This window comes from Lolium perenne, chromosome 6 (genome assembly GCF_019359855.2).
Source record: "Lolium perenne isolate Kyuss_39 chromosome 6, Kyuss_2.0, whole genome shotgun sequence".
NCBI classification, from domain to species: Eukaryota; Viridiplantae; Streptophyta; class Magnoliopsida; order Poales; family Poaceae; genus Lolium; species Lolium perenne.
The window spans coordinates 123,033,503-123,177,681 of NC_067249.2; the positions used below are offsets into that span (position 1 = coordinate 123,033,503).

At 45.8% G+C, this 144,179-nt stretch overlaps 2 protein-coding genes, 1 long non-coding RNA gene and 1 pseudogene across 3 annotated transcripts; 3 read left to right on the plus strand and 1 right to left on the minus strand.

The window, feature by feature from the left end:
• The first annotated feature begins 19,289 nt into the window (after positions 1-19,289).
• LOC139832488 (uncharacterized) lies at positions 19,290-23,044 on the plus strand (annotated as a pseudogene).
• A 4,659-nt stretch (positions 23,045-27,703) lies between these two features.
• Positions 27,704-28,496, minus strand: LOC127334652 (uncharacterized). Its single transcript, XM_051361170.2, has one exon. The coding sequence runs from the start codon at positions 28,469-28,471 to the stop codon at positions 27,947-27,949; it is 525 nt and encodes a 174-aa protein (XP_051217130.1). The 5' UTR covers positions 28,472-28,496; the 3' UTR covers positions 27,704-27,946.
• Positions 28,497-30,366: 1,870 nt separating this feature from the next.
• Positions 30,367-32,473, plus strand: LOC139832784 (uncharacterized). The gene is made up of 2 exons (XR_011747217.1): positions 30,367-31,779; positions 31,903-32,473. It is a non-coding gene; the product is annotated as an uncharacterized lncRNA (long non-coding RNA).
• Positions 32,474-35,642: 3,169 nt separating this feature from the next.
• LOC139832489 (uncharacterized) lies at positions 35,643-97,428 on the plus strand. The gene is made up of 3 exons (XM_071822263.1): positions 35,643-35,747; positions 96,332-96,524; positions 96,753-97,428. The coding sequence occupies exons 1-3, from the start codon at positions 35,643-35,645 to the stop codon at positions 97,334-97,336; spliced, it is 882 nt and encodes a 293-aa protein (XP_071678364.1). The 3' UTR covers positions 97,337-97,428.
• The last annotated feature ends 46,751 nt before the right edge of the window (positions 97,429-144,179 follow it).

Sequence of the window (144,179 nt, forward strand, 5' to 3'; positions counted from 1 at the left end):
GCGATGAGGCGCCGATACATCTCTTCGGGGGTCTCTCCTTCAATCATGACGAAATTGTCGGCCATGTTGTTCACTTCATCAAACCGAGAGCTTTGGATGCTTGCATTGCCAAGGAAGAGCTTCTCAAGTTTGTCCCATGCTTCCTTGGCGGTCTTGAGTGAGCGGATATGAGCGCGGTCCTTGGGGGAGATGGCCATATGAATCATGTTGATGGCGGTGGCGTTGAGTTGGTCATCCACCACATCTCTTCTTATAATATTCTTGGGATCTCGTGGTGAATAGCCCTCCTCAATGATACGCCAAAGCTCGGTAGAAGCGCTGCGCACATGTGAACGCATTAAGAATTGCCAATTCTCAAAGTTGTTTGACTCGAGTAACGGTGGTGAACCATGCGACAAGATATGCGGCATCGGTATCGGAACATTGATGGTGTAATCATTTGGTGGTGGCACCGCATGATAACTCCCTTGACGTTCCTCAACCGGTGTGTCATCATCCTTCCCTTTTGTTGAAGTGCCGGTATCCCCAAGCCCTTCCTTTTGTGGATCTTTTGTCGCTTCCGCGACAAAATCAACAAGAGGAAGGGTGTTGGCTTTTGGTGGTGGATCCTCGGCACTTGCTTTTGGTGGAGGGTTTGGTTTTTGTACCACCAACTTCATCATCATCGCCTTCATTTGGGCAACGATGGATGACTCCAATTTCTTGAGGTCATCCAACGTAGCCATCGTGGAATCGATGGGCGATGATGGAGCGGCTGGCACAAGGGAAGGTGACCCATTCTTATCCGCCTCTTGTTCGGCCATTTCTTAGGCGGTAAAGCCCGAGCAAGAAAACCTTGCTCTGATACCACTTGAATGGATCGTAGCGAACAAGAGGGGGGGGGGGGGGGTGAATGGCGCTGCGGCAAGTTTTAGTCTTTTTCAATTTTTATGCAACGAAAGGTAAAGGTGTGACTTTTAGCAATAGGGGTGATCCTACAATGAATATTGGACGAGTGCAACAAGTAAAGGAATCAACAAGATAAAGAGAGTAAGGAGCGAGACAACCGGGGGGACGCGAGGCGAGTCGAGGTTTGTTTCCCGCAGTTCCTTCCACTAAAGGAAGTACGTCTGTGTTGAGGAGGTGCTAGTCTCACACAAGAGACTAGGCGGCCACACCATGAAGGAAGGCCTCACCCTCTTCCTCGAGAGAGCTCCACGGAGGTGCTCTCCCTCTTCCACTAAGACACCGGTCGAGGCGGTGATTCCTTCACAAGGTTGGGGCGAGCTCCACACACAAGGATGCTCCCAACACCCTATGGATCTAGTACATCACCAAGCTAGACTCCATAGCTGCACACATCCAATGCTCCACCATAGGAACCCATCACCAATGCTCCACCATAGGAACTCTTCCAATGCTCCACCAAAGGAACTCTTCTCCAAGATCCACCAAAGGAACCCTACCAATGCTCCACCAAAGGAACTCTTCTCCAAGATCCACCAAAGGAACCCTACCACCAAGATCCACTAAGGAATAGCTAGTATTTGTGAAATCTCTCTTGGTAGAACTATAGATCGGGGTCTCCTCCACCTATCCTCAAAGTTTGGGCAAGATTGGTTGGAGGGGGAAGGAGATCCACAAGGATTAAGCTCAGCAACAATGGAGGAGAGAGAGGGGGAAGAGATCAAATCGTGTTGGAGAAGAAGGGGCCCTTAAATAGGCTCCTCCAAATCCAACCGTTATGTCCAGATTTGGCCTAAGCGGTACTACCGCTTTGGGGTAAGCGGTACTACCGCTCTGAGTTCAAACTCGATCCAGATCTGGTCAAAGGACGCAGAGCGGTACTACCGCTCGAGGTACCGCAATAGGGTCCAGACCTTACTGGATCCAGAGCGGTACCAGGGCGGTACCGGAGCGGTATGACCGTAACTCGGTTACGGTACCTAAGCGGTACCTTGAGCGGTACTACTGCTCGTGAGCGGTACTACCGCTCCAGGTACTGCAGGGGTACCGCAGCGTGTTTCTGTACGGCGAATCAGCGCAGACTCAGAGCGGTACCGACAGCGGTACCTATAGGGGTAGCGGTACTACCTCTACAGGTACCGGTAGTACCGGCCTGGCTAAATCTGGTTTTCTTCCCTTTTTCTCTCCAACTTTGTTACCTCGCTAAACACACACAAAACCAGAAAACCTATCAACTACGCTTCAGTCTTCCGATCTTGACGCGTCCGGCGAGGTCACCGTGTACTTGCAAATCTAACAATGATACTCAAGGCACACGGTGAGATTACTCAAGTGTTGTCATCAAACACACAAAACTTGGGGTGTGAATTTTGCTCTTACAAATGGCACATGGGATGTTGTGCCCTTTCCTAAACAAAAGAAGGCTATCCGCTGTAAGTGGATATTTAAAAGAAAGGAAGTTTTGTCTCCTAATGAGCCTCCGAGGTTTAAGGCAAGGTTAGTAGCAAAAGGTTTCAGCCAAATTCCAGGTATTGATTATAATGATGTATTCTCTCCGGTTGTGAAGCATAGTTCCATTCGTGCATTCTTTGGTATTGTGGCTATGCATGATCTTGAGCTCGAGCAACTAGATGTAAAGACTGCTTTTCTGCATGGTGAGCTTGAGGAGGAGATATACATGGACAAACCTGAAGGTTTTGTTGTGCCTGGTAAGGAGGATCTTGTTTGCAAATTGAAGAGGTCCCTTTATGGTCTAAAACAGTCTCCAAGATAGTGGTACAAAAGGTTTGATTCATTTATGCTTGCACATGAGTTTAAGAGATCTAAGTATGATAGTTGTGTCTATATCAAGTTTGTTAATGGATCACCAATATACTTGCTGTGATATGTTGATGATATGTTGATTGCTACCAAGAGCACGAAAGAGATCACTACTGTAAAGTCACAGTTGAGTAGTGAGTTTGAGATGAAGGATCTTGGTGCTGCTAAGAAAATACTAGGTATGGAAATTACAAGAGATAGAAAATCTAGTGTGTTATTTCTTAGTCAGCAAAATTACATTCAGAAAGTTCTTCATCATTTTAATATGCATGATGCAAAGTCTGTTAGTACACCAATTGCTTCTCACATCAAATTGTCAGCATTGCAATGTCCTAGTACTGATGAAGATATTGAGTACATGTCACGAGTTCCATATTCTAGTGCTGTTGGTTCCTTGATGTATGCCATGGTTTGTTCTCGTCCTGATTTATCATATGCTATGAGTTTGGTCAGTCGATACTGTTATCACCAGAATTTGACCGGATCAGAGGTGGGCCGCGATCAAGATTGGGCTTGAAGAATATACATGGAAGAAATACGTGAACCGGCCTTGTACACGAAGTTTGGGCTAGTTTGCCCTTGTATCTGTAAACCTAGTAGGATACGTGTCGGTTAGTTAGAGTTTGGCTCGTGCACGGTTGGGATTATTCCCACGTTAGAAAGTCTACGGACTATAAATATGTATCTAGGGTTATCGAGAAAAATAACAATCACGTTCATCACAAACCAATCTAGGCGCATCGCCACCCCCTTTTTTTCGAGGGTTTCTTCCGGGTAAGCATCATGCTGCCTAGATCGCATCTTGCGATCTAGGCAGTACGCGTTTATTCGTTGTTCATGCGTTGCTCGTGTTGAAGCCTTGTTGATGGCGAGCAACATAGTTATCATAGACGTGTTAGGGTTAGCATTGTTTCATCGTGTCACATGCTTTCGTCCATGCAACCCTTAGACGTCTAGCCGCCCTTACACCTATCTTAGGTGTAAGGGCAGCACCTTGCTTGATCATTATTTAGTAGATCTGATCCGTTATGATTGCTCCTTGTTCTTCAAGGATTAGTTTAATATCTGCATAGTTAGGCCTTGCAAACGGGTTGAAGGATCCAGTAGCACGTAGGGTGTAGTTTGCTAGCCCTAGATAAGATGTTCCGGGGATCAACTTCATGTTGGTTTTTAGGCCTTGTCTAGGGTTGGTTTATTATCACCGTGCGTAGCTGCCAGGCTCAATCACGCGTAGGATGTTCCGATTATGCGGTGAAAACCCTAAATCGTCGTAGGTCGTTTTAGCTATATATCGATCAAGCAGGACCACCATGTGATCGTAGACCTCATAAGAACCATGGGTGGATCGGCTCCTTGAGCCGATTCATAGGACAACCTGAGAGCCGATCGAGGCTCGTATTTAATGTTTACGTGTATGCCATGCAGGAAACTAAGCGAAGCAAATCCATCACCTTCCTGATCAGGTATAGATCAGGTGGCACGCCCTTGCACCAGCATCGGGACGTGCGTACCAGAGGCTTTGCGGGCCGTCGCTCGAGGGACCAGGGCCAGCCGCAGCTCTGAGTTGTTCCCGGCTCTACGTGTTGCCAGCCGTTGCTCGCCGGTGGGTTTCGGACGCCAACACATTCTGGCACGCCCGGTGGGACAGTCTTCGACATTATCTGCATCGCCATCTACATCTGAGATGGCGGAAGGCACTCCAGTCACGTACGAGGATCTGACCGAGGAGCTCAAGAAGAAGTATGACGAGGTCAAAGCTATCCTCGAAGCCGACCTCATCGGTACTTTCCAGAGGACCCGCTCACACGGCATCAGGTGGAAAGGGTTCTCGCCTGAAGGCGCGCTCGATGGAGTAGACCTGTCTACCCCTTCAGAAGAACGCACCAGGTCTCTGCGTCAGGAGATTAATTTCATGGTAGCTCATTCGCTACACCGCCATTCTGAGAACCTGGTGAACACTTTGGAGCGTGTCGCCCTTCGGGTGATCCAGGAAATCATGAGGCATCAGTACTCTCCGTCAGGACCTGCTCTAGGGACTCACCAAGGAGAAATACCACTCCAGTCCCGACCACCGCTGCCATTCACGTTGGCAGCACCAGAAGTGCCGAGTTCACCGGCATTCGTCATCCACAAGATCGGTGGTGACCCTAGTGATTACCAGTTCTTGTATGAGGCGCCTAAGGAGATCCCTCACGGATACACGTGCACATACGTGCCAGACTGCAGTAGCTGGGCACTCACGAACCAGACTACAACAACAGGGACTTCCGGAACAGCAGGAGGAGCTTCTGGATCAGAACTTGACAAGCAGATGTGGCTAGCTAAGTACGCCACTCCGACGAACCTCCAGAGCTCAACTCCTGCAACTGGCTCAGATCGTGAGAAGCAGACGTGGCTAGCTAAGTATGCCACGCCAACAAACCTCCAAAGCTCAACTCCTGCAGCTAGCTCAGAGCTTGAGAAGCAAGCGTGGCTGGCTAAGTACGCCACTCCAGCGAATCTTCAGAGCTCCACTCCTGCAGCCAGCACCGCGGATCAGATCAGTACAATCTTGAGAGACCAGTTCGGCATGGTGCCGAAAAGGAGGACAATCGGCTATTCCAAGCCGTACCCCAACGAGTACGATTTGATCCCACTACCACCCAAATATCGGCTCCCTTAATTCTCCAAGTTTAGTGGGTCAGATGGCTCCAGTTCAATCGAACATGTGAGCCGATATTTGACGCAGCTGGGCACGATCTCAGCATCAGATGAACTACGTGTGAGGTTCTTTGCACAGTCCCGCACAGGATCGGCTTTCGGGTGGTACACCTCGCTGCCACCAGATTCAATCCGGACTTGGAAGCAGATGGAAGAGCAGTTCCACATGCAATATCATTCAGAAGCTTCTGAGGCTGGCATTGCCGATCTAGCACAAGTACGTCAGAAGCGCGGAGAAACAGTGTCAGAGTACGTCCAGCGCTTCAGGACCGTTAGGAACCGATGCTATTCGGCTCGTTTGACTGAAAAAGAAGCAGTCGAGTTGGTGGTAGTGGGTCTCGCATCGCCGATCAAGGACATGGCTTCCCAAGCAGATTACCCTTCACTGGCGCATATGGTTCAGAAACTGTCATTATATGAACAGCGCCACCCAGACTTGTACCAGGACAAATTCAAGCGTGCGGTAGTCCTGGTTGAGGCAGATGAAGATGAAGGCTCTGCGGGAGATCAAGAGATAGCAGTGGCTGAATGGACTCGGGGGGCAAGCCCCATGTCCTGCAAGTGGGTTAAGCCACAAGGTCCTCCAAAAGGGTTCGACTTCGACGTGACCAAAGCTGAGCAAATTTTCGACCTCTTACTCAAGGAAAAGCAGCTAAAGTTACCCGAAGGCCTCAAAACCCCCACGGCACAGGAGTTGAACGGAAAGCCATACTGCAAATGGCATAACACGTTCACCCATACCACCAACGACTGCAGGGTGTGGCGTCAGCAGATCGAAATGGCGATAGAACAAGGGCGTCTAATCTTTAGCCAGTACGCCATGAAAGTCGACACGCACCCCTTCCCCACCGTTAACATGGTGGAGTGCACTTACCCTGGGAGGTGCCAGCCAGGTTTCTCGTTCAGCATTAACATGGTAGGGCCTGGGCACCACTCTGGTAAGGACAGAGACGAGGGCGGCCGCTCTCGTAGCAAGGACAAGGAAGAAGCCGTTCCGCGCGATCGGCTCCGACACGATGGCAAGCGCTACATCACAGAGGGAGAAGTGAAGAATGTGCGATATCAACGACCTCTCTCTGATCATCTCCTCAACAAATATGTGGGTTAGTACGACCAACGCCGACGATACGACGACGGTGATGAAAGAGATCGTCTGGCTAGCAGGGACGCCAGGAGACATCGTCGGCATGATCGAGACGAGGAGAGATATGAGCGCCATGCCAAGAACAAGTCAGGAGAGCAAGACGACGTGGACAAGCACTGGGACTGTCCCTTCTTCAAACACTGCTGGGATTCAGGAATGAGCTGATTGCCTACAATCGGCAACTGCCTAGAATGTAGACAGAAAAAGAAGAGTACAGGAGACGTGTCAGTGTTCAAGCGTCTAGGACCTCTCCCATCTCGGAATAAGCAAGCTGAGTCCTCTCGGGTGGAAGATCTCGAGGAGTTAGAAGATGATGATGAAGAAGAAGATAAATACCACCATCCAAGGTGGTGCCCTGATGGACTCAGCCGTTCCCAAAAGCGTAGGGTTCAGCGACTACGTGGCTTGGAGGAAGCTGAAAGGTTATACCTGCACACGTTGAGGAAGGCGCGGCCCGATCTGGCCGCGAAAATTCAACGAACCCTGGACGAAGAGGGTCGACCACAAAAGATGGAGTGGCGCCCCAAGCAAAGGAGAGCCGATGATGAGACATCGGCTGGTACAAACATGGTGTTCATCCTTCCAGCGGAGTTTTGTGCTCCAGGATTAGACGAAGCACCTGTGGCACAATTTGACTGCGGCCCATGGCCAGTTATCTTCGAGAAGCCACGAGAAAGAAGCTACAGACACCTGAAGGCCCTGTACTTACGAGGTTACATCAATGGGCAGCCTGTCAACAAGATGCTGGTGGACACCGGAGCGGCAGTCAACATCATTCCATACTCCATGCTACGTCGGTTGGGACGCTCTAGCTCGGATCTGATCAAGACCAACGTTACACTGAGCGATTTCAACGGCCAAGCATCTGAAGCACAAGGTGTTCTGAACGTGGATCTGACCGTAGGAAGGAAAACCATCCCTACGACATTCTTCATCGTCGACAGCAAGAGTACCTATGCTGTCCTGCTAGGGAGAGATTGGATCCACGCCAACTGTTGCATTCCATCCATGATGCACCAATGTCTAATTCAGTGGGATGGAGATGAAGTAGAGGTCGTCCACGCAGATGACTCAGCCGAGATTTCAACGGCTGGCATGAACGTTTGGGAGACGGCAGGCCAAGAGCCACTCTCAGGCATCACTTTGGACGACTGCGAGCGCATCGACGTGACAAAAAACGGGGTGAGGCTGGTCTTATCCACCGGCCTGACCGTGTAACAAGAGCAAAAGCTATGGACGTACGTGGCAAGGCTGATCCTTGTGATCGGCCCCAAAAAATAAAAAGTGATAATCTTGTCTCAAGCATGTCACGTAGTCATGGTAAAGCAAGACCACGATGTAAACCTTCATTGAGCGATGCAATCAAAATGGGGGCCGATTCCAGCAATCGGCCCATATTATCCTTACCACACGTTTTCCCTGTGTGCAGTGTCGATCTAACAGGTGACGGAAAGCTAGGGTATGGGTTTACATCGGCTGATGAGCTAGAAGAAGTCGACATTGGTCCTGGGGATAAGCCACGACCAACTTTCATCAGCAAAAAGTTAGATCCACAGCTCAGGAGCCAGATGATAGCTCTGTTAAAAGAGTACCCAGATTGCTTTGCATGGGATTACACAGAGATGCCTGGGTTAGACAGGAGCATCATTGAGGATCGGCTCCCTCTCAAGAAAGGATTTCGGCCATTCCAACAACGAGCACGTCAGATGAAGGACGAAATTCTCGAAGAAGTCAAGAAAGAGATCGAGAAAATGTTGACCGCTGGGTTCATCAGGCCATGCAGGTATCTTTGAATGGATCTCCGATCGCACTGTAGAGAAAAAGGACGGCCAATGGCGTGTGGCAATAGATTTCCGAGATCTCAACAGAGCCACTCCAAAGGATGAATATCCAATGCCTGTGGCAGAAACAGTAATCAATGCAGCTGCTGGACACAAGGTGTTAAGCTTCATGGATGGCAATGCCGGCTACAACCAAATCTTCATGGCTCCAGAAGATATACACAAGACCGCATTCAGAGTACCAGGATCAGTGGGCTTGTTTGAATATGTGGTCATGACTTTTGGGCTGAAGAATGCCGCTGCAACGTACCAACGAGCCATGAATTATATTTTTCATGATCTGATCGGCAAGTTGGTGGAAATCTACATCGATGACGTGGTGGTCAAGTCTGTCTCCATGGAGGGACACTTGGATGATTTGCGACGCATCCTAGACCGAACTCGGAAGTTCGGACTGAGAATGAATCCAAAGAAGTGTGCCTTTGGTGTGACGGCCGGTCAGTTCCTAGGGTTTCTGGTCCATGAACGAGGAATTGAGATCGGCCTGAAAAGTCAAGAGGCAGTACGTACCATGCAGCCGCCTACCACGAAGAAGGAGCTCCAACGTCTTATCGGCAAGATCAACTTCATCCGGCGATTCATCTCTAACCTATCAGGACGAATTGAGCCGTTTATGGCGTTGGTGAAGATTAAATCTGATGACGAGTTTCACTGGGGGGCAGAACAGCAGCAGGCGTTTGACGAGATTAAGCGGTATCTAACAACGCCGCCTGTGCTAGTTCCACCCCAGCAAGACAGGCCGTTCTATATCTACTTGTCAGTAGCTGACACGTCCATCGCTTCGGTGGTGGTGCAACTTTACGAGGGTGTTGAAAAGGTCGTATTCTACCTCAGCAGGAGGATGTTGGACGCAGAGACAAGGTATCCTGAGGTCGAGAAGTTATGCCTCTGCCTGTTCTTCACCTGCACCAAGCTTCATCACATCCTTTTGACGGCAGAAATCATCGTCATATGCAAGTCAGACGTGGTCAAGCACATGCTGTCGGCTCCTGTTTTGAAAGGCCGACTTGGTAAGTGGATGTTTGCGTTATCGGAATTCGATCTCCGGTATCAGCCTGCAAAAGCAGTCAAGGGACAAGCGTTGGCCGACCTCATAGCTGAGCGCATTAATACTAATATAGCAGCACTATCTGTACGTGCATGGGCTATGTTCTTCGATGGATCGGCTTGTGACGACGGTTGTGGCATCGGCATTTTGCTCGTGTCGCCTCGGGGGGCAAATTATTCCTTCTCCATCAGGTTATCCACCCCTTGCACTAACAATGTCGCTGAGTATGAGGTAGTACGCAGGGGAATGGAGTTGCTTTTGGAAGCCGGGGCAGAAGCGGTGGAACTTTTTGGAGACTCGAAGTTGGTGATCTCCCAGCTTACGGATGAGTACAAGTGCGAGAGCGAGTCACTCTTCCCATATTGGATGGAATGCCGCGAGCTAATGACAAAATTTCGGTACATCAACTTCAATTGGGTCCCAAGATCTCAAAATACCGAGACCAACGATCTCGCACAGATGGCGTCAGGCTACAAGGACATACCAGACGGGTCAGAAGTTCAGGTGCAGTTCTTAGAACAGGATGACTGGAGAGCAGATATCTTCAATTACTTGAAGGATTCGGCTCGGGGGGGACCTAAACGGATAAGATACAAGGTCATGAAATATGTCCTTATAGGCGATGACATGTTCTACAGGACGTTGGAAGGGTTGCTGCTCAAGTGCCTGGGACCAACTGAGTCTAATCGGCTCTTACATGAGGTGCATGAAGGCGCCTGTGGAACTCACCAATCGGCTCATAAGATGAAGTGGCTGATTAGGCGATCAGGGTTTTATTGGCCCACCATGCTTGAAGATTGCTTCAAGTACTACAAGGGATGCCAAGCGTGTCAGATGTTCGGGAAGATTCAGATGGTACCCGCATCAGCAATGAATCCCATCATCAAACCTTGGCCATTCCGAGGTTGGGGCATGTATATGATCGGCAAAATCCATCCTGCGTCGAGCAAAGGCCACGAGTGGATCCTGGCCATTACAGATTACTTCACCAAATGGGTGGAGGCCGTCCCTATGAAGAAGGTAAAATCAGAAGATGTTATCAAATTTGTGAAAGAACACGTCATTCATAGGTTCGGCATTCCTCAAACCATCACGACCGATGGAGGTTCGGTCTTCATCTCTAAAGAATTCAGAAAATTCTGTGATGAGATGGGAATTAAGCTGATCCGATCATCTCCATACTATGCTCAAGCCAACGGGCAAGCTGAAGCGTCCAATCAGAGCCTGATCAAGCTGATTAAGAGGAAAATTGACGAGAACCCTAGGGTTTGGCATGAAACATTGTCAGAAGCTTTGTGGGCCTATCGCATGTCATGCCATGGAGCTATAAAAACTTCGCCATACCAGCTCGTCTATGGGCAGGAAGCCGTATTGCCTTGGGAAATTACGGCTGGATCGAGACGTGTCACGTTTCAGAATGACCTAACAGCTGAAGAATATGCAGCTCTGATGAGTGATACTATTGAGGATGCAACGGAACTTAGACTTTGGTCGTTGGAGAAGATTAAAGAGAACAAAGCCAGGGTAGTTCGTGCATACAATAAGAAGGTGAGACCAAAGGAGTTCCAAGTTGGTGATCTAGTATGGGAAGCAGTGTTGCCATTAGGAACCAAGGATAAAGCATATGGCAAATGGTCTCCTAATTGGCACGGTCCATACAAAGTCGTCCAGGTTTTGAAGGGTAATGCATACATGCTGGAGCAGCTGGACGGCGCCAAGTTCCCAGCAGCTGTCAATGGTCAGCACCTCAAGAAATATTTCCCAAGCATGTGGGATGATGGACAGTAAAACATGGGGGCCGATTCATAAAATCGGCCAGTAAAAAAAAATTTTATATACAAATCACAGCCGATGCGCAGACATCGACTTGAGAAATATGGATACCAGTACAGCCGATGCACGGACATCGACTTCAGATTAATAAGAAAGCCGATGCATTGCCATCGACTCTAGACAGAACAAGCTCATTTGAGCAGGTTAACGGATCAGTTTCAAGCCAGAGCCCATGGCATTTGAGATGATTCTCTCGTTGGATTTGCTGAATCTGTGCGTTTGAAATTTGAGGATGGCATGGACACGGATGAGATCTGTTTGACTGTGCGAATAGGCAACTATTGGCCTCAAATCGTGTTTCGGGTGCAAGCCGATGCCCTGCCATCGGCTCTTTGTGCAGCAACTTCGTTTGACAATCGGCAAAATTGGCAAGAGAGCAGAAATTAATAGAGGAATATTTTCTTCATTAATAAAGGAGATTTCTTACAAGGAACGAGCCGATTGCTCAAGGGAGGAAGAACAAAAGAAGGGCCTATTGGCCAATCTGCTACTACTACTAGACCTATACTAGTAGACCCTACTCTACGGGCCGTCGCTGCCCTCGTCGTCGGAGCTCTCGTCGGCGCTGCTGTCGGCGAGCTCCTCGTCACTGCTCCCATAGCCCTCTATGGGAGCCTCCTCCTCCTCGTCGTCGTCGTCATCGTCGTCATCATCCGATCCAGCGCGGAAGCGCTTCGCCGGCGGATAGTCCTCGAGGGAGTCATCGTCGTCTTCTTCCTCCTCCTCTTCGGAGGAAGTGTAGCCGTCCCAGGAGAACGAGTCGTCCTCGCTCGTCGCTTCTAGCTCCCCATCGCCGAGGAACTAACGGTCATCGTCGCCACTGGTCAAGGACTTGTCGTCCTCGGACCAGACGTAGGGCTCGTGGTCCTCCTTGTCCCACTCCGATGCGGCGAGGATGTCGTGCGCCACCAGCGAGCCCCACTCCGGCGTCGGCTCACGAGATGAGGAAGAATCGGAGAAGACTGACGAGGTGGAGGAGGACGAAGAGGAGAAGGACTGGGAGGAGAGGTCCGACGAGGCGGAGGAGGAAGAGGAGGAAGACATCGCTCTGAGATTGGGGTTTCTTGGTGCCGATGGCCAGAACAGAGCAAGGGGATGAAGTGGCAAAATTGTTTGGAGCGGTTAAATAAAAGGGGATATAGTGGAGATTTAATGCCACAACAGTTTCCGAGGAAGTGGTGCCCAAAAGAAAAAAACAACAACGGTCAAATCACGCGGAGAAGTTGAGAAGGCGAGGCATCATGATGAAGGATACTGCGACGGTTTTTCCCTGCCACGACATGACCCGACGAAGAAAAAGCAGAGTGATTTTGGAATTATCAATTCCAAAACCAGGGGGGCATGTGTTATCACCAGAATTTGACCGGATCAGAGGTGGGCCGCGATCAAGATTGGGCTTGAAGAATATACATGGAAGAAATACGTGAACCGGCCTTGTACACGAAGTTTGGGCTAGTTTGCCCTTGTATCTGTAAACCTAGTAGGATACGTGTCGGTTAGTTAGAGTTTGGCTCGTGCACGGTTGGGATTATTCCCACGTTAGAAAGTCTACGGACTATAAATATGTATCTAGGGTTATCGAGAAAAATAACAATCACGTTCATCACAAACCAATCTAGGCGCATCGCCACCCCCTTTGTTTCGAGGGTTTCTTCCGGGTAAGCATCATGCTGCCTAGATCGCATCTTGCGATCTAGGCAGTACGCGTTTATTCGTTGTTCATGCGTTGCTCGTGCTGAAGCCTTGTTGATGGCGAGCAACGTAGTTATCATAGACGTGTTAGGGTTAGCATTGTTTCATCGTGTCACATGCTTTCGTCCATGCAACCCTTAGACGTCTAGCCGCCCTTACACCTATCTTAGGTGTAAGGGCGGCACCTTGCTTGATCATTATTTAGTAGATCCGATCCGTTATGATTGCTCCTTGTTCTTCAAGGATTAGTTTAATATCTGCATAGTTAGGCCTTGCAAACGGGTTGAAGGATCCAGTAGCACGTAGGGTGTAGTTTGCTAGCCCTAGATAAGATGTTCCGGGGATCAACTTCATGTTGGTTTTTAGGCCTTGTCTAGGGTTGGTTTATTATCACCGTGCGTAGCTGCCAGGCTCAATCACGCGTAGGATGTTCCGATTATGCGGTGAAAACCCTAAATCGTCGTAGGTCGTTTTAGCTATATATCGATCAAGCAGGACCACCATGTGATCGTAGACCTCATACGAACCATGGGTGGATCGGCTCCTTGAGCCGATTCACAGGACAACCTGAGAGCCGATCGAGGCTCGTATTTAATGTTTACGTGTATGCCATGCAGGAAACTAAGCGAAGCAAATCCATCACCTTCCTGATCAGGTATAGATCAGGTGGCACGCCCTTGCACCAGCATCGGGACGTGCGTACCAGAGGCTTTGCGGGCCGTCGCTCGAGGGACCAGGGCCAGCTGCAGCTCTGAGTTGTTCTCGGCTCTACGTGTTGCCAGCCGTTGCTCGCCGGTGGGTTTCGGACGCCAACAGATACCTGGCTGATCCTGGTAAAGAACATTGGAAAGCTATTCAGTGGATTTTCAGATACCTTCGTGGCACATCCAAAGCTTGCTTGAAGTTTGGCAAGACCGGTGAGGGACTCGTAGGCTATGTGGATTCAGATTTTGTTGCCGATTTGGATAAGAGAAGATCCCTCATATGTTATGTGTTCACTGTTGGTGGATGTGTTGTGAGTTGGAAGGCAACGTTACAATCCGTTGTTACCCAATCTACGACCGAAGCAGAATATATAGCAATTAATGAAGCTTGCAAAGAGTCTGTTTGGTTGAAAGGTTTGTATGCTGAGCTTTGTGGAGATGATTCTTGCATTAACTTGTTTTCTGATAGTCAAAGTGAAATATACCTTACTAAAGATCAAATGTTTCATGAGAGGACAAAGCACATTGATATCAAGTACCATTATGTTCGTGACATCGTTGCTCAAGGTAAACTGAAGGTATGCAAGATAAGTACTCATGATAATACTGCTGATATGATGACAAAGCCAATTCCTGTTTCCAAGTTTGAGCTTTGCTCGATCTTGGTTGGTATAATTGTTTAGCTCAAGTGGCTGTTGGCGCCAGCAAGTGTTTTTCTTTGTTGTCCAGGAGATTGTTGAAGTTCATGCTACAAGATGGAATTTGTCTCAAGGTGGAGTTTGTTGTATCGTGATCCAAATTCATATACTAAAGGGAGGCTAACTTCTGACTCCGCTACGCTTCGGCGGCAGCCCCACGCGGTATATATACATCTTGTAAGCCGCCGGCTAGGGTTTATCAGATTATAAGATAACCCACGGCGTTTGTAAACACTCCCCGATATAGTGAAGTTTTGCTGGCTGGCGCACGTGGTTTTTTTCCCCTTCTGTGTTGGAAGGGGTTTTCCACGTTAAATCTCGTGTCTCCGCTGCGTTTACTTTTATCGTTCTTCGTTATTTGCTTGTCGCATTTATAATAATCTCGTCCTTTCAACAAGCCGTAGAAAGTAACCGGCAAAAAAACCACAAGAAAAAATGGCAGGGTTTCGACAATGCTTCGCTTCCATGACACAAATAAAGAGACCTCTCTATCTACTACTATGGCAACGATGCAACCTTTTTCTAGAGATCACATAGACCGCGCCATGTTAGAATTCCGACTCCGCCAAAGATTTTGCCAAAATTTTTGACTCCGTCCAAGAATTTCTCGGTAACATGTGTCAGTCGAACCACATGACCTGACGATAAGCATCAACAAACCAACTTATTTCAATAATGAAATTTTCCATAGATCTTTTATTCAACCCCTAGCAAGTGCACGGGCGTATTTCCTTGTATGTTCGGAAGAGATATAGGAGCAAACTTTGACCGGGCATAACTTTTGCATACGAACTCCGTTTTCGACGTTCGACCATGATACGTCTCAAACGTATCTATAATTTCTTATGTTCCATGCTAGTTTTATGACAATACTCACATGTTTTATGTACACTTTATATCATTATTATGCATTTTCCGGTACTAACCTATTAACAAGATGCCGAAGCGCCAGTTCATGTTTTCTGCTGTTTTTGGTTTCAGAAATCTTACACAGGAAATATTCTCGGAATTGGATGAAACAAAAGCCCAGTGTCTTATTTTCCACGGAGCCTTCCAGAAGTCCGAAGAGGAAACGAAGAGGAGCCAAGGTGGCCCCACACCACCTGGCGGCGCGGCCAAGGAGGGGGGCGCGCCGCCCTAGGGTGTGGGCCCCTCGAGCCTCTCCTGACTCTGTCCCTTCGCCTATTTATTCTCTCCATCACGAAAACCCTATTACCGAGAGCCACGATACGAGAAAAGTTCCAGAGACGCTGCCGCCGCCAATCCCATCTCGGGGGATTCAGGAGATCGCCTCCGGCACCCTGCCGGAGAGGGGAATCATCACCCGGAGGACTCTACATCACCATGATCGCCTCCGGACTGATGTGTGAGTAGTTCATCCTTGGACTATGGGTCCATAGCAGTAGCTAGATGGTTATCTTCTCCTCTTGTGCTATCATGTTTAGATCTTGTGATCTGCCTATCATGATCAAGATCATCTATTTGTAATGCTACATGTTGTGTTTGTTGGGATCCGATGAATATGGAATACTATGTCAAGTTGATTATTGATCTATCATATATGTGTTGTTTATGATCTTGCATGCTCTCCGTTGCTAGTAGAGGCTCTGGCCAAGTTGATACTTGTAACTCCAAGAGGGAGTATTTATGCTCGATAGTGGGTTCATGCCTCCATTGAATGCTGAACAAAGGAGAAAATTCTAAGGTTATGGATGTGTTGTTGCCACTAGGGATAAAACAACAATGCTTTGTCTAAGGATATTTGTATTGTTTACATTACGCACAGTACTTAATGCAATTGTCTGTTGTTTGCAACTTAATACTGGAAGGGTGCGGATGCTAACCCGAAGGTGGACTTTTTAGGCATAGATGCATGATGGATAGCGGTCTATGTTCTTTGTCGTAATGCCCTAAGTAAATCTCATATTAGTCATCATGATATGTATGTGCATTGTTATGCCCTCTCTATTTGTCAATTGCCCAACTGTAATTTGTTCACCCAACATGCTATTTATCTTATTGGAGAGACACCACTAGTGAACTGTGGACCCCGGTCCATTCTTTTACATCTGAATACAATCTACTGCAATCATTGTTCTCTACTGTTCTTTGCAAACAAACATCATTCTCTACACCATACGTTTAATCCTTTGTTTACAGCAAGCCGGTGAGATTGACAACCTCACTGTTACGTTGGGGCAAAGTATTTTGATTGTGTTGTGCAGGTTCCACGTTGGCACCGGAATCCCTGGTGTTGCGCCGCACTACACTCCTTCACCAACAACCTTTACGTGGCCTTCATCTCCTACTGGTTCGATAAACCTTGGTTTCTTACTGAGGGAAACTTGCTGCTGTACGCATCACACCTTCCACTTGGGGTTCCCAACGAACGTGTGCTTCACGCGTCATCAAGCTAAATTTTTGGCGCCGTTGCCGGGGAGATCAAGACACGCTGCAAGGGGAGTCTCCCACATCCAATCTCTTTACTTTGTTATTGTCTTGCTTTACTTTACTTTATTTTCTGTTTTATTTGCTTTCTTTATATCAAAAACACAAAAAAATTAGTTACTTGTTTTACTTTATTTAATTTAGTTTGCTTTACTTATTTTTATTATTACTAAAATGGGTACTCCTGAGAACACTAAGTTGTGTGACTTCACAAGCACAAATAATAATGATTCCCTATGCACACCTATTGCTCCACCTGCTGCTACAGCAGAATTTTATGAAATTAAACCTGCTTTACTAAATCTTGTTATGAGAGAGCAATTTTCTGGTGTTAGTACTGATGATGCTGCTGCCCATCTTAATAATTTTGTTGAACTTTATGAAATGCAAAAGTATAAGGTAGATGGGGACATTATAAAACTGAAATTGTTTCCTTTCTCCTTAAGAGGAAGAGCTAAAGATTGGTTGCTTTCTTTGCCTAAAAATAGTATTGATTCATGGACTAAATGTAAAGATGCTTTCATTGGTAGATATTATCCTCCTGTTAAAATTATATCTTTGAGAAGTAGCATAATGAATTTTAAGCAATTGGATAATGAACATGTTGCCCAAGCATGAGAAAGAATGAAATCTTTGGTAAAGAATTGCCCTACCCATGGACTAACTACTTGGATGATCATCCAAACCTTTTATGCAGGATTAAATTTTTCTTCGAGGAACCTATTGGATTCAGCTGCTGGAGGTACTTTTATGTCCATCACTTTGGGTGTCGCAACCAAGCTTCTTGATAATATGATGATCAACTACTCTGAATAGCACACTGAAAGGACTCCACAAGGTAAGAAGGTAAATTCTGTTGAAGAAACCTTCTCCTTGAGTGATAAGATTGCTGTTATTATGTCTATGCTTGTTAATGGTAGATCTAATGTTGGTCCTAATAATGTTCCTTTAGCTTCATTGGTTGCTCAAGAAGAGCATGTTGATGTGAACTTCATTAAAAGTAATAATTTCAACAACAATGCTTATAGGAATAATTTTAGTAACAACTATAGGCCATATCCTTCTAATAATGGTAATGGTTATTGTAATTCTTATGGTAATTCTTACAACAATAGTAGGAGTGTACCCTCTGGTCTTGAAGCCATGCTTAAAGAATTTATTAGTACACACACTACTTTTAACAAATCTGTTGAAGAAAAGCTTTGTAAAATTGATGTTGTTGCTTCTAAGTTTGATAGTCTTGCTGCTGATGTTGATCTTTTAAAATTGAAAGTTATGCCTAATGAAACTAAAGATATTAAGTCATTTGCTACGGCAAACGCTATCCAAGTTCGAATTAATGAAAATATTAGATTGATGGCTGAATTGCATGCTAGGTGGGAAAGAGAAGAAAAACTTGCTAAAGAGAATAATGTAGCTAAAGTTTAGACTATTACCACCACTAGTAATGTGTTGTTTATGATCTTGCATGCTCTCCGTTACTAGTAGATGCTTTGGCCAAGTTGATGCTCGTAACTCCAAGAGGGAGTACTTATGCTCGATAGTGGGTTCATGTCTCTGTGAATCTGGGGGAGTGACAGAAGCCCCTAAGGTTATGGATGTGCTGTTGCCACTAGGGATAAAACATTGATGCTATGTCCGAGGATGTAGTTATTGATTACATTACGCACCATACTTAATGCAATTGTCTGTTGTTTGCAACTTAATACTGGAAGGGGTTCGGATGATAACCTGAAGGTGGACTTTTTAGGCATAGATGCATGCTGGATAGCGGTCTATGTACTTTGTCGTAATGCCCAAATAAATCTCACAATACTCATCATATCATTTATGTGCATTGTCATGCCCTCACTATTTGTCAATTGCCCAACTGTAATTTGTTCACCCAACATGCTATTTATCTTATGGGAGAGACACCTCTAGTGAACTGTGGACCCCGGTCCTATTCTTTTACATTGATACAATCTACTGCAATACTTGTTCTACTGTTCTCTGCAAACAATCATCATCCACACTATACATCTAATCCTTTGTTACAGCAAGCCGGTGAGATTGACAACCTCACTGTTTCGTTGGGGCAAAGTACTTTGGTTGTGTTGTGCAGGTTCCACGTTGGCGCCGGAATCCCTGGTGTTGCGCCGCACTACATCTCGCCGCCATCAACCTTCAACGTGCTTCTTGGCTCCTACTGGTTCGATAAACCTTGGTTTCTTACTGAGGGAAAACTTGCCGCTGTACGCATCACACCATCCTCTTGGGGTTCCCAACGGACGCGTGCTGTACGCGTATCAAACGCCAACTTCCAGGAGCTCTTGACTCGGTTGTCGCCACCCTGCGACAACGTGCGACGACGCGCGTGCCGCGTTCCTCATGCGGAGGTGCCTGCGAGTACCGCTCCTACTGCAGCAGCCGCACATGACGCGCCTTCTGATGAAGTAAACGAAGACTATGAAGGGGACGAGGACGAGCGAGTAGATGAGAACATGTTGGACGGCGAGGAAGTCAAACAACCTGCACCGGGTCGTCCACGACAACTGAATCGCAACGCTCGCCCACCTCTACGACCGGTACGTGATGATGATCATGTTGCTAAACTGAACCTGAATATTCCGCCATTTGAGGGTAGATATAATCCTGATGCATACCTTACTTGGTAATTGGAAGTAGAGCAACGCTTTGCATGTTTAAAATACACTGATTACTTACGTGTTAGTGCTGCTACTTGTGAGTTCAAAGATTTTGCTTCTGTTTGGTGGTCTGAACATTGTAGAGCACATCATGCAAATATTCCTACTACTTGGGTTGGTTTAAAACTTGATATGCGTACTCGTTTTGTTCCTCCACATTATCAGCGTGATTTGCTTAAGAAATTTTCTCGATGAAAACAAGGGAAAAAATCTGTAGAAGACTATTATCAAGAATTGCAAATTGGCATGATTCGCTGTGGTATTGCAGAGGATAATGAGGCTATGCTTGCACATTTCTTTGGTGGTTTGAATAAAGAGATTCAACATATTTTAGATTATAAGGAGTACAACACTATTACTCGCTTGTTTCACCTTGCTTGCAAAGCTGAACGTGAAGTGCAGGATCGTCAACCACCATGGAGAAGAGCTAATCTTTCTGCAGGTCGTACATCGTCGTGGTCTCCGCGACAATCAGCGCCACCATCTCGTGGTGCTGCATCAGCGCCTACTACCTCCAAGTACACCGCGCTTGCATCACGAGCGCCACCTGCTGCTACTCCACCACCATCTACTGGTCCTCTTCGAAGTTCATCTTCCATGGCCTCCACGGGGAAGACGCGCGACATTCAATGTCGCAAATGCTTGGGATTTGGTCACATAGAGAGAGAATGCAGAAACAAAAGTGTGATTTTGGTGCATGAAGATGGAGAATATGATTCTGCAAGTGACTTTGATGAAGATACATTGGCCCTTATTGCTGCACGTGATGGCGGCAATTCTGATTCTAAGAGAGAGATGGAGGTAATGGAAGCTGACACTGCTGATCAGTACAGGAGCTTAGTTGCACATCGTGTGTTGAGCATGCAATTGAGCAAATCTGAGCATGATCAACACCACAATCTGTTTCAAACAAGAGGCATTGTAAAAGAGCGAGCTATAAGGATCATCATTGATGGATGGAGCTGTAATAATCTGGCTAGCATTGACATGGTGGAGAAGCTTTCTCTCCCTACAAGACAGCGCACACATCCATATTACATTCAATGGTTTGAGAGCTCTCGGAAGCTCAAGGTAACAAGAACTGCACGTGTGCATTTTACTATTGGTACATATTCTGATTTTGTTGATTGTGATGTTGTACCTATGCAAGCTTATTCTTTGTTACTTGGTAGACCTTGGCAATTTGATAGAAAATCTGTTCATAATGGTAAAACTAATCACTATTCTTTTATGCATAATGGAAAGAAAATTGGTCTTAAACCTATGACTCCTGAACAAATAGTAAAAGATGATCTTGCTAGAGCTAGTAGAGTAAAAAACGAGGAGAAACATAAGAGCGAAAATTAGATTGTTGCTGCAGATTTTATGCCACATAAGACTAATACTAAATCTGAGTCGAACCATGCTAATGAAATTCGTTTAAAAAACCCTTGTTTGCTTGCTAGCAAATCTGATATTGCTGAACTTGATGTAAACACTACTCAATGATATGCTATTATTTGCAAATAAGTTCTGTTTTCATTTGAGGATATGCCTCCTTCTTTGCCACCTACGGTTGCTAACCTTTTGCAGGAATTCATTTATGTGTTTCCCCAAGATGTTCCACCTGGATTACCACCTATTCGTGGGATAGAACACCAAATTGACTTGATTCCAGGATCTTCACTGCCCAACAGTGCGCCATATCGTATCAATCCCGAAGAGACCAAAGAGATTCAGCGACAAATTCAGGTTCTCCAAGATAAAGGTTACATTCGTGAGTCTCTTAGCCCATGTGATGTTCCTATTATCTTGGTACCTAAGAAAGATGGTTCTTCACGCATGTGTACTGATTGTAGAGCTATTAATAATATTACCATTCGATACCATCGTCCAATACCTTGTTTAGATAATATTCTTGATGAATTGAGTGGTTCTATTATGTTCTCTAAAGTTGATTTGCGTAGTGGTTACCACCAGATTCGTATGCAATTAGGAGATGAATGGAAAACATCGTTTAAAACTAAGTTCGGTTTATATGAGTGGTTAGTAATGCCTTTTGGTTTAACTAATGCACCTAGTACTTTCATGAGACTGATGAACGGAGTTTTACATGCTTTTATTGGACGTTTTGTGGTGGTATAATTTGATGATATTCTGATTTATAGCAAATCTTTGGAGGATCATTTGGATCATTTACGTGCTATTTTCAATGCTTTACGGATGCACGTTTGTATGGTAATCTTGAGAAGTGCACCTTTTTCACCAATCGAGTTGCGTTTCTTGGCTATGTTGGTACTGTGCAGGGAATTGAAGTTGATCCAGCCAAGATTGAGGCAATTGAGAGTTGGTCGCAGCCAAAGACGGTCACACAAGTGAGGAGTTTTCTTGGCCTCGCTGGTTTTTATAGGCGCTTTGTGAAATATTTTGGATCCATTGCTGCGCCACTGAATGAGCTTACCAAGAAGTATGTGCCCTTTGTGTGGGGCGATGCACAACAAGAAGCCTTCATGATTCTGAAAGATAAGTTAACACATGCTCCATTACTCTAACTTCCTGATTTCAATAAGACTTTTGAGCTAGAATGTGATGCTAGTGGAATTGGTTTGGGAGGTGTGTTATTACAAGAGGGCAAACCTGTTGCATATTTTAGTGAAAAATTAAGTGGGCCTAGTCTGAACTATTCTACTTATGATAAAGAATTATATGCGCTAGTTCGGACATTAGAAATTTGGCAACATTATTTATATCCTAAAGAATTTGTTATACATCTGATCATTAATCTTTCAAGCATATTCGTAGTCAAGCTAAGTTGAATCGCCGCCATGCAAAGTGGGTTGAGTTTATTGAGTCTTTTTCTTATGTTATCAAACTAAAAAAGGGTAAAGATAATGTTATTGCTGATGCTTTATCGCGCCGTTATACTATGCTATCTCAACTTGACTTCAAGATTTTTGGATTAGAAATCATAAAGGAACAATATTTGCATGATGCTGATTTTAAATATGTGTTGCTGAATTATAGAGATGGTAGAACATGGAACAAATTCGTCCCCAATGATGGATTTGTGTTTCGTGCTAACATACTATGCATCCCAGATAGTTCCGTTCGTCTTTTGTTGTTGCAGGAGGCGCATGGAGGAGGATTGATGGGTCACTTTGGTGTGAAGAAGATGGAGGTTGTACTTGTTGCACACTTCTTTTGGCCACGTATGTGTCGAGATGTTGAGAGATTTATGACACGCTGCACTATATGTCAAAAAGCTAAATCTCGACTTAATCCACATGGTTTATATATGCCTCTTCCTATTCCTAGTGTACCTTGGGAGAACATGCCCTTTAATTGATGTTAAATCCTGAACTTTCTAATTCCGGTAATGATAGAGGAAGTAGCCCACTTAAAGAAAAATGTTTACCTTCTAGTACTCTATTGCCACACAGCTAAAAAACTTTGTTGCTACATATGAGCATGTACACATATATTCAATTTTCTCACTACAGGTAGAATTCATTTCGCTGTCAAAATAGTTGCATATGCACAATACCATTTAATTTACAGTACATACATATTCTCTTTATATGCTGCATACATGTCAATAAAACATGTAAACATCTGAAAATGCACTTTCAACTATGGTGTTGAGTGGCGTGCATGAAAATATAAACAGCTCACTCCACATCTCCCCAAGCCTAGTAGCACGCGTTATCCGTGTCGCACCTGCCTAGTGCGCCGGCGGTAAGTTATACCAAAAAAATCGAATCTAGATCTAGCTCTTGAGTTGTGGTTGTGGTGTCCTCTCTGCGCTGGTGTAGGAGGTGCACGAGGAGGCCGGAAGGCATCGTGGCCGGAGATGCAGGAGGAGGCCATGCGGGTAGGAGGAGGAGGAGCAAGAGGAGGAGGAGGAGGATGAGTGGGAGGAGGTGTAGTAGGAGGTCGGAGGAGGACGTTGTGGCCATCGTTGCAGGAGGACTCCATGCGGATAGGTCGACGGTGCAACAGTTTTAGGAGTCCGTCGGTGTAGAAGAGGAGGTTGACGGAGCAGCAGCCGGAGGATACCGTCGATGTAGAGGAGGAGGAGGAAGAAGAAGAGGGCAAAGTGAGGATAGCGGGCTGGTTTGCATTATATATAGCATATGTTACCGCCGGTGCACCAAATATGGTGGTTCGACGGCAATAATTTTTTCTATTTTTTCATCGAAATCTAAAACCTAAATTTGAATTTGCTAAATCCAACTTTTTTCCAAATGATCGTAGGTGTTTAATTCGGATAGGAAATTTCGAGTAGATAGATTTTGATATAAAAAGGTTTCCATCGGAGGTCGTATGCAACCAGAAATCCCGTTTTACCGAAACATGACTCCATTTCGCATAATATATCAAAATTAAATTTATTAAAGTTTCATTAAAACTAGATGGCCTAACACATGGTCATCTCAAAGGATTTAATTTTTTGAAATTTCTATCTTGCTCCCCTTACCCCCGGCGCGCCTCTATGCTGGTGCGCTAGTGGTACATTGTTTACCACCGGCGCACCAGCATAGAAGCGCGCCGGGGGTAAGGGGGCTGGAATCTTTTATTTGGCCCGGACCTCTTCGAACTTTATCCCTGGCGAAACTAAATTTTTGGTGCGCCAACACTATTGGGCCATCACCGGCGCAGTCAAAACATAGTGCGCCGGTAGTATTTACCACCGGCGAGCACCTTTTGTGGTGCGTCGATAGTAGCGCTGGCAGCTATAAGAATTTTCCTAGTAGTGTTCTTCCACATCTAGACCTCTAGCCGCCTTTTCCCCCATAAGGTGAAGGGCGCCTATCCCTCGCACAACCGCTTGAGGTCCTCCGCTCTCGCCCAATGAGATTGCATGCGCCCCTACCGAGCTAGTGGTGTGCCCATAGGCAGTGGGTAGAAGAGGTCCTCATTTCGATGGAGCATCGGTGGTCGGGAACATGAGTGGTGGTGTATTTTCCAAGCCGTACATGTTCTATTTTCCAATGTTATCATGTTTTATTCGTTATTTTAAATGAAAATTATAGAAGGGTAACTACATTCTGAAAACTAAAAGAGTCGTGGAAACACACGAACATTCAACTAGAGGCATCGTTTAACTTACATGCTACACATAGTCATGCGTGGCAAAGCATCTGCTCAAGAGTGATGTGCATAATGACGGTATTATTTTGGTGTTGTGCAAGCACACCCCAAATAGGATGGGAATAGTCAGATCAATGGTTGATTGTGGAGGCTCGTCGCGTCACATCCGATGACCACTAGTACTGCTCCCCTTACTATCGTAGGAGTTAGTAGTGCTTTCCTCAACTGGAGGTTGTAGGAGTGACGACTCAGTCCTTCCCCATGTGCTCGATGTTTGTGTCTCAATGTAGCTACATGGCGCACTGCTACTGTTGGCATGCTGACGGTGTGTTGATTCATTCATTTTGCATCCTAAATTTAGTAGGATAACCTGTTATTCTTATTCATTATCTCATTCATGCCAGATATATTTTTATCAAGATTTAACATTTAACTGCGGTTTGATCACTGTTAGATGGAAAAAGAAATATTATCAAGAGTTTTATGTACTAAATAAATTTGAAAAATCATGAATTCAGATTCAAGTGAACACGGAGGAACAACTAGATGGGCGGAGTCTTCGAAAGCTCACTGAGCCTCACAAGCCTAGGTGGCACACTAGGGCCCATGCATGCCAGCCAGCCGCATTGGCGTAGGAAGAATCCCATGTCTATCTCTTTTACCCTATGTACCTATATGTTTAAGAAAATATATGACAAATACATTGAATATTCTAGAGGACCCATTGTAACAAGGAGGCCTCTTCCTTCGTTGGGCGTGCATCGATTCTGTAGTTTATGCCTTTCCCTCCCGGGAAATTTGCCACCATTATCGTCACCGACTCCTCAATGGTCTGGGGCATACCATCTTCATCACGATCATCAGCCATAACTGCATACGCATCTCCATCTTTAACAATAATATATGCAATTCGTGCAGAATGAAGCCTAGTAACATCCTAGTACGTGTGATCTTCCTATGTCTGAATTTTACAATTTGTTTATCTGATTAAGTATATATAGTTTAAGAATGTAGAACATATAATTATGCACATGCACATGTTCAAGTGCAAGTCAAAGATCCTTTAGAAGCCTCCTACTGGACCCCCTCTCAAAGGTATGATACAAATAATGTATTAGAGTAGAAGAAAGAGACCACAACATATGTTCCTGTATGGGCACATGACTCTCTATAATTAAGAACTTGAGCATAGATGGAATGTGCCGCCAAATATGACCTTTAATGAGTGGAACCCTATGCTCCTCGAAGGGATATGCAGTCCAAGAACTATAGGAGTGCAAAGGACATCACCATCAACATCGACAAGCGAAACCGATCTACCTTAAAACCTACTTCGTCCAACATAGCTTCATTGTGATAAAAGGATAAATGTTGTTTGGTATCTATTAAGTCTTATTACTTCTAATAGTTTGGACATCGACCAATGTATGGAATACCATATAACTAGTAATAGGATTGCATTAAGAGATTTGCCAATTCTACTAAACTTAATGACATTAGAGAAAAATATGGCATCAAATAATAGATTCTTGTCAATGTTATCAAATCATTTTATTTTGACACTGATTTTCCTAAATACAATGGGGGAAAATGTTGTGAGCCAATTAAACAACTTGTTATAGAGAAGAAAAACTTAAAGGTAGTGAGATTTTTTTTAATGCTATCAAAACTATTCAACCTCCTAAATATGTTGTGAAACTCTCCACTCCTACTAGAATTAAAGAACATGATTTAGTGACATGAGAAAATTCGGAGAAAGCTAATATTCCCTATGAACAAAAAGAAACACCACCAATTAGTTTCTATAAAAAAAATGAAACCATGTCTAGGAGGAACTAGAACTTTTTGATATAGTAGAAGCGGGACTTGGCATGACAATTCCGAAATTCGTCCCTGATAGGAATCAAACTCCGGTCGTTAGGGTGCGCCACTGCGACCCCAACCACTGGGCTAAGACAACGTCGTCACCAAGTAGTTTCTATTAAAAAGCTAAATTTTGAAAACCTAGATGTGAGGCTAATTGATTTTAGTAAGGAGGCCACTATAATTATGCATGGAAAGAAACCTGGTAGCATTGTCTTTCCTAATATTTTTGTTTCTATTTGAACATATTGTTATCATATTGCATGATTTGTGTATTATTGGTGCTAGTGTCTTACATTTCCTATGAAGATATTAAAGAATATATTGACTATGGGCAAATTAAAAAAACAAGTATCCACCTAGATTTCCTAATCATCCGTTTAAACTTCACCAACAACTATATGATCGCAAACAAGTTACTTGACTATGGTATGAGTGCCTTAAGAAGTTTGTACCCATGAGAAATTTTCAGACCAGGACTTTACCCTTTATCTTGGTTTGCCTTAGTTTCTTGAAAAATTATCTGAGTTATGTTAATTTTTTTTTGCTAGATCTGAGTTATGTTATTTTTCTGCTAGATCTGAGTTATGTTAAAAAAAAAATCAACCGTTCGTGCTATCCATGCTGCGATTCATGCAACTATCGAAGAGATCAATATTAAATGAGATCGTTTGACAATTCGCAAAAAAAAAAGATGAAATAGTTTGACCATCAACTCATGCATAGGAAAGTTTAAGACAACTTCTGGTAGTTAAGTTGCTAAGGGTAGCATACCTCTGGTTTAGCATATAGATATCTGTCATTAAAGTTAAAACTTGAAGTCGATAGATACGACCTATGGTTGTATGGTTAGGAGGACAAGTGGCACCCCAGTCCACCAGAGTTTAAATCTGAGATTTAACATTTTTGTGTCTCACTATAAGAAGGAATATTTTTCGGTGGGAGGCGACGTTTCCGTCGATAGCGATGCGTCCGTGGTGACTTCATCAATCCCAATACCCGTCGAATCAGTTTCTTGTACTCAGTCTCTCAGAGGTGTTCATAGAAGTAGGTTGTGTGTGTGCGCGCGCGCGTTCATAGGGGTGAGTGTACGTACGAATGTGTGAGCATCTGCGTCTGGGCTTTGCAAAAAAAAAGTCGATAGATACAAAGCTGGATAAATACATAAACAAACAAAAATTGGGCATTTTATTTGTACACAACCAAGATAATAGAACATATGTATACGTAGGCAGACTCAATTACAAGGTAAACCAACATTGATTCAGGCTCATCGGTGAAAACAAAAAAAAAAAGTACTATAATATGTCCCGTTCCTCTCCCTCCTCATCAAAACTCACAAGCGAAGACACATCTGTCACGTACCTAACGTACCCTTTGGATCATCTCGCGCCGTCGGGAGCGGCGCTGAAACCGCAAGCTCTGAACTCTCTCAGCTCCCAGTGTCTTCCGTCACGGCGACCGCTGAAAAGCCGTGGCAAAGTTCTGCGCCCTCAGCTGCTCGTAGAACATGTTGATGAACTCCTCCGCCCTGTAGTCAACGTCAAGCTCGAGCCCATAGCACGCCCACCCATCAGCCTCATCTTCCTCCTCCTCAACCATCACATCCTCCTCCTCTGTCACTGGCGGCGACCCGTACGAGGCCCCAAGGGAGGCTCCGAAGCAGGAAGAGCCGGCCGCCGCATTGCGCTTCAGCCGCGATCGGAACCTCTTGGCCGCGAGGAATGTGGGGCTAGGGCTGTCGCTGCACGAGAACTCGTGCTCCGCAAGCGCACGAGGTGGCCAGTATGGCGCCAGGTGCTTGTTGCTCTTGCCGTGGTACGAGGATAGAACAGCGATGGTTCGCCTCGCCGCCCTGCAAACGAGCCGGCGGCGGTTCATGAAGAGGTACTTGATGTAGTCTGCGGCGAGAGCGAGGAGGCTGCGCAGACGCCTCGCCGCCTTGGAGCTGGAGCGCTGGCCTGGATGCTCTTCCATGCCGTCGCGCCGGGAAGTTGATGGATGATTTTGATAGGGTTTATGTCCTGAACTACTGAGGTCGAAATGCTTTTATAGCTTACCTAGTAGAGCACTAGAGAGAGATGAGAGTCGTATGTAGTGGAGGGCTGCAGAATTTCAGGGCAAGAAAGGTTAATATAGTTGAGCCAGAGAAGCTTCTTCATATTTTCTATGTATTTTGTGATCAATTTGTATAGGTCAATGGTCAGGAGCCTAGGACACATAGCTAGACCGTACGCAAAGTAGGAACTTTCATGACCAAAATATACGTGTTCTTACCCGAACTTGGAGAAAACATAGAGAAATAAACCTATTTCTAGCGGGTAAATGATGGATGATTGAGATTAAAACACAAACAATATCACACAGCAGGTTACTCTTTTTACAAAGGCCTTTAGAAAAAGGTGAAATGATTGGCTTGGCCATCACGATTGCGAGTACGCGCAACTACGTCCATTTTTCATGCCCAAGCAAAACCCACTTGTCAGTACATGTCAAACCTTCACAATGATGCACGCCATGCAGGGCCCACATACTCAGACAGCCGGCTAGCATGCCATGAGGAGTTGCTTCAGGAGAACATGCTGGAGAAGGGCCAGAAGACCAGGGTTCTAGCCAGCTCGATATCGCATAGAAGATAAATTGCATGCAGCTACGCAGCAAGCTTAATCCCTACCCTTTGCTTGCGCTGGCCGCAAACCGAAGCTAAGTTACGCGCTGTATTCACTACTAGCCGGGCTGTACAACATGCTAGACGGAGATGAACAAACGCGCTTCACCACACTTTGCTTTGTGACACTGCCAGGCACAAGAGATTAGATGCTGAATTTATAGACACACTAGGCTTGTGTAATCTTATTGTACATGTCTAAGGACAAGTAGAAATACTCATGCTGATCAATATTAGATACAAGAAGTAATGCTGTTAGAATCGGTGCATTCTCAGCCCCTATACGTGTCATCTCTACGTTTTGTGTCTCTGAATATGGGCTGCAGCGATCCTGCATGTGGGCCAATGTGTACAGTAAAAAACGGGATTAAATCAACAAGCCACCTCGCGAACCCGGTTCACCGCTCGCAAGACCCGTCCTCCCTACTCCTCTGCTCCTCTTCCTCCCGAGACGCCCCCCTGCAGCTTAGGGTTCCTGCTGCCCAGCTTGCCTCTTGCATCCGATTCACCTCAATCGTGGATTCTCCATCTCATACCCCGGCTTGCTTCTCTCTTCTGCCGCCGGCCGTGCTAGGAACCAGCGCTTTGGGAGGACTCGCTGCACGCGAAGGCGCGCCTGAGCCGGCGGCGGCGACGGGGCGGTCGATGGAGATCTCGACGACCTCGCCCTCGATGATCTCCGCCACCTCCTTGATGCGGACGCCGATGGCGCGGCGGAAGGCCTGCGTGAGCGCCTCGGTCTTGGAGAGGTCGAGCGAGAAGAGCTCGGAGGCGGTGACGGATGCGAAGGGCGTCTCGGCGCCGAGCGACTTGGTGATGCCCATGGCCAGGGCGGTCTTGCCGGTACTGGGCTGACCGGCGAGGAGGACGGCGCGGCCGGCGATCTTCCCCTGGCGGATGAGCTGGAGGTTAAAGGGGCATGGCGGCGACAAGTGGGGGAACCGGGCGGCGGCCGGCGGGACGTGGGACGAGGGGTGGAGGACGGGCAGGAAGTGGAACAAGGGGGTGGAGGGCGGCGACGAGCCAGACGCAGGCTGGCGGTGAGGAGCGGGGCGCCGGCTCAGCTGTGGCGGCGCGCCGGCATGCCCTATCGAGGGAGACGGAGAAGCCAAGGACTGGTGCTCTGTTTCCTTTCGTTCTTTTTTTCTTGCAGGAGGTACGGCCGTACGGGCCTGGCAGCCTCCGTGGAAGCTTTCCCTGAGTCCATCTGAAAAACACGGCCCGTCCGCGACGACGTTTGGCAATTTTGACGGACACGGACAAAGAGAGTCCGCGGACATCCGTGTCCATCTACATTCTGAGGTAGGTGGTGGTATGTGCGTGCATTCTCTCCTTTCTTTTCTCTCTCCCTGCTACAGTTCCTGAGAGCGCCTCTCTCTGCTCCAGGCCGGACCGAAGCCCTCCTCGGCGGCTTTGCCGTCGGAGAGTGGTGGAGGCGAGGCGCTGCAGCTAGTAGTGTTTATAGTAGGGCTAGGTCTAGTAGAGGTTTGTCCTTTATGGCGTGTGGGAGTAGAGCTCCGGATCTTCCCGGCCAGATCTGGTGCGTCTTGTGGCTGCTTCTCGTCGCCGGCGTGCACTGCGGTGCGCCGTCGTCTGACGAGGAGCTGGGCGCAAGCATCTCCGTTAATAAAGCTGTGCCGTCGAGCTATTCCACCCTGCTGCCATGGCGCGGCACGGGGTGGTCGATGTGGAGCTTCCTTGATCTGCTCCTGAGGTGGGAGGATGATGAGGAGCTCTGCAGATCGAGCTCTTGCAACAAGCGCTGCTATCTCCTCCACTGTGATCTGCAGGTGAGCTGCTTTCTCTTGGCCGGCCTTGGCGGCGAGGGAGAGAAAGTAGAGAGCCTCGTGGCGGCAGGGGGCGGGCGATGGCGTGGGGAGTTTCTGGAGTCTGTGCTCCCCGTGGCGGTTCCCCAGCGGTGGCATCTTTTGGCCGCTGCTATTCTCGGTCAGGAGGCTGGCCTCGCCATTCTCGGCAGCAACTGCTGCTTGAGATTCATCTTCCTCCATCGGAGGATCTTTCTGCACCTTGGCGCGTCATCTCACACTCATGCTCTCCCAAGTGGCCGAGTCCCCGGCGGGAGCAGGAGTGGCCGTGGCTGGAGGTGGTTCATCGTCGGCGAGCTTGGATCCGATCGCGTTTTCTGCGATCTTTTTATGGTGTTTTGTGCAAAAGTACTGGACTTTGGTGTAATTTTTCCTTTTCTTAAGGTCCTTTCTGTAATTGTTCACCCACCGACGAAGTAATACAGATTCCAGGTCCTTCGGGACCTTTCCTGTTCAAAAAAAAAAAAAGGTAGGTGGTGGTCTGTCCCATGAAGAGCACCACAACAACGAGGTGTGCCTGTGTGCTTCACCGTGCCGCCTAAGTGGACCACATTTTCGGTGCTGCCTTATGTGAGATCCGGCCGTGATGATCGCCGTCGGTCCCGGGATGGGGAGGAGCCCTGTTCGCGCGCTGCCGGTGCCCGGATGGGGAGGAGTGTCGTCCGCCACCTCCTGATGCGACCGCTGCCCGTCCCTCGTGGTGTTGCGTGTACCACGCCCGAGAGGTGGGTTGGCGGCCCACTGCGCCCCTACCCTGATGGCTGATGCACGCCGTGCGACCGGCCGACAAGGTTAGCGCTGTCCCGCTGCCGACTGCAGTCGTCGTGCTCTCCGGGCACCCCCGCCGTATCTGCCCAGCATAGCTGAGTGATGAGCCTTCATGCCGCCTTCCTCCGATGTGCTACTGTCTGCAGATTGGTCTGTTGTTGCGCGCCTAGACCGGCAGGTGGGTTACTGGGGCAGGCTGTCGTGGACTACGGCCTGGAGAATGATGTGCTGCCCCTTGAGAATACCATTTCAGAAGGTCAGCAGAAATCTTTGTGCACTCGTGCCAACCTTCTTACCGAATACTTTTCCATACTAAGCTATATTGTTCTCTCGAATTATTATAATCATATATTGTAATTTGTTCTTGCTATTAGTGTGTTCTTACTGTTAGCAAATTGATTTTATTTTGGCTTGATTTGTACTATACGATGGTAGAGACCTTATGTGAAAATTTGACGACAAATTCAACATTATTTTTATATTCCCTCCGTGTGGTAGGATTTTTTTTGCTCCTCATTTGATTGTTTAGCTTTTTTCTATCCTCTTCCTTATGTTTAGGTTGGATATGTTTCTCTTTGTTCCAGATTATTAGGACTGGCTTTGCAAAAAGCATGCACTTATGTGTGACTATTTTGTGATGCTGCCTGTTTGTACATGTACAATCAATTGGAAAACAGCATTTTTCTATATAGGATGGTATAGATACTTAAGGTGTTCGTTTCTTCTCTGATTTTGTACTGTGTGCTTAATTAATTTTCCATTCTCAGTCATCAAATTTTGTGCATGATCATGATTCAGAAGTGGAAAGACTTCAGAATGCTTGCTGCATTAGACAATCAGCCTGATCAAAGTTGCAAACGCCACTTGGTACATCTCTGTTGGTGGACCTGTTAATAACGAGATTACAGTACTACACTATTCTGAAGTCTTAGTTTCAGAAAACTAATCTCTCTCTCTCTCTCTCTCTCTCTCTCTCTCTCTCTCTCAAAAGAAGCATCTATATAGTCTATAATAACTAAATAGACTAATCGAATTCTCTCAACATGAAGGTGTTCAGGTTATTACTTCTCTTCTACCATGTCACTTTTAGGAGTATCAAATTGTAAGCATCGACAGGTGCAATACTAACATCTTAGTTTCAGTCTTAGAATGGGTGGCGGTTGTGAAGCAATGAAAACACAGCAGCCGCCGCGCCCTTCCTGCTCTCCTTCACCTCCCGCAGAACCGCGCTCTAGGGAAATTGTTCTTTCATTCTTCATAGAATGATTTTTTTATCTGCCCTATCACCAGCCCTGTGCTACTCCTGAAAGCTGATGGTTCAGGAAGTCCGTGAAACTTGGAGATGATGGAAATTGTGCCTCACCTAAATATTGTTGTTGTATGTGTTACATAGCTCAGTAAGTAAAATAGGTTAGGATTCCTTTACGGAAATAGGTCAGGATGGTGGTATTTTATTCATTTTACCTTTATCCAGATTTTCATCTTTAGATGATGATGAATTCTTTCCAGCCACGTATGCCTTTAGGGTATACACGTAGAATGTCCATTCCTGGAATTGTGTGAATACACATCATTTGGTATACATGTAGAATGTGCAGTGTCTTCATAGGATGCACTTACATCCATTACTGAAATGGCAGACAACGAGATTTGTCTTCATAGGATGCACTTACATCCCTGTTTGTCAGCAAGTAATATTGTTTTATGGACAAGGGTCTGTATCTAGAAGTTATAAATATAGGGCAGCACCTCACACATCTACAAGCCGTGTGGCTCCTCTTGTTGAATAGTACTATTTTCACCAAACCTGCTCGCCCTGGGGCTAATCAGAAGTACTTGCAGATTTCAAGCACATCTATGTGTTTGCTGAAAAATGTGCATGTTCGTGTTCGAGTAAAGCTACTAAGTTAAACTGCATTTCCGCTGTATTTTCCCCAAGATTATCCATTTATGTTCTTTGTATAAGATAGTTTCCGTGTCGTTTGAACAGTGGATTAACATATGGGGTTATAATTAATAGTGCACATCCGAGTACAATTCAGTATGCTGTGTGGTTACTCAAGTTCACCTTGAGGTAAGTGTCTTAACTTACAATTCAAACTCTGCTGGTGATCCACTATGTGATCAATCCTTTTGCCTTGGTGAAGACATACAACATATGTAATAACAAATGAGAGCAACACAACCAGTAGATGAGTGTATTTCGTGGTGTTTTGGCATTGAAATCATACTGGCTACCCTATGCATCTAAGCAATGACGTCGCATCCTAATGACTTATCCCAGGTCTCCACGAACAGGAGCAGATGCCCAATACTCAATCTGTCCAGTTTAAGTGAAACTGTGTTCGGTACTTATGTACTCTGTGCAAGTTGTTAGAACCAGCTTATGACGTGCCTTCTCACTTCCATCTTTTGTAGTTTGTCTTTCCCCTTAAATATGTTACCAGTTTCTGTTTTCCCTTGTGCTCTTTTTGTTTACAGTTCATTCCGTGCTTACCATCAATTTAATCAGCATAGTTGTTCTGTTCTGAATGTGAGGCAAGCAAACAGTTCCGAATCTAAGAAAATACAGTTTGACGGCCACGTTTGTTGTTTTTCGTTCATTTTTTATTTAAAATTTTATCCAATAGAGTAATTCTCTACTGTAGGGAAGCTATAAGCTCCAAGTTTTGGTGGCTATTTCGATCAATTCGCAAACTAAAATAGGTAAGGTAACATCATAACAATATGCTATTTGTGCTAAGGTTTCAAACTGCTGCACAGTATTTTCCTAAACAAGCTACAGCTACGTTCTTCCATAACTCTATCATCAATTCTCTTCACAACTCTATTGTTATGGTTGGTAAGTGAATCACCTTTTAGTTAGCGATGAAGTGCAGATTGATCATCGCTCCAATCAGTTGTGGCTGCTATCAGTCCCACTTCAGTTCGCTTGCCTACTCTGCTTTTCATCTGTCTACAAGCTTCTGCATTTGCATCCCTCTATTCACTCCGTGCTTCAACCATCTCGGGTGGACATGCAGCACGCAGGAGGCAGCCCCCACCCCGAAAACAATGTCGCTCTTCTCCTTTTGATCATCTTGATTCACTAGGTAGCTTTGGTGTCTAGACCAGATAAACAAGAGGAAACTTGACTGGTCCGAAGCTAGCTTTGGTATCTATACTAGATCAACAAGAGGAAAGTCGATAGATCTCTCCAGCGGCGTGACGCAAACGGATACTGAGCGACCGTTTTCGTCCGCCGTGACCGGAAATGCGTCTGGCACCACCTCCAGCGGGGTGACGCAAAGTGACCGGGCCGTCCGCGGAGACGCAAACCTGGCCCAAATATGCGCCAGGTTTGCGTCTCCGCGGAGGCTCAGCGGTCGCGCGGAGCGTCCTCCATTTCTTACCTGGTCCCGCATGTCATGGACCGAAATTGACCGGTTCGATTTGCTTCTTTTTTCCCGTCTTTGCTGCCCTAGTATGATACAAAGCCATAGATAATGCCTACAAGGCTAGAAAACTAACATAATCGCAACACAATATGGAAAGTATACCGCGACAACGCACTGGCTCGCAGCCTGCATTTACTTCCTTGGAGCAACTCTAGCAAATACTGTAAATAGCGGCATGCAAAAAATGCAAAAACAGGTCACTATGTTTGAAGGCTCAAGAACTCGTCGCGTAGATCAGTACCTGTACTCGAAACTGAGTAACTCGAAAAACTATGTCTACGGAAGAATTGAGAAGTGATCAAGCAGTTCATCGAAACATTTAGCATGATTGAGTTCATGGATACACCACACAGACACAAAGTAAACCACAAATGCATAATGAAAACCTAATCTAGCCTACCGCAAATCTAGATTTACCAAAATCCGGTCCCGGGATACCTCACTGGGGCATGTGGGCGCGGCGGCGGACGACGACCGGCGGTGAGATCCTCCTACTTGAGCTCGAGGTGCTCCGTCTTCAAGAGGCGGATGGCGGCCTCCCACTGGAACTCCTCGTAGGTCCACGTCCTCCTCCTGCAGTCCTGCTGGACCCCTATGTCTTTGGCCTAGCAACCAAGATGTCAATCAGCTGGGAAAAACACTGGTAACCTTCCCGTGGCAGGGCCCGAACTCCAATTACCCCCCTAGGCTCAGGAATGATCAAACAAACCGGAAATCAAACCGTTTAAAAGAAGTCGGGACAAGTTGGAGTAAGGCATTGATGAATAGAGAGTTCAAAGAGGAACTTGAAAAAAGACGCAAGTCATATGGGCAACAAAGGTGCCAAAGAGAAGGAAATCGATGACCAGATGGGCATCATGGCCACACCTCCAAGGAGATAAACGTCATCTATGGATGTCGTCATCGCCAGCATTGGCCAAAGGCTTGTGGTGCTTTCGCAAATGCGCCATCTAACCCACATGTTAGAGTTGTAATACATGTACCAATACGATACGGAGAAGTACAACGGTCATATATTGTACAACCTCTGTATATACCTAAAAGTTCAGAGATGGTAAACCTAGAGGGGGGCGGGGTGAATAGGTTTCTAGAGATTTTAATTCTTTCTTTGCAATATTAGGCTTTGCGGAATATAAAGGTGAGCCTAATGCAAACTAGGTGAGACAACCTATATGAGGATACAAGTAACTCGAGCACGAAGGCTCTCACAGGTAGTTATATCACAAGTAAGGAGTTTGGTTAGAGATAACCGATAGCACGCGGAGACGAGGGTTTATTCCCGTGTTCCCTTCCTTGGCAAGAATGTACGTCACGTTTGGAGGGGTGGAGGTCCCACGAAGGATTCCCCACGCCACGAAGGCTCACCCTATTCTCCGGAGCCTATCCCACGAAGGAATAACTCTCTCACTTGTGGTAGACTTTGAGCTCGCCTCCAAACCTTCACAATCTTGTCAGGAGCAAATCCACAGCCCGAATGCTTCCGGACCACTCTTGCCCACCTAGGGTTTCCAAGGAACCCTAGAGAGCAAGCTTCTTGATGAATATAAGGGGGAATGAGATTTGGCTTGGTAGAACAGTAGATCGGGTCCTCCTCTATCGTTTCCCTGGAGGGATTTGAGTTTGGGTGGAGGAGGAGGGAGATCTGAGGCTTTTGGTGTTTCTAACAATGGAGTATGAGAGAGAGAGCTCAAGAACAACTTGTAGTGTAGTGCCTACCCCTTCAGAGGTAGAAGAAGGGGTATATATAGTGTCACTTGAAATATGGCCGTTGTCAACTTGCCACCTCAGCTTTCTCCTCGAGATTCCCGGTCAACCGGACCACAGACCGGAGCGTCCGGCGCAGGGCCCGGTCCGACCGGGCCAGGGACCGGACCCGCCGGTCCAAACCGGGCAGCGGACCGGACCGAGACCGGAGCGTCGAAGTGTCGCGTAGTACTCCTCCCGGTTGGCATCAGCGCAGAGCCCGGTGGGCACCGGGGCGCCCGGTCCTGCACCCGGTCCGACCGGGCCAGGGACTGGACCCGTCGGTCCAAACCGGGCGGCACACCGGACCGAGACCGGAGCAGCTCTGTGTCTTCCAGTATGCTTCCCGGATGGCATCAGCGCAGGGGGCAGTTGGCGCCGGAGCGCCAGGCCCTACGCCCGGTCGACCGGGCGGCAGACCGGAACCGGCCGGCGCAGGGGCCGGTCCGACCGGGCCTCTGACCGGCAGGATGCTGTAGACCCCTTTTTGACCGTTGTCGAAGTGGGGTTGATGTCTACGCACACTCCTTTTCCTGTAGACAGTGTTGGGCCTCCAAGAGCAGAGGTTCGTAGAACAGCAGCAAGTTTTCCCTTAAGTGGATCACCCAAGGTTTATCGAACTCAGGGAGGAAGAGGCCAAAGATATCCCTTTCAAGCAACCCTGCAACCACAAAGCAAGAAGTCTCTTGTGTCCCCAACACACCTAATACACTTGTCAGATGTATAGGTGCACTAGTTCGGCGAAGAGATAGTGAAATACAGGTGGTATAAATGAGTATGAGCAGTAGTAACGGCACCAGGAATAGCTTGCTGCTACAACTGGCGTGTGGTTGATGGTGGTAATATTGCAGGAAGTACAGATGCAGTAGAACAGTAAACAAATGATGATTGCAGTATTTGGGAACAAGGCCTAGGGATAATACTTTCGCTAGTGGACACTCTCAACATTGATCACATAACAGAATAAATAGATAAATGCTATACTCTACACTCTCTTGTTGGATGATGAACACCACTAATTGTGTAGGGCTACAAGAACCCTCAATGCCGGAGTTAACAAGCTCCACAATATTTGATATTCATATTTAAATAAAGTTAGAGTGCATGATAGATCAACACAACTATACCAAGTACTAACATAGCATGCACACTGTCACCTTCATACTATGAAAGGAGGAATAGATCAGATCAATACCATCATAGTAATAGTTAACTTCATAATCTACAAGAGATCATAATCATAAACTACGCCAAGTACTACATGATGCACACACTGTCACCATTACATCATGAAGGAGGAATAGAGTACTTTAATAACATCACTAGAGTAGCACATAGATTAATAGTGATACAAAGCATATTGCAATCATAAAGGGATATAAATAAGCACTTCAGTATGCTATTCATAACAGTGAATAAGTATTCTGTGAAATATAGCCTAAGAGACCCACACGGTGCACACACTGTCACCTTTACACACGTGGGACAAGGAGTCTCCGGAGATCACATAAGTAAAATCCACTTGAATAGCATAACGACATCTAGATTACAAGCTCATCATATGAATCTCAATCATGTAAGGCAGCTCATGAGATTATTGTATTGAAGTACATAGGGAGAGAGATTAACCACATAGCTACCGGTACAGCCCCTTAGCCTCGATGGAGAACTACTCCCTCCTCATGGGAGACAGCAGCGGTGATGAAGATGGCGGTGGTGTCGATGGAGATGCCTTCCGGGGGCACTTCCCCGTCCCGGCGGCGTGCCGGAACAGAGACTCCTGTCCCCCAGATCTTGGCTTCGCGATGGCGGCGGCTCTGGAAGGTTTCTCGTACCGTGGCTTTTCCGTATCGAAGATTTAGGTCAGGGACCTTTAAATAGGCGAAGAGACGGAGTCGGAAGGCTGACGAGGCGGTGACACCATAGGGAGGCGCGCCCCCCTTGGGCCACGCCGCCCTATCATCTGGTGGCCCTTTGGCCCCCCTCTGGTCCCTCTCGGGTGTTCTGGAAGCTTCGTGGAATTCTAAGATGCTGGGCGTTGATTTCGTCCAATTCCGAGAATATTTCCTTACTAGGATTTCTGAAACCAAAAATAGCAGAAAACAGGAACTGGCACTTCGGCATCTCGTCAATAGGTTAGTTCCGGAAAACGCATAAAATCATCATAAAGTATGAACAAAACATGTAGGTATTGTCATAAAACAAGCATGGAACATAAGAAATTATCGATACGTTGGAGACGTATCAGGGGTCTCCTTTAGCCTTCTTGTTCCTTTGATACACCATTTATGCCTCTTTGGCTAATACCTGTGATTATCCTTACAAACATGTATTAGGCCAAATACTCTAGCACGGTGTCATTGTTACCAAAATAATGGATAAGGGTAAAATACCCTTACAATCTCCCCCTTTTGGTATACGATGAAAAACCGAGCTAGAGTCACATATAGATATTATGAAAAGCTCTAAACCTTGATTCCATATAAGATATTACGACAGCTCCCCCATAATGTGTGCACTTGGAGAATTTACGTTTGAATGCAAAGTGCACCATTTGTGGAATATGAGAAGCTCCCCCAATATCTTTAGGAAACAAGCATGGTATGGACATGTATATCAAGATATATAAGCATAAAGCATGATCATCCTAATAGAGTGATTAAGCATACAAATACTCGTCCATACACGAATTATTCAAAGTAGCAAATGGTTCTTGAGAAAGCAAAGCAAATAAACACAAGCCAAATAAGAAGAAAATAAAGCAACAACCATGGCTTGTGCCAGAAAGCAAAGCAAATAAGCACAAGCCAAATAAGAAGCAAATAAAGCAACAACCATGGCTTGTGCCAACCAAAGAACCCCGTGATCCTAGACTCTACTCTCTTCTCCCCCTTTGGCATCGGAACACCAAAAAGGCGAAGAAAAGAGGAGGGATGCTAGCGCTCCCATCAGTAGAACTCGTGCCCAGTGGATGTAAAGGTCTCTCCATCACGCTCGTCATCATCATCCTCATCACCTTCATTCTCTTCATCATCATCAGCAGCATCAGCAGGGGCATGAGCAGGCCTAGGAGGAAGACCACCATGAGCATACATGGAGAGGTCAAAGTTCTGGAACATCTCATCAGTAATGGGAGGCATCTCCCAAGAAGGTGCAACCACAGGCTCCATCTCAGGTCCAGAAGGAGGAACAGGGGCATTCCTTGCAGCCATGAACTCATTTTGTCGCCTCCTTGTCTCCTGGTTCAAAGAAAGACTTTGATGTGCAACGTCATTGGTATTCTTGCACATTTGCCACAAGCTGGAGAAGAAGCAAGAGGCACCGCGCTTGGGGCGCCTAGAGTAGCTGGAGCTAGCTGCAGGATCATGTCGTTCCTTGGAACGACGCTCAGAGGGCACCATGGCTGGACTTCCGGACGAGTGTCCTGAATGGGGAAATTAAATGGTTCCATCTTGATCATTTGATCTAGCTTGTTGTCGGGAGAAGGTACCACCTTGTTGATGATACGCTGAATGTACTAAGCATAGTTGGGAGTCATGCGGCCCAGAACAGAATGCCTTAGTACACAGTAAATGAGATCACAACCATCAATTGCCCTTATGTTGTCAGGACGGCAATAGTACATCAGATTCAGGTGGTAGTTCCTGACTTCACTGGAGTCGCCTGACTTGCTGATGAGATTCTCACGGTACATCTTGGCAAGCACAAGATAGAAGTAATACATCCTAGAGATAGTGGGAGGACCAGCTGTAGGGTTCGAGGGATAGCAGAAGGAAATGTCACCTTTAGTGAACTTATCCTGAGAATGAAGCTTGAACCCACGAGCACGGCCACCACCAAAACCCAAAGCCTCACAGAACTGAGAATAGGTGCATGAGTACTTCTATTTGCCAGTCATCCAAGTCATAGTGTGATTATCATCATCATGGAAGAATACTGTGCAATGGAATTGACGGACAAGAAGGGGATAATAGTTGGCTTCTCGCTGTTCATCATTGGGCTTCAAGCATGTAACACTCCAACTTTTGCAACCTTGATTAATTGTCCTTATTACAAAAATTAGGGGGAACAAAAACTTTTTCTAAAGACTAATTAGATGAATTGCCTTGATCTATTTGTTAAGATGAATTGCTTTGATCTGTTCGTAGATGTATTGTCTTCTTTTGCTTGTTGAGTTTTATCTTGAGCTACCTCAAAGCACAACGCTTCTAGTAGTCAGACAAACAACTCACCTAATAAAACCCATGTGTGACTTAGGAAAAATTGTTTTCCTTTTTACTACATCAAACTCTTCTCCTGATGGCAACATGAGTGTGCCATCTTGATTTTCCTCTTTGTGCAATCTAGCTCAAATCGTCCTTAATTCAAAACTTGGGATCATCTACCCCTTGCTACATCCTTCTCTTATAACCACTCTTCCTTGTTGGATTTGAGGTCAAGCCAACAATCTGTTTTGGCATGCTTATAAGATTCCAACTTTGGCAGTTGATCTCTAAGCACCCCCAGTTATTATTGTTGACCTCAATGTATGGATCTCATCTATGCAACACCCTCTTCAACCTCCATGCCTTGCATGTCTCAGTGTATCCTTGCAACTCATATATTCAACTTGATCTCATACCATATCCAATGTTTCAAACTCTAGATCACTTCCTTCACTTTTACCTCTTGTTTTTATTCAAGTTTAATATTCACAAAACCAAGAGTGGGAATTATGGGTACATATTGTAGCCACCATCTACCCTTGAGAACACTTCTCTCTAAATTAGTTTCTTTCTCAAAAACCCTATTGTTTTTCCTTCTCTAGTTTTGATCACAAAACTACTTCTAGTTTTATTAAATCTTTTCAAGATATTTCCTCAGAGAAAACAAAGAACTGAAATGGGTTTTGTTTTTCATCCAATTTCTAACAAGTATTGATTTCTGAAACATTACTTTCTTTTTTGTTTTCTTTTTAACAAAAGGCTTGTTTATGGTACTTATACCATTTCTTGTTTCCCTCTTGCTTATTTTACATTTGGGAAAAACTCTACTTACTTGAGAAAGTAAGTTGAATATTTGAACTCCTATGTTCCAACTAGTTTCCTCTCAATATTTTCAAATTGCATTCCACTTGAGTTCATTCCCAATTGTCCCTAGACAATTGAGGTGTTTCATATAACTTTCAAATAAATCCTTTTTCAAATGGCAACACTTGCACATCGTATGCACACCTCTGATCTACCACATTGTATTCCCCCATCCTCCAATTCTTGATCAAATGGATGCTCATTTGATACTTTCAAATCACTCTCAATTGACCTTTTTTTGAAGAAAAACTTATATTTCATCATACATATCTCACTCCTCTATTCTTTTCCATCACCACCTTGACCTCATGAATTGATGATTTATGTCAATATATTCATCCTTGTGAGTGTACGGATACTTCACTCCCCATCTCTCTTAACCTTGCTCTACCATTGCCTAAACCACTATCACCACCCAATCTACCTTGGCATGCTCATGCATTATTGCTTGTGGTCAATCTCAATCCTTTCAATTTTAAACTCTAATGAAAACTTTTATTCATCAACTATACCTTGGGAACTATCTTCATCATAAGTTGTTCACAACCAAAGTGGTGGAGATTATTCTCATGGCACATGTTACCCTCATACTCCTTTCTATCTATATGTATCTACTCCTATTTTTATTATCATCAAAGTCACTCATTGACATTATTTCCTCAACATCATGCTTTGATCTATTCACATGGATGTTGTGCACTCTCTCTCATTGTTCACTTGAGTTGGGCAAAAATGGAGCCGGCCATGGCAAGAAATTCGGCCAGCTCTCCCTCCTCACTTTCTTCCTCCACAAGCCTTGCCCTCCCACCTAACCAAATCATTAAATGGGCAGCCACCCACCATAGCCAATCAAAAAGGAGGCAGCCAACCATCCTCCCTCTATAAAAGAGGCTTGGCCGGCCACCTCCTCATCTTTTGCTTCTCATTTTTGACACTCCACTCCTTTCTTCACTTCCTCACACTCCTCTCCTACCTCTTCCCCACGAGATGCTCCTCCTCCTAAGCTCCATGGCCGGCCATGGCCATGGAAAGCACTCCAAGCTGAAGCTCCCTCCTCCCTCAAGCTCCTCCTCACCACGAGAGCATCCCTCTCACTCTCTTCTCCCCTAACCCTAGCTGAATTCATATCTATTTCTCTTTTCTACTCTCACAAGATTGGATCTTGATGCAGGTGCATGTTGGTCCAAGCATGGAGAAGGTTGAGCAATCCTCAGATCTGAAGCTCTTGACCAAAGTTCGTCCAAAACCTTGCAGTAATTTCTGTAATCTTGCTGTTTCTGATTCTGTTACGAAATTGTAAAATCCACCAAATATTGTGTATAGCTCCGAATCGAGTGATTCAAAGTTCCACGGTTAGCTAGTGAAAAGATCTACAACTTGGCAGTGGTTTCATACTCAAATTCGTAACAGATCTTTCTGAATAATCAAAGTTCTGAAAACATGCAGATTCACTGTTTGTTAGATTTGATTTGTTTTACAAAACCTTTTTGAGCAAACTCAACTGACGATGAAAGCCCTCTCCAGTAGCTTCATTTTATTGTTGGTTTTGCTCCTAATGACCTCCTGAAACTGAAATTGTTCACAGATCAAAATCTGGTCAGATCTGACTTTGTCGAATTAAACCAGGAGCTTGGGAACGAATTTTTGAATGAAACAAATTGGGTAAGAACCAACTTTTCAATACCTTTCAGATGCAACTGACATCATATTTTTAGAATTTTTGTACGATTTTTGGTGAATTAAACTTGTTCTGTATGGTCTGCAGACATGGCTGTTAGCTTTTAAATCACCAAAAATCCATCCTTGCTCTTAATTGAATGATTCCAATTTCGTAGGATTACTGGAGCTATTCTTAATCATCTCAAAAAGTTTCAAACCTTTATCTGTTCTGTAAATTCATAGATAAAGCAAATGGTAAAGACATGCAGTAACCTTGTTAATTAATTTCTAAGAGTTTTAAAAATAATTTAAACTCAAATCCATTTTTTTATGCATCTCTTTTTAAATATCTTTCAAATGCCAGTGGTCTCATATTTTTAGGAATTTTCTATCAATTGTGGCATACAGATCTTGTTTTCTGTACAGTCAGATTCAAGCAAATTTCTAAAATTGTAGGTTTAACCTTTTTGAGTGATTCCAATTGGGTTAGTCTTGTATTAGTACTGGCTATCTAGGAAAAATACTGTTAGTCTCTGTTCGTGCATATTGGTTACTGATAATAACATGTGTGTGCTACATGAGTTGTTGGACCAAAACTTTTCGGTTTATTTAAAACCCTTGACCAACTCTTTTTAGTAGAGATGGGCAACCTTTGTTTAATGCTTGCAAAACAAAACTTCTGCAACTTAACATTAGTTCTATTGTTTCACTTGAGTTTTCAAATGGTGTGGTATCTTGCTTGCTTCCTATTTTGTATAGTGTTAAGTAAGCAAACTAAATTAGGAAAAACTGATTTCTACTTTTCCAAAAATGTTTAAAAATATAATGTGAATGTTTTTGATGCCAAAATAATGTACTTGTCCTCTTCATGATGTTATCTACCAGGGGATGTTTGGTGTATACCATGGTGATAACCGAGAAAGGCAATTGCTAAGTTGTGATGCACTCATACCTTTACTAGGTAAATAAATGGGGTTTTTCAAATTAAAACTCTTGAAGTTGTTTTGTAGTATCTATAAGTCCTTAGTATGTTATCCCTTGGTTGAGTAGTTAGTTGTTGATTGTTGAATGTTGTTTTGTTTATGCATTGTGATTTATTGTGTTACTTTTTTTTATTTTCCGGTGAAGATGCGAACAATTCCGGAGAAGAAGAAGAAGAAGTGGAATCGGACGAGGATTTTATTTATGTTGTTGGGATTCTTATATTGATGGAGTTGAAGAAGTCCAAGGACAAATAAGCCAAGGCAAGCCATCTTTTGATCTCTGATTTGGTATCTAGTTGGATGTCATTTGTTGATGTCCAAAGCACCTTGGTTCTATGTGTGTTGTTCTCCTTATTATTGTCATCTATGTATGGTTGCTAGTGAAGTACTCCCTAGTGGTGATACTCCACTATTGTCTTTGTGATTATGGGATGCATGGTATCATGGCCGTGCTATTCCACTTGGTTATCGTGTATGCTCAACTTGAGCATGTTCCATCTTAAGATAGTAACTTACACCACATACACCCCCTTTTGCAGTATAGAGGTATCAATATCATGATCTTGGTGTATTCTCAACTTGACAGGAGTATGCTGTGTACCCATGGGAAAGTAGGTTGGATAGTGATACTCCACTATCTAAGTTGTATATTTAGCACCACCAATCTGATAGTATAATCCTCCTTGTGTTGTCATAATACATGCTTACCTTAAGCAAGTATGATCCACTCCATTACCCTTTTTACACCATCTATGGCGTGATGACTCTCATCTCGGCCGTAGTGCAATAGTAGTTCAACTCATGAAACTTTAGGTTGGGAACCCCTCAAGGCTTACCTTGTTGTAAATGTTTGTGAAAACCTTGGGTAAGTTAACTCTACCCAAGTGTATGTTTTGGAAAGACAAAGTTTTTGGACAAGGATGTTGGAGGAATATGGTTGGTTGTTGGCAAGTAAAGAAAGTGTTGGTGAAATGTTTTTCAAAAGAGCACTGCGTATAAGTGTTCGCTGTCCCAACTTTTTATCGCGCAACCACACTACCCTGGTGTGGGACGGGGCTTAGCCCGTAGTTTGTTGAAGATGGCATGGGACACCTCACAACTTTCTATAGGGGTGGATATGGCCCCTGAAGCCGGGTTGCGCTCTGGAGGAGGCAATACACTGTAGTTGCCTATAGCCGGACGATTACTGAGGGTCTTCTGCCGTGGCGCCGGAGATACGCTCAAAAAGGAGGTATGCTGCCGGGGTGCCGGGAAGGGTTAAGCCCGCAGGGAAGGACTCATGCCAGTGGAGATGGGCGAAAGGTTATGTCCGGGTATCCGTCGTGGCATATGTTGTTATGCGGGGATGATGCCCACACGATAGGTATCCGGATAGTTGTGGGGAAAGTGTGCAAACTATGCAGAGTTAAATCTATTCGAATAGCCGCGTCCGCGGTCATGGACAAGTTGAAATGGCCATACTTAACCTGGGCTTGAGTTTTGTTTTGTTAAATGCTTTACGAAGGAAATGTGTGTTGGATGTACCGGAAGGGTATGGGAAAGGCGTGTGTCGACCATATGGAGATGGTCGTGTGAAAATAAAACAAAGTGGGGGACTTCTCCTAGTGTTTCATGTAGAGGAACTCTTCTTCAATAAAGATATAGAGATGTCATAGGACTTCCCTAGTATCCCCATCAATTGAGATGGCGGTATGCTACCTCTTCTTCAATAAAGGTATAGAGATGTCATAGTTATCTTTTGAAGTATCTTCTTCAATAAAGATATAGAGATGTCATAGGACTTCCCTAGTATCCCCATCAATTGAGATGGCGGTATGCTACCTCTCTTCTTCAATAAAGGTATAGAGATGTCATAGTTATCTTTTGAAGTATCTTCTTCAATAAAGATATAGAGATGTCATAGTACCATCTTAGTGTCCCCTTCAATTGAGATGTCGGGACGCTATATCCACAAGAGAAACTGACGCTCTTGTGCATGCTATATCCACAAGAGAAACTATTTCTCTTTCACATGCTATTTTCCACAAGAGAAATTAGCTCTTCCCTCTTGTCATCTTAGATTAGCATTTGTTATCTTGCACTCTTGCAATGTACCTTCTTGATGGTTTGCGAGTACAATTTCAATGTACTCATGGCTTTGTCCCTGGCTATTTACTTGGCCAGACATGAAGGAATTCGACCGATGAAGAAGGAGTTGACGACCTCTATGCGAGCTAGGAACGTCTTCCCAGTCAGTTGCCTGTAGGATTATGGCAGATGACTTGGGTACTGCGCTGCTGAAGTAATGATGCTACTCTGATGTTTAGATATGCCCCTCGAGGCTATTATGTAAGAATGGTCATGTGACCTTGTTGTAATTTTCTTATTCCGCTTTGTAATGGATGGTGTAATTTGATATCAGTTCGGTTATGTGTTCACGGCGCACTGATCATGGGATCGTGAACTGTATACATTACAGGGTATTTCGGATAGTTAGTCCGGGGTCCCCTGATACGTCTCCAACGTATCGATAATTTCTTATGTTCCATGCCACTTTATTGATGATACCTACATGTTTTTTGCATACTTTATGTCATATTTATGCATTTTCCGGCACTAACCTATTAATGAGATGCCGAAGAGCCAGTTGCTATTTTCTGCTGTTTTTGGTTTTAGAAATCCTAGTAAGGAAATATTCTCGGAATTGGACGAAATCAACGCCTAGGATCTTATTTTTCCACGAAGCTTCCAGAAGTCCGGGGAGGAAACGAAGTGGGGCGACGAGGCGCCCACACGCTAGGGCAGCGCGGCCCAAGCCCTGGCCGCGCCGGCCTGCTGTGTGGGGCCCTCGTGGCGCCCCTGACCTATCTCCTCCGCCTACTTAAGCCTTCGTCGATAATAACTCCAGTACCAAGAGCCACGATACGGAAAACCTTCCAGAGACGCCGCCGCCGCCAATCCCATCTCGGGGGATTCGGGAGATCGCCTCCGGCACCCTGCCGGAGAGGGGAATCATCTCCCGGAGGACTCTTCACCGCCATGGTCGCCTCCGGAGTGATGAGTGAGTAGTTCACCCCTGGACTATGGGTCCATAGCAGTAGCTAGATGGTCGTCTTCTCCTAATTGTGCTTCATTGTTGGATCTTGTGAGCTGCCTAACATGATCAAGATCATCTATCTGTAATGCTACATGTTGTGTTTGTTGGGATCCGATGAATAGAGAATACTATGCTATGTTGATTATCAATCTATTATCTATGTGTTGTTTATGATCTTGCATGCTCTCCGTTACTAGTAGAGGCTCTGGCCAAGTTTTTGCTTGTAACTCCAAGAGGGAGTATTTATGCTCGATAGTGGGTTCATGCCTCCATTAAATCTGGGACAAAGGATGAAAGTTCTAAGGTTGTGGATGTGTTGTTGCCACTAGGGATAAAACATCGATGCTATGTCTAAGGATGTAGTTGTTGATTACATTACGCACCATACTTAATGCAATTGTCTGTTGCTTGCAACTTAATACTGGAAGGGGTTCGGATGATAACCTGAAGGTGGACTTTTTAGGCACAGATGCATGCTGGATAGCGGTCTATGCACTTTGTCGTAATGCCCAATTAAATCTCACAATACTCATCATATCATGTATGTGCATGGTCATGCCCTCTTTATTTGTCAATTGCCCAACTGTAATTTGTTCACCCAACATGCTTATTCTTATCGGAGAGACACCACTAGTGAACTGTGGACCCCGGTCCATTCTTTTAATCGAATACAATCAACTGCAATACTCGTTCTACTGTTTTCTGCAAACAATCATCATCCACACTATACATCTAACCCTTTGTTACAGCAAGCCGGTGAGATTGACAACCTCACTGTTACGTTGGGACAAAGTACTTTGGTTGTGTTGTGCAGGTTCCACGTTGGCGTCGGAATCCCTGGTGTTGCGCCGCACTACACTCCGCCGCCATCAACCTTCAACGTGCTTCTTGACTCCTACTGGTTCGATAAACCTTGGTTTCTTACTGAGGGAAACTTACTGCTGTACGCATCACACCTTCCACTTGGGGTTCCCAACGGTCGCGTGCTGTACGCGTGTGAAGCTAAATTTCTGGCGCCATTGCCGGGGAGATCAAGACATGCTGCAAGGGGAGTCTCCACCTCCAATCTCTTTACTTTGTTTTGTCTTGCTTTATTTTATTTAGTACTTTGTTTGCTGCATTATATCAAAACACAAAAAATTAGTTGCTAGTTTTACTTTACTTACTATCTTGTTTGCTATATTAAAAACACAAAAAAATTAGTTACTTGCATTTGCTTTACTTACTTCATCATGTTTCCTCCTAATTTTACTTTAAAAGATATACATGTGGTACAAGGGTCTATAATTGGAAGAGATAATATAGAAGAATTTTCACCCATGTTAGTATGCACGAAGATCTTGAAGATATACCCCTGGCAAAAGTTGTCCCTACTTATGAAGATGCCTCTGTTTGTTTGGTACGCATGATGGAAGCTAGATTTATTAGTCTCAACCCCATGATACAACACATGTTTCTTACACTTTCTGATATGGAGAGGGGAGAAAAGAGAGATTTTGTTTTAAAAGTCCTAGTGCGAGAATTTGAGGATATAGCCAAAGAAGCTAGAAAAGTTTTTATTAAGCATAAGAGGCTTGGTATGTTCACCGATTTTAAAAGAACACTTGAAAAGATGGATATGGATAGAATTAAGTACACTAATAATGTTAATGATGGTGGGGAGATTAAGGCACCAATACCTTGTAAGCTCCTAGGAATGCATGAAGCTCTATATGATAATTATGCTTGGCTTGTTCCTGAAAATTTGTTTGATGAGAGTAGCAAGTCCAAGACTAATGAAAAGGGAGCCTCTGAAACTTATGTATCCAAAATACAATGCATGGTTGAGAAAACTCCAAACCCCGATGTTGATGCTTCGTCTCTTGATAATACTTGATACACACTTTCTGCGCCTAGCTGAAAGGCGTTAAAGAAAAGCGCTTGTGGGAGACAACCCATGATTTTACTACAGCACTTTTATTTTATATTTGAGTCTTGGAAGTTGTTACTACTCTAGCAACCTCTCCTTATCTTAGCTTTGTTGCATTGTTGTGCCAAGTAAAATCTTTGATAGTAAGGTTCATACTAGATTTGGATTACTGCGCAGAAACAGATTTCTTTGCTGTCACGAATCTGGGCCTAATTCTCTGTAGGTAAATCAGAAAATTATGCCAATTTACGTGAGTGATCCTCAGATATGTACGCAACTTTCATTCAATTAGAGCATTTTCATTTGAGCAAGTCTGGTGCCTCTTAGAAATTCATATTTACGGACTGTTCTGTTTTGACAGATTCTGCCTTTTATTTCGCATTGTCTGTTTTGCTATGCTTGATGGATTTTTCTATTCCATTAACTTTCAGTAGCTTTGTGCAATGTCCAGAAGTGTTAAGAATGATTATGTCACCTCTGAACATGTGAATTTTGATTATGCACTAACCCTCTAATGAGTTGTTTTGAGTTTGGTGTGGAGGAAGTTTTCAAGGATCAAGAGAGGGAGATGATACAATATGATCAAGGAGAGTGAAAGCTCTAAGCTTGGGGATGCCCCGGTGCGTCTAAGCTTGCAGGTTCCTCTAGTGAAACTATATTTTTATTCCATCACATCTTATGTACTTTGCTTGGAGCGTCGGTTTGTTTTTGTTTTTTGTTTTGTTTGAATAAAATGGATCCTAGCATTCATTGTGTGGGCGAGAGGCACGCTCCGCTGTTGCATATGGACAAATATGTCCTTAGGCTTTACTCATAATATTCATGGCGAAGGTTGAATCTTCTTCGTTAAATTGTTATATGGTTGGAAACGGGAAATGCTACATGTAGTAATTGGTAGAATGTCTTGAATAATGTGATACTTGGCAATTGTTGTGCTCATGTTTAAGCTCTTGCATCATATACTTTGCACCTATTAATGAAGAAATACATAGAGCTTGCTAAAATTTGGTTTGCATAATTGGTCCCTCTAAGGTCTAGATAATTTCTAGTAAGGGTCGAACAACAAGGAAGACGGTGTAGAGTCTTATAATGCTTACAATATGTCTTTTATGTGAGTTTTGCTGTACCGCTTCATACTTGTGTTTGTTTCAAATAACCTTGCTAGCCTAAACCTTGTATCGAGAGGGAATACTTCTCATGCATCCAAAATCCTTGAGCCAACCACTATGCCATTTGTGTCCACCATACCTACCTACTACATGGTATTTCTCCGCCATTCCAAAGTAAATTGCTTGAGTGCTACCTTTAAATTTCCATTCTTCATCTTTACAATATATAGCTCATGGGACAAATAGCCTAAAAAACTATTGTGGTATTGAATATGTACTTATGCACTTTATCTCTTATTAAGTTGCTTGTTGTGCGATAACCATGTTCCTGGGGAAGCCATCAACTACTCTTTGTTGAATATCATGTGAGTTGCTATGCATGTCCGTCTTGTCTGAAGTAAGGGCGATTTACCATGAGTTGAATGGTTTGAGCATGCATACTGTTAGAGAAGAACATTGGGTCGCTAACTAAAGCCATGATCCATGGTGGAAGTTTTAGTTTTGGACAAATATCCTCAATCTCATATGAGAAAATTAATTGTTGTTGAATTCTTAAGCATTAAAGAGGAGTCCATTATCTGTTGTCTATGTTGTCCCGGTATGGATGTCTAAGTTGAGAATAATCAAAAGAGAGAAATCCAATGCGAGCTTTCTCCTTAGACCTTTGTACAGGCGGCATAGAGGTACCCCTTTGTGACACTTGGTTAAAACATATGTATTGCGGTGATAATCCAGGTAATCCGAGCTAATTAGGACAAGGTGCGGGCACTATTAGTATACTATGCATGAGGCTTGCAACTTGTAGGATATAATTTACATGATGCATATGCTTTATTACTACCGTTGACAAAATTGTTTCTTGTTTTCAAAACCAAAGCTCTAGCACAAATATAGCAATCGACGCTTCCCTCTGCGAAGGGCCTTTATTTTACTTTTATGTTGAGTCAGTTCACCTATTTCTCTCCATCTCAAGAAGCAAACACTTGTGTGAACTGTGCATTGATTCCTACATACTTGCATATTGCACTTATTATATTACTTTATGTTGACAATATCCATGAGATATACATGTTATAAGTTGAAAGCAACCGCTGAAACTTAATCTTCCTTTGTGTTGCTTCAATGCCTTTACTTTGAATTTATTGCTTTATGAGTTAACTCTTATGCAAGACTTATTGATGCTTGTCTTGAAAGTACTATTCATGAAAAGTCTTTGCTATATGATTCAATTGTTTACTCATGTCATTAACATTGCTTTGATCGCTGCATTCATTACATGTGCTTACAATAGTATTGATCAAGATTATGATGGCATGTCACTTCAGAAATTATCTTTGTTATCGTTTACCTACTCGGGACGAGCAGGAACTAAGCTTGGGGATGCTGATACGTCTCCAACGTATCGATAATTTCTTATGTTCCATGCCACTTTATTGATGATACCTACATGTTTTATGCATACTTTATGTCATATTTATGCATTTTCCAGCACTAACCTATTAACGAGATGCCGAAGAGCCAGTTGCTGTTTTCTGCTGTTTTTGGTTTCAGAAATCCTAGTAAGGAAATATTCTCGAAATTGGACGAAATCAACGCCCAGGATCTTATTTTTCCACGAAGCTTCTAGAAGTCCGGGGAGGAAACGAAGTGGGGCGACGAGGCGCCCACACGCTAGGGCGGCGCGGCCCAAGCCCTGGCCGCGCCGGCCTGCTGTGTGGGGCCCTCGTGGTGCCCCCTGACCTATCTCCTCCGCCTACCGAGAGCCACGATACGGAAAACCTTCCAGAGACGCCGCCGCCGCCAATCCCATCTCGGGGGATTCAGGAGATCGCCTCCGGCACCCTGCCGGGGAGGGGAATCATCTCCCGGAGGACTCTTCACCGCCATGGTCGCCTCCGGAGTGATGAGTGAGTAGTTCACCCCTGGACTATGGGTCCATAGCAGTAGCTAGATGGTCGTCTTCTCCTAATTGTGCTTCATTGTTGGATCTTGTGAGCTGCCTAACATGATCAAGATCATCTATCTGTAATGCTACATGTTGTGTTTGTTGGGATCCGATGAATAGAGAATACTATGCTATGTTGATTATCAATCTATTATCTATGTGTTGTTTATGATCTTGCATGCTCTCCGTTACTAGTAGAGGCTCTGGCCAAGTTTTTGCTTGTAACTCCAAGAGGGAGTATTTATGCTCGATAGTGGGTTCATGCCTCCATTAAACTGCAGGACGTGAGAAAGTTCTAAGGTTGTGGATGTGCTGTTGCCACTAGGGATAAAACATCGATGCTATGTCTAAGGATGTAGTTGTTGATTACATTACGCACCATACTTAATGCAATTGTCTATTGCTTGCAACTTAATACTGGAAGGGGTTCGGATGATAACCTGAAGGTGGACTTTTTAGGCATAGATGCATGCTGGATAGCGGTCTATGTACTTTGTCGTAATGCCCAATTAAATCTCACAATACTCATCATATCATGTATGTGCATGGTCATGCCCTCTTTATTTATCAATTGCCCAACTGTAATTTGTTCACCCAACATGCTTATTCTTATCGGAGAGACACCACTAGTGAACTGTGGACCCCGGTCCATTCTTTTAATCGAATACAATCAACTGCAATACTCGTTCTACTGTTTTCTGCAAACAATCATCATCCACACTATACATCTAACCCTTTGTTACAGCAAGCCGGTGAGATTGACAACCTCACTGTTACGTTGGGACAAAGTACTTTGGTTGTGTTGTGCAGGTTCCACGTTGGCGTCGGAATCCCTGGTGTTGTGCCGCACTACACTCCGCCGCCATCAACCTTCAACGTGCTTCTTGACTCCTACTGGTTCGATAAACCTTGGTTTCTTACTGAGGGAAACTTACTGTTGTACGCATCACACCTTCCACTTGGGGTTCCCAACGGTCGCGTGCTGTACGCGTGTCATCCCCATAGAGCTGGTATCAGAGCTATCCTGACTGTAGGAGACCTTAGTTAGCATGGGCGTTAGTTAGGAAAAAGTACTTGGGAAAAAATATTTACGAAATCAATCCTTTCTTTAGTTGGAAGCTTAGATTCTACTCCCCTTATTTATTCAAAGCTTCTAAACTCTTATCTCTCCGCTTTATAAAAATGCTTGAATATTCTTACCCTATTCTCTCATCCACTTCAAACCTACATGTTGGACGATCTCCCCAACTCAGACCCAGAGACTCTAAGTCGAAGATGGATCAACCCTCCAGGAAGTCTCAAGTGTCTCCAACAACAACTATTGAAGATTGGATGCCCATTTAGCCGTGCACATATAGGGATGATAACATCATGACTTTGGTTGAAACCAAAGTCTGTCGAGGAGCTGACCTTGTTTCTCCGTGGACTTGCACTTTTTGCAGTCATCAGGGATCAAGTCCTCAGTTTCTTGACTAGTAATTTTTAAGCCAGCCACGAGAAGATCTCAAGTTTGTGAGTACCTCAACAACTACCTCTCCTAAGACCTCACGCCCTAGAGATGTTGAGACCAGAAGTTCTACGCAGTGTTTTCTTCCACTTCAACATCGACGACTCAACACCAGGCTGCTTCATCACCAATTGCTTCGAGAATCCTTGTTGAAGTCGATGTCAACCAGATGAAGACGTCAGCATATGTGAACAACCCCAAACCTATAGGATGGATAGGACAAACTCAATCGCTTTGATTGAGCTACCCCCATGTATTAGGTATCCCTAGATGCTTGGAGTGCCTTGTCTGGTTTGATGATTGCTTGTAGCTCCCTAGTGTGCTGCCTTGAGTGTCTTTTATTTGTTTGTTGTGTGTATGTTTTTCCTAGTCTTTCGGCCTGAAAAATATTCTTAGTGTGATAACCTAGCGTAGGAAGCCTCCCTAGGATGTTTTCACCCTCATCTACCTCACCGATGATTTGCTAACTGCTAGTTAGTTGGATAAGTTAACGAAATGCTCTAACTCTAGCCCATTAGCAGTTGTTTTTCAACCGTCGGAAAAACTAACCCAGACCCCTATCTGCGCTAGCTACTTTCAAGATCAGCCGAAGCATCTCTACTACGCCAACGAAGCAGAAGCCAATACCTTCAAGATCAACTGAAGCATCTCTACTACGCCAACAAAGCAGAAGCCCCTACCTTCAAGAGCGACTGCACCTCGGCGAGAAGACATACTAATTTGGTCTAACCTTAGAGCATAACCGCACTAACCTCGAGGATACCTTCTTGAAACCACCCTCTAACACGCCGTCTAACAAAACTGAGAGGACAATAGCGTCAAAGCCAAGCTACATGACATGGTTCATCTGGTCCTCATCAAGTGAAGCTCATGAAGATACCGGAAGACTCGAGATTAAGTGTAAATTGCCCGCTCCCTTCTTAGCTGATATAAGTCAACACCGACCCGCAAGCTGAAGATTATCTTCGACGACTTTTGTTGCTACTTCATGTGGATACCAACCAGGACTTTCATCAACTTACTAACTCACCGCGCGTCCCCTATGGTTTAGTTAACACCGTGAGTGTCTTTTGAAGTTGTGGTCTACACGTCTCCCCTGAAGGTTCTACAACTGAATACGGAAGATCGACGACTTCTTCAGAAGCCCAGATAGAACCACAAGGCGGAAGCTCTGAGTTTTTCCAAAAGCCCGATGAAAAATCTTAAGGGTGGAAGACGAGGTCTTCCACTAAAAATTGGAACTAACCCTAATATTTTCAACCTTTCTAAAAACACCGTTGGGAACTTGTTTCGATGCATTTACTCTCCTTGGAGCTGTGGACTGTACACCCCCCTGAAGGTGCTTCAACTCAAGACGGGAGATCAATGACTTCTTCAAAAAGCGCCCGACAAGACCCGTGGCCGAAGCTTAGAGTTTTCAAAGCCCGTTGAACAATTTTAAGTGTCTTCCACTAAAACTTAAAGCTAACTCTAAAAAGTTTTCAACCCTGCTAAAGCACCGCTGGAGTACACTAACTCTCCTAGAAATCATGAACCCCCGCTAGAATCGTTAAGAAACTATAGATCCAACACCTGCATGGAGTAGTCAACCTCTTCATGAAGCTCGCCATCGGCAGAAATCCATCATGTCTCCCAGAAGATGAAGAAACGACCTCCTCGACAACTTTGTGTCTACAAGAAAATGGAGTCTAACTTTAATTAAAATTTATAACCCCTCTAGTTGTACGCTCAGTAATCTCGGGACGAGATTATTTTAAGGGTGGAAGATCTGTAACACTCCAACTTTTGCAACCTTGATTAATTGTCCTTATTGCAAAAATTAGGGGGAACAAAAACTTTTTCTAAAGACTAATTAGATGAATTGCCTTGATCTGTTTGTTAAGATGAATTGCTTTGATCTGTTGGTAGATGTATTGTCTTCTTTTGCTTGTTGAGTTTTATCTTGAGCTACCTCAAAGCAGAACACCTCTAGTAGTCAGACAAACAACTCACCTAATAAAACCTATGTGTGACTTAGGAAAAATTGTTTTCCTTTTTACTACATCAAACTCTTCTCCTGATGGCAACATGAGTGTGCCATCTTGATTTTTCTCTTTGTGCAATCTAGCTCAAATCGTCCTTAATTCAAAACTTGGGATCATCTACCCCTTGCTACATCCTTCTCTTATAACCACTCTTCCTTGTTGGATTTGAGGTCAAGCCAACAATCTGTTTTGGCATGCTTATAAGATTCCAACTTTGGCAGTTGATCTCTAAGCACCCCCAGTTATTATTGTTGACCTCAATGTATGGATCTCATCTATGCAACACCCTCTTCAACCTCCACGCCTTTCATGTCTCAGTGTATCCTTGCAACTCCTATATTCAACTTGATCTCATACCATATCCAATGTTTCAAACTCTAGATCACTTCCTTCACTTTTACCTCTTGTTTTTATTCAAGTTTAATATTCACAAAACCAAGAGTGGGAATTATGGGTACATATTGTAGCCACCATTTAACCTTGAGAACAATTCTCCCTAAATTAGTTTCTTTCTCAAAAACCCTATTGTTTTTCCTTCTCTAGTTTTGATCACAAAACTACTTCTAGTTTTATTAAATCTTTTCAAGATATTTCCTCAGAGAAAACAAAGAACTGAAATGGGTTTTGTTTTTCATCGCATTTCTAACAAGTATTGATTTCTGAAACATTACTTTCTTTTTTGTTTTCTTTTTAACAAAAGGCTTGTTTATGGTACTTATACCATTTCTTGTTTTCCTCTTGCTTATTTTACATTTGGGAAAAACTCTACTTACTTGAGAAAGTAAGTTGAATATTTGAACTCCTATGTTCCAACTAGTTTCCTCTCAATATTTTCAAATTTCATTCCACTTGAGTTCATTCCCAATTGTCCCTAGACAATTGAGGTGTTTCATATAACTTTCAAATAAATCCTTTTTCAAATGGCAACACTTGCACATCGTATGCGCACCTCTGATCTACCACATTGTATTTCCCCCATGCTCCAATTCTTGATCAAATGGATGCTCATTTGATACTTTCAAATCACTCCCAATTGACCTTTTTTTTGAAGAAAAACTTATATTTCATCATAACTATCTCACTCCTCTATTCTTTTCCATCACCACCTTGACCTCATGAATTGATGATTTATGTCAATATATTCATCCTTGTGAGTGTATGGATACTTCACTCCCCATCTCTCTTAACCTTGCTCTACCACTGCCTAAACCACTATCACCACCCAATCTACCTTGGCATTCTCATGCATTATTGCTTGTGGTCAATCTCAATCCTTTCAATTTTAAACTCTAATGAAAACTTTTATTCATCAACTATACCTTGGGAACTATCTTCATCATAAGTTGTTCACAACCAAAGTGGTGGAGATTATTCTCATGGCACATGTTACCCTCATACTCCTTTCTATCTATATGTATCTACTCCTATTTTTATTATCATCAAAGTCACTCATTGACATTATTTCCTCAACATCATGCTTTGATCTATTCACATGGATGTTGTGCACTCTCTCTCATTGTTCACTTGAGTTGGGCAAAAATGGAGCCGGCCATGGCAAGAAATTCGGCCAGCTCTCCCTCCTCACTTTCTTCATCCACAAGCCTTGCCCTCCCACCTAACCAAATCATTAAATGGGCAGCCACCCACCATAGCCAATCAAAAAGGAGGCAGCCAACCATCCTCCCTCTATAAAAGAGGCTTGGCCGGCCACCTCCTCATCTTTTGCTTCTCATTTTTGACACTCCACTCCTTTCTTCACTCCCTCACACTCCTCTCCTACCTCTTCCCCACGAGCTGCTGCTCCTCCTAAGCTCCATGGCCAGCCATGGCCATGGAAAGCACTCCAAGATGAAGCTTCCCGCCTCCCTCAAGCACCTCCTCACCATGAGAGCATCCCTCTCACTCTCTTCTCCCCTAACCCTAGTTGAATCCATATCTATTTCTCTTTTCTCCTCTCACGAGATTGGATCTTGATGCAGGTGCATGTTGGTCCAAGCATGGACAAGGTTGAGCAATCCTCAGATCTGAAGCTCTTGACCAAAGTTCGTCCAAAACCTTGCAGTAATTTCTGTAATCTTGCGGTTTCTGATTCTGGTACGAAATTGTAAAATCCACCAAATCTCGTGTACATCTCCAAATCGAGTGATTCAAAGTTCTACGGTTAGCTAGTGAAAAGATCTACAACTTGGCGGTGGTTTCATACTCAAATTCGTAACAGATCTTTCTGAATAATTAAAGTTCTGAAAACATGCAAATTTACTGTTTGTTAGATTTGATTTGTTTTACAAAACCTTTTTGAGCAAACTCAACTGGGGATGAAAGCCCTCTCCAGTAGCTTCATTTTACCGTTGGTTTCACTCCTAATGACCTCCTGAAACTGAAATGGTTCACAGATCAAAATCTGGTCAGATCTGACTTTGTCGAATTAAACCAGGAGCTTGGGAACGAATTTTTGAATGAAACAAATTGGGTAAGAACCAACTTTTCAACTTTCAGATGCAACCGACATCATATTTTTAGAATTTTTGTACGATTTGTGGTGAATTAAACTTGTTCTGTATGGTCTGCAGACATGGCTGTTAGCTTTTAAATCACCAAAAATCCATCCTTGCTCTTAATTTAGTGATTCCAATTTTGTAGGACTACTGGAGATTTTCTTAATCATCTCAAACAAGTTTCTAACCTTTATATGTTCTATAAATCCATAGATAAAGCAAATGGTAAAGACATGCAGTAACCTTGTTAATTCATTTCTGAGAGTTTTAAAAATAATTTAAACTCAAATCCAATTTTGTATGAATCTCTTTTTAAATATCTTTCAAATGCCAGTGGTCTCATATTTTTAGGATTTTTCTATGAATTGTGGCATACAGATCTTGTTTTCTGTACAGTCAGATTCAAGCAAATTTCTAAAATTGTAGGTTTAACCTTTTTTGAGTGATTCCAATTGGGTTAGTCTTGTATTAGTACTGGCTATCTAGGAAAAATACTGTTAGTCTCTATTCGTGCATATTGGTTACTGATAATAACATGTGTGTGCTACATGAGTTGTTGGACCAAAACTTTTCGGTTTATTTAAAACCCTTGACCAACTCTTTTTAGTAGAGATGGGCAACCTTTGTTTTATGCTTGCAAAACAAAACCTCTGCAACTTAACATTAGTTCTATTGTTTCACTTGAATTTTCAAATGGTGTGGTATCTTGCTTGCTTCCTATTTGTTAAAGTGTTAAGTAAGCAAACTAAATTAGGAAAAACTGATTTCTACTTTTCCAAAAATGTTTAAAAATATAATGTGAATGCCAAACTAATGTACTTGTCCTCTTCATGATGTTATCTACCAGGGGATGTTTGGTGTTTACCATGGTGATAACCGAGAAAGGCAATTGCTAAGTTGTGATGCACTCATACCTTTACTAAGTAAATAAATGGGGTTTTCTAAATTAAAACTCTTGAAGTTGTTTTGTAGTATCTATAAGTCCTTAGTATGTTATCCCTTAGTTGAGTAGTTAGTTGTTGATTGTTGAATGTTGTTTTGTTGATGCAATGTGATTGATTGTGTTCCTTTTTTTATTTTCCGGCGATAGATGCGAACAATTCCGGAGAAGAAGAAGAAGTGGAATAGGACGAGGATTTTATTTATGTTGTTGGGATTCTTATATTGATGGAGTTGAAGAAGTCCAGGGACAAATAAGCCAAGGCAAGCCATCTTTTGATCTCTGATATGGTATCTAGTTGGATGTCATTTGTTGATGTCCAAAGCACCTTGGTCCTATGTGTGTTGTTCTCCTTATTATTGTCATCTATGTATGGTTGCTAGTGAAGTACTCCCTAGTGGTGATACTCCACTATTGTCTTTGTGATTATGGGATGCATGGTATCATGGCCGTGCTATTCCACTTGGTTATCGTGTATGCTCAACTTGAGCATGTTCCATCTTAAGATAGTAACTTACACCACATCCACCCCCTTTTGTAGTATAGAGGTATCAATGTCATGATCTTGGTGTATTCTCAACTTGAGAGGAGTATGTCGTGTACCCATGGGAAAGTAGGTTGGATAGTGATACTCCACTATCTAAGTTGTATATTTAGCACCACCAATCTGAAAGTATAATCCTCCTTGTGTTGTCATAATACATGCTTACCTTAAGCAAGTATGATCCACTCCATTACCCCTTTTTACACCATCTATGGCGTGATGACTCTCATCTCGGCCGTAGTGCAATAGTAGTTCAACTCATGAAACTTTAGGTTGGGAACCCCTCAAGGCTTACCTTGTTGTAAATGTTTGTGAAAACCTTGGGTAAGTTAACTCTACCCAAGTGTATGTTTTGGAAAGACAAAGTTTTTGGACAAGGATGTTGGAGTAATATGGTTGGTTGTTGGCAAGTAAAGGAAGTGTGGGTGAAATGTTTTTCAAAAGAGCACTGCGTATAAGTGTTCGCCGTCCCAACTTTTTATCGCGCAACCACACTACCCTGGTGTGGGACGGGGCTTAGCCCGTAGTTTGTTGAAGCTGGCATGGGACACCTCACAACTTTCTATAGGGGTGGATATGGCCCCTGAAGCCGGGTTGCGCTCTGGAGGAGGCAATACACTGTAGTTGCCTATAGCCGGACGATTACTGAGGGTCTTCTGCCATGGCGCCGGAGATACGCTCAAAAAGGAGGTATGCTGCCGGGGTGTCGGGAAGGGTTAAGCCCGCAGGGAAGGACTCATGCCAGTGCAGATGGGCGAAAGGTTATGTCCGGGTATCCGTCGTGGCATATGTTGTTATGCGGGGATGATGCCCACATGATAGGTAGCCGGATAGTTGTTGGCAAAGTGTGCTAACTCTGCAGAGAAAAATCTATTCGAATAGCCGCGTCCGCGGTCATGGACAAGTTGAAATGGCCATACTTAACCTGGGCTTGAGTTTTGTTTTGTTAAATGCTTTACAAAGGAAATGTGTGTTGGATGTACCGGAAGGGTACGGGAAAGGCGTGTGTCGACCATATGGAGATGGTCGTGTGAAAATAAAACAAAGTGGGGGACTTCTCCTAGTGTTTCATGTAGAGGAACTCTTCTTCAATAAAGATATAGAGACGTCATAGGACTTCCCTAGTATCCCCATCAATTGAGATGGCGGTATGCTACCTCTTCTTCAATAAAGGTATAGAGATGTCATAGTTATCTTTTGAAGTATCTTCTTCAATAAAGATATAGAGATGTCATAGGACTTCCCTAGTATCCCCATCAATTGAGATGGCGGTATGCTACCTCTTCTTCAATAAAGGTATAGAGATGTCATAGTTATCTTTTGAAGTATCTTCTTCAATAAAGATATAGAGATGTCATAGTACCATCTTATTGTCGCCTTCAATTGAGATGTCGGGACGCTATATCCACAAGAGAAACTGACGCTCTTGTGCATGGTATATACACAAGAGAAATTATTTCTCTTTCACATGCTATTTTCCACAAGAGAAATTAGCTCTTCCCTCTTGTCATCTTAGATTAGCATTTGTTATCTTGCACTCTTGCAAAGTACCTTCTTGATGGTTTGCGAGTACAATTCCAATGTACTCACGACTTTGTCCCTGGCTATTTACTTGGCCAGAATTGAAGGAGTTCGACCGATGAAGAAGGAGTTGACGACGTCTATGCGAGCTAGTAACGTCTTCCCAGTCAGTTGCCTGTAGGGTTATGGCAGATGACTTGGGTACTGCGCTGCTGAAGTAATGATGCTACTCTGATGTTTAGATATGCCCCTCGAGTCTATTATGTAAGAATGGTCATGTGACCTTGTTGTAATTTTCTTATTCCGCTTTGTAATGGATGGTGTAATTTGATATCAGTTCGGTTATGTGTTCACGGCGCACTGATCATGGGATCGCGAACTGTATACATTACAGGGTATTTCAGACAGTTAGTCTGGGGTCCCCACAAAGCACACAAGATCATACGGCCCCATATTCTTCAAGGTATCAACCACAAAGCGGTACTTGGTGGCTTCATGCAAGGCAAACTCTTCCTCGTTGATGGCCTTGGGCATCACAATGGCACCATTCCTCATACACTCTCTAGTGTTGTAGAAATCATCCCATAGGCTTGCTTGAGTTTTGGTCCAGAAAAACCTGTCCCCACCAGTGTAAGTCCGTTGCACAAAGCGATACGGATTTCCTCCCTAACACTTTTCCAATCACCAAGATGTGATGTGCCCACATTTAATTGTGGCACCCTCTCACCAAGATCATCATCTTGGGCTGCCTGTTTATCTTTCCTCTTAGTGGTAACTGTCTTGCTTCTTCCCCCAGCGGAGCTGCCAGGGCCAGTAGTCTGAGGTGCTTTAGAAGGCACGCGACCGCTAGAACGGCATCCTGGAGGCCTCGTATGCCTTGCTCGCTTGGGAGAGGTGCCATGGCCAAGATAACTTGAATCACCTGTGAATAAGCAAATGGAGCGAGGATAGCAGTGGGGTAAGTGTACATGTCATCAGGAAATAGGGAGGTCAAAAAGCATAGCATATATTCAAGTGTTTTGACGAAGTTGTGCGAAAACTGGGCAACCCGGCGTACGGTCCCGTCCAACTGGACGAGAGACCGGGCTGTCCGGTTACCCATCCGGTTGACCGGGCCACGCGCCGGACCGGCCGGTTGAGCGACCGGTTGACCGGGCCTGGGGCCGGGTTCTGTAGAATTGTGAGATGTTGCCCAGAAATTCCACCACAAAATCATGCAAAAACTCATAAACTTGAACATAGACTATAGAAATAGAGTGGAATACGTGCATAGTGGTGTGAGACACTCTAATGGTATGAGGACTTACAAACCCTAACCCTAAGTTTCTCAACTTTTCCTCAAGAAAAATGCAATGTGTGAGGAGGACTTAGAGAAAGAGGGAAAGGAAGAATAAGTTACCCGAAGACATGGTCCTCCTTGCTCAAGGGAACAAGAAGAACACCTAGGTAGGACTTGAGAGCCAAATCCCCAAGATCTCCCAAAGTAGCTTGAGAGGGACCAAATCCCTTGGTGGAGATGATGCAAGGGTCCCGATCTATGATTTGGTGAAGTTTGGGAGGATTCTAGTGGTGGGAAGGCCCTAAGAAGAGGTGGGGATGATGGAGGCGGCGGCAATGGTGTGTATGGTGGAGGGGGGAAGTGAGGAAGAAGACCCCCAAGGGGTAACCTCCTCCCCACATAACCAGCTGCACGGCCGGTTTGCCGCCCGGTTGACCGGGCTAGGCGCCGGATGGCCCGGCGCAGAGGTCGGTCCAACCGGGCCAGAGACTGGCCAGAGTATTTTGCCCAGTTTTGTCTCGTTTTGCCTCATTTTGCCCCTATTCTTTGTGTAAATATGTATGAATGCTCAGATGATGACATGTACATATAGATAGATAGACGATGATGAGATGAGCATAGACATGGGGTTGGAAACACAAAGTTCTCTAGGCATACCCATTGGAGTGAAAACCCAAACAAGATGTAAATAGCAACAATGGGCATGATTCGAAATATATATAAGGAATCATAAGTCATTTTAAGTGATTTTTGCAATAAGATCATTTAGCCTTATATAGTCAAATCAAGTTGCAATTGAGGCTTAATGAGGGGCGGGGGATTACTCCCCCTATGTGAAAGCGCAAATGTCATGAGACCTCGAAGAGACATGCTTGGGTCCATATAATGACATTGGGTCTATTTATGTTGCACACATAGGTATGCATCATACCAAGACATGGTAAGATGACTATCCCCATATGTGATGTGCCTCTAAGCTAGATAGCAAGATAAATGCAAGAATATAGTGCAAGAAGTTATTCAATCTAAGTTTTTAGGATCAATAATACCAAGTTCTCCTCTCAAGTTAACAAACCGGGCTTCATCCAAAGGCTTAGTGAAAATATCCGCCAATTGGTATGTTGTCCCCACATGAGTGAGATCAATGTCCCTATTGGCAACATGGTCACGTAGGAAGTGATGGCGAATGTCAATATGTTTGGTGCGACAATGTTGAACCGGGTTATTGGCGATCTTTATTGCACTTTCATTGTCACATAGAAGAGGCACCGTACCAAGAGACACACCATAGTCTTTCAAGGTTTGCTTCATCCATAACAATTGAGTGCAACAAGATGCCGCGGATATATATTCGGCTTCGGCGGTGGATAAAGTGGTGGAGTTTTGTTTCTTGGATGACCAACTCACCAATGACCGGCCAATAAATTGGCAAGCCCCGGAGGTAGACTTCCAGTCAACCTTATCACCGGCCCAATCGGAATCCGATTAGCCAATGAGTTCAAAGGTTGACCCCTTTGGATACCATAGCCCGAGAGTAGGGGTGAGAATAAGGTATCTTAGAATCTGTTTGACCGCCATCAAATGGCTCTCCTTAGGAGCAGATTGGAAACGAGCACACATCCCTACACTTAGCATGATATCCGGCCTAGAGGAAAGGTAGAGCAAGGATCCTATCATGGAGCGGTATACCTTTATATCCACATCCTTCTCACCATCACATGAGGCAAGTTGCCCCTTTACGGGCATGGGTGTCTTCATTGGACTTGCATTGGTCATGTTGAACTTCTTGAGCATGTCCTTCACATAATTTTCTTGAGAGATGAAGGTGCCTTTTGCAAGTTGCCTCACTTGGAAGCCTAGGAAGAACTTCAACTCTCCCATCATGGACATCTCAAATTTCCTAGTCATTAATAGCTCAAAAGCTTTGTTATGATTGGGGTTAGTTCCACCAAAGATAATATCTTCAACATATATTTGACATATAAATAAGCCACCCTGATACGTCCAAAACGTATCTACTTTCCCGAACACTTTTGCTATTGTTTTGCCTCTAATTTGTGCACTTTGGATGCAACTAACACGGACTAACGCTGTTTTCAGCAGAACTGCTCTGGTATCTCGTTTTTGTGCAGAAATCCAACTTTCGGGAAAATCCTCGGAATTTATGCAGAAGGCCCTATTTTCCCAGAATAATGACGGAGCCAGAAGGACAATTAAGGTGGAGGCCCGAGGGCCCCACACCATAGGGCGGCGCGGCCCAGGGGGGGCTCGCACGGCCCTGTGGTGTGGCCCCCTCGGCCGGCCTCCGACGCCCTCCTTCGGACTATTTATCGGCCTCGACCTAAAAACGCACGGGGAGAAGTCGAAGTCGCCAGAAACCCTCCAGAACGCCGCCACATCGCGAAACTCCGTCGCGGGAGCCAGAAGTCTCCGTTCTGGCACTCCGCCGGGGCGGGGAATTGGAGGAGATCATCGCCATCATCACCGCCAACGCCTCTACATCAACCAGCCATGTTTCCCCCATCCATGTGTGAGTAATTCCCCCGCTGTAGGCCGAAGGGGATGGTAGGGATTGGATGAGATTGGTCATGTAATAGCATAAGATTGTTAGGGCATAGTGCCTAGTGTCCGTAATTGGTACTTTGATGATATTGTTGCAACTTGTTATGCTTAATGCTTGTCACTAGGGCCCGAGTGCCATGATCTCAGATCTGAACATGTTATTGCTTCATCAAGATATTCATTGTTTATGGTCTTACCTATAAGTTGTATACACATGTCGCTGTCCGGAACCGATGGCCCCGAAGTGACAGAAATCGGGACAACCGGAGGGAATGGTAGCGATGTGAGGATCACATGTGTTCACGGAGTGTTAATGCTTTGCTCCGGTACTTTATTAAAAGGAGTACCTTAATATCCAGTAGTTTCCCTTGAGGCCCGGCTGCCACCGGCTGGTAGGACAAAAGATGTTGTGCAAGTTTCTCATTGCGAGCACGCACGACTATATATGGAACACATGCCTATTGATTGCTTTGTACTTGGACACCGTTTTATTATTATCTGCAAATGCCCTGCTATGATTGTTACATGAGTTTCTCTCATCCATGCAACGCCCGTCATCCGTCCCCGTGCCTACAGTATTTTAATCCTGCTGTTTACTAAAATCACTACTGCTGTCTTTGTTACTCTGCTGCTGTTATTTCACTACTGCTACTGCTATAAAACTGTTACTACTGATAAACTCTTGCGAGCAAGTCTGTTTTGCAGGTGCAGCTGAATTGACAACTCCGCTGTTAAGGCTTCCAAGTGTTCTTTGTCTCCCCTTGTGTCGAATCAATAAATTGGGTTTTACTTCCCTCGAAGACTGTTGCGATCCCCTATACTTGTGGGTCATCAAGACTATTTTCTGGCGCCATTGCCGGGGAGCATAGCTTTATTTGGAAGTTCACTTGGATTAATATTGTTCGCTGCAAATTCTCCATCATGGGTAAACCTCGCGATACTAAGATCGCCATATTACCATCCACTACAAGAAAAGGTACAATTCTGAATACCTCTGCTGCTCTTGATTCACCATCTGTGATTGATAAACTTGTTTCACCGCCGCATGCTTCACATGCGGGTACTTCTGCTGAATCTGAAAACTCTCATAATATTGATAATATTTCTGCTGTGCTTGATGATAGTGGTTCATTGGGATCTTTTCTAGATGCTACAATTGCTAGATCTAGACAAATTGAAAATACTGAAACTCCTAATGCTACTACACCTGTTAATTCACCTGAACTTGATTATTTTAGTGATGATCCTGATGAAGATTATGTGGAGCTTAATGATGATTTTATTGAAAAATGCAATGCTACTAGTGATGCAAGAAAAATTAAAAAGTTGCTTCGAGAACATCTTTGTTAGATATAAACTGTCTCCTGATCCTAAGTTTGCCACATCTCCCATAAACATTAAGGATAAAGATTATGATTTTTCTCTTGATCTATCTCATATAGCTATTGTTGAGAAAACACCCTTTTGTGGTACTGAAAAAGAAAGTGCTGTTGAACACATGACTGAGTTATCTACTCTAAGTAGCTTGTTTTCTGATGATGTCAAGATGCGTACTTACTTTGTTGCTAAAATCTTTCCATTCTCATTAAAGGATGACGCTAAAACTTGGTATAATAATTTGCCACCTAATTCTATTAAAAGTCTGAAAGAATTGCTTGATGTTTTCTTCCGTAAATACTTTCCTGCTAGTGCTCAACATATTGCTTTGCAGAGAATTTATAATTTTGACCAGGGAGATGAAGAGAAATTGCCTGAGGCTTGGGCGAGATTTTGCTCTCTTATTAGAGCTCGGCCTGATCATGATCTGGAAAAGCATGATTTACTTGATATATTTTATAGCGGACTAACCATTGAGTCTAGGGCATACCTGGATAGTTGTGCTGGTTGTGTTTTCAGGAAAAGAACTCCAGACGACGCTGAAGAATTATTGGCTAAAATAAGCCGGAATCATGATGATTGGACTACGCCTGAACCAACTCCAACGCCAATATTGAAGAAGAGGGGTATGATTAAATTGAATGATGAAGATATGCGGGAAGCCAAGAAGTCTCTCAAGGAGAAAGGTATTAAATCTGAAGATGTGAAGAATCTTCCTCCTATAGAAGATATATGTGAGATAATTCCCCCTTCATCCATGATTGAGGTAAACTCCCTTCAACGCTTTACTAGGGAAGATATTCCGTATTCGAAACCTCCTGCACAATGCTTAGATGAATTTGATAATTATATTGTTAAGCAAGAAAATTTTAATTTGAGAGTAGAGAATCATTTAATGGAAAATTCTCGAGCTATTAGTGAATTGCATGATATTGTGGAGAGAACCTCCAATGATGTTAAGATGCTTGTTAAACATTTTCATATGATTCAAACTCAAATTGATCAACTCACTAAAGTGCAAAATGACTTGTTAGGAAATAATTCTAAAGAGAAACATGCTTATGAAGTAACAACTAGAGGTGGTGTCTCTACCCAGGATCCTCTATATCCTGAAGGGCATCCCAAAAGAATTGAACAAGATTCTCAACGCATTGAACCTAGTGCTCATTCTAGGAAGAAAAAGAAGAAGAAACATAAAAATGTTGTAGAATCCTCTGAACCTGTTAATGATCCTAATAGTATTTCTATTTCTGATGCTGAAACTGAAAGTGGTAATGAACATGATAATGATAATGATAATGATAAGAATAATACTCCTGATAAAGAAGAGGTTGAAGAAGAACCTGAAAAGCATGCTAAAAATAAAAAGTATACTAAAGAAGACTTTATTGCTGAGAAACATGGTAATGAAAGAGAACCTTGGGTGCAAAAGAAAATGCCTTTTCCTGCTAAGAAACTAAAATCAAAGGAAGAAGAACACTATAATAAATTTTGCGATTGGATGAAACCTTTATTCTTGCAAATCCCTTTGACTGATGCTATTAAATTGCCTCCTTATTCAAAGTATATGAAAGATATTGTTACTAACAAAAGGAAAATCCCCAATGAGGAAATTTCCACCATGCTTGCTAATTACTCTTTCAATGGCAAAGTTCCAAAGAAGTTGGGCGACTCAGGTATACCTACTATTCCTTGTTCTATTAAGAATAATTATGTTAAAACTGCTCTATGTGACTTGGGAGCCGGTGTTAGTGTTATGCCTTTTTCTCTTTATAAGAGACTTTACTTAGATAAGTTGATACCTACTGATATATCTTTGCAAATGGCTGATAAATCTACTGCTATTCCTGTTGGTATATGTGAGAATGTTCCTGTTCAAGTTACTACTAACTGCTTGATATTAACTGATTTTGTTGTGTTGGAAATGCCGGAAGATGATAATATGTCTATTATTCTTGGGAGACCTTTTCTTAACACCGCAGGGGCTGTTATTGATTGCAATAAAGGAAAGGTTACTTTCAATGTTGATGATAGGGAGCATACCGTTTATTTTCCCAAGAGGATTGAGAAAGCATGTGGAGTTAATACTATTTCTAATGTGAGAACTATCAAAGTGGGAACTATTGATTGTCCTATATATGAGCCTAAGGAAGAATATCAAACTCTCGTGATTGGATCCATATCAATACAATTCAAGGTAACATGATTGATTTGAGGTTTATTTCTTCTTATGCTATGTAAAATTTATTTGGTGGCAAGACTTGATCAACCTTGTTAACAAATACCTTTTATATGCATAGAGGAGGTAAACAACATATCTTTCTTCCTCCACTTGCTCTAGTTGCTGTAGCACTTTTAATTTGCAAAGTTCCTTAGCTAATTGAAGATTTCAAAAAATTTCCTGGCCAGTAATAATAAACTAAATACCCAGAAATGTGCATTTTTCAAAGTTTTCAAAAATTCACAAAAACTATACCGTTGGTCCTATTTTTCGACGAGGCACCTGGGAGCACCAGAGGATGACCTGTGGGGCACCAGAGGGCGCCAAACCACAGGCCGGCGCGGCCAAGGAGGTGGCCGCGCCACCATGTGGTGTGGGCCCCTCTTTGCCCCACTTTGTCATCTCTTTCTCCCAGCACCTTCTCTCTCCCGAAAAAACTCGTACCAAGTTCCTCTCTCTCGCGTTTTTGCTCCAGAGCTTCAGATTTCTCGATCTCTTTGCTCAGCCCAGATTTCCTGCTGAAATTTGGCACATTTGCTCCTTGGTATGTGACTCCTCCACCCATCCAAGTAGAATTTTGTTTGGTTGAGTATATCTTGAATATTTTGCTGCTGTAGGTAACATGTTTAGTGAGCTTGCATGCTTGTTCTAAGTGGTAGAAACTAGTTTTGATGCATGATTAGTACTCTAGCAAGTTCCTATGGTAGTTTCCCTCAATTATATGTCACCAAATCAAATATTATATCATTTGTTAAAAATTTCAGAGAAGCTATGAAGAAGTTCAACTTTGGAGAGTTGTTCAAGAAAGGGACAACCAGCACCGGGAGGCCTTCTAGGGCCGCCACCCGGATTAGGCGATCATACAATGAAGACATCATCGCGCCTAGCTTCGCGCCCGAAGAGGACAACGGGGCTCCTAATGCTTCGTCTTTTCCATGCTATGATTTTCTTAGGAATGCAGGGATATTGGAGGATTTCTTCACCCTTGTCAACAGGGCAGGGTTAACCACCTATGTGGGAGATGAAAGGGAGCAATACTACATGCTCACCAAAATCTTCGTCGAGAGTTTCCAGTTCAACAACAAACAATATGAGCCGACGGTTGCATTCAAGATCTATGGTAATCCTGTTACTATGAAATTGGAGGATTTTTGTCGTGCATTGGATATTGTCCCTGTAGGTACAGCAAGTAGGATTGATGACAACCCCCGGGACTTGTTGGAGCTCTATCGAGGGATTACCGATGATGATTGTCGCACTATTCAGCGTGGCAAGATAAGAAACATTCAACTCCCTGCCATTAAGTATTTTGCATATTACATTGCCACTAGCATTCTTGGTAGGGAGAACACTAGCAATATTTCTAGTTACCATCTTGCTTTCTTGAATATTGCACTTACTGGTCAGACATCTTATCACCTTGGTGCTCTTATTGCTCGCTGCCTGACTAACAGGGGGCCTATTTTTGGAGGAACTATCGCACTGCGCGTTTTAACATATCTAAGTCTTCCTATTGATCCTAATGATGTGCCATTGGCCCCTAGGAGACTCGATATTACTGCTATGAAGAGTCATCATTTTGTTACCACTGATTCTATTTAGATAATATGGTCTATAGAATGTTGTTTTCTGACGGGGATGAGAAGGAAATTCCTCTTCCCCAACCAGGTTTGTTCAGTATTGACAGGCAATCATGGTCGTGCACTAAGGAGGAAGTGGATGAACATTTGAAGATAAAAGACTTCCACCAGCAACATGACTCCGAGGACGCCGGGGCCTCCTACGACCACACTGTCACGTATCCGGGTGCTTCTTCCAGCACATACCCGGAGTACAATCCATCTTCGTCATACTACGGAGACACTACCTCATGGGATCGATGGGATTGAACTCCACTTAGGCCAAAAGCCTAAGCTTGGGGGGAGGTATACCGGCATCACTCATTCTTTGCATATTATGGTTGCTGGATACTTGTACATATTTGTTTTGTTCGTTTGAGTGGTTTTCTAATGAGAGGAAGATGATATTTGGGGAAATGCTGCCTGAAAACAGATTCTGGAATGTTACCGTAAACATTCTCAAAAATAGCCAGAGCATCATTTTGAGCTGCCAATTTTTGTGCAGGTTCCCCAGGTTGTTATCTAACTTTCATTAGTTGAACACTTTTCGAGCTGAGCAACGTAAGATTTTTGTAAAAATCGATTTCTGTACTGCTGTCAGGTTTTGGCAGATTTCTGCCATCTCGCTTTTCTGTGTTTCTTTTAGTTTGCTATTTCTTGTTTTTGTTTTGTTTCCTTCCCAAAACACAAAAAGACCAAAAATATTTCTGTTGTTTCACTTCACCATTTGTTTGCTTTGGTTTCTTGCATTTGTTTCACTTTATTTGCTATTGCTAGTTTGCTATAAGAAAACCCAAAAAGATTTTGCTTTGTTTGCTTGTTTCCTTTTGTTCTTGTTTCTAATTCGAAAACACCAAAAATATTTGCTGTTCTTCTTTGGTTTGTAAAGTTCTTTATGAGTTCAATGGTCTTTGGTGGCTGGAGCATGGTTTTCATTTCATATTATCCAAGCTGCACAAGTGAAAAGGCAATAATGACGATCTACGACAATCTGATTGTGGTGAGAGGCTGGTATGAACTCTATTTGTTTTCAATTTTGTACATATACTCATCCATGAGAGCATGCTTAGTTGGTTCATGTGAGGTATATGTTATTTGAGAAAGTCTAGTAGTTTATGGTCTCTCATGTTTAGCTCCAATTTATTAATATGAGTAGCATGTCATGGATGTTTGCTTGCATTGTTTTATTCATAAGTAAGTATGGCATTGTGGTATCCTCCTCTGAATAATTCATTTATATGGACTTGGCACATGCTCACGCATGCATATGACTGAACAAAAAGTCAATTAAGCCTCGATGATCTATATTGCTTCAGAGTTCTTGTATCACTTTTATGCCTCCGTTAATTTATTTTACCGCAAGCATGATTATGACAGTTACTGCTCTCTTGATTTGTCGCTCCCTAGTCTATTGCTAGCCTTCACTTGTACTGAGCGGGAACGCTGCTCGTGCTTCCAAACACATGAAAACCAAGTTATTCCAGAGTGTCCACCATAAATACCTATGCATGGCATTTCAAACCATTCCAAGTAAATTCTCATGCGCTACCTTTAAAACCTTCAAAATGCTTCTCAATTTGTGTTTATGTTTCATAGCTCATGAGGAAGTATGTGGTGTTTAGCTTTCAACCTTGTCATTTACTTTTGACGGACTCTCATATGGACTAGTGGCACATCCGCTTATCCAATAATTTTGCAAAAAGAGCTGGCAATGGGATTCCCAGTCCCGAATTAATTAACTTAAATAGACACTCCTCCATGGTTTGTGATTGATGGACGGCACCCGAAGGATTCGGTTAGCCATGGCTTGTGTAAGCAAAGGTTGGGGGGAGTGTCATCATCATAATGAAAATAAAATAAAAAGGCACTCCTTCATGGTATGAGATTGTTGGCAGGCACCCGAGATTCGGTTAGCCATGGTTTGTGAAAGAAAGGTTGGAAGGAGTGCCAAATAAATATGCAATAATTCATGGGAGCCGCTCTTGAAAGTCCGGTTGGCGAGGTAGTTGGTGTACCCATTACCATTCGTTGACAACAACAAACACCTCTCAAAATAATTTTACTCCTGATTTCAAAAATGAAAAGCTCTAGCGCATGTTAATCCCTGCTTCCCTCTGCGAAGGGTCAATCTTTTACTTTTATGTTGTGTCTCCATTATTTCTTTGAGCACTATCTTGAGAGCACAACTGTCATTCTTAGTATAATATGCTTGTCTCAAAATATGATTGATTGTGGTATAACTTTGATGCATTTATCTTTTGACAATCACTACTTCTAGTCTTTCTATGAACTCCAGAGGTGCCCGGGCATTTATGTTTTGCCAATCAAATACAGGCAAGCGAGATACCACTTTATCATACTCTCTTATGAACATTGCAATCCTGCTTATATACATGATTCATGATGCTTATTATTAATTGTTGGTACCTCTCCATGATTGACATAGCTGTTAGATGATCTTATTTGCATGTATCTCATTATGAATTGCTTAAGTATTAGCCATAGCATGAGAATATATACATCATATGAGCAAATGTGTTCGTGAAAGTTCTTTTATCGCTCAGTTGTTAACTGAATTGCTTGAGGACAAGCAATAAGCTAAGCTTGGGGGGAGTTGATACGTCCAAAACGTATCTACTTTCCCGAACACTTTTGCTATTGTTTTGCCTCTAATTTGTGCACTTTGGATGCAACTAACACGGACTAACGCTGTTTTCAGCAGAACTGCTCACAGTATCTCGTTTTTGTGCAGAAATCCAACTTTCGGGAAAATCCTCGGAATTTATGCAGAAGGCCCTATTTTCCCAGAATACTGACGGAGCCAGAAGGACAATTAAGGTGGAGGCCCGAGGGCCCCACACCATAGGGCGGCGCGGCCCAGGGGGGCCCGCGCGGCCATGTGGTGTGGCCCCCTCGGCCGGCCTCCGACGCCCTCCTTCGGACTATTTATCGGCCTCGACCTAAAAACGCACGGGGAGAAGTCGAAGTCGCCAGAAACCCTCCAGAACGCCGCCACATCGCGAAACTCCGTCGCGGGAGCCAGAAGTCTCCGTTCTGGCACTCCGCGGGACGGGGAATTGGAGGAGATCATCGCCATCATCACCGCCAACGCCTCTACATCAACCAGCCATGTTTCCCCCATCCATGTGTGAGTAATTCCCCCGCTGTAGGCCGAAGGGGATGGTAGGGATTGGATGAGATTGGTCATGTAATAGCATAAGATTGTTAGGGCATAGTGCCTAGTGTCCGTAATTGGTACTTTGATGATATTGTTGCAACTTGTTATGCTTAATGCTTGTCACTAGGGCCCGAGTGCCATGATCTCAGATCTGAACATGTTATTGCTTCATCAAGATATTCATTGTTTATGGTCTTACCTATAAGTTGTATACACATGTCGCTGTCCGGAACCGATGGCCCCGAAGTGACAGAAATCGGGACAACCGGAGGGAATGGTAGCGATTTGAGGATCACATGTGTTCACGGAGTGTTAATGCTTTGCTCCGGTACTTTATTAAAAGGAGTACCTTAATATCCAGTAGTTTCCCTTGAGGCCCGGCTGCCACCGGCTGGTAGGACAAAAGATGTTGTGCAAGTTTCTCATTGCGAGCACGCACGACTATATATGGAACACATGCCTATTGATTGCTTTGTACTTGGACACCGTTTTATTATTATCTGCAAATGCCCTGCTATGATTTTTACATGAGTTTCTCTCATCCATGCAACGCCTGTCATCCGTCCCCGTGCCTACAGTATTTTAATCCTGCTGTTTACTAAAATCACTACTGCTGTCTTTGTTACTCTGCTGCTGTTATTTCACTACTGCTACTGCTATAAAACTGTTACTACTGATAAACTCTTGCGAGCAAGTCTGTTTCCAGGTGCAGCTGAATTGACAACTCCGCTGTTAAGGCTTCCAAGTGTTCTTTGTCTCCCCTTGTGTCGAATCAATAAATTGGGTTTTACTTCCCTCGAAGACTGTTGCGATCCCCTATACTTGTGGGTCATCACACCCCCTTTAACCCGTTTGGTGAAAAGGGTGGAATCGACCGTACCCATGCAAAACCCATCATGTAGTAAGAAATCCCTAAGGAACTCATACCAAGCACGTGGAGCTTGCTTGAGACCGTAGAGTGCCTTATGGAGTAAATACACGTGGTTGGGTCGGCGTGGGTCTTCGAAACCCGGGGGTTGAGCCACATATGCGGTTTATTTTAGGGGACCATTCAAAAATGCACTTTTAACATCCATTTGATATAGTTTGAAATTGTGGAAAGATGCAAATGCAAGCAAAAGACGAATAGCTTCAAGACGGGCTACCAGCGCAAAGGTATCCTCAAAATCCATACATTCTATTTGGGCAAACCCTTGCGCCACTAACCTTGCTTTGTTTCGTATGACAATGTCATTATCATCTTGCTTGTTCTTGAATACCCATTTGGTCCCAATAACATTGATGCGATGATCCTTGGGTCTCTCAACTAGAGACCATACTTCATTACGAGTGAAACACTCCAATTCTTCTTGCTTGGCAATTACCCAATCCGGATCAACCAAGGCTTCATGTACCTTGAGTGGTTCAAAACTAGACACAAAAGCATGGTGTTGACAATAAGTGATAAGTAATGCATGGTGTCTACGAGTTACCACTCCTTTTGAGATGCTACCAAGGACTTGATCTACTCTCATGTCACTTGCCCTTGTAGTGGCCTTGATCTTCCGAATGGTTCCTTCATGATGAATGAACTCATATCTTGCTAGTACTTGATCATGAGGGACCACTTGAGCTTGATCATGAGTTGAGGATGTCTCTTGATCATCATCATGGTCTTGCTTAGTGGAATGAGGACTTTCTTCTTGTTCTTCGGAATGTGACTCAACTTGAGTGGAGGATGGTTCTTGAGTTGCACTTGATGGTTCGGCTTGAGTTGAGCTAGGATCCACTTGAGCCGTGCTTAATACTTCTACTTCATCACTTTGATCATCAGTATGAACTTCTGTGGGCCGGATGTGTCCAATGCCCATAAGCTTGATGGCATTAGAAGGATCATCATTACCTGCAACACATGGAACAACTTGCTCCACTCGGGAGCCATTATCCTCCAAGAACACCACGTCACAAGATACTTCAATAGCCCCCGTGGACTTGTTGTAGTATGTCGAGGGTACTCCTCGCCAATGCCCTCCGATAGGGGCTTAGGGTTGACGGAATCCTGTAGGCTAACACGAGACATCGGTTCACAGACAAGCGGGGAGAGCGATTTACCCAGGTTCGGGGCCCTCGATGAGGTAAAACCCTTACGTCCTGCCTGTCTGTTCTTTGATTATGAAAATAATGGGTTACAATGGGGTGCCGAATAGATCGGCTGAGATCTAGGCGAGATTGCTGTTGCTAGGGTTACCTAGCTCTAAGCTTTTTCTGGCTAAGATTGCTAAAGTTGCTCGTGTCCTTCGGCAGCCCCTCTCCTGGCCTTTATATAGGAGGCCAGGTCTCGAGAGGTCTAACCGAATACGACTAGATTTACAGTAGTTTAGATCCAATCTTTCCTTGTTTGTTTGCTTCCTTGTCTTGCCCGTCAAGGGATCTTCTGGCGCGCCGACCTAGTGGCCCATCTAGCCTTTGGGTGTCTTCATGGGCCTCCAGTTGGTCAATACAGGATAGGGTAACATCGGTTACTCGAAGGGTAATGCCCACGTCAGTAGCCCCCGAGTGTCTAGCCGAAGATAATTCGGGTAGAGACTAATGCATGTCCTCTCATGATATTCTTCTCCTTCATTATCCTTATTCATCTTGATTATGCTTCATCTTTCTTTTGTCGGGTGCGCGTCAGCGCTCCCGATGGGAGTAGCCCCCGAGTCTAGGTACGGATGTTTGCAATCCGTGCGTAGACTCAAGTTGTACTACTCGAATGCTTTCCTCTGCCGAATTTTTCGCTAGGCTTCATAGGTCATCCGATATATTTTCTTCACGCAAAGGATAATGAGCAACGTGCCCAACTTTTGTTGGTTGACTGCCGATGGCAAAACAACGTTACTCTACACAGAATCAAGTCCCCGGGCATGATCCTGGAGTGCAAAAAACTTTACTAGATGTACATCATGTGCTCCCGATGGGAGTGTCTGGGTGTAATCGTTTGAGTGCAGACTCAGTCCTTCTTCCTTCGACTGTTCATTCCGTCGAGTCTTCTTTTTATCGGATGCGCGTCAGCGCTCCTGATGGGAGTAGCCCCCGAGTCCAGGTTCGGATGCTTGCAATCCGTGCGTGGACTCAAAGCCTCCATCCGATGACTTTTAATATTTCCTTCGAATGCTTCCAAGTTATGACGTCATCGCTGACGTGTTACTGCTGCAGGCTAATCTGTCAGGTCCATCATGACGAGCTAGCCCTAGCCCTGTTCAATCTTAGGGCTTGACCACTGTACGCGTAACGACCGAGGTGGCTCCTCGATTTTTGCGCAATCGTGGGCGTAGTGGGCCGTCAGTTCCTTCCCTTCCTCAAGCGCCACGTGCTTACTTGTCCCTTAACTTCTCCTTAAAATTTCCAAAGGCAAAAAATTCTCAATCTTCTCCACGGTTCCCGCAGCATCTCCTCGTTCTCTCTCTTCTCCCTTTTTTCGCCATTGCCGCGCCGCCGCCACAGTTTCAATCTTCCTCAGATCTCACGATGGTGAAGAAGAAGAACACCGCCGCCGCCGCTAGCTCCACCAGCGGAGGTGCTGCTGCCAAGTCCTCCTCTTCTCTTCCGAAGGGGAGCGCCCCGAGCGCCCCTCCCCCAGCTCCGGCGCCGCCAGCGCCGTTGGGCTCGACGGCCAAGCCTGGGGACTGGGTAGCTTCAACCGTCACAAAGCGTGACGAGAAGAGGTCCCGAAGCTTAGGATTGATATCCTCCGACACGGGTGATGTAATCCTTCCAGGTGCGATTTCTCGGCCTGATCCTCCCGCGGGATTTTCTGTGATGTTCTTATCTTTTCTTCATCGAGGCCTTTCACTCCCTTCTCATGGATTCCTCCTCCATCTCTTGCGGACGTATGAGATCCAACTATGGCAGCTCACCCCCAACTCAATCCTCCATGTTGCCGTGTTTATCACCCTTTGCGAGGCATTCTTGGGTATTGAACCTCATTTCGGACTGTGGAAAAAGATCTTCTATGTGAAGAGATACAACAGTAGTAATGGATACTTTGTCACTGGAGGGGTAGGTTTCGTCGCCCGTTCAGAAGTTAATTACTTCAATTTCCCAATGAGAGAGTCTGTGCAAGGATGGAGGCTGAAATGGTTTTACGTCAAAGATTCCTCGTCACCCGAATGTCGACTCCCCTGCTATGCCGACGTTTTTGAAGCCAAGCCTAAGGACTCTTGGAAGAACATCCTCTCAGCCGATGAAAGGGCTTCAGCCGAAGAATTGTTCGCCAAATTCCTTCGAATCAAAGAGGCTGATGGCCAAACTATGATTGGTACAGAGGTGGCAGCAGTTTTCTTGAGGCGTCGAATCCAGCCAGTCATGGCCAGAGTTCACCCGATGTGGTTGTACTCAGGTCCAAAGGATGAAACCAGGATTAATGCTGCCGATCTATCAGAAAAGGAGTTGCTTGATGAAGTTCGTCGTCTTACTTCCTTCAACCAGGAAGATTCGATCCCGCTAATCTCTTCTTATGCTCCCCTTGACGTTGATCATCCACCACCAGGGGTATTTTCCTTTCTTCACATCTTTATTATAGCTTCTTGTTCAGCCAACATGATTACCTTTATTCTTACTTTTTCACTTTTCTTTGCCAGATCCCTATGGCTTCTGAAAATACACGTGATTCGCCGGATGACACTTCCGAGGGGAGAGGCTCCTCAATCCCCATAGATTTTCACACCACCGATGAAACAGGTCTAGAGGATGAATATAACTGTCCGATGAACCTTGAAGTTGCCCACGCTGATCTTTGCCCCTCAGCCGATAACACTTGTATCGCAAATGGATCAGTGCGTAACGTCGACACTGATCATGATACTTTTGTTGATGCAGCTGCTGATGGGGCCAGAGCTTCTCCCGTGAAGAGATCAACCGGCGGCTTTGCCGATGAAGATGATCTCTTCGATATGTAAGTAGTTCTTCTCTGAAAGTTATACTGTGCCTTTTTTACCTTTCATACTCCTGTTATAATCACAGTCGACTGTTTTCTTTTACAGTGATGAGGGCTTCATAGAACCTCCTCCTAAAAAGGCCAAGTCCGATGCCGTTTCGCCGGTCGTGGTGGCTTCTGAAGCTTCGGCTCCTAAGGCTACCCCCGTGGCTCAAGCATCGACTGCGTCTTCCCTTTCCAAAGGGAAAGATATTTCTCCAACTGCTGTTACTGCGGCTCCTTTTTCTGTAAGTTCTCTTCTGATCTTAGTACAGATGTCTTGGAGCGTGCCTTGTTTAATTGTTTTTCTTTCTCTCTTAAGGACCTGCGCGGCGTTATCTCTTCTCTGGAGGTTTTCGCCTCCCGATTCACTTCTCTAGAGGCTGACAAAGTTCGGCTGCAAGAGGAAGTCGAATCTTCTTCCTCAAAACTGGATGGCGCAGTCAGGATAGCTGCCGCGGCTCGCCAAGAGATTGATTCTCTGAAGGACGAGCTGGCCAGACTGAAAGGGAAACTGAAGGAGGAAGAAGCATCCAGGCTGGTGGCTGAGGCTCGAGCAGCCGAAAAGGATGAAGTCCTTCGCCGATCTTCTTTGGCCTTGCTTGGTAATTTCTAACGTACTTCTGTCGAGTGACATGCTTATGGATTTAAACTTTTTGTCAATGACTGAATTTTCTCCTTCCTTTTTATTACAGAGGCAGCAAACATTCCTGTCGATGCCCTGGAAAAAGTTCCAAATAACTCCCCAGCGAATGCTGTGTCAATGATTCTCGCTTCTCACCAGCTTACACAAGAGCTTCTTGTGAAGGGGAAGGGTGCTCTGGCGCGGATGCACTCGATGATCTTTCCGAAGATCAAGCAAGAGAAGACCCTGGGACAGCTGATCGATACCTTCGCGGTTGATACCAAAGAGGTCATCGAGGTATTCAAGCGTACATCGCGCACTTTTGGTGCTGTCCTTGCCTTCCAACTTATGATGGGTTACGGCTTTAAGGGTGACATCGAAGAAATGACTAAGGGGCTTCCAAAAGAGCAAGACGGGCAGCCTGTTGATTTGAGCACCTTTAAGGCTTCTGCTCTTACTTGCGCCCGTCAGCTTCTTGAGCTGGTTTCATCAAGGAAATCGTCGACTGGCCCTAGTTCATCGACTCAAACCCAGCTCCCTTGATTCTTGTAACAAACTTGTGCCTTGAGTTGATGCAAAACATTGTTCCGCCGCACAACTCATGCTTTGTAATAAACTCCGTGCTAGCATTGTTGTTAGCACACTTTTGCTTATGATATCACTTTCTTGCACTTCTCCCGATGGGAGTTATTTTGGATGTTTGGCTGTACCATATCCATCACTTCTTTATAACCAGTATTTTTTGCAGGTCTTCCCAGTACCCTCGTTTGCAGACGACTCGTCGGGTGCTCTTCCTGAAAGCGATCGGATCCAGCGCATGAAAGACCGGATCACGCAGATGGAAAAGGACTTACGCAGCACTTATGCTTTAGCTACCATCATCAACAAAAAGAGCGAGATTGCAGCCGACGTGGAGCGGTATACTCTTGGCGAACTGCATAAGGCTACCGAAAGTCTAAACTGTAAGTTTCCTGATCCCTTTGCCTCTTTGCTAGCGACTTCTTGTCTGAGTCTTGACTAACTGTTTTGGCAGTCATAGCGCTGAACCATGCGGAAGAGAACAAATGGATACACGAGCGGGTGCATGCTTTGACTCAGCTGTCCTCATCCGAAGAAATTTTCTGGCGGGAACACTCGAAGGCCTCAGCTATCGTCAAATTTCAAGATCGAGTACACCAGGTCCACCAGTTCTTCGACAAGTGCTACAAGGCTATGAGGGTAGTTTGGAAAACAATGTTTCCTCTGAATGCAGTTCCTCCTACCCTCTTGACTTTGATGTCTGAATTTGGGAGCGCCAAGAAGGTTCGGGAGCTGGCAAGATCTCAAGTCTTTGCAGGGGCCAAGTGCACGCTTGCCCTTGTGCTTGCTTGTTATCCTTCGGCTTGCTTGTTGTCTATCGCCAATGCAACTGGCGATCTCGAAGAGTTGTACCCGAAGGTTTTGGCACCTGCCCATATAATTGTCGACAGGCTTGAGGAGATGTCAAAGGTACCTGAGGAAAAGGAAACTCCGCAAGGGTGATGTAAAGGTGTAAAATTACTTTTGTAAATTGTTTTGGCTAGTTCTTCCGAGTGTTCGGATTTTTGAGCCGCAACTTGTTTGTCTTGGTTGATACATGAATATGTACTTTTACCATGCCGTTGGCAAATACTGAAAGGGGCGAAGCTTGATTGCCCGTTGGATGTATGCGTACTAGTTGGTTAGCAAATCATTATGAGTGATCAGCTCGTGTTGCAGGTTTTGCTAAACCTGTTGTATGCACAACTTTGCTTTCAACCGTTTATAAATTTCGACAGTCATTCCCGAATTTTTCGGGTGTAATGATCCTGCCGATGAACCCGTTGTTCTCTGATATTTTCATAAGTGAAATATCAAGCGTGGGTTGTGTGTAAATTTTCCAAACTCTTGCTTTGTACGGCACTCGTAGAGGCATCTGAAGCAGAGGAGCAGATTGATGTCCTTATTCTTCTTTGCAGTGCCCGTAAAGGAGTTTGTCCTGAGCGCTATCTTCTGCCGCACGTTAAATTATGCCGCTTCTTGGTGGTAGCACGGTCATAGATGCTTTAGATTACTGCAATACTTTAACAAGAATTGGAACTTAAGTACTTATTGATAGGGTAAATATGAAACTGGAGGGCGAAAACAAGAGGCCCTGTGTAAAGTAAAAGGGGAAAAATTTAAGAACTAGGGGAGTGTTTTATCAAGAAAGGGGTTCTTCTCTTCTTCAGAAGGATCTTCCGATTTCTTCGTCATGCTGGGGGTCGCGACAGTGCTGTTGATTTCGCCAGACGCTTGAGCAGCAATTGTTAGTATCTTGCCGCCTCCTGCATCTTCTGCCGAAACTTTTTCTACCGATGCTATTGCTGCTGGGCCTTCGGGAGTTGGCTTCTTCTTAATTTCCCTGTCGAGTTTTTCCTCCTTGACTTCTTGTATCGTCAACTTGGGCGGGTGGTCGACAGTATCTCGCAGTGGCCCAAATTTAGCAGCAATCCTTTGAAAGTCACGGTCACAATTGTCCGAGCGTGAAAAGCTCCCATAGACTGTGATGTTTGTTCCATTGTTCCCTGGCATCTTCAGCTTGAGGTATGCGTAGTGCGGCACGGCCATGAACTTGGCGTAAGCTGGTCTCCCGAGTATGGTGTGGTACTGCGATTCCCAGTTCACGACTTCAAACTCGATCTTCTCCTTCCTGAAGTTGTCGGGTTTACCGAAAACGACATTCAAGTAAGCTTTGCCAAGGGAATGCGCAGGTGAAGTAGGGAGTATCCCATGGAAGCAGTATCACGAGTCCTCCAGCATTCTCATGGTGATCCCCATACTTTGAATTGTGTCAAGGAATATCAAGTTGAGTCCACTTCCTCCATCCATGAAGACTTTGCTCATCTTGAATCCTCCTATCTGTGCTTCGACCACTAGGGCGGCGTGCCCTGGCTTCGGTATGGTCATCAGGTGATCCATTCGACTGAACGTGATTTCCTGAGACGACCATTCGACATATTCGGGAATGTTCGCCATGACGCTTTCTGCCAGGTTGATCTCTCGGGTGAGCTTCTTCATCTCTCTCCTTGAAACACCTGTCCTGTGAATCATGTTCATTTGCCCACGTGGTGGTGGAAACGCCTCGTTGGGTTGATGAGGCTGAGCTTGCTGGACTTGATGCTGTGGTGGGGGTGGTGGTGGTGGTGGCGGTAGCTGTTTCTGGCCTGCCTGCTGGATGAGCTCGTGCATATCGAGGAACTGCCGACAATCCCTGAGCAGGTGGCTAGATTTTACTTTTCCATCCTTGGAATCGGTATAACAATGCAGGTAGCAAGGGGCGTTGATCTGTTCAGCGTAAGGTAATTTGGGAGTTCTCTGAGGTCGCGGTTTATAGTTGCCACGGTTCCCAGAGTCGTTCCGATTGCCGTCCTGCCGATCGTCTCGCCTGTTGTCATACCGATCATCCTGTCGATCAGAATAACCTGCGGCCACCAGGTTGTTGTCATCATAACTGCGGTTCTTCCTTCTCTTACTCCGGTCCCTTCGACCACCCGAATCATTCTTCGGCTGGTCATCCTCTTCGTCGTCGCTGCGCTGTCGTGGTTTTCGGACATTGTCTTCACCATCGGCCCAGTTGTTGGCGATTTCCATTAGCTTGGTTATGGTCTTCGGCTTTTTGCGTCCAAGCTCTTCTATATAGCTTTCACGTCGGATGCCATCGCTAAAAGCGTCAATTGGCCTGTCCACAGATACGTCTTCCGCAGCATTTAGGAGTTTGGTGAACCTCCCGATGTACGCGCGCATCGACTCCTTCTGCTTCTGTTGGTAGTGTCGCAACTCCTCGATCCCGACGGGCCTCTTGTAGGTTGCTTGAAAGTTAGCAACAAAAGCTTCTACTAAGTCATCCCATGACTTGATGGAACCCTTCGGCAGTCCTCTGAGCCAGGCTCGTGCTGAGTCCTTTAGGTAAAGCTGCAGACATTGCATTGCTGCTATCTGATTCCCTTTTTGCAGAATTACTGTCTGCAGATAGTCCTCTATCCAGGATCTTGGCTCCTGCTGCCCATCGTATTTGGCAGCGTCGGTAGGTGTAGGTTTGAACTTTTTGGGTGGCATTGCCTCCCGAATTTTGTAGCTCAGACAGTCGGCTCCTCTAAGTTCGCCGTCGTTCTCCTGGGTCTCGTCCGAAGAATCGCTGTCAAGTTCTTCTCTCATGGCGCGTCGTCGCCTTGCTTTGTCAATCCTGCTCTGTGTGATTTCGTCCCGAGCGTCTCTTGCGTGATGTTTTGATCCGCTGCCCTGCAGGGTCTTCTCTTTCGGCGGAACTAGATTTTGTCCTAGTATCGCAAGACTCTCCAAAGCACCGCGGTGGGCCTGAACCATGGATCCTTCAGGACGCTGGTTAATGAGGTACGCTGCAAGGTTGGCCGTTGCTCCTGCGACGGTTTTTGGCCGTGGCATGCCTGCGGTGTCCGTGGTCATAAAGGACTTGGTCAAGTTTGATGTTATCTCCCTTGCATCATCTTCCGAGAGCCTGGACATCCTCGATCGATGTTTGCCTCCTCCGTGGGTACTTCGGGAGGCGCTCCCCTGCGAGGCCCTTCGTCGCTCGCTGGACCGGTCTGCCGCAGATAGTCGTTTCTCGAGGGTGGCTTGCTCCTTAGACAGGCGCTCCCGATTTTTCTCCAATATGGAGCGGTAGGCGTTGAGCGTACCAACCGTGGTTCCCGCCGAAAGCGGTGTGTTGTTGAGCACGGCTGCCTTGGCTGCTGCCCACTCTTCTTCTGTGATGGTGTGGTCGCTGTTGTCATTGCTGGCGCTATCTCCGAAACTAGCCCGCCTGCTGGAACGGGGGGTGCGTTCCCCATCTCCCCTGTTAGCGACGTAGACTTGGAGGGGCGCCACTCTTCGGGTGTCTCCTCGGACGACGCTACCAATGCTGTCCTCTCCCGACGAATAATAGGCGTTGCAGATGAATGGCGTGTCGCTTGACCCTAGCCCATGCCTGGTGTCGCAGTTTATGCAGTAGTACGAGGTCATCTCCGAGGGCATGGGGTCATCAGATCCAACTGACATGGAAGATGCCGAGCGAGGAGTCGGTGGCGCGGACGGACTCGACGGGTTTTCTTGGCCATCCGAAAGGTCGGGTGTCGATGACGCACTTGGGCTTGTTGATCTGGGGATATGAGATTCCAGTAGCCGGAGAATTCCTTCTGAGTTGACGTTGTAGTGGACGCTCCCGAACGCCATGTCCATGTTGCCTTGCAGACCAGAGAAGGTGGAGCGAGACGATTCGCTGTGCGGGGTAAATTCGTAGGAGCCAAAACGGATCAGGCTTCCCAGATGAGACGATGATGGTGCTGATGAAGCTGCTGATGACATGACGGGTTCAGCCGATGTCCGATCTTGTGCCGACAGGGTTCCCACAGACGGCGCCAATTTTTGAGGGTACTCCTCGCCAATGCCCTCCGATAGGGGCTTAGGGTTGACGGAATCCTGTAGGCTAACACGAGACATCGGTTCACAGACAAGCGGGGAGAGCGATTTACCCAGGTTCGGGGCCCTCGATGAGGTAAAACCCTTACGTCCTGCCTGTCTGTTCTTTGATTATGAAAATAATGGGTTACAATGGGGTGCCGAATAGATCGGCTGAGATCTAGGCGAGATTGCTGTTGCTAGGGTTACCTAGCTCTAAGCTTTTTCTGGCTAAGATTGCTAAAGTTGCTCGTGTCCTTCGGCAGCCCCTCTCCTGGCCTTTATATAGGAGGCCAGGTCTCGAGAGGTCTAACCGAATACGACTAGATTTACAGTAGTTTAGATCCAATCTTTCCTTGTTTGTTTGCTTCCTTGTCTTGCTCGTCAAGGGATCTTCTGGCGCGCCGACCTAGTGGCCCATCTAGCCTTCGGGTGTCTTCATGGGCCTCCAGTTGGTCAATACAGGATAGGGTAACATCGGTTACTCGAAGGGTAATGCCCACGTCATAGTATCTATAGCCGTGGGAGTTCTCCGCATATCCAACAAATGTGCCCTCAATGGTTCTAGTTTCAAATTTACCGAGCTTCCCTTTGTTGTTCTTAACAAGACATTTGCATCCAAAGACACGAATGTACATCACATTAGGCTTGTTACCTGTGAGAAGCTCGTATGGAGTTTTGTTATGGAGGGGGCGGAGGAAGAGTCGGTTGGAGTAGTGGACAGCCGTAGAGATGGCTTCTCCCCAAAAGTTGTGGGGTGAGTTGAATTCACTCAACATGGTTCTTGCCATCTCAATGATAGTCCGGTTCTTTCTTTCAACAACACCATTTTGTTGAGGGGTGTATGGCACCGAAAACTCATGCTTGATGCCCTCATCATCAACAAACTCTTGCATGGTGTAGTTCTTGAACTCGGTGCCATTGTCGGTCCTAATCGCCTTGATCTCGGATTCATACATACGTTGAGCTTTCTTGGCGAAGGTGATGAACTCTCTATGGGTCTCATCCTTAGACTTAAGGAGAAAGACCCAAGAGTATCTTGAGTAATCATCAACAATGACAAGTCCATACTTGCTCCCACCAAGAGTATCATAATGTGATGGCCCAAAGAGATCCAAATGAAGGAGCTCCAAAGGCCTAGATGTGGTGACGGAGCTCTTGATAGGATGTTTCTTCTTGAGTTGTTTCCCGGCTACACATGCACTGCACACACGATCTTTCTCAAAAGAAATGTCGGTTAGTCCCACAATGTGCTCACCCTTTAGGAGTTGTTTGAGATTTCTCATGTTAACATGACCAAGGCGGCGATGCCACAACCAACCTTCGTCATGTTTGGCCGCCATTAGACATGTCGAGGGAGAGGGGCTCTCTTTCGAGAGGTCAACCATGTAAAGGTTGTTCTCCACATATCCAACAAGGACCAATTTGAGATTGTCACTCCTAAAGACTTTCACACAATAATTAGTAAAATATGAATTGTAACCGCATCCGAAAGATGATATACAGAAAGAAAATTATAGCCAAGGGATTCAACAAGAATGACCGTCTCAAGGCACAAGTCCTTAGAGATTTCCACCTTGCCATACCCAAGTACCTTTCCCTTTGAATTATCACCAAAGGTGATGCTTGACTTCTTGTTTATATCTTCAATGAATTGGTCAAGCACACCTCTTCCTCCGGTCATATGATTGGTGCATCCACTATCAAACACCCATTTTGGACCACTGGAGGAATACCCCTACAAAATCAAGTAGAGGATTTAGGAACCCATTGATTAATGGGTTCCTTTGCAATGGCAATAATATCTTTTGGTACCCAAATTGAGTACCCTCTATAAGCATAGCCATTACGAGGGCCAACATAGTTAGCATAAACATCACCATAATAATCAAAAAATAAAGCATAGTGATTGTTTGGCCCCGTGCGGTCACCACTAGTGGCTTTGCCTTTTGAGGCTTTGCCATCATTAGTGACCTTCTTGTTCTTTTCTTGAACGGGCTTCTCCTTCTTGTAGTTCTTCTTCTTGTGGGACTTGGGAACATATCCAAGTCCAAAATTTTGATTGTTTGACCTTTGCTTACTCAAAAGGTCATCCAATCCCATCTTATTCTTGGCGGTGGTGAACTTTGCAAGTTCCTTTGTTAACCTAACATTTTCCTCAAGAATAGTTGCTTGCTCACAAGAAGATTCATTAGGATGATAGTCGAGACCATATTTGGTCACCAAAGATTCAAGATATGCATTGGTATCAACATCAGCCACGACCCCCTGGCAACCAACAGATCAAAGCCCCAGCCAAATTTGGTACCACAACCTCCTTCCCTCTCCACGAATCGAGAGGCAAAAAAGGGGACTGCCGCCTACGACCATCAACCACCGAGAAAACCCCACCCATGTCAAGCAGAGGTACCCAATAGCCTAACGGATCCAAGTACCTGACCGCTGACACCACCCCGTGCCTGCTCGCGCATGCCAGCCCCAACCGACGACGCAGGGCAAGGCAAAGAGGTTAGGCCGAGGTCGTCCGGCATCGGATCTGATAAAGGGTAAGCCTACGATGTGTGGCCCGATCTTACGAATTGACCAAGGGAAAGGCGGGGGAGAGGAAGGACACAAACAATCGCAAAGAACACGATGAACACACACAAAACACAAGCCGATATAATTTCAGTGCTGCGGTGACCCAGCATACCACTGCATGTTGTAGTATACAAGTCGTTGATATGATCTTTGCGAAGGGACTTCTTCACAATTTGCCATATCCCTCAGAGTGGTACAACAGAAACATTGCAGGTCATAACACTCCATACTTTATTACAAACATTGTCTTAACAAGTTGGTATTCTCACAGGTCCTATGAGAACACCCTAAGATACTACTTAAGTACGATTACAACTCATAACAAATATAAAGAGAGCTCAACAACTTATTTAGGTAAGTTCTACGTTGCTCGGCTCTATGATGCTAGGGTAGGTCACTACTCCTCCACCTCCGTGTCATCTGGTCCGTAGACTATCCCATAGTCTACGCCTTCCACTCCGCCGGTAAGATCAGGTTCTTCGTAGACCAGCTCGTAACTTCCTTCTGGTGCTCCATCGTTGATGGCCTCCACTTTCGGATCACAGTCTAGCAAGGGTGTCGAAAGAAAGTGAGTACAGGGGTACTCAGCAAGTTCTAAAAGAATAAAAGGTGTTTGATGCACTAGCTACGACCATTGATCAGGAAATCGTAGGTCAATGCATGTTTTGCAATCATTTCTTCAAAAGGTTGCTTTTATTATGAAAACTATGCCCGTCAGTCTTCACAGGTTGACTAGAACTTCGTGGAGTTCCTTTCCTGCCGCGTTCGCAGTTCCCTTCCTGGAACAAGGAGTGACAGCCACAATTTGATACACTCTGCAGAGGTGCGTTACTTTTCCCACAAGAGATCTCACCCTTTTTGCCATCCGCAGGGACTTGCCCCCGTTCACACTTCCTTTGGTGTGAGGCCAGGTATAAAGATCCAAGCCCACACCGCCTTCTCCGCGACTGCAAACCCACCCTTTTGTCCAACCGTACACCCCCAGTAGACTTCCCCCGATAATACGGCTTTACTCACGGTGTACTCCGGACAATCCTTCATAGATGGTAGAGCTTATCATCACTAATGGATGGGGATTTAAAAGGATATCCCAACCTATTGCGGAAGTGCCTCCAACACCCCACCGGCTCTACCAATCCGTTGGCGTGCAGAAGGGAAAAGATACGGCTGGCTTCCCCAGAGCCATTATAGATCTCATGGTCAACGCGATTTGTACGGCGCTAGAATCACTGGACGGCATTGGTAATTAATCCTAGGGTGATATAACCCATTGCAATGGAACCTCCACCATATCAACACATACCATGGTTCCATTGCCAGCCACATAGTCATATTCATAGTTGGAAAGTAACATTTCATTTGCGATGCAGGAATGATAAGTATATAGCTTTGCATTAAAGTAGTAGAAAATACTCAAGTTGACATGAGCAAGGGTGAACTTGCCTGTGGACTTGAGATAGTGCAGTTCAATGCTGTTGATGGAACCTGGACCTCGGGTTCTGTAAGAAGCATCATTGTCCGGTAAGGACAATGTTATAAAATCCAAATAATGCAATCATGGATGTATTATTTTATGTTGGATCCCTTTACCCCGCTGAGTTATATCAATTTAGGGTTGCGTTTAAAATTTATGTCTTCGACAGTAATTTACAATTGATTTAAAAGTATAAATCATTGTAGTTCACACCAAGTACACAATTCAAAGTAAAACTATTTTACTTGATGATTTCCTTAATCATTCCAAAAATAATTTGAAATTATTGAGTTACCTCTATAGTTTTTGGAATAAAAAGGAATATAGTATTTTTCTTGGAAAAATACCCTTTTCAATAGAAATGACTTGGAATATTAGAATTTCATTTTGAAATGTTTGAAAATAAGTATTTGAACTTATTTGAGATTTTTCCTTGAATTTTAATTACAAGGAAATAATAATTTTAAATTCCAAGTTATTATTTAAATTCTTAAAATTCATAATTTTGAATTTGTTTCATAAATTCCATTCATATTTTATTCTTGTTAAGATTTTTTTTTCATTCATTAATCCAATTTTTAATGGATTTTTAGAGTTGTATTTGATTTATTAAAATTTGGTAAAGTTCTGGCCTTTATTAAATGTTAAAAGACTAAAATACCCCCCTGGACCTTATTGGGCCCAGCCCAATAACCTAAGCCCATGGGACAGCCCACTAAGGCTTGCCCCATAGCGGCTCAGTGGCGCCAAACGGCCCACCGCTCTCACTCACTCGGCCCTCTCTCTCTCTCGTCCACCTCTAACCCTAACCTCTCGCGACGCTCTGGCGATGGCGTCGCCGCCATGGCCGCCGCCTCGCTCCGGCCATCGCCGTGCTCCTCCGCCGTAGCCACCTACCGAACTAGAACCGCCGCGTGCAGATCTATCGATCTGTCCGCGTAGTTTTCCCCTTCTCTTCCTCTCCTGGCGAATCGCCTCCGTTCTGGATCTCGCGGAGATTCGCCTCGACGAACTCCGGCGAGCGCTCGTCCTCGCCGACGATGGGTGTGCTCCTGGGTTGACCTGGCGCGGGTGCTGCTCGCAGTACTCGTGCCGTCGCCTCAGGTGCTTCTGCTACGGTGGTGCTGGGTTCGTGTTTGGGTTCGCCGGCGTAACGTCGGCGCCTACCCTGGACTCGCAGCTGTTAGGGCCGCGCGAGCACTGCCTCGCCATGCCCTAGCTTCTGCTTCCAGGCGCAAGTAAGTGTTGCATCTCCTCCTTTTCTTCTGTGCGCCTCCCTTGCCACTGTTCTTCTTCCTCCTCATGCTCTGTTGCTCTCTGGTGATCCTGTGATCACGCAGAGCCATGCTATTGCTGCGCAATTTTCCTGTGCTTCTGTTTACTGCAAGCTCATGACCCAATTACCATTCTTGAAATCGGCACATGCTGCTTTGCTTGCTATTCATGCTGTGCTTGCTTCTCTGCTGCTCCTAGCATGCTCTGTACTTGCCATGCTCTACTGTGCTTGCTCAAAAGCTAACTATGCCATGCTATGCTTGGTTATGACTTGCTTGTGCTTACTGGTATATCATGCTTGCTTGTCTAGGTGTATTTGTGATGCATCAGTGACACTTGTGTGTGTGCCAGTGGTGCCTGTGATCTGCTTCAGTGCTATCTATGCAAGCCAATGATCCATTGGATCATTCCTTGCCTGTTGGCTAACTTCCCTGTGTAGCTTGGCTTGCTGCAATTGATCCATTTGATCAATTCAATGTCAGTGATGGCTTACTGATTAATACTGTGGCTAAGTGATTCAATTTCCTTTGTGATACTGATGCTCAAGCATCACTATGATGTTGCTTACTTGTGCTGTTGCTCATCTTAGCTACCTAGACTTGCTCTAGTGGCTATGGATTAAACTGTGTTGCCTTATATTATGTTGCTGTCAGTATTAAGCATGGATCTGTGATAAATTCATGCTTGTATAATTAAATTATGATGAACTGCTTATGCAGTAATGATTTAAATGATTTGCTTGCAAATGACTTAGCTGTTCATGATTATCTGGCAAGCAATTGAATCTGAATCCATTCCTGGATAATGATGTGCTATGTTTGGCTTCATTTTAGTTGATGCTAAGTGTGATGTGACCTCAGTGGCCTTGCTCCTGATTGGTTGCTCACCAAAATAGTTGGATCTTGTGGCTACTCAACCTTTGCTTGCATATTTGGGAATCATCCTTGAGATGAATGCTAATATGCTTGCCTGATGAAAATCTAGGGTTTACTGATGGTTCATAGCTTAGGATTTACTGTGTAGTCTTAGCTGCTAATCCTTACAATTCATCTACTGGTGCTATCTGTGCATGTGATCTGGCTATGGTGTGCATCTGTGCATGTGTGCTAGTTTCTGTGTACAAGATCTGTACCTAGATGCTTTCTATTTTTAGTAGCTTTTGACTGGCAGTAATCCTTGGTGAAAACCAAGTGATGATCTACCCATATGAGCATCTGCTCATCCCATGCTTATTTCATGCATATGTGATGGATCAGATCCATTGGATCTGTCCAGGTATTTGGTATACCTTGTTCCAGCTCCTAGTGTGAAATATTTGGTTGATGCAGACTTGGGGTTTCTGTACTCAGCCCTTCACCTCCAATCTCTGGTTGATCTTCTCAGGTCACCATGATTCCTGGTGGCTAAGTTGGTTGTGTTGGTTTCTGTTCTTGGTTATGAACTGGATGAACTGTGCTTGTTCTTGCTTCACCCTTACCTGATGATTTGCAAATGTGGTCGACTGACATGGTTCTAGGGTTTGTGTGCTATTTATATGGCCTCTACTTCATCCCTGGCCATGACACACAGGCTCATTTACTTTATGACTCATCCTTTGCCTTGCCTTGCTATTGCTTGCCTAGCAACAGCCTTGCTATGGTGAAACTTGTCGTGGTATCGTCACGGCATATGCCATAGGGTGGCTAATCGAAGTGGTTCCTGAGGGATCTCACGGCGGTATCCGGATGCGGGTATGGGCACGAGTGACACGGCGACGTACCCAGGTTCGAGGCCCTCCGGCGGAGGTAAAACCTCTACTCCTGCTATGAGTGTATATGATGATCACACAGTACAATGGTGCTCCTTGAGCTGTGTCCGGCTGCTCCTGAGAGGCTAAGGAAGACTATGGTCTCTCTCACAGGGCAGCTCTGTAGGTGGGTGAAAGCAATAAATGATCGATCCCCTGCACGAGAGGGGGTAGTGCGGCTTATATAGGCACCGGCACTTTACATATAAGACCCTATAGTTTACTGGCCGGCTGGGCCGGCTCCGGCTTCCGCTCCTTCCCGAGGCGGTGACGTCAGGAGTGGTTGAGGCATCGTGGCCTGTCCCATCCGGCTGCCACGGTCAGCGGTATGGAGGAGGTGTCCCTGTCGCCGTCAGCCACTGTAGCCAGTACGGATCGTCGTAAGCCCTGACGGCCTGTCCGGCGCGTGGCACTATTGCTCCACAGTGCCCCGCGCTTTACGGAAGAGGGAGTCAACGTGGACTTTGGGAACCCGGATCACCTACCCGGTTCCTTCCAGTGCAAGACTCGCCAGCCTCGAGTCGGTCTGAGGTACAAACCCCAGTCGGATATGGCTTGTAGAAGCCGGCCCAACTACAGCATTGGTGGCCGTAGCCAGGCCGACTAGGACCCAGAGCCAGCCGGCTTCCAGACCAGCCGGCCACGGCGCCAGCCGGCTGCTCCTCAGCCGGCCTTTGCCGTGAGCCGGCCAGCGGCCAGCCGGCTGCTCCGCGTCCATTGCCCTATCCGGGGTCTTCCCCCCGACATTAGCCCCCGAAGCTGGCAAGGTCCTGCGTTTAGAAGGACCTAGGCAGGTTTTCCTGGCTTCTCGAATATATTAGACGGCACTTGGAGGGGCCGACTGGGAATTTCCATTCAGCCGGCTGCGCCCTCATCCGGCTCGTTCCTGCCGGCTGCTTCTAGCCGGCCGCTTTTTATATTTGTGCAGTTTTTGCTTTCTCGCAAGATCCGATGGCGCATCTGCCTTGCCGATGAATTTTGGCTCGAGTGGAACTTCTTGTCCGGCTCCGGCTCGCTGCGCGCCGGAGTCTCCGCCGCCTCGGGTTCTGCGCCCGACTTGACCGGTCTGGCGCCTGGCCCAGCGGTCGGTTCGTCTGGTCACATCAATGTCCCCCCGGATCCGGTGCGGTAGTGGGCGACATGGTGTGGCCGTTTCCGAAAACCGTCGTGGACGTGGGAGGAGTTACGGCGCAGTAAATCCGGGGACGTGGCCCACGACCGCCACTTGGAGGCCAACCGCCCGCGGCAGGAGGCTATAAATGCCGCGGGGGAGGCATCGAGGCAGCCACTTGCCGTTCTCTTCCTCCTCGCGCTCCTGCTTCCATCGCTCCCTGCGCGCTCGAGCTCGCTGTTGCTCCGGCGAACGCCTCCCGCTGGCGAACTCCGGCAGGCGAATCTCCGCCGATCCGCCGCCGCCACTCCGTCAATCCGGCGCCACGGGGCCGCGCGTCTCGACGGAGCGTCCTCAGCCGCCGTTGTCGCCGCCGCGGTCGCAAGGTTCCTCCTCGCCGTTTAGTCTCTCCTGGTCATCTTCTTCCTCGACATCGCCAATGGCGTCCCCCAGCGGATCGTGGAGGGGCTCCTACATGCAGGAGGACGACATCGAGCGCCTGGTGCGCCTCCGGCGGATCCCGCAGTCGGTGATCACGCGGGTGCCCGGCGAGGAGGTGGAGCCCGAGCCGCGGCCCGGCGAGCGCGTCGTCTTCGGCGCGCACCTCGATCGCGGGCTGGGCCTGCCGGCTTCGACGTTCTTCCGGCAGTTCCTCGACCACTTCGGCCTTCAGCCGCACCACCTGCCGGCCAACGCGTGCGTCCTCCTGAGCTGCTTCGTGGCGTTCATGGAGGCTTACGCCGGCTTGTGGCCCGACATCGACTTCTGGAGTCGGCTCTTCTTCTTGAAGGCGCAGACCAACGACGGCCGCCTGCGAGCCTGCGGCGCCGCCTCGATCTACACCCAGCCTGGTACGCCTTTCCCCAAAATCCCCACCGTCGACTCGGTGAAGAACTGGCAGATGTCATTCTTCTACGTGCGCAACGAGGGGGAGCTCGTCGACCGGATCAACTTGCCGGAGTTCAACCCGGCTCCTCCAGTCGGCCGGATCAACTGGAGCCACAACGCCCGCTCGACGGATCAGAACGCCGAGGTGAATCTGCTTTGGGACTTCCTGGCGACAGCCACCGATGGCGGGCTGACTGCCGAAGATCTCCTCTGCACCATCGCCGAGCGCCGGGTGCTGCCGCTCCAGATGCGCACCCACAAGATCGGGCACATGTCCGGCCGGTTCGATCCGAACCGGACATCCACGGCGCGGCTCACCAAGGCCCAGGTGGCCAGCCGGGTGAACCACATCACCAAGGCGAACCTGCCGGAGGACTGGAGTTACGGGCTGGTGCCCTGCGACAGGAACCATCCACCGGCGCGGGTAAGCCTCGTGTCTTTGCCATTTTCCGGCTTGCGGCTGCGGGGCCGACTTCCTTTTTCTTCTGCCGACTTCCGGCTTGTCATATGCTCATGTTTTCTCTGTCTTTCTAGCTTTTTGAGCGCCAGAACGCCGAGGACGGCGACCTGGCGACGAAGAAGTGGACGCCGGATCACGTTGATTCGGCTGACCAAGCCGGCGACCATGCCGGCGACGACGACCTGCCGCAGGCGCCTGATCTAGGCGGCCAGGGGGAGCACAATCCGCCCCCCTCACCAGAGCAGCAGGAGGAGGAGGAGCCGGCGACGTCCGGCACGGGGCCAATCCCCGCCGTGCCTCTGCGCACGAGGCCGCCAAGCACCACGGCGACTTCGGCGCCCAAGGGCACGAAGCGAGCCGGCTCCACCGCCGCCTTGGAGGCGAAGGCGAAGAAGCAGCGCCGGCAGCAGCCGAAGAAGGTCCCGGAGCAGGCCGGGTGAGTTCTCTTTCTTTTTCTTGTTTGATTCCTTTTCTTTCCTTGCTTTCATGCTTATTGTCTTTCTGTTTATCCGGCTAGGGTCCCTATCAAGTTCGCCCAGGGCGGCGGCTCCCGGCAAGCTCTGCGCGTCGCGTCGCCGCCGCTGCGCCAAAGGAGGGAGCCGTCACCGCAGCCTTCATCGCGCGCTCCTACGCCACCGCCGTCTGCGGGTACTGCGCCTTCCGCAGGGGCACCTTCCTTCGCCGTGCCGCTGGCCTCAGCGCCTGATCGCGGCACGCGGGTCGAGCCGCCGCGGCAGCCAACGCTGGACGATATGTTCCCGCGCCGCGCCCCGTTTGTGGAGCGGGCAGCCGGAGCTGGCAAGGGCATGCCATCTGTGGCGGGAGCTGGAGCCGGTGGGGCTGCGCCGCCTTCGACCGGAGTCGGCGGTCCCGCGCCCAACGTCGTGGTGTTGGAGAGTTCTCCGGAAGGAGCGCCTCAAGCGCCGGATGCGACGGCTCCCACCGGGCCGACTGCTTCGACCGCGCCGCCTCCAGCTTCGGAGCCGACGAGGAGGGAGCCGACCGGGAAGGAGCCGGCGAGGGGGGAGCCAGCGCGCTCAAAGGACGCCGACTCCCGGGCTCTGGTGAGGACGAGGGGCCCGCCGGGCCCAACTGAGGGCCTTCACGTGGCCAAGGGGGCCCGGCTGCTTCATGTGCTGTCTGCCTCTGACTCCAGCCTAGGCTCGGCTGGCACCATGGAGGCTGCGTGGCATTCGGCGGATTCTTGCGAGGTGTTCAACCGGGAGGGGCAGCCTGGTACGGCGCCCATGAAGATGGTCTTCTCCGGCTACCGAGCCGGCCTTAAGAACAAGGCCGCCGAGGCCCTTGCCCAGCTAGCGACGCTGGAGGATGCTGACAAGGTAGGTGTCTTCTTGTTTTTGTAATTTGTTATTATCCTGGTAGCCCTCCGAGGCATGGTCCGGCTGCTTGGAGCCGGTCCGGGTTTCGTCTGGATATCTGATTGTTTCTTTCAGGCGGTTACGGAGCGACGCACCGTCTTGTACAACAAGGTGGTGACTAGCTACCACAAGGCCAAGATCGAGCGAGCCAGCTTGGCTCGCGAGCTGGAGGCTGTTAAGGGTAAGCTCTATGCTTCTTTTGACTTAATGTCTTGTTTTCTTTCAGTCTTGGTTGGCTGACATTTCTTTCTGGCCGCCTCGCAGTTGAAGCCGCCAAGGTCCCGCAGCTGGAGTCGGATCTCCGAGCCGCTCGTGCCCAGTGCGCCGAGAGCGAGGAGGCAGGCCGATCCGCCGCCGGCAAGCTCAAGCTGGCTGAGCAGGAGCTGACGCGGCTGCGCCTGCTGGAACAGAACCACCTTGCTGAGCTCAACTCCCTCCGGACGGCGGAGAAGGAGAAGGTGGAGGATCTGAGCCGGCGGCTGACGGAGGTGGAGAAGCAGCGGCTTGTGCTGCAGGAGGAGGTCACCGTCAAGTCCACAGAGCTGACGGCTACCGCCAAGCGCTGGACGGATGAGATTGGCGCACTAGATCGCGGCTTGGCGGGTGAGTGCATCTCTAAGTTCCTTTCCCTTTGCCGGCTTTCGGCTGTTGGCTGCCGGCTTTCGCTGGCAGCCGGCAGCAGAAACTTCTTCGTTATCTTCAACTTGGGGCTGGTGGCAGTCGGTTCTTGCCGGCTGCCGCCAGGCTTTTCCTTTTGGCTTAGGACTTCGAAAATTTGCATTTTTCAGCTTATTTCGGCTTCGATGATTTCTGACTTGCTTTGTCTTGCAGCGGCCTTCCCGGAGACGCAGGACGCGGCTCTGGCAGCCGTTGGCGTTGCGCGCGAGTCCAGGAGGCAGGAGACCGGCGAGGGCAGCTCGGAGTATTTCTCCATGGAGGATCACATGGCGTCCATGGCTGCCCGCGTCGAGCCTATCACCAAGCTCGGCTGGGAGCTTCGGAAGGCGGCTGAAGAGCTGGTGCCCATGCTGTGGCCTGAAGAGGCGGCGCCGCAGGATATCTCCGGCCTCATCTCCGCGATGGAGCGGGCGCCGGACCGCTTCCTCGACTGGAAGGAGTCGGCCACGCGCGCCGGTGCCGACATGGCGCTGTCCTTCGTCCTCTCCTGGTACAACGAGGTGGACCTGGGGCAGCTTGAGTTCCGGCGAGCCGGCGTGGAGGACAAGCTCCCAGCCGATCTCAAGGCCGCCCGCCTTGCTCGAGCCAGCACCATCGCCGAGTTCGTCGACAAGGCCCTCTTCGTCGCGGACCCGAACCCTCCTCCATCCGATGGGGAGTATATGGACGATGAGGAGGCGGAGGACGTGCCTGAGGACGACCCGGCAGCCGGCTCCACTGATGCCCCTCCGGCTTAGATTTCCTGCTTTCCAGTTGTTCTTTTGCCAAGACAATTTGTTAAATCCCCGGGATGCCGGGTGCATATGTAAGACAATGTTATTATCCTTTTATTAAGGCACACTTTAATGTGTTTGTCATCTGCGTGCCGAGTTGCTTTCTTTCGACTCGTTCGCTTTTTCCCATCCGCCCCACTCTTTGGCTGTGCCCTTGCCGGTCGTACGTCCGACTTGCGATCCGTCGCCGGATCAAGAGCGGGCCGCTGGGTGAGGCCGACAGTATTTCAGTCGAACGAGCTGAATTCGGCAATCCGGCACTTTTTATGAAAAGTTGCAAGTCAACTCGCTTTTACTCTTTCCCTTAGTCGTTTTTCGCGTGCCGGCTCCCTAGGCCTTACTCCCGCCAGCCGGACAGCCGGGTTGCGGTCTGTAGCTGGATCGGAAGCCGGCTGTCGGAAACCGGATCACGTTACTGGGCCGACCGCGTGAGAGGGTTCAAACCAATTGGCGAAACAAGGTAAAGTACGCGAAAAACTTGTCAGAAACAGCGCTCTTGGCGCAAGCTTTTTCATAACTCACAAAAGGGATACAAAGGGATACATACATTCCTGCTCTCATGTGTAAAATGGGCGGAGTAACCTGACATTCCAGGGACGTTTAGTCTCCTCGTCAGCCTTGTCCGGCTTGTTTTTCTTAGCCTCTTGGGCATCTATGAGATAGTAGGAATCATTGCCTACTGCCTTGCTCACGATGAAGGGACCCTCCCATGGGGATGACAGTTTATGCTGTCCGGCTGTCCTCTGGATCAGCCGGAGCACTAGGTCTCCTTCTTGGAATGCTAAGGGCTGGACCCTCCGGCTGTGATAGCGTCGGAGGCTTTGCTGGTAGATAGTAGATCTAGACTCAGCCAGCAGCCGGGCCTCTTCGACCAAGTCAACTCCATCTTCGCGAGCTTCTTTGGCTTCGGCTTCTGTGTAGAGCTTGATCCTTGGCGCGTCATGCTCGATATCAGTCGGCAAGACGGCTTCGGCCCCGTATACGAGGAAAAATGGTGTGAAGCCGACTGAGCGGTTTGTCATTGTGCGCAGGCTCCACAGCACATTGGGCAGTTCTTCAATCCAGCAGCCGGCTGCTCGCTCGAGCGGCTCCACCAGCCGGGGCCGGATGCCGGCTAGGACTAAGCCGTTAGCCTTTTCCACTTGTCCATTGGACTGCGGGTGTGCCACGAGAAGATAGGGCCATCCGGATCCCCATTTCCCCGCAATAGCGAGAGAAGATGCCTTGGGAGAAGTTGGTGCCGTTGTCGGTGATGATGGTGTGGGGGTAGCCGAATCTCACAATGATTTCCTTGAGGAAAGTGACGGCTGTGGACCCATCCAGTTTCTTGATTGGCTTGGCTTCGATCCACTTGGTGAATTTGTCAATCATCACCAAGAGATGTGTCATGCCGCCTCGCGCTGTTCTGAATGGGCCTACCATATCCAAGCCCCATACGGCAAACGGCCATGTGATGGGGATGGTTTTCAAGGCGGAAGCCGGCTGGTGTCTTTGCTTTGCGAAGCGCTGACAGCCGTTGCACTTCTTCACCAAATCTTCTGCGTCTACGAGCGCGGTCGGCGATAAAAACCGTGCCGGAAGGCTTTGGCCACTATGGCTCTGGATGAGGCGTGATGTCCGCACTCTCCTTGATGGATTTCCCGTAGGAGTTCAATCCCTTCAGCCGGCTCGACGCACCGTTGGAACACCCCACTTACGCTGCGTTTGTACAGCTGGTGGTTGATGATGGTATAGGCCTTGGCCCTTCTCTCAATCTGCCTGGCCCGGACTCGTCATCAGCAGCACACCGTCGGTGAGGTAGGAGAGGAATTCTTGTGCCCATGAAGGTACGCATCTTATCTCGAATACGCTGACCAACAGGGCCTCCTGCGTGGGAGCTTCCGGATTCGACTGCATGGTCGCCGGGTTCGGCTTGCTAGCCGGCGGGTTTGGCTTGCTAGCCCCCGAGTTTGGCGATGAAGCCCCCGGGTTGGACTGAGAAGTCCCCGGGTTCGGCATGCTAGCCGGCGGGTTTGGCTTGTTAGCCCCCGACTTGGGCGATGAAGCCCCCGGGTTCGGCTGAGCAGCCCCCGGGTCAGCCGGCACGAATATTGAATCCGAGTCCGGTGACGGTATGATGGACGGCTTCTTGAGAACCACCAAGGCGACACCCGGCGGAATGGCTTGCCGGGTTGAGCCAATCTTGGATAAGGCATCAGCCGCTTCGTTATTTGCTCGTGGCACATGGTGGAATTCGCAGCCGTCGAAGAAGCCGGATAGCTGCTGGACATGGAAGCGGTACGAGGCCATGTTGGCGTCCTTCGCGTCCCAGTCGCCAGATGCTTGCTGTATGACCAAGTCGGAGTCGCCGAAGCAGAGTATGCGACACACGCCAATCTCCTTGGCCAGCTTCAGCCCATGAATGAGTGCTTCATACTCCGCCACATTGTTGGAGGCGGCGAAGTGGATCTGCAGGATGTAGTCCAGCCGGTCCCCCTTGGGAGAAGTGATGACGATGCCGGCTCCCAAGCCGTTGCGCATCTTTGAGCCGTCGAAGTGCATCTTCCAATGTGTGGAATCCGGCACAGGCGGCAGTCGCATCTCAGCCTGGTCCGACGAAGAAGTCCGCGAGGATCTGCGACTTGATGGTTGTGCGTGGCTCGTAGAGGATGGTGTGGGCGGCTAGCTCCAGGGCCCACTTGGCAACCCGGCCGTTGGCATCCTTGCTGCCTATGATTTCCGCCAAGGGTGCTGTGGCAACCACCCTGATGGGGTGCTCTTGGAAGTAGTGCTTGAGCTTCTTGGCCGCCATGTAGACGCCGTAGGTGACCTTCTGGTAGTGGGGGTAATTTTGCTTCGACTGGGAGAGCACTTCGCTAAGGTAATAGACTGGGCGCTGAACCAGCTGCTCCCTGTTGCCGGCTTCTCTGCGCTCCACCACCAGGACAACGCTAACCACTCGGTTGGTGGCTACGATGTACAACAACATCGGCTCCATTGAACCCGGCGTTGCAAGGATTGGCGCGGTTGAGAGCACGCGCTTTAAGTCATGGAAGGCCTCATCCGCCTGCGGTGACCAGACGAATTTGTCCGCCTTCTTCATTAGTTGATACAGGGGCAGTGCCTTCTCCCCCAGCCGGCTGACGAAGCGGCTCAAGGAGGCCAGGCAGCCAGTAAACTTCTGGACGTCCTTGAGGCACTGCGGCAGTTCCATCTTCTCTAGGGCACTGATCTTGTCCGGGTTGGCTTCGATCCCTCGCTGGGAGACGAGGTAGCCAAGGAGCTGACCAGACGGCACGCCGAATGTGCATTTGGCCGGGTTGAGCTTCATCCGGAATCTTCTCAGATTGGTGAAGGTTTCTCTCAGGTCATCAAGGAGGGTAGTCGTCTCCTTGGTCTTGACAACGACATCATCCACGTATGCGTGAACGTTTCTGCCGATTTGATCCTGCAAGCATTTTTGCATGCACCTTTGGTAGGTGGCGCCTGCATTTTTCAAGCCGAACGGCATAGTCGTGTAGCAATAAGCCCCGTACGGGGTAATGAACGAAGTCTTTATTTGATCAGCCGGATTCAAAGGAATCTGGTGGTAGCCTGAATAGGCGTCTAAGAAAGACAACAGTTCACAGCCGGCAGTCGAGTCTATGACTTGATCTATGCGCGGCAGGGGGAAGGGATCCTTTGGGCACGCCTTGTTCAGGCTGGTGTAGTCGATGCACATGCGCCAGGAGCCGTTCTTCTTCAAAACCAGGACCGGGTTCGCCAACCAGTCCGGGTGCAGTACTTCCATGATGAAGCCGGCAGCTAGGAGCCGGGCGATTTCTTCACCGATGGCCTTCCTTCGTTCTTCGGCGAAGCGCCTGAGAGGCTGCTTCACCGGCTTGGCTTCAGGCCGGACGTGGAGGTGGTGCTCAGCCAACTCCCTCGGCACACCCGGCATGTCTCTAGGAGTCCACGCGAAGATGTCCCGATTCTCACGGAGGAAGCTGGTGAGCTCGCTTTCCTATTTCTTGTTCAAGCCGGCACCGATGGTGACAAACTTGTCCGGCTGCGCCGGGTCCAGCAGGATCTTCTTGGTGTTGTCGGCCGGCTGGAAGTGAGTCGTCCCAGCCGGGTTGCCCGCAGCCGGCATGTCTGTCTGCGCGGCTTTGGCGAGGGCGACGGCGTCGTGGATGAGCTGCTTCTCGGTGGCGATGACCAGCGTCTGGGCCATCTTGGAGCTCTGCGTGGCGCAGTCCATGGAGCGGCGATAATCGCCGGCTACGGTAATGACCCCCTTGGGGCCAGGCAGCTTCATCTTCAGGTACCCATAGTGGGGCACCGCCATGAACTTGGTCAGGGCCGGCCTGCCCAGGAGCGCGTGGTAGGGACTCACGAGGTCCACCACCTCGAACTCGATTCTCTCGGTGCGGAAGTGGTCCGGCTTCCCGAACATCACCTCCAGCGTGATCCGGCCGATCGGCTGGCAGCAATGGCCTGGCACGATGCCATGGAAGACGGTGGGGGTGGGGCGCAACTCGGCCTCCTGGATGCCCAGCTTGCGGGCGGTGTCGCGGTAGAGGATGTTGATGCTGCTGGCGCCATCGATGAGGACGCGCGAGAAACGCACGCTGCGCCGGGTTGTGCCGATGGTGGGGTCGAGGACCATGGCGTAGCTGCCCGGCTTCGGCAGGACAGCCGGTGTGTCGCGGCGATCAAAAGTGATGGCCTGCTCTGACCAGTTTAGGTACTGGGGGACCGGCGGTATGACCGCGTTGACCTCGAGGGAACGGCGCTCTTGGCTCGTCCTGTCCTCGGGCTCGGAGGTGAAGATGATGTAGGTGGCGTCTTCGGCCAAAAATCGGCCGGCATGGTGCACTTGGTTAGCCTCGTGGTGCTCGAGGTTGGCGTTCTCTGCGCCGGCTTGGCCACCCGGCCCGCCGGCTGGTGGAGGCGGGGGGGGGGGGAGGCGGTAGAGGTTCACCGCTTGTCAGCCGCTTCATGAAGTGGCAGTCGCGGGTGGTGTGGTTGGAGGGGTTCTTGCCGCTGTGGTACTTGCACGGCGAGTCGAGCATCTGCTCGAAGGTGTACTTCGGCTTCCACTGCCGGTCTTGCTTCTGGCGGCGGCTTCCGCCTGCCGCGTTGTCTGCCACGGCGGCCACGTGGGCGGAGCCGTACCGGCGGTCCGGCTGGTCGTTGTGACGCTTGCCGCGGTAGTTGTCCCGCCGGCTGCCGTGCGGGGCGCCCTCGGCCGGCTTGTTGTTGTCCCGTCTTGCTGGGGCCGGTGAAACATCAGCCGGCGCCTTGCCGGCTTCCTCTGCCAGCGCGTACTTGTCTGCGATGACCATCAAGGCGGCCATCGTCTTGGGCTCGCTGCGGCGCAGCTTGTGCCACAGCATGGTGTTGGGTCGGCAGCCGCCCATGAAGAATGTGATGGCTTGCATCTCGTGCACGCCCTCGCAAGAGTTGCGCATCTCGCACCAGCGCGTCAGGTACGCGCGATCCGTCTCGTCCGGGCCCTGCTTGCACATCTCAAGCTGTTGAGGGCCACCCGGCCGGCGATAAGTGCCGGTGAAGTTGCTGATGAAGGCGGCTTCGAAGTCCAGCCAGCCGTTTATGCTGCCGGCTGGCAGGTTGTTGAGCCACGTGCGGGCGGAGCCGAGTAGCATGAGGGGGGAGTAGCGCACAGCCCAGCGCTTGTTGCCCTTGGCGATGCCGACTGCCGTGGAGTAGTCCAGCAGCCAGTCTTCCGGCTTGGCTGTGCCGTCGTACTTGGGGGTGTCGCGCGGGAGCTGGAAGCCATCGACCATGGGCTCGTTGAGGATCCGCGGCCCGAAGCACTTTGGGCCGGCTGGCCCCTCTTCTTCCGCGATGCGGGATTGAACCAGCCGGTCGAGGCGGTCTCGAGCGTCAGCGGGCTCGATGCGCGGGCCCAGCCGGGAGTGTGCCGGCTGGCGTGCGCCGCTTGCTTCTGGAGCCGGCCGGTGATGACGGCGGGGCCCGGAGTCTTGCTCCTGGTTCCGGCTTGGAGGGGGCCGGCTGCGGCTGCTGCCGCTCGGCTGGTGGCTTGGCCGGCCCGAGCTGTGCGTGGCCCGGGAATCATGGCGCCGGCTTGGCGCTGGGGAGGAGGACTCGGCCGTGTCCCTGGCGCCTTCCCTATCGTTGCCTGCAGCTCCACGAGCGTGAGAAGCTCTGGGGGCATTGACATACCTGGGGTCGGCGATCTGCTGTTGGCTGCGTTGAGCAGCTCGCCACCCGCCTGGTCTGGCGGCGTAACTCTTCGCCCTGAAGGCGGTTCAGCTCTTCTGCGGCGGCTTCTGCCGCGCGCATGTTCTTGTCGGGGGTGTTGTAGACAGGGAGCTCCGCGGACGGAGCCGGCGAAGGAGCGCCGTCGCGGGCGATCTCAGCGCCAAGGTCGCGGCCCCTGCGGCGGATGTGGCCGGCTCGGCTTGGCTCGTCGCCGCCTGGAGTGAGGCCGTGGGCGCGGTTATACTCGCGCTGGGTGATCTCCATCTGGCGCTTAGCAGCAGCCAGTTCTTCGGTTTGCTTGAGGAGGAGCTGGCGGTGCGCCTCCAAGTCCGCCTCGATGGCGGTGGGATCTCCGCCAGGCGTGAGCGGGGTGCTCAGCTTTGCCCGGACTGCATCCAGCCGGGACGGCGGTGGTGGCGCTTTTGGGCCCGAGCCGGAGGCGTTGGGGTCGATGTTGCGCTCCAGGTCGGGGCCGCGCATGCGCGGGTTCTTGGTGGGGAGCTCGTCGCCAGCCATCATGACTTGCACGACGGCGGGGCTGGCGGGAGCGCTGCTGCCGGCTCGTGGAGGAGGGCTAGCGCAGCGCAGCACCTGCCGCGGGTAGCGCGGCGGTGCGACGGTGGCGACGTAGACGTCGAGGCCGCCGAAGGAGATGACGCTACCGCCGGCTGGGAAGGGCCGGTCAGCGAAGCAGCCAGCGTTGTCGCTGACGCAGTCGAGGGAGCCGAATCTCCAGATCAAGCCTGAAGCGACTCGCTCGCCGGTGGTGGTGGTGAGGCCCGTCCGGATGAAGACACCGGCCGAGGATGCTGAAGGCCCCACGGTGGGCGCCAAATGTCGTGGTATCGTCACGGCATATGCCATAGGGTGGCTAATCGAAGTGGTTCCTGAGGGATCTCACGGCGGTATCCGGATGCGGGTATGGGCACGAGCGACACGGCGACGTACCCAGGTTCGAGGCCCTCCGGCGGAGGTAAAACCTCTACTCCTGCTATGAGTGTATATGATGATCACACAGTACAATGGTGCTCCTTGAGCTGTGTCCGGCTGCTCCTGAGAGGCTAAGGAAGACTATGGTCTCTCTCACAGGGCAGCTCTGTAGGTGGGTGAAAGCAATAAATGATCGATCCCCTGCACGAGAGGGGGTAGTGCGGCTTATATAGGCACCGGCACTTTACATATAAGACCCTATAGTTTACTGGTCGGCTGGGCCGGCTCCGGCTTCCGCTCCTTCCCGAGGCGGTGACGTCAGGAGTGGTTGAGGCATCGTGGCCTGTCCCATCCGGCTGCCACGGTCAGCGGTATGGAGGAGGTGTCCCTGTCGCCGTCAGCCACTGTAGCCAGTACGGATCGTCGTAAGCCCTGACGGCCTGTCCGGCGCGTGGCACTATTGCTCCACAGTGCCCCGCGCTTTACGGAAGAGGGAGTCAACGTGGACTTTGGGAACCCGGATCACCTACCCGGTTCCTTCCAGTGCAAGACTCGCCAGCCTCGAGTCGGTCTGAGGTACAAACCCCAGTCGGATATGGCTTGTAGAAGCCGGCCCAACTACAGCATTGGTGGCCGTAGCCAGGCCGACTAGGACCCAGAGCCAGCCGGCTTCCAGACCAGCCGGCCACGGCGCCAGCCGGCTGCTCCTCAGCCGGCCTTTGCCGCGAGCCGGCCAGCGGCCAGCCGGCTGCTCCGCGTCCATTGCCCTATCCGGGGTCTTCCCCCCGACAAAACTTGAGCCCTCTGTGGCTGCTCAGGTTTGGTCTGCCTGATCCTATCCTGTGCTGTCCAGGTTTTGGACAAGCACAAGTGTGCAGTGACAGTGTTCACTGTCCAAACTGAATTTCTGTGATGTTTTTTCACTCTGTCCAAACTGAATTTCTAACACTTAATATCCTGTCTAGCACTTGTGATTTGTTTTGCAGGTTTTGAAGTTGAGTATGACCAGAAGATGTCCTTCAAGCATTTAGTCTAGGTTTTAGTTTAGGAAAATCTTGTAATTTTCCTTTTTCATTTCTGTTTATTATTATACATCAATTCTTGTATCAAAAATATTGTAAAGACTATGTATTCTGTGTTGATGATCAATAAAGCTCAAGTTTTGGTTTAAGAGCTTTGTATTATATAATGTTTATATTCTTGATGAAATATTATTTGATATTCACTTTGAAATTCAAAGTGATTTGAATTTTATATCTTGTGTTTGAATTCTAAATTCAATGTTTATATGGTGTGATGTTTATAGTTAATTGTTTAACACTTATCAAATGCAAACATTCCCCAAAGTAACAAGTTACAAAAGAGATCATGTCAAAATTTCCCTAACTCACATTGCCTAACCCTAAGTGCAAAATGAGAGAGAACCTCGATCCCTCTTAGGTTTAGTTGCAATAAGGCGCGAAAATTTCCCCCGTTTTGCGATGAAATGCATATCCCATTTCTAAATCTACCCTTCGTTGTTCCTATGTTCTGGGTTATTACAGCCTCTCCCCCTTAACAGAAACTTCGTCCCGAAGTTAAGATTGGTACCTGAACATCTCGGGGTAAGACTTCCTTAATTCTTCTTCCGTCTCCCAAGTTGCTTCTCGCTCAGGATGATGTTGCCATTGAACTTTGCAGTATTTGATTGCTCTGTTTCTTAACTTCTTCCATTGTACTTCTAAGATCTTTTCCGGTCTTTCCACATAAGTTAGGTCAGATTGCAATTCTATTTCTTCATATGTGATGGGATCATCCGGTGCCTTCAAACACTTTCTGAGTTGTGAAACATGAAACACATTATGAACTTGACTTAGTTGTGCCGGTAACTCCAACTCAAAAGCTGTTCCTCGATTCTGACTGAGTATCTTAAATGGTCCAATATATCGAGGACTTAACTTTCCTTTCACTCCGAACCTCTTAAGTCCTTTCATTGGGCTAACCTTTAAATAAACCATGTCTCCCACTTTCGGTTCCCAATCTCTTCTCTTTAAGTCGGCGTAACTCTTCTGACGACTCTGAGCTATTTTGAGTCTATCCCGGATCACCTCGATGACGTCTTGTCTCTCATTGATGTAGTCCGGTGTAAACTCCTTGTTTTCTCCGGTTTCAAACCAACAAATTGGTGATCGACATTTTCTTCCGTACAATGCTTCGTACGGTGCCATCTGGATGCTACTCTGATAACTGTTGTTATATGAGAACTCCGCTAGAGGTAAATGGTCCTCCCATGAGCCTCCAAAGTTCGAGCATGTGCTCTAAGCATGTCCTCAAGTATCTGATTGGTTCTTTCGGTTTGTCCTCCGGTTTGTGGATGATATGCTGTACTGAAATCCAATTTGGATCCCAAAGCTTCTTGTAGTCGTTTCCAGAATGCTGATGTGAAAATTGAACCTCTATCTGAAACTATCTTCTTTGGTACTCCATGCTTACTCACAATCTCTTTCACATATATATCCACAAGCTTTTCTGCAGTATTCTTTGTGTTTACGGCTATGAAATGAGCACTCTTGGTAAGCCTGTCCACTATTACCCATATCATATCCTTCTTCTTACTAGTCATTGGTAGACCAGTAACAAAATCCATTCCGATTTCATCCCATTTCCACTCCGGTATCTCTAGTGGTTTGAGTAATCCCGCAGGACTCTGATGTTCTGCCTTCACTCGTTGACATGTATGACATTCCGAGACATATTGTGCTATTTCTCTTTTCATGTTGTTCCACCAGAACATCTCCTTCAAATCCATATACATCTTAGTACTTCCTGGATGTATGGAATAAAGGGTTTCATGTGCTTCCTTTAATATGATTGACTTCACTTCTGGATCATCTGGTACACAGATCCTTTTCTGGAAGTATAATGAATCAAAATCCCCTAGATGGAATTCCGATGGTCTTCCTTCACCAATCCTCTTGATTTCCTCTTGTATGAACAAATCATCTGCTTGCTTCCAGATAATCTCATATTTCAAATATGAATACATCTCATCCATAATCCTCATGGTTGCTATACTTCCCTTATCATCACCTTGAATAAACAAAATCTGAGCCTCCTCTAGCTCTTTCCGAAGTTCCTTTGGAATCTCCCATTCCGTAGGTTGATTCTCCGTACTCTTCCTACTTAGGGCATCTGCTACTACATTAGCCTTGCCTGGTGTATAGTTGATCTTAAGGTCGTAATCCTTAATCAACTCTAACCATCTCTTCTGTCTCATGTTTAATTCCTGAGTGGAGAAATATTTCAAACTTTTGTGATCGGTGTATAACTCACACTTGGATCCATATAGAAATTGTCTCCAACTCTTCAGAGCATACACAACTGCCGCTAACTCTAGATCATGTACTGGGTATTTGTGTTCATGGGGTTTCAACTGTCTTGATCCATAAGCTATTACCTTCCGATCTTGCATAAGAACACATCCAAGTCCATTCTTGGAAGCATCACAATACACCGTGTAATCCTTTCCAGGTTCAGGAACTGCTAACACTGGTGCTGTGGTTAACTTATCTTTGAGTGTTTGGAAGCTGGCTTCACACTCATCAGTCCACACAAATGGAGTATTTTTCTTGAGTAACTTGGTCATTGGTCCTGCAATCTTCGAAAATCCCTCTATGAATCTCCGATAATAGCCTGCCATACCAAGAAATCCTCGTATCTCCTTAGCATTTTTAGGTGATTTCCATTCCAATACGGACTGAACCTTGCTTGGATTCACCGCTATGCCTTCTTTGGTTATGACATGTCCAAGAAACTCAACACTATCCAACCAAAATTTGCACTTGCTAAACTTTGCATATAGCTGATGTTCCCTCAAAGTTTGCAGAACTATCTTCAAATGCTTGGCATGTTCTTCTTTATCTTTGGAATAGATTAGAATATCATCTATGAACACTATCACAAACTTGTCCAAGTACTTCATGAATATCTTGTTCATCAAATTCATGAAAATTGCTGGTGCATTTGTTAGTCCAAATGGTACAACCAAGTATTCATGGTGTCCATACCTTGATACGAACGCTGTTTTTGGTACATCCTCCTTCTTGATCTTGATTTGATGGTATCCTGACCTTAAATCTATCTTTGAGAAGACTCCCGCTCCTTGAACTTGATCAAAAAGGTCTTGAATTCTAGGTAAAGGATACTTATTCTTGATAGTTACATTGTTCAAATTTCTATAATCTCCACACATTCTCTTTCCTCCATCTCTCTTATCCACAAAAATAACTGGTGTACCCCATGGTGATACACTTTCTTGAATGAATCCCTTTTGTTCTAACTCATCAATCTGAGCTTTCAGTTCCACTAATTCCTTTGGCCCCATCTTATATGGTGGTTGTGCTATTGGTGCTGTGCCTAGAATCTGCAATCACTTCCTGGAATTCGGCAGTCCGTGCCAACCTTAGTTGCATCTTCATGTATGGATTCATGCCTTTCATGAACCGCTTCTTCCTCTTCTCCTCTGTATCTACATCCTCAGGTGCATACCTGGATAACCTGTTGAAATCCCGAACATATTGCATAATGGGTGCAGTATTCTGTCGTAGTTCGTCAAACTCCCTCTTCTTCAGCTCCACCACGCTGTCCGGAACATGAGCTTCCCGAAACTTCTTCTTGAACTCCTCCCAGGTGAACACCTTATCAGGAGGGTGTACTGCTACAAGGTTCTCCCACCATGACGCTGCTGGTCCTGACAACAGATAAGTGGTATATCTGATCTTCTCCTCATCGTTGCAACCAACGGTCTTCAGCTTCCTTTCCGTATCCATAAGCCAATCTTCAGCGTCCATTGGTTCTGGAGCTGATGTAAATGGTAGTGGTCTTGCATTTTGGAAGTCCAATAGAGTTACTCCCTTGCCTTCATTACCCCTATCATTGATGACATGGGTAAAGAAATCTTGCATGTTCTTGCTCTGGCTTTCCTGGTAACGCCTCCTATCTTCCTCCATTGACCTCATATACTGTTGGAAGTCTGGGTGCATCATTGGGTGTGGTGGTGGTGGTGCATTCTCTGCTCTAGCTGCTGCATCTGCCTCCTCTTTTTCTCTTGCTTCCCGCTCTCTGCGAGCCTCTTCGGTTTCTACTAACGCCATTTTCCCCTAGTCCTGTAACAAAGAGCGATTACTCATAATTACACCATGCAAATGCTTTCTGAGCTCAACTCAATGCCCAGAACTAGTCACACAATGAAATCAAGAAGCAAATACAAAACAAACATTTATTATGCATATACTTTGTATAATACATAACACACTCACAAACTTATATTACATGTGGTACATATAAACCACTTATTTGGCTCAAAGCCCAAGCCAACGGGAATTTAAAATACGCTCTATTACAATACCACCTAGATTACTTTATTCTTCCTCGGAGCTTTACTCCTCGTCATCATAGCTCGCCTCCGCGTACATCCCTGGGGTCCATCCGGTACAGCGGTTTGTCCTCCGAACACCATCCGGAATGAAGGTTCTTCCCGTAGGTATGTAGTCTGAATCGGACGAAGTGCCGAGACAGAGATCTGTCATGCCAAAGTAACTAGATAAAGACTCATATATATCCCCAGTGGGATACAGCTCATCTTCTCCTGTCATCCATGGAGGATTCCTATTCACTTGACCCCTCATCTTCTTCTTCTTCTTTTTCTTAGTTCCAGAACTCTCACCTACGACGTACTGGGATGTTTTGGGTAACCCCATCTCCAAATCTAAAGAAATGGAGTTGGTGTCTTTCTCTTCCTGCCCAAAGCTTTGGTTAACATTCTGGTTAACCGCGCCTCCTTCATCCTCTGACTCACAAGTGATGGGTTCTCCTTCATCTCCAAATGGTTCCCCGAAACGCCAACCAGTCGAATTCTCAATTGGTGACTCCGAGCAGTTTAGGTTCCTGGAATCATCTCCCCCATATCCAGACTCATATGATGCTGACACATGTGGATAATGTGGAACAAAGTTGGGTGTGAGTGGATCTTTATGGGATAACTGGTCACTCAAATCTACATAACTGTCTAGGCTAAAGAAAGGTGTAGTATGTTGTGGTTGTGCCCTCAAATCACGCATCCGAGTTTGGACTTTATCAGGGTCCGTGAACTCAGCTAGCATGTGGTCAATCTCACCTCTCATCTTCATATGTAAAAGGTACATCGTGGTCAATAAAGACTTACAGCTATCCATGTCTTGTGCTGCAGCCTTCAGGACTTCTGTGTGCTAACACCAAATGATTTAGAGTGGGATCCTCATCTTCCTCGGCATGAGGTATATGAGAAAACTCTGAACATAGCAGTTCTACTGACTTATGCTGCCTTATCTCAAGGATTGCCTTGAATAGGCCCATGTGGTAGACTGTGGTGATAGTTTTGGCTTCTCCGTATGGCATTATACGACTCATCAGCAGTTTTTCCGGTAGTTGGACCGATACTCTGCACTTGGCTAGGATTTCCCCATCATAGTAGGTATACTTGATAACAGGTATCCGTGGATCACAATGAAGTTCCTTCAAAGATCCCACACAGGAGAGCTGTTATTGGTCCATCATAATCACCAAGCCATCCCTCAACCTTCCTCAAAGTCCTCTTAGGAAAAGTGTTCGCCATTATGGCTGTATACAAAAACAGAATATTAGTAGTGATAATGCATCATAATAGCTATAATAAAGAATTATCGCACTAAAATATATGGTTTTGCTATTCTCAAGTGAATAATCACCATATTTCTAGAGAATCCTTTACTATTTCTACTAGACTCCTACAGGTTTCTTCCCTATACTAGGTTTTTCCAACCTAAGGTCGCAACATTTGCTACGATACCACTGCGGTGACCCAAAGATACCACTGCATGTTGTAGTATACAAGTCGTTGATATGATCTTTGCGAAGGGACTTCTTCACAATTTGCCATATCCCTCAGAGTGGTACAACAGAAACATTGCAGGTCATAACACTCCATACTTTATTACAAACATTGTCTTAACAAGTTGGTATTCTCACAGGTCCTATGAGAACACCCTAAGATACTACTTAGGTACGATTACAACTCATAACAAATATAAAGAGAGCTCAACAACTTATTTAGGTAAGTTCTACGTTGCTCGGCTCTATGATGCTAGGGTAGGTCACTACTCCTCCACCTCCGTGTCATCTGGTCCGTAGACTATCCCATAGTCTACGCCTTCCACTCCGCCGGTAAGATCAGGTTCTTCGTAGACCAGCTCGTAACTTCCTTCTGGTGCTCCATCGTTGATGGCCTCCACTTCCGGATCACAGTCTAGCAAGGGTGTCGAAAGAAAGTGAGTACAGGGGTACTCAGCAAGTTCTAAAAGAATAAAAAGGTGTTTGATGCACTAGCTACGACCATTGATCAGGAAATCATAGGTCAATGCATGTTTTGCAATCATTTCTTCAAAAGGTTGCTTTTATTATGAAAACTATGCCCGTCAGTCTTCACAGGTTGACTAGAACTTCGTGGAGTTCCTTTCCTGCCGCGTTCGCAGTTCCCTTCCCGAAACAAGGAGTGACAGCCACAATTTGATACACTCTGCAGAGGTGCGTTACTTTTCCCACAAGAGATCTCACCCTTTTTGCCATCCGCAGGGACTTGCCCCCGTTCACACTTCCTTTGGTGTGAGGCCAGGTATAAAGATCCAAGCCCACACCGCCTTCTCCGCGACTGCAAACCCACCCTTTTGTCCAACCGTACACCCCCAGTAGACTTCCCCCGATAATACGGCTTTACTCACGGTGTACTCCGGACAATCCTTCATAGATGGTAGAGCTTATCATCACTAATGGATGGGGATTTAAAAGGATATCCCAACCTATTGCGGAAGTGCCTCCAACACCCCACCGGCTCTACCAATCCGTTGGCGTGCAGAAGGGAAAAGATACGGCTGGCTTCCCCAGAGCCATTATAGATCTCATGGTCAACGCGATTTGTACGGCGCTAGAATCACTGGACGACATTGGTAATTAATCCTAGGGTGATATAACCCATTGCAATGGAACCTCCACCATATCAACACATACCATGGTTCCATTGCCAGCCACATAGTCATATTCATAGTTGGAAAGTAACATTTCATTTGCGATGCAGGAATGATAAGTATATAGCTTTGCATTAAAGTAGTAGAAAATACTCAAGTTGACATGAGCAAGGGTGAACTTGCCTGTGGACTGCGAGATAGTGCAGTTCAATGCAGTTGATGGAACCTGGACCTCGGGTTCTGTAAGAAGCATCATTGTCCGGTAAGGACAATGTTATAAAATCCAAATAATGCAATCATGGATGTATTATTTTATGTTGGATCCCTTTACCCCGCTGAGTTATATCAATTTAGGGTTGCGTTTAAAATTTATGTCTTCGACAGTAATTTACAATTGATTTAAAAGTATAAATCATTGTAGTTCACACCAAGTACACAATTCAAAGTAAAACTATTTTACTTGATGATTTCCTTAATCATTCCAAAAATAATTTGAAATTATTGAGTTACCTCTATAGTTTTTGGAATAAAAAGGAATATAGTATTTTTCTTGGAAAAATACCCTTTTCAATAGAAATGACTTGGAATATTAGAATTTCATTTTGAAATGTTTGAAAATAAGTATTTGAACTTATTTGAGATTTTTCCTTGAATTTTAATTACAAGGAAATAATAATTTTAAATTCCAAGTTATTATTTAAATTCTTAAAATTCATAATTTTGAATTTGTTTCATAAATTCCATTCATATTTTATTCTTGTTAAGATTTATTTTTCATTCATTAATCCAATTTTTAATGGATTTTTAGAGTTGTATTTGATTTATTAAAATTTGGTAAAGTTCTGGCTTTTTATTAAATGTTAAAAGACTAAAATACCCCCTGGACCTTATTGGGCCCAGCCCAATAACCTAAGCCCATGGGACAGCCCACTAAGGCTTGCCCCATAGCGGCTCGGTGGCGCCGAACGGCCCACCACTCTCACTCACTCGGCCCTCTCTCTCTCTCGTCCACCTCTAACCCTAACCTCTCGCGACGCTCTGGCGATGGCGTCGCCGCCATGGCCGCCGCCTCGCTCCGGCCATCGCCGTGCTCCTCCGCCGTAGCCACCTACCGAACTAGAACCGCCGCGTGCAGATCTATCGATCCGTCCGCGTAGTTTTCCCTTCTCTTCCTCTCCTGGCGAATCGCCTCCGTTCTGGATCTCGCGGAGATTCGCCTCGACGAACTCCGGCGAGCGCTCGTCCTCGCCGACGATGGGTGTGCTCCTGGGTTGACCTGGCACGGGTGCTGCTCGCAGTACTCGTGCCGTCGCCTCAGGTGCTTCTGCTACGGTGGTGCTGGGTTCGTGTTTGGGTTCGCCGGTGTAACGTCGGCGCCTACCTGGACTCGCGGTTAGGGCCGCGCCAAGATCGCCTCGCCATGCCCTAGCTTCGCTTCGGGCGCAAGTAAGTATTGCATCTCCTCCTTTTCTTCTGTGCGCCTCCCTTGCCACTGTTCTTCTTCCTCCTCATGCTCTGTTGCTCTCTGGTGATCCTGTGATCACGCAGAGCCATGCTATTGCTGCGCAATTTTCCTGTGCTTCTGTTTACTGCAAGCTCATGACCCAATTACCATTTTGTAATCGGCACATGTCGCTTTGCTTGCTATTCATGTCGTGCTTGCTTCTCTGCTTGCTCCTAGCATGCTCTGTACTTGCCATGCTCTCCGTGCTTGCTCAAAAGCTAACTATGCCATGTTATGCTTGGTTATGACTTGCTTGTGCTTCTTGGTATATCATGCTTGCTTGTCTAGGTGTATTTGTGATGCATCGGTGACACTTGTGTGTGTGCCGGTGGTGCCTCGTGGATCTGCTTCAGTGCTATCTATGCAAGCCAATGATCCATTGGATCATTCCTTGCCTGTTGGCTAACTTCCCTGTGTAGCTTGGCTTGCTGCAATTGATCCATTTGATCAATTCAATGTCAGTGATGGCTTACTAATTAATACTGTGGCTAAGTGATTCAATTTCCTTTGTGATACTGATGCTCAAGCATCACTATGATGTTGCTTACTTGTGCTGTTGCTCATCTTAGCTACCTAGACTTGCTCTAGTGGCTATGGATTAAACTGTGTTGCCTTATATTATGTTGCTGTCAGTATTAAGCATGGATCTGTGATAAATTCATGCTTGTATAATTAAATTATGATGAACTGCTTATGCAGTAATGATTTAAATGATTTGCTTGCAAATGACTTAGCTGTTCATGATTATCTGGCAAGCAATTGAATCTGAATCCATTCCTGGATAATGATGTGCTATGTTTGGCTTCATTTTAGTTGATGCTAAGTGTGATGTGACCTCAGTGGCCTTGCTCCTGATTGGTTGCTCACCAAAATAGTTGGATCTTGTGGCTACTCAACCTTTGCTTGCATATTTGGGAATCATCCTTGAGATGAATGCTAATATGCTTGCCTGATGAAAATCTAGGGTTTACTGATGGTTCATAGCTTAGGATTTACTGTGTAGTCTTAGCTGCTAATCCTTACAATTCATCTACTGGTGCTATATGTGCATGTGATCTGGCTATGGTGTGCATCTGTGCATGTGTGCTAGTTTCTGTGTACAAGATCTGTACCTAGATGCTTTCTATTTTTAGTAGCTTTTGACTGGCAGTAATCCTTGGTGAAAACCAAGTGATGATCTACCCATATGAGCATCTGCTCATCCCATGCTTATTTCATGCATATGTGATGGATCAGATCTATTGGATCTGTCCAGGTATTTGGTATACCTTGTTCCAGCTCCTAGTGTGAAATATTTGGTTGATGCAGACTTGGGGTTTCTGTACTCAGCCCTTCACCTCCAATCTCTGGTTGATCTTCTCAGGTCACCATGATTCCTGGTGGCTAAGTTGGTTGTGTTGGTTTCTGTTCTTGGTTATGAACTGGATGAACTGTGCTTGTTCTTGCTTCACCCTTACCTGATGATTTGCAAATGTGGTCGACTGACATGGTTCTAGGGTTTGTGTGCTATTTATATGGCCTCTACTTCATCCCTGGCCATGACACATAGGCTCATTTACTTTATGACTCATCCTTTGCCTTGCCTTGTTGTTGCTTGCCTAGCAACAGCCTTGCTATGGTGAAACTTGAGCCCTCTGTGGCTGCTCAGGTTTGGTCTGCCTGATCCTATCCTGTGCTGTCCAGGTTTTGGACAAGCACAAGTGTGCAGTGACAGTGTTCACTGTCCAAACTGAATTTCTGTGATGTTTTTTTCACTCTGTCCAAACTGAATTTCTAACACTTAATATCCTGTCTAGCACTTGTGATTTGTTTTGCAGGTTTTGAAGTTGAGTATGACCGGAAGATGTCCTTCAAGCATTTAGTCTAGGTTTTAGATTAGGAAAATCTTGTAATTTTCCTTTTTCATTTCTGTTTATTATTATACATCAATTCTTGTATCAAAAATATTGTAAAGACTATGTATTTTGTGTTGATGATCAATAAAGCTCAAGTTTTGGTTTATGAGCTTTGTATTATATAATGTTTATATTCTTGATGAAATATTATTTGATATTCACTTTGAAATTCAAAGTGATTTGAATTTTATATCTTGTGTTTGAATTCTAAATTCAATGTTTATATGGTGTGATGTTTATAGTTAATTGTTTAACACTTATCAAATGCAAACATTCCCCAAAGTAACAAGTTACAAAAGAGATCATGTCGAAATTTCCCTAACTCACATTGCCTAACCCTAAGTGCAAAATGAGAGAGAACCTCGATCCCTCTTAGGTTTAGTTGCAATAAGGCGCGAAAATTTCCCCCGTTTTGCGATGAAATGCACATTCCATTTCTAAATCTACCCTTCGTTGTTCCTATGTTCTGGGTTATTACAAGTTTTCTCTCGATCAACGGCCCAAACCAACATCCCGATAGAATTACTCAAGGGAGAGACACAAGGTAGAATCCCTGAGCAAGAGATCGGTATGCAATCGATAGAATCGCTCTTATGAGAGATTGAAGTAGAATCACACAAGTGAGAGATCAATCACATAAAGAGGGCCTTGATACAACTCATATATTTGTGTCTAAGAGAGATGGGGATTTCCTAATCCACTAGGGATGGTAGAGGCATAAGCCAAGTTCTTCACCAAGTCTATTCCTTGTCTCTAGGTGGGGAGAGGGGACTATATATAGGGAACCACTAAGGAGGGGTAGTTTAGTCACGCATGCAAGGAGCATAGTGGGTGGTTACATGGGCTTAGCCCAAGTGTTGGACATGCATGGGCCAGACTATCTAGCCTTAGTAGGGCCGGATTATCTGGCCTGGCAGGGGCGGATAATATAGCCTGGCAGTGGTGCTTCTTGCGCCTTCTGCTTGTGATGGTAAAGCACACGTCCGTTGGGAACCCCAAGAGGAAGGTGTGATGCGTACATCAGCAAGTTTTCCCTCAGTAATAAACCAAGGTTATCGAACCAGTAGGAGATGAAGGCCATGTGAAGGTTGTTGGTGGAGGAGTGTAGTGCGGCGCAACAACAGGGATTCCGGCGCCAACGCGGAACCTGCACAACACAATCAAAATACTTTGCCCCAACTTAACAGCGAGGTTGCCAATCTCACCGGCTTGATGTAAACAAAGGATTAAACGTATGGTGTGGAGAATGATGTTTGTTTGCAAAGAACAACAGAGAACAGTGATTGCAGTAGATTGTATTTCAGATGTAAAAGAATGGACCGGGGTCCACAGTTCACTAGTGGTGTCTCTCCAATAAGATAAATAGCATGTTGGGTGAACAAATTACAGTTGGGCAATTGACAAATAGAGAGGGCATAGCAATGCACATACATATCATGATAACTAATATGAGATTTACTTAGGGCATTACGACAAAGAACATAGACGGCTATCCAGCATGCATCTATGCCTAAAAAGTCCACCTTCGGGTTAGCATCCGCACCCCTTCTAGTATTAAGTTGCAAACAACAGACAATTGCATTAAGTAATGTGCGTAATGTAAACAATACAAATATCCTTAGACAAAGCATTGATGTTTTATCCCTAGTGGCAACAACACATCCGTAACCTTAGAACTTTCTGTCACTGTCCCAGATACAATGGAGGCATGAACCCACTATCGAGCATAAATACTCCCTCTTGGAGTTACAAGTATCAACTTGGCCAGAGCCTCTACTAGCAACGGAGAGCATGCAAGATCATAAACAACACATATATGATAGATCAATAATCAACTTGACATAGTATTCCATATTCATCGGATCCCAACAAACACAACATGTAGCATTACAAATAGATGATCCTGATCATGATAGGCAGCTCAAAAGATCTAAACATGATAGCACAAGAGGAGAAGACAACCATCTAGCTACTTCTATGGACCCATAGTCCAAGGATGAACTACTCACACATCAGTCCGGAGGTGGGCATGGTGATGTAGAGCCCTCCGGTGATGATTCCCCTCTCCGGCAGTGTGTCGGAGGCGATCTTCAGAATCCCCCAAGATGGGATTGACGGCGGCGGCGTCTCAGTAACTTTTCTTGTATCGTGGCTCTCGGCACTAGGGTTTTCGCGACGGAGAGATTATATAGGCGAAGGGGCAGAGTCGGGGGACGCTCGAGGGGCCCACCCCATAAGGCGGCGCGACCAGGGGTGGGGCCGCGCCCCCCTATGGTGTGGCCGCCTCGTCGCCCCTCTTCGTCTCCTCTTCGGACTTCTGGAAGGCTCCGTGGAAAATAAGACCGTGGGCTTTTGTTTCGTCCAATTCCGAGAATATTTCCTATGTAGGATTTCAGAAACCAAAAACAGCAGAAAACAGGAACTGGCGCTTTGGCATCTTGTTAATAGGTTAGTGCCAGAAAATGCATCAAAATGATATAAAGTGTATATAAAACATGTGAGTATTGTCATAAAACTAGCATGGAACATAAGAAATTATAGATACATTTGAGATGTATCACCTTCCTCTTCTTGGCGATCTCGGACGCCTCTTCTTCCTTCGTCTCTTCCATGTCTCTGTGATGTCAGCCTTGAATCTTCGGGCATCCTCTCTATCCTCCGTACTTGTCGATGCATCCCTACAATAGATGAATGACAGAGTATGAAGTAGCATACCATTCCGTATGGGAAAGTATAGGCATGCATAAACGATAGGATTTACCTTTGTGTGGCATGTTGGCGATGAAGCATATGATGGGGAGAAGACCGAAGGTCGGGTTGTATCGTCTCCCTCAAGTTTAAAAAGAGTCCTCCTCGACGATATCTCATCATGAATGCGTAAGGAGGTAGATGAAAACAATGGTTGAATGTCCCTTCACTTGTCACGAACCCTATCAATAGCACAAGAAAATGAAAGGAACACTCAAAGCGTAGCCAAAGTTCAACGGATTTAACAATAGGCATTAAGTAGAAGGAGGTCAATGTCATTGTGCTCTCATTGAGAGATCTCGTGCAGTAGATATGTGTGGTCGAAACCATTCATTGGATCTTATCCACAACTCACTTTTACCTTCACAAAAAAAAAACCAAGCAAATTATTTTTGTGTGTGATAGTGGAGCACATCATGAATGACATGTCCATTCTAATTCACAACACCATTAGCACAACACAAAAATGTCAAGAATAATTCATATGCAAGGTCAATGTCCAAGAACTCCGTTTGAACGTCCTCCAAATGTGGAAACACAAAAACTCCAAATTGCAAGAAGACCAAGATGTCCATCTCATTTAGAAACTAGTTTTCATTATTGCACTCAAGGTATCTGAAAGAGAAATTGTTCAACATCCTTGAAACAATAAGAGGAGAATTTGGCAAAAAAACACAAGGGAGAGTGCCCAAAATATCATTCACATGTGTGCAAACAAACCACATGAAAGAGAAATTGGTCCTCATATTTGTTGCAATACAAAACACATTCTTCAAATAGTTCACCAAAGAGCATAGGCACAACTCTGCTTGCCAACAAACCAAATGAAAGAGTAATTATTCAACTTGTTTGATGCACCACTAACAGTAAGAATCTCATCATCATGCTTGCAAAGGAACCACAAGAAAGAGAAATTGTTCTGCATGTTCAATGCAAAGCATGAGAAAGGTATTAGAGTCCGGTTCGATCTTGAACTCACTTGTATTATGCTCTCAAAGGCTCTTTTGATCAACTCATGCTCAATCGAGGTTGACCTTGTCTTTCGTGTATGGTTTCTTCCCCGGGTCGAAGGAACTATTTCTCATTGTTGACTCGAGTGCCAGGCCTTTGCACTCTCCTACACACACAATAGGCAAAGCAAAGAACGTGTGTGCATGGTATATGAACACATCATCCATCATGATGTTCCATTTCTTTTTCACATCACCATTATCATTAAGCAAAACATCATAATAGATATGGTTAATATGCGGGGTAAACATGGAACATGCTCCACATGGACATAGGCAAAATCTCCAAAATTTTAGAAAGCTATGTGGGCAATCTCACTAACAAGCATATTAACACTATTGCAAACCAGGCAATGAAAAGAGCAAGTATTTAAAATTTTGTTTGCATTAATGGGAGAATATTGCAAGAATCTAGCACAAAACATGTTCAACAATTTATCATTGTTGTCGAAAAACCTAGGGAAAGAGCAATTGTTCGACATGGTTGTCACAACACAAGCATCATTATTATCATTGTAAGCAATAGGAGAGAAAGTGAAACTCTTATAGCATGGCATGGTCATATTGTCACAAGTAACCAGTTCCACATGATCAACAATTTTATCAAGCAAATCATCGCATGGGAATAAGAGAGAAGCATGTGACATAGCAATGGTATCATCATTATAATGCATGCACTCATCAATTTTCATGTCCACTAGTGGGATCATGGCATCGTCAACACCCATATAGGTACCTTTGTAGTCCTTCTAATATAATGTAGGTTTTGAGGTAGTGGTAGGCTCCATGTGGCCTACATACTCATCTTCACGCAAGCATGGTGTGGTTTAATTATCTTCATGCACCATGTACATCTTCTCCATGATCGATGTCTCGTCATCCATGGAACATATATGGAAACATAAGAGAACACACTAGAGGTAGAGGGTAAGTTGTTAGAAATCAAAATGGCCTCACTTAACCTATCAACTACCTCTATCAACTCACTCGGTGTATGATAACCCCCAAGTGCAAGGGGTCCCCGCAGTACAATTTTGTAAGTATTTGAGTGTGGAACCCACGAGGAGCTAAAGGTAAACTATCTATTCAATAAAGCACTACAACCCACTTATATGGCCTTCTATTCAAAGCTAGGATCTATACTGTGTGTGTGTGTGAAGTGGTTTTTGCTATAAAACTATAAGAAATGAAAATAAAATGCAAGAAGTAAAACTAATGCAAGATAAGTAAAGTGATATGAAGTGGAGTAAGCGAAGGTAACTCAAGGGAGTAATTGGTCTGGCAAATTGCTACTTCATGTTTGTGGTTGTCAGTGAAGCTTAATATAGTATTTTTAGAGTTTCTTCTAGAGAGGAGGCATAGATAGGTGCATCCATTGAGCAAATACACCCCTAGTGATAGATTCCAAAGCCAGTTAAGAGCAAACAAAGGAATTATTAAGACATAAAGTGATGTAGCCCTACCCAAGGTCGACACTACATCAAGACCGACAAGCCCTCCTCCTGGCCCAATGACACGAGCTCGAGCCCAAGCCCTACACCAAGAGGTGAATTCGCTCCTTTCCACGTATGCATTTGATACCTCTTTGGATGGCATGCTACTTCATGCAAATACCTTGTGTTCAATCAGGTACATCGATCAAGATACAAGCCATGGAGACCAAGCCACTGAAGAGGAAGCTGGAGATGAAGAAGATGGAGCTACAGCGCCCCAGCCGGAACTTCCGCCCCCCAGGACCGGAACTTCCGGCCAGATGCCGCCCAGATGCCTTCCAGCGCACAGGAAAAAGGAACCAGCCGGAACTTCCGCCCCGATAGACCGGAACTTCCACCCGCCGGAACTTCCGCCCAAGTTCCGCCCTTTTTTCGGAAACACGCCAAAACATCCCGGGGACATACTGCAAGGAAATTGGCCGTTTCTGGAACTAGGCCGGAAGTTGGCCGGAACTTCCGGCCCGACCGGAACTTCCGGCCGACAGGACCGGAACTTCCGCCCAGGACGGCCGGAACTTCCGCCATATCGAACTTCAGCACAAACAGCACTTTTCAGCGTGTAACTTACCCCTTCACCCCACCAACTATAAATAGCCTTGTGGGCTCAGATCTGAGATTAGACTTGATGTGAAATTAAACCTGAGCTTTGCTCAACCTTGTGGGAACCCTACAATAGATCTTAGATCTTGTACCCACCCGGGCTCCGATCGAATCCTATTGTATCTCTTTGGTGACTTCTACCAATATTGGTCTTTTGCTTGCACTTCTACCCTTGGGTCTTTTGCTGGTGTTTATTTGTTATTCGTCAATCCCATTTCAATTATATAAAAATTGCACTTCTATCGATTTGGTCTTTTCGCCCTTCTAGATCTATAAGATTTCGATTCGTCGATCTTTTTGCGGGACTTCTACCGAAAGGTCTTTTCCTGCAACTTCTATCGAGTTGGTGGTTCGGGCCAACGAGGACAAACCGATTTGTGTGTGTGCGTGTGTTTGTATCCCACGATTCCCCTCCGTGTTCTTCGTGTTCATCGCGTTCTTCCACCTCCCCCACGAATTCCACCCAAATCCGTGAAGATCGGGCACACCCTTGGGCTTTGCCCTTATCTTATGGTATCAGAAGCTCCTTGGTTGCCACGGATTTGACCCCCACACCCCCAAAAAATTTCTTGAGAAAATTTTCAAAAATCCCAAAAAAATAGCCACAAATTGGCCTTGGTTGGATCTCGCGATTTGTTGAGTTCTTGGTGGTTTTGCTCCAATAGAAACTTGTCTTTGGTGTTGATCTGCAATTCCCCCACCTTCCCACAGCTTATAGTGCCAAATTTTCCTCGAATTCAAAGATTTTTGGCCCGGATTTCCGCCCAAATCGAAGAACAGCCCACAGATCTGATTGCGACCGGAAGTTCCGCCCGGCAGGACCGGAAGTTCCGCCCCCAGACACCGGAAGTTCCGCCTGGCCGAATTTTCACAGCTAACTTCGTTTTTCGCATTGGTGCTATCCCTTTTGTGTTTGGACTTCGGTTTGAGTGCCATTTCAGCTACCACAAAGCTTCCGCAACATCAACAACGACGACGGCACCCCGAGGATCCAAGCGGTTCATTTGACACCTCCACCACCATAGCAAGTTCAAGGTCGTCGACCACCATCATCAAGTGGTATAACTTGCTCCTAACTTGTAGCCCTAGCCTCTTTTGCGTACCTTTCCTATCGAGAGTGGCTTTCTAGTGTTGCGAAGCATTGCGCAAGCGTCCCGACCGTGAGGGTGTGCGTGTGTTGAGCAAAGCTACGAAGCAAGCTCGTGTGAAAAGAAAAGCAAAAGAAGTGTGACATACTTACATAGATAGTAGTATCCTTACATAGTGAGAAAAAAAAGAAAAATACAAAAAGAAAAAGAGTGTGAGTTACCTATACATAAAAGAGTCCAAAGCTTATAAGCAAAAGAGAGAAAAGAGAAGAGAGGCGTCTTGCGCAAATCTTGTTGCTTCTCAATTTTGCAATCAAGCCACGGTCTCTCTTGCGTTAGCGTGACACTGAGCTAGTAGTCTTCGTTAGGACAAATTTTGTTCGTGCTCATTTTCCAAGTCGCGCTAACCCCATTTTGTCCCACGCGTGTGTTCCACCTTGTGTATGCCTTTTGTGATCACCGCTTTTGACTTGTGACTTTTGGATCTTACCCACTTTTGACAATAGACTCTTCGTTTGGTTCTTCCATTTGGCTTTCCACATCCATACCTAACACCATATAGAGTTTTTGTTTTGTGTGTGTGCATACATATCGGTTGTCCTCTGACTTGAAACACCTTTTCGATTTTGGTTTGCAAGTTTTGACACTTTGGTAGTTTTTCCTAACAACCCACCACATAGTTCTTGTTTTAGTTGTAACCATGTCTAGTGGAGAAGGGAACCAACTACCTATGATGCGGCACCAACATTGGATAGCTACTCAAGCCGTCCACGCCAAGCTCAATGAATTTGAAGCAATGATGAAAGATACCAACATCCGCTATGAAGAAAGAGCTCAAGTGCAAAGGATAGACCTCAATAACCAAGTTCAAGACCTCAATGAGAAGATTGAAGCTCAAGGCAACGAGTCGAAAGCAACACTCACCATACAAGGTCAAGAGACAAGAGAAATGAAGACGGCGTTGGACAATATCCTTCATACACTCAACCATCAAGAAAATAGAAGACACCACTCAAGGTCTTCGCGCTCTCAAAGTTCAAGGTCACGAGCTCCTACACCGTCTCACCATGATTCCAATGAAGAACCACGCCACCATAATGTGGATGCTCAAGTGCTTCACCAACAAGCTCAAGAAGCGGAGCAAGCTCGACTTCGACTTGTCCAAGAATGTCAACGCCTTGAAGAAGAGCGCCTTCAACAAGAGAATCTCCATGCTCAATTCCAACAAGAACAAGAACGCCTTCGACATGATCAAGAGCTAGTTCGTGCAAGGGAACAAGAGCGTATCCGCAATGAACAACAAGCACTTGAAGAAAAAGAACGGCAACGACAAGTACAAGAAGTGTCAACACCCGGATTTTTAAGTCCGAATGCCTATTATGTCATACATCGCAATCCCAGGAATATTGTTGTTGCGAGGCATAATAGTTAAGTATCACAGTCATCATTCATTACAAACCATATTGTCTTATAATTGGAATCACATGATCCATATTACATGAATAGATGATCTAATGATCATCAAACAAACACAAGTTCATAGCGGAAGCGTAAGATACAAGGACTCTCTAGTCCACAGGCCAACGCTTGACGTTGGAAGACTCCTAGTTGTCGTAGGCGTCCTGCTGGTCATCTCCTTGTTCATCTTCATACTCTGGCCATTTGAATAGCCAGCGACAAAGCCATGAGTACTTCAAGTACTCGCAAACTAATACTAGTGTAAGTGCTAGACATTTCTAGTAAGGTTTGCTAAGCTCTAGTTTATTTGCATAAAGCCAATTTTAGTTCACAAGTATTTGAGAAAAGCCTTATTCATGTGCTAACTAACTCATGTGGGAACATTAGTGTCATTCCCACCATTCAAGTGGTGATTTAAATTCAATTCACCACTTCACCATTCATTTCACCAACATTTTCAAGAGTTTGACATCGGAAACTGTATGGCCTTTCCAACCGTCCGTAACCGTGGACGCGGCTATTCGAATAGATTTACACTCTGCAGAGGTTGCACACTTGTGCCACAACATTTGATTTCATCCGTCGGGATTACCCCGAATCATCGTAACACAGTACGCGGATCATCAACCATAACCTTTCACTTACAAATCCTAGTATGAGCACCTCTCCCCATGAGCTTGGCCTCCCAGTGAAGACCAACTGTCAACCTGGGAACTGCACAGGGCTTGGCCGTACAATTCACCTCAATTCACATCATTTCTCAACAACGGAGGCAGCCTCAAGCATAACCCCTATGATGTGTGTTCAGAGGGAACCCATACTAAGATGCATAAATTTCCAGTTAAGCCCTACCCATAATCAGGTATTGTGGGGGTACTCAATATTGGAAAGGTATCGCATTCAAACCAATATCAGTTTTATCAAAAATCACCATCTTCTCTTAGTCATATTCACCTTCAAAATTCATTCAATGGAATGATTCATCATTCCAAGGTTTCAAATTCAAGTCTCATGTTCCCATCTAGAGTAGTCAAGTTTTAGTATTTAGCACTAGCACTAATCATGGGGGGGTGCTAATCTTGCTTGGCTAGCTTGAGACTAACTTTTCTACTCTAGTAACCTTCTTTAACTTAGACCAAAGTTAACTATAAAAGTAACTCTTTGAATAAGCAAGTAAAAACTTGTAAGGTAGAAACTTGGGATAGGCTTATGGTAAGAAAGGTAAGACTATGGTGCCTTGCCCCAAAGGGCTTTGCACTTTGCAAGAATATTAGCTTGCCTTGGTAGTTCTCAAAGTTCTCCTCCTCCTCCTCTTGGTAGCAACCTTCTTCCTCCGGGTATTCTCCAGTGCTAGCGTCTAAATTTGAATACGAGTATAATCACTCAACTAATTTAATGGCTATTCCAAACATCACATATATTCACACAAACTATTCTAAACACACAATTAATATAATTAGGGTGCATTGGTTGTGTTTCTTGAGAAGATTTAATTCCCTCTTATTATATATGTAAATGATAGTTTCCATAGGGTTCTTGAGAAATAATTTCCTCTCATTGAAATCTTCTTAAGATTTAATTTCTCAAACAATCATACATTAATTTATATTGACCTAAGTCAACCATTCATTATCATTATTTGAGAAAATGATTTAAATGAGGTAGACCACCTCATACCATTTAATACTTCTACCAATGATTTAAATCTCCAAGTATTTCATATAAGAGAGTTTGACCAGAGGTTCAAATATCTCATGAATTCACTTGGGACAAGATTTAAATGAAGTAAAATACTTCATATGATTTGCATAATAGTTTTGGACAATATCACTTAAATAAACTAGCCATATTGTACATCAATTAAACCAGGGCATGATCATGCAAAGTGACCACACCATTTTCTTGCAGAAACAATTACTGTAAGTTAAATGTGAGCTATTGGAGTTGGAATTAACTAAATATCTATTTTGGTTGATTTTTAATAATTATTTGAATGGGAAAAAGTCCCTGCCTTCATCTTTTTATCAGTTTAATTCTACAACAGATCTCATGATGAGACCAGTGGCATGTTGTAGATCTTTTTACTAGCTTTCCAACAATATGAAATTTGTTATATTTGGCCAAGCCAAACATATTCTATTGAATTTCAAAGTTGGAGCCAGTATTGAAATTGTTTGAATTTAATTAAACGGATTTTGAATTAATCGGGCCGGCGGGAAAAATTTTAACGGGCCAGATTCAATCCAGCGGCCTGCCCAGCCCACCACGGTCCACAGACGCGTGGGCTGCCTGACAGGGTGGGGCCTGCCTGTCAGCGGCTCATCAAAGCCGAATCGGTACGGGGCGAGGCGAGACGTAGGATTACAAACGCATCGGACGGCTCACGTGCATCATCGTCTCCGACGAGATGCCGTGGCTTCTCCGGCGAGCCTAGGGGGTCGGAGAGCTAACCAGAGGTCCAGCGAGGGTTGGCAGTGTGCGCGAGGAAGTCGTAGACGACGGCGAGGCAGCCTGTAGCAGTGGCGAGGCGTGGGGAGGCTCCAATCGACGGCGGCGATCTCCGGGTACTGGCGGCTCCGATCACCAAATTGGGGCTGCTCCGGCGTCAATCGAGAAGGTGGAGTGGTCGTGGAGAGTCAGGGATGGGAGGAGAAGAGGTTGGCGTGCTTGGTTTGGTCCGGGGAGGTCTCTATTTATAGATGAGCGGAGGTGCTGCGGGGCAGAGTCGAGGTTGACATGGTCGTGGCGATTCCGGCGAGCGGTGGGGCTAGGCGAGGGTGTAGCAGTGGTCTACACGTCCAGGCGAAGCTAATGGTGGCAACAGCCTGGTCGGGGGGCGTCTGGAGAGCTCGCTTTGCTTCCATGTCTGGCGACGGCGTCTACGGGATCGTGTCGTCGTCTCCGGCGGTGGCGGTCCAGGGTCGCTGTTCTGCGCGTGTCTGGTGGGTCTGAGGTGGCGCTGCGATGCTCGACGAGTTGAGAGAGGGGCCAGAGCGAGAGGGAGATGGTGGGGTAGCAGGTGGCCAGTGACGTCGACGGCATGTCCACGTGCGACGCGAGCGGCATCCTGGCGTGTTCTAGGCGTGCGTTCTTCGGCGAGGCTACGGCGTCTACGGCGATGCTGTCGGTGCTAGGCGATGTAGAAGTGCACGGTGGCAAGGTTTGGCACCAGGGCCAGTGAGGAGAAGAAGGGAGAAGAGAGGGGGCTCGACGAGGTGGCGACATGGCCGGCATGGTGTGTGCATGCATGCTATGCATGCCTCACTAGGGTTACTATGGTGCATTGAGTGAGAGAGGGAACCAGGGGACCAAGTAGGGTAGTTTAGGGCAGGTTAGGGTTGAGTAGACCACTATTGGAAATAGTGTTGAATTGTTCCATATTTGGAAATTGCAATAATTGCCCAAATTTGAATGAGTTCTCCTGGTTGCAAAATTTGAAAAGTGTGTGTTTGGTTGAGTTGTATTTGACCAGATAGAATGATGGGTGGTGGTGGAATTGTCCAATTCAAAAATTGCAAATTTTGCTAAGTGTGAGTTTGTTCCACATAACAAAATGTTCCAACTTTGCATGAGCATAGAATTTGATCCAAAGTGAATTTGGCATGGAGGTCTTTACAAAAGTTGTTCACCTTGATGTGCTCTTGGATGAGGTGCAAAGAATTGGAAAAGTTTAGTTTGGAAAAATTGAATTGCAAGGGCTCAAAGTAAGGATCAGACTATAAATGGCAGATTTGACCATTATCATATGTGATCCAAATTTGAGTTTGAAATTGATTTGTTTTGTGTTTCTTTGATTCCAAAAGTTGTAATAAGTGTTTAGTAACATTATTCAACTAATGGTGAAGACCAAAATGGTCTAGGGTAAAAATTTATAAGAATGGCATAAGCCATATGTTAGGGTTTTAGGGTTTTTATTCTTATTTGATTTCTTTCTCTTTTTGATTTATTTGGTTTGTGAACTTCACTTGATCACATTAGGGTTTTAGGGTTTAGCACATACACATAATAACAATCATCATGGCATATCACTCAAATGCACAAGTCCTATGCATGGCACTATATGCAATTTAAAAGTTTTTGTTGGTTTGAAATTTTGCTCCCTGGAATTCTTCTAACTTTCTTTTTATTGAAATTTGGGATGTTACAAACCCTTCCCCCTTACAAAAGATCTCATCCCGAGATCTAAAAGAAAGTTAGGTACTAAAGAGATCTGGGTACTCCGTCTTCATGAAGTCTTCACGTTCCCAAGTGGCTTCATCTTCGTTATGATTGCTCCACTGAATCTTCAGAAACTTGATGCTTCGGGTGCGGGTGGTTCGGTAAGCTTCCTCTAGGATGCGAATCGGCACTTCGTGGTACGTCAGGTCCTTGTTGATATCCACCGATCGGTGATCGATGTTCTTGAACACTTCGGTCTTCTCAGGGACTTCAAGGCACTTCCGGAGGAGTGAGATATGAAACAAGTCGTGCACAGCCGACATTTCTTCAGGTAACTCCAGTTGATAAGATACTTTGCCTCGGCGACTCAAAACTTTGAAGGGTCCGACATATCGGGGTGCGAGCTTTCCTTTCAGCTGAAATCTCTGCATTCTTTCAAGGGGGATACCTTGAGATAGACGAAGTCTCCGATCTCGAAGGTCATCTCCCGGCGTCTCTTGTCGGCGTAGCTCTTCTGTCTTGATTGTGCCATCTTGAGGTACTCGTGGATCTTGTGCACTTTCTCTTCGGCTTCATGAAGAACATCTGGACCAAAGACTTGGCTCTCTCCGACTTCCGACCAGTTGAGAGGGGTACGACATTTCCTTCCGTACAAGGCTTCAAAGGGGGCCATCTGCAGGCTGGCTTGATAGCTGTTGTTGTAAGAGAATTCTGCGTAAGGCAGCCAGTCTTCCCACTTGGATCCATATTCCAGTACACATGCTCTCAGCATGTCCTCCAATATCTGGTTGACTCTCTCAGTCTGTCCGTCCGTCTGAGGGTGATAGGCGGTGCTGAAATTCAGACGGGTTCCTAGTCCTTCGTGCACTTTCTGCCAGAATCTTGAGGTGAATTGTGATCCTCTATCTGACACTATCGATTTCGGGGTTCCGTGCAGGGCGACTATTCTGGAGATGTACGGTTCAGCTAACTTTGGGCCTTGGTATGTGGTCTTGACGGCGATGAAATGGGCTACCTTGGTCAATCTATCGACAACTACCCATATTGAATCATTGCCTTTGCTGGATTTGGGCAGACCTGTGATAAAGTCCATTCCTACAGAGTCCCACTTCCATTCTGGAATCTGTAGGGGTTGCAACAGTCCTGCGGGTCGTTGATGTTCCACCTTGACTCTCTGACAGATGTCACATTTGGCGATGTAGCTGCCGATTTCTCTCTTCATTCCGTGCCACCAGAATTGCTCGTTCAGATCTTGATACATCTTGGTACCTCCGGGGTGGATTGAGTAAAGGGTGTCATGGGATTCTCGCAGGATGACTTGCTTCAAGTCTGAGTCCGACGGTACACAGAGGCGTTCTTTGTACCAAAGAACTCCGGCTTCATCTATGGTGAATCCAGGGGCTTTTCCTGCGGCTATCTGTTTCTTGATTCCGTCGATGCTAGCGTTTCCTTTCTGGGCTTCCTTGATTTGGCCAACCAAGGTGGGTTGAAGTTCTATGCTGGCTAGGAATCCTTCACTAACAAGTTCAAGTCTGACTGTTCAAACTCTTTGTACAAGCTAGGCTGCTCAATTGCGATCATGGAGTTCAACTGACACGGCAGTCGACTCAACGCATCCGCTACCACATTGGCCGTGTCGGGGTGGTAGTGAATCTCCATGTCGTAATCCTTGATCAGTTCGATCCATCGGCGTTGCCTCATGTTCAGCTCCTTTTGGGTGAAGATATATTTCACGCTCTTGTGGTCGGAGTAGATCTCGCATCGATCACCCATGAGGTAATGACGCCAAACTTTCAAGGCTAGGACCACGGCTGCGAGCTCTAGGTCGTGGGTGGGGTAGTTCTGCTCATGCTGCTTCAGCTGTCTGGAAAGGTAAGATATAACTTTGCCTTCTTGCATAAGCACACATCCAAGAACAATCTTGGAGGCGTCGCAATATACATCAAAGGGCTTGGTGATGTCTGGCATGATCAGGATTGGGGCTGAGGTCAGTCTACTCTTGAGCTGTTGAAAGCTCTCTTCGCATTTGTCAGTCCATTCGAACTTCTTGTCCTTCTTCAACAATTGGGTCATTGGTCGAGCGATGCTCGAAAAGCCTTCTACAAATCGGCGATAATATCCGGCTAATCCAAGAAAAGCGCGGACCTCGGTTTGGGTGGTTGGGGCTTGCCATTCCATAACAGTTTTGATCTTGGCGGGATCTACGGCAATTCCTCCTGCAGACAAGATGTGTCCCAGGAATCCTACTTCCTCCAACCAAAACTCACACTTGCTGAACTTGGCATACAACTGGTGGTGTCTAAGGGTTTCTAGGACAGTTTCCAAGTGATGTTCATGTTCCTCTTCGGACTTGGAGTAGATAAGAATGTCGTCGATGAAGACAACGACAAACTTGTCCAAAAAGTTCATGAAGATCTTATTCATGAGGTTCATGAAATAAGAGGGGGCATTGGTTAATCCAAACGACATGACGTTGTACTCATACAACCCATATCTGGTGGTAAAGGCAGTCTTTGGAATGTCGGTGGTTCGAATCTTCAGCTGATGATAACCAGTTCTAAGATCTATCTTTGAGAAAACTTTGGCTCCGGTCAACTGATCAAACAGATCTTCTATCTTGGGTAGGGGGTATTTGTTTTTGATGATGACATCGTTAAGCTTACGATAGTCCGTACATAAACGAGTGGCACCATCCTTCTTGTCCACAAACAAAACTGGTGATCTCCAGGGGGGTGCACTAGGTCTAATCAGACCTTTGGCCAACATATCATCTATCTGTTTCTTCAGCTCCACAAGCTCTGTTGGGTTCATGCTATAGGCTCACTGTGCTATAGGTCCAGTTTCAGGGATTAACTCGATGATAAACTCGATATCCTGATCTGAGGGCATACCGGGTAGATCATCCGGAAACACATCAGGGTATCGACAGACGACCCTGATTTGATCCAGAGTTGGCTTGGCTACACTTTGGTTGCAGGTGAATTTTCTGGGTAGTCTTTCAGAGACATGTTCTACTAGGATACCGGTGCTGCTAGTCATGGTGATGGCTTTCTTGGCACAGTCAATCAAACCATGGTGTTTTGACATCCAATCCATTCCTAGTACGACTTCCAAACCTTTGGTTCCCAGAATGATTAGATTGGCATAGAAATCTACATCATGGATTTTGATGGGTACATTTTTGCAAAATTTTCTGGCTTTGGTAGTTGATCCGGGAATTTGAACTATCATAACATGCTTCAAACTGATAGGTTGAATTTTACTTGTTGATGCAAAGTCTTCGGTGACAAAAGAATGAGATGCTCTAGAATCAAACAATACTCTGGCAGGGATGTGGTTGACAGAAAACATACCCAATACAACATCTGGTGCTTCCTGGGCTTCTTCGGCGTTCATGTGGTAGAGACGGCCGTTGCGGTTATTGGGGTTGTTGGGGGCGAACTTCTTGCCGGTGGAGACACGGCGTTGCTACTGAGCAGGTGCAGCGGTGTTGCCTGCGAGCTTGGCGAGCCTCTTGGGACACTCGTTGGAGTAATGTCCCACTAGACCACACTCGTAACAAGTGATGGTGGCCTTGTCCTTGGTCGCAACGGGGATGGCGTTGCTTCCGGTTCTGGGGGCGGTGTTGGTGTTGTTGTTGTTGTTGTTGGGGGCTCGGGGCGGAGCGTGGTTGTAGTTGTTGTTGTAGTTGTAGTAGTTGTTGTTGTTGTAGCCTCCTGGCTTGGAGTTTCCTCCACTCCGGTTCTGATAACCGGGGCGCGAGTTCTGCATCGGGGGCTTGTTGTTGTTTCTCGGAGTGAAACCTCCGCTTGAGCTGGGGCGATACTTCTGGGCATTGCTAGACCCACTCTGGTGCATCATGCGGCGCTTGCGGTTCTCATTGGCTTGGTTCAGCTTGCCCTCCATCTGGATGGCGGAGTCAACAAGGGCTTCAAGGTCGGCGAAGGGGATGTTGACGAGGACAGTCTGCATCTCATCATGCAGTCCGTTCAGGAATCTCTCCTGCCTCTTCTCAGTGGTGTCGGTCTCGTCGGGGGCGTACCTTGACAGTGTAAGGAACCTGTCATGGTATTCTACCACCGTCAAGCGACCTTGCTTCAGTTCACGGAACTCATCCCTCATCTTCTTGAGAAGACTCGGGGGTACATGGTACTTGCTAAACTTGAGCTTGAAATCTGCCCAAGTCATGAATTGGCCTCCGTTCATGGCACGAGTGCTATTTCACCAGGCTCGGGCTGGTCCGGCGAGATAGTGGGTTGCAAACAAGACCATCTCATTAGCTTCCACTCCAGCTACTTCCAAGTTGTTCTCCATGGTCTGGAGCCAGTCGTCGGTGTCGAGTGGTTCTTCAGTCTTGCTAAACACCGGAGGATTGGTGTTCTGAAAGTTCTTAAGCTTGGATCCGGGGTGATCATGATTTCCATGGCCTTGGTTTGCAAGGTTTTGCAGTGCTGCGATGTTGGCTTGGTGTTCAGCTCTTTCCGTCTCCCTATCGGCAAGCATGCATCATCGCATCGTTGTTGGTGCGATTGGGAGGGGCCATCTGAGTATAGAGAAGATCATGAGATAAGAGGGAAATTTCTATGGTTTATTTTGAGTAAGTTCATAAAATTTGAAAACTTGAAGTCTTTTCATGACAAACACAACATTCATTCATTGATTCAACACACATTACAAACTAACACACTCATACTCCCATGGTTTTAAGAACCATTCTCAAGCTACGATACAAAGGGCGGGATACAACTCACACCTACATAAGTGAAACTAGTGCAACTACTCCTCATCCTCGACATCGATCGGGACGAAGTCGTCAGGTCCTGCCTCCAGGAACTCATAGTCCTCCTCCTCGGTGAACTCAACCTCCTCAAAGTCGTCGTCCTCGCTCAGGAAGGCTCCTCCTCCCTGAAGGTCGATACCTCCGTCGTCGTCCTCCAGCTCTCTAAGCTGATCCTCCTGGGCCTTGACAGTGGCCTCAAGTGATGCTATCTTGGCGCGAAGGCGCACAATCGTAGCGTCCTTCTTGGCACGCTGCTGGCGAAGGGCCTTGCGGTCGTTGTTGAGGAGCTTGATCGCCTCACCCTGCTCGATGATGTGAGCGTGGGTCTGGTTCGCGTAAGCGCGAGTGGCGTCGAGGTCCTTCTGAGTCTGGTAGAGCATGAAGTCCAGGTGCTCAGCATGGTGCCTCAGCTGCGGATGCGGCTGTAGCTCCATAGGCACTCCCATGGCATCACGCCTCACGAGATGTGCGAAGCGAGAGGCGAGGATGCGCACCACGTTCTGTCCACAGAGACGCGCAAGTGCCTCCTGAAGGCCATGTGCGAGTCCGTCGAGCCAGTTGCTCTCGCGAAAGGAGAAGAGGATGCTCTCCGAGGTGGGAGGCTCCATCTTGCCCCTCAAGTCGGCATTGATGATCCACTGCAACTCTCCTCCGGGCGTGTCGTCCACCTGAATTCCGTGGAACTCAGGGTGTGGGCGCTCGAGCAAGTCCGAGAGGGCGTTGAGGTCGTGCTCGAAGATCAGACTTCCCCCATTCCCAAGCTGGTAAAACTTGGTGTTGATGGGTTCGTTCGGCTCCATCTGAAAGCGAAATGGATGAGTAAGTTTAGAGAGTGAACAAGTGTGGAAATTTTTTAAAAAGATTCAATTAAGATAGTAAATGATTCATCAAATTTTGAAAAAGTCTCAAAGACAAGAGTGTAAGTAAATTTTCACAAATATTCTCTTCATTTGATTTCAAAGTTAAGTTTTTCAGAACGTCCAGTCTAACTAGGGTCATCTAAGGTCAAATAATGGCTCTGATACCAACTTGTCAACACCCGGATTTTTAAGTCCGAATGCCTATTATGTCATACATCGCAATCCCATGAATATTGTTGTTGCGAGGCATAATAGTTAAGTATCACAATCATCATTCATTACAAACCATATTGTCTTACAATTGGAATCACATGATCCATATTACACGAATAGATGATCTAATGATCATCGAACAAACACAAGTTCATAGCGGAAGCATAAGATACAAGGACTCTCTAGTCCACAGGCCAACGCTTGACGTTGGAAGACTCCTAGTTGTCGTAGGCGTCCTACTGGTCATCTCCTTGTTCATCTTCATACTCTGGCCATTTGAATAGCCAGGGACAAAGCCGTGAGTACTTCAAGTACTCGCAAACTAAAACTAGTGTAAGTGCTAGACATTTCTAGTAAGGTTTGCTAAGCTCTAGTTTATTTGCATAAAGCCAATTTTAGTTCACAAGTATTTGAGAAAAGCCTTATTAATGTGCTAACTAACTCAAGTGGGAACATTAGTGTCATTCCCACCATTCAAGTGGTGATTTCAATTCAATTCACCACTTCACCATTCATTTCACCAACATTTTCAAGAGTTTGACATCGGAAACTGTATGGCCTTTCCAACCGTCCGTAACCGTGGACGCGGCTATTCGAATAGATTTACACTCTGCAGAGGTTGCACACTTGTGCCACAACATTTGATTTCATCCGTCGGGATTACCCCGAATCATCGTAACATAGTACGCGGATCATCAACCATAACATTTCACTTACAAATCCTAGTATGACCACCTCTCCCCATGAGCTTGGCCTCCCAGTGTAGACCAACTGTCAACCTGGGAACTACACAGGGCTTGGCCATACAATTCACCTCAATTCACATCATTTCTCAACAACAGAGGCAGCCTCAAGCATAACCCCTATGATGTGTGTTCAGAGGGAACCCATACTAAGATGCATAAATTTCCAGTTAAGCCCTACCCATAATCAGGTATTGTGGGGGTACTCAATATTGGAAAGGTATCGCATTCAAACCAATATCAGTTTTATCAAAAATCACCATCTTCTCTTGGTCATATTCACCTTCAAGGTTTCAAATTCAAGTCTCATGTTCCCATCTAGAGTAGTCAAGTTTTAGTATTTAGCACAAGCACTAATCATGGGGGGGTGCTAATCTTGCTTGGCTAGCTTGAGACTAACTTTGCTACTCTAGTAACCTTCTTTAACTTAGACCAAAGTTAACTATAAAAGTAACTCTTTGAATAAGCAAGTAAAAACTTGTAAGGTAGAAACTTGGGATAGGCTTATGGTAAGAAAGGTAAGACTATGGTGCCTTGCCCCAAAGGGCTTTGCACTTTGCAAGAATATTAGCTTTCCTTGGTAGTTCTCAAAGTTCTCCTCCTCCTCCTCTTGGTAGCAACCTTCTTCCTCCGGGTATTCTCCGGTGCTAGCGTCTAAATTTGAATACGAGTATAATCACTCAACTAATTTAATGGCTATTCCAAACATCACATATATTCACACAAACTATTCTAAACACACAATTAATATAATTAGGGTGCATTGGTTGTGTTGCTTGAGAAGATTTAATTCCCTCTTATTATATTTGTAAATGATAGTTTCCATAGGGTTCTTGAGAAATAATTTCCTCCCATTGAAATCTTCTTAAGATTTAATTTCTCAAACAATCATACATGAATTTATATTGACCTAAGTCAACCATTCATTATCATTATTTGAGAAAATGATTTAAATGAGGTAGACCACCTCATACCATTTAATACTTCTACCAATGATTTAAATCTCCAAGTATTTCATATAAGAGAGTTTGACCAGAGGTTCAAATATCTCATGAATTCACTTGGGACAAGATTTAAATGAAGTAAACTACTTCATATGATTTGCATAATAGTTTTGGACAATATCACTTAAATAAACTACCATATTGTCCATCAATTAAACTAGGGCATGATCATGCAAAGTGACCACACCATTTTCTTGCATAAACAATTATTGTAAGTTAAATGTGAGCTATTGGAGTTGGAATTAACTAAATATCTATTTTGGTTAATTTTTAATAATTATTTGAATGGGAAAAAGTCCCTGCCTTCATCTTTTTATCAGTTTAATTTTACAACAGATCTCATGATGAGACCAGTGGCATGTTGTAGATCTTTTTACTAGCTTTCCAACAATATGAAATTTGTTAAATTTGGCCAAGCCAAACAGATTCTATTGAATTTCAAAGTTGGAGCCAGTATTGAAATTGTTTGAATTTAATTAAACGGATTTTGAATTAATCGGGCCGGCGGGAAAAAATTTACCGGGCCAGATTCAAACCAGTGGCCTGCCCAGCCCACCACGGTCCACAGACGCGTGGGTTGCCTGAAAGGGTGGGGCCTGCCTGTCAGCGGCTCATCAAAGCCGAATCGGTACGGGGCGAGGCGAGACGTAGGATTAAAAACGCATCGAACGGCTCACGTGCATCGTCATCTCCGACGAGATGCCGTGGCTTCTCCGGCGAGCCTTGGGGGTCGGAGCTAACCAGAGGTCCGGCGAGGGTTGGTAGTGTGCGCGAGGAAGTGGTAGACGACGGCGAGGCAGCCTGTAGCAATGGCGAGGCGTGGGGAGGCTCCAATCGACGGCGGCGATCTCCGGGTACTGGCGGCTCCGATCACCAAATTGGGGCTGCTCCGGCGTCAATCGAGAAGGTGGAGTGGTCGTGGAGAGTCAGGGATGGGAGGAGAAGAGGTTGGCGTGCTTGGTTTTGTCCGGGGAGGTCTCTATTTATAGATGAGCGGAGGTGCTGCGGGGCAGAGTCGAGGTCGACATGCTCGCGGTGATTCTGGCGAGCGGTGGGGCTAGGCGAGGGTGCAGCAGTGGTCTACATGTCCAGGCGAAGCTAATGGTGGCGACAACTTGGTCGGGCGGCGCCTGGAGAGCTCGCTTTGCTTCCATGTCTGGCGACAGCGTCTACGGGATCGTGTCGTCGTCTCCGGCGGCGGCGGTCCAGGGTCGCTGTTCTGCGCATGTCTGGTGGGTCTGAGGTGGCGCTGCGATGCTCGACGAGTTGAGAGAGGGGCCAGAGCGAGAGGGAGATGGTGGGGTGGCAGGTGGCCAGTGACGTCCACGGCATGCCCACGCGCGACGCGAGTGGAATCCTGGCGCGTTCTGGGCGCACGTTCTCCGGCGAGGCTACGGCGTCTACGGCGATGCTGTCGGTGCTAGGCGATGTAGAAGTGCACGGTGGCAAGGTTTGGCACCAGGGCCAGTGAGGAGAAGAAGGGAGAAGAGAGGGGGCTCGACGAGGTGGCGACATGGCTGGCATGGTGTGTGCTTGCATGCTATGCATGCCTCCCTAGGGTTACTATGGTGCATTGAGTGAGAGAGGGAACCAGGGGACCAATTAGGGTAGTTTAGGGCAGGTTAGGGTTGAGTAGAACACTATTTGAAATAGTGTTGAATTGTTCCATATTTGGAAATTGCAATAATTTCCCAAATTTGAATGAGTTCTCATGGTTGCAAAATTTGAAAAGTGAGTGTTTGGTTGAGTTGTATTTGACCAGATAGAATGATGGGTGGTGGTGGAATTGTCCAATTCAAAGAATTGCAAGTTTTGCTAAGTGTGAGTTTGTTCCACATAACAAAATGTTCCAACTTTGCATGAGCATAGAATTTGATCCAAAGTGAATTTGGCATGGTGGTCTTTACAAAAGTTGTTCACCTTGATGTGCTCTTGGATGAGGTGCAAAGAATTGGAAAAGTTTAGTTTGGAAAAATTGAATTGCAAGGGCTCAAAGTAGGGATCAGACTATAAATGGCAGATTTGACCATTATCATATGTGATCCAAATTTGAGTTTGAAATTGATTTGTTTTTTGTTTCTTTGATTCCAAAAGTTGTAATAAGTGTTTAGTAACATTATTCAACTAATGTTGAAGACCAAAATGGTCTAGGTAAAAATTTATAAAAATGGCATAAGCCAAATGTTAGGGTTTTAGGGTTTTTATTCTTATTTGATTTCTTTCTCTTTTTGATTTATTTGGTTTGTGATCTTCACTTGATCACATTAGGGTTTTAGGGTTTAGCACATACACATAATAACAATCATCATGGCATATCACTCAAATGCACAAGTCCTATGCATGGCACTATATGCAATTTAAAAGTTTTTGTTGGTTTGAAATTTCGCTCCCTGGAATTCTTCTAACTTTCTTTTTATTGAAATTTGGGATGTTACAAGAAGCTCAAGCTAGAAGGCAACGCCTTCATGAAGAGGAAGAAAGGCAAGTGCATCAAGAGAGCCAAATCATCAATGTTGTTCAACCTCAACGCCCTCAAGGTCAAGATAATCGCCGCCATCATGATGATCGACCTCATGCTAGAAGACCACCTCCAAGGGCGAGAAATGAGGAATCAAGTCATCACCAAGCATCAAGTTAAGAAAGTGTGATGCCTCAACACCGCCACAACAATGATGATCAAGATGAAGGTTGATGTCGACGGGTGCTTCTATTCTTGTAGACAGTGTTGGGCCTCCAAGAGCAGAGGTTTGTAGAACAGCAGCAAGTTTCCCTTAAGTGGATCACCCAAGGTTTATCGAACTCAGGGAGGAAGAGGTCAAAGATATCCCTCTCAAGCAACCCTGCAACCACAAAGCAAGAAGTCTCTTGTGTCCCCAACACACCTAATAGGTGCACTAGTTCGGCGAAGAGATAGTGAAATACAGGTGGTATGAATGTATATGAGCAGTAGTAACGGCACCAGAAAAGTGCTTTGCTACCCAGGACTGGCGTGTGGTTGATGGTGGTAATATTGCGGACAATACAGATGCAGTAGAACAGTAAACAAGCGATGATTGCAGTATTTAGGAACAAGGCCTAGGGATCATACTTTCACTAGTGGACACTCTCAACATTGATCACATAACAGAATAAATAAATAGATGCTAGACTCTACACTCTCTTGTTGGATGATGAACACCACTAACTGTGTAGGATTACACGAACCCTCAATGCCGGAGTTAACAAGCTCCACAATATTCGATGTTCATATTTAAATAACCTTAGAGTGCACAACAGATCAACACAACCAAACCAAGTACTAACATAGCATGCACACTGTCACCTTCACGCTACGAAAGGAGGAATAGACACATCAATACTATCATCGCAATAGTTAACTTCATAATCTACAAGAGATTACAATCATAACCTACGCCAAGTACTACACGATGCACACACTGTCACCATTACACCGTGCAGGAGGAATAGACTACTTTAATAACATCACTAGAGTAGCACACAGATAAATTGTGATACAAAACACATTGCAATCATAAAGAGATATAAATAAGCACTTCACTATGCCATTCATAACAGTGAATAAGTATTCTGTGAAATATAGCCTAAGAGACCCACACGGTGCACACACTGTCACCTTTACACACGTGGGACAAGGAGTCTCCGGAGATCACATAAGTAAAATTCACTTGACTAGCATAACGACATCTAGATTACAAGCATCATCATATGAATCTCAATCATGTAAGGCAGCTCATGAGATTATTGTATTGAAGTACATAGGGAGAGAGATTAACCACATAGCTACCGGTACAGCCCTTAGCCTCGATGGAGAACTACTCCCTCCTCATGGGAGACAGCAGCATTGATGAAGATGACGGTGGAGATGGCAGCGGTGTTGATGGAGAAGCCTTCCGGGGGCACTTCCCCGTCCCAGCGGCGTGCCGGAACAGAGATTCCTGTCCCCCAGATCTTGGCTTCGCGATGGCGGCGGCTCTGGATGGTTTCTCGTACCGTGGCTTTTTCGTATCGAAGATTTAGGTCAGGGACCTTTATATAGGCGAAGAGGCGGAGTCGGAAGGTCAACGAGGCGACGACACAACAGGGGGGGCGTGGGCCCCCCCTTGGCCGCGCCAGGGTGTCATCTGGTGGCCCTGTGGCCCCTCTCTGGCGACTCTCGGGTGTTCTGGAAGCTTCGTGCAATCCTAAGATGCTGGGCGTTGATTTCATCCGATTCCGAGAATATTTCCTTAGTAGGATTTCTGAAACCAAAAACAGCAGAAAACAGCAACTGGCCCTTCGGCATCTCGTCAATAGGTTAGTTCCGGAAAATGCATAAATATGACATAAAGTATGCATAAAACATGTAGATATCATCAATAATGTGGCATGGAACATAAGAAATTATCGATACGTCGGAGACGTATCAGCATCCCCAAGCTTAGTTTCTGCTCGTCCCGAGCAGGTAAACGATAACAAAGATAATTTCTGGAGTGACATGCCATCATAATCTTGATCATACTATTGTAAGCACATGTAATGAATGCAGCAATCCAAACAATGGTAAATGACATGAGTAAACAAATGAATCATATAGCAAAGACTTTTCATGAATAGTACTTTCAAGACAAGCATCAATAAGTCTTGCATAAGAGTTAACTCATAAAGCAATAATTCAAAGTAAAGGTATTGAAGCAACACAAAGGAAGATTAAGTTTCAGCGGTTGCTTTCAACTTATAACATGTATATCTCATGGATAGTTGTCAATGTAAAGTAATATAACAAGTGCAATATGCAAGTATGTAGGAATCAATGCACAGTTCACACAAGTGTTTGCTTCTTGAGATAGAGAGAAATAGGTAAACTGACTAAACATGAAAGTAGAAGAAAGGCCCTTCGCAGAGGGAAACATTGATTGCTATATTTGTGCTAGAGCTTTGGTTTTAAAAACAAGAAGCAATTTTGTCAACGGCAGTAATAAAGCATATGTGTTATGTAAATTATATCCTACAAGTTGCAAGCCTCATGCATAGTATACTAATAGTGCCCGCACCTTGTCCTAATTAGCTCGGATTACCTGGATTATCATCGCAATGCATATGTTTTAACCAAGTGTCACAAAGGGGTACCTCTATGTCGCCTGTACAAAGGTCTAAGGAGAAAGCTCGCATCGGATTTCTCGCTATTGATTATTCTCAACTTAGACATCCATACCGGGACAACATAGACAACAGATAATGGACTCCTCTTTTATGCATAAGCATTCAACAATTATTAATTTTCTCATATGAGATTGAGGATATTTGTCCAAAACTGAAACTTCCACCATGGATCATGGCTTTAGTTAGCGGCCCAATGTTCTTCTCTAACATTATGCATGCTCTAACCATTCTAGCGGTAAATCTCCCTTACTTCAGACAAGACGGACATGCATAGCAACTCACATGATATTCAACAAAGAGTAGTTGATGGCATCCCCAGGAACATGGTTATCGCACAACAAGCAACTTAATAAGAGATAAAGTGCATAAGTACATATTCAATACCACAATAGTTTTTAGGCTATTTGTCCCATGAGCTATATATTGTAAAGACAAAGGATAGAAATTTAAAGGTAGCACTCAAGCAATTTACTTTGGAATGGCGGAGAAATACCATGTAGTAGGTAGGTATGGTGGACACAAATGGCATAGTTATTGGCTCAAGGATTTGGATGCATGAGAAGTATTCCCTCTCGATACAAGGCTTAGGCTTGCAAGGTTATTTGAAACAAACACAAGTATGAAGCGGTGCATCAAAACTTACATAAAAGACATATTGTAAATATTATAAGACTCTACACCGTCTTCCTTGTTGTTCAAACTCTTTACTAGAAATTATCTAGACCTTAGAGAGACCAATTATGCAAACCAAATTTTAGCAAGTTCTATGTATTTCTTCATTAATAGGTGCAAAGTATATGATGCTAGAGCTTAAACATGAGCACAACAATTGCCAAGTATCACATTATCCAAGACATTTTACCAATTACTACATGTAGCATTTCCCGTTTCCAACCATATAACAATTAACGAAGCAGTTTCAACCCTCACCATGAACATTAAAAGTAAAGCTAAGAACACATGTGTTCATACGAACCAGAGGAGCGTGTCTCTCTCCCACACAAGCATTTATTCAAACAAAAACAAAAACAAAAACAAACAGACGCTCCAAGTAAAGTATATAAGATGTGGCCGAATAAAAATATAGTTTCAAGAGAAGTGACATGATAATTTTGTCGATGAAGAAGGGGATGCCTTGGGCATCCCCAAGCTTAGATGCTTGAGTCTTCTTGAAATATGCAGGGATGAACCACTGGGGCATCCCCAAGCTTAGAGCTTTCACTCTTCTTGATCGTAGTATATCATCCTCCTCTCTTGACCCTTCAAAACTTCCTCCACACCAAACTCAAAGCAACTCATTAGAGGGTTAGTGCATAATCAAAATTCACATGTTCAGAGGTGACACAATCATTATTAATACTTCTGGACATTGCACAAAGCTACTGGAAGTCAATGGAATAAAGAAATCCATCCAACATAGCAAAAGAGGCAATGCGAAATAAAAGGCAGAATCTGTCAAAACAGAACAGTCCGTAAATACGAATTTTATAGAGGCACCAGACTTGCTCAAATGAAAATGCTCAAATTTAATGAAAGTTGCGTATATATCTGAGGATCACTCACGTAAATTGGCATAATTTTCTGAGTTACCTACAGAGAATTAGGCCCAGATTCGTGACAGCAAGAAATCTGTTTCTGCGCAGTAATCCAAATCTAGTATGAACCTTACTATCAAAGACTTTACTTGGCACAACAATGCAAAAAAACTAAGATAAGAAGAGGTTGCTACAGTAGAAACAACTTCCAAGACACAAATATAAAACAAAATTGCAGAAGTAAAATAAACACATGGGTTATCTCCCAAAAAGTTCTTTCTTTATAGCCATTAAGATGGGCTCAGCAGTTTTAGTGATGCACTCGCAAGAAATAGTATTTGAAGCAAAAAGAGAGCATCAAGAGGCAAATTCAAAACACATTTAAGCCTAACATGCTTCCTATGAAAAGGAATCTTGTAAATAAATAAATTCAAGAAGCATAATGCAACAAGCATAGAAAGATAAAACAAGTGCAGCTTCAAGATTTTCAGCAAAAAGAGAGGTGTTTTAGTAACAAGAAAATTTCTACAACCACATTTTCCTCTCTCATAATAATGTCCAGTAGCATCATGAGCAAACTCAACAATATAACTATCACATAAAGCATTCTTATCATGAGTCTCATGCATAAAATTATTACTCTCCACATAAGCATAGTCAATTTTATTAGTAATAGTGGGAGCAAATTCAACAAAGTAGCTATCATTATTATTCTCATCAAGTGTAGGAGGCATAGTATAATCATCATAAAATGTACTCTCCATAGTAGGTGGCACCAAAAGACCACTATCATTATAATCATCATAAATAGCAGGCAAAGTATCATCAAAGTAAATTTTCTCCTCAATGCTTGGTGGACTAAAAAGATCATGCTCATCAAAACCAGCTTCCCCAAGCTTAGAATTTTCCATAGCATTAGCAACAATAGTGTTCAAAGCATTCATATTAATAACATTCCCATTAGCATGCATATAAAGTTCCATGGGTTTTTTAATTCTCTCTTCAAACACATCATGTCCTAATTCAAGATAAAGTTCATAAAGATCTCTCATATTTTTGTTGTTTTCCATTATGCCTAACTAGTGTAAACAAGAAACAAAAAGATGCAATTGCAGGATCTAAAGGAAATAGCTTCGAGTACTTACAACGATGCCGAAAAATAGCTTAGTAGCCGAGATCCGGAGTGTGAGTACCTTTTACCTTTCCTCCCCGGCAACGGCGCCAGAAAAGTGCTTGATGTCTACGGGTGCTTCTATTCTTGTAGACAGTGTTGGGCCTCCAAGAGCAGAGGTTTGTAGAACAGCAGCAAGTTTCCCTTAAGTGGATCACCCAAGGTTTATCGAACTCAGAGAGGAAGAGGTCAAAGATATCCCTCTCAAGCAACCCTGCAACCACAAAGCAAGAAG

What these genes read in the sequence shown, in the direction of transcription:
- LOC139832489 (XM_071822263.1), top strand. Translation starts at nt 35,643, where the DNA reads ATGTGGGCGCGGCGGCGGACGACGACCGGCGGTGAGATCCTCCTACTT. An exon ending in GCCTCCCACTGGAACTCCTC is followed by an intron (nt 35,748 to 96,331) that starts GTAGGTCCACGT and finishes CTGCTGGAACAG; the next exon opens with AACCACCTTGCTGAGCTCAA. An exon ending in ACTAGATCGCGGCTTGGCGG is followed by an intron (nt 96,525 to 96,752) that starts GTGAGTGCATCT and finishes TTTGTCTTGCAG; the next exon opens with CGGCCTTCCCGGAGACGCAG.
- LOC127334652 (XM_051361170.2), bottom strand. Translation starts at nt 28,471, where the DNA reads ATGGAAGAGCATCCAGGCCAGCGCTCCAGCTCCAAGGCGGCGAGGCGT.